This window comes from Esox lucius, chromosome 20 (genome assembly GCF_011004845.1).
Source record: "Esox lucius isolate fEsoLuc1 chromosome 20, fEsoLuc1.pri, whole genome shotgun sequence".
Taxonomy (NCBI): domain Eukaryota; kingdom Metazoa; phylum Chordata; class Actinopteri; order Esociformes; family Esocidae; genus Esox; species Esox lucius.
This window is the reverse complement of record NC_047588.1, coordinates 14745443-14889621: the sequence shown is the minus strand read 5'-3', so window position 1 is coordinate 14889621 and position 144179 is coordinate 14745443. Positions and strand designations below refer to the sequence as shown.

General features: G+C 41.3%; 6 protein-coding genes and 3 long non-coding RNA genes across 18 annotated transcripts in view; 4 read left to right on the top strand and 5 right to left on the bottom strand.

Annotated features, from left to right (window-relative positions):
• LOC105028672 overlaps positions 1-8441 on the bottom strand; it is a 15501-nt gene extending 7060 nt beyond the window's left edge. Inside the window, exons 1-3 of one of the 2 annotated variants that reach the window (XR_002195670.3) lie at positions 8251-8441; positions 6453-6497; positions 3333-3615 (exon numbers count right to left, since the gene is read on the bottom strand). This is a non-coding gene — a long non-coding RNA (uncharacterized LOC105028672). The remainder of the gene's footprint in view (positions 1-3332; positions 3616-6452; positions 6498-8250) is intronic. The other variant, XR_829408.4, reaches the window with a different exon arrangement.
• Positions 8442-27483: 19042 nt separating this feature from the next.
• On the bottom strand, positions 27484-30892 carry LOC109614806. Its single transcript, XR_002195742.2, has 2 exons — positions 30551-30892; positions 27484-27661 (listed from the first exon to the last, which is right to left on the bottom strand). It is a non-coding gene; the product is annotated as an uncharacterized LOC109614806 (long non-coding RNA).
• mef2d (myocyte enhancer factor 2d) lies at positions 29513-106114 on the top strand. 9 transcript variants are annotated; one of them, XM_034289012.1, is made up of 13 exons: positions 29513-29701; positions 67999-68316; positions 70142-70345; positions 80863-81000; positions 85579-85786; positions 85916-85972; positions 91752-91930; positions 92460-92489; positions 97178-97289; positions 97694-97910; positions 98684-98752; positions 103671-103721; positions 105117-106114. In XM_034289012.1, the coding sequence occupies exons 2-13, from the start codon at positions 68263-68265 to the stop codon at positions 105526-105528; spliced, it is 1731 nt and encodes a 576-aa protein (XP_034144903.1). In that variant the 5' UTR covers positions 29513-29701; positions 67999-68262; the 3' UTR covers positions 105529-106114. The 9 variants fall into 9 exon arrangements, with proteins under 9 accessions (XP_034144903.1, XP_034144908.1, XP_034144905.1 ...); XM_034289014.1 differs by lacking the exon at positions 29513-29701 and adding an exon at positions 59659-59875 and having other exon boundaries at positions 92460-92480; XM_034289011.1 differs by lacking the exon at positions 29513-29701 and adding an exon at positions 59659-59875.
• A 6462-nt stretch (positions 106115-112576) lies between these two features.
• nes (nestin) lies at positions 112577-123911 on the bottom strand. Its single transcript, XM_029115809.2, has 4 exons — positions 122893-123911; positions 121971-122095; positions 117795-117868; positions 112577-116931 (listed from the first exon to the last, which is right to left on the bottom strand). Exons 1-4 carry the CDS (start codon positions 123697-123699, stop codon positions 113606-113608), a joined length of 4332 nt encoding a protein of 1443 aa, XP_028971642.2. The 5' UTR covers positions 123700-123911; the 3' UTR covers positions 112577-113605.
• A 929-nt stretch (positions 123912-124840) lies between these two features.
• Positions 124841-127928, top strand: LOC109614829 (C-type lectin domain family 4 member E-like). Its single transcript, XM_029115815.2, has 7 exons — positions 124841-124915; positions 125779-125860; positions 126014-126118; positions 126193-126345; positions 126474-126634; positions 126904-127031; positions 127526-127928. Exons 1-7 carry the CDS (start codon positions 124877-124879, stop codon positions 127668-127670), a joined length of 813 nt encoding a protein of 270 aa, XP_028971648.2. The 5' UTR covers positions 124841-124876; the 3' UTR covers positions 127671-127928.
• On the bottom strand, positions 126546-132420 carry LOC114829756 (nestin-like). Its single transcript, XM_034288721.1, is given in 5 exon segments — positions 126546-126566; positions 127961-128097; positions 131557-131704; positions 131706-132245; positions 132398-132420. Coding segments are annotated over 4 exon segments (747 nt in total). The 3' UTR covers positions 126546-126566; positions 127961-128061.
• On the top strand, positions 132171-136414 carry LOC114829768 (C-type lectin domain family 12 member B-like). The gene is made up of 7 exons (XM_029115812.2): positions 132171-133378; positions 134382-134462; positions 134615-134719; positions 134797-135012; positions 135141-135301; positions 135569-135696; positions 136193-136414. Exons 1-7 carry the CDS (start codon positions 133318-133320, stop codon positions 136335-136337), a joined length of 897 nt encoding a protein of 298 aa, XP_028971645.2. The 5' UTR covers positions 132171-133317; the 3' UTR covers positions 136338-136414.
• LOC109614831 lies at positions 134712-140426 on the bottom strand. The gene is made up of 4 exons (XR_003777608.2): positions 140211-140426; positions 136659-136762; positions 135197-135233; positions 134712-134802 (listed from the first exon to the last, which is right to left on the bottom strand). It is a non-coding gene; the product is annotated as an uncharacterized LOC109614831 (long non-coding RNA).
• A 1627-nt stretch (positions 140427-142053) lies between these two features.
• Positions 142054-144179, top strand: part of LOC109614832 (C-type lectin domain family 12 member B-like) — a 3098-nt gene continuing 972 nt past the window's right edge. Inside the window, exons 1-5 of the mRNA XM_034288720.1 lie at positions 142054-142148; positions 143166-143246; positions 143400-143504; positions 143587-143823; positions 143952-144112. Coding sequence (XP_034144611.1) covers positions 142088-142148; positions 143166-143246; positions 143400-143504; positions 143587-143823; positions 143952-144112 — 645 coding nt within the window. The 5' untranslated portion in view covers positions 142054-142087. The remainder of the gene's footprint in view (positions 142149-143165; positions 143247-143399; positions 143505-143586; positions 143824-143951; positions 144113-144179) is intronic.

The window sequence follows — 144179 nt, the reverse complement described above, 5'->3', positions numbered from 1 at the left end:
CTCCTAATTGGTACTTGACATTTTTTTGCCATTGGAAATAAAGTGGGCCGGCTTTCAAGCCCTCTCGGAGTCCTTGTTGGAAAAGTGCCTTATGCAAATATGGCAAACAGGCTCCATTGTGAAGCCTCTGATATTAAGCGCTCAGACAACAATTAAATTGTACGCCCACTCTGGACTCGTAGGTGTGTGAGTGAGAACAAGACAATGGCTGCCAGAGAGGCTTCAGTCTCAACAGCCCCTTCCCATGATGCTCTGCCAAGTAATTTCACCAGAATGGCCTTCTGTGGACTGATGCTCTGTCAGGCTCTTTTCAAAAGGGTTGTGGAAGACTGTACATTTGCTCAACTTCTAAAAATGTCTCGTTTTAATTTCTGTCAAAATACACAGAAAAGCATTTGCAATTTTTTCGAGTGATGTATCCCATGTTAAAGCATTACCGGTTGAGAACATTGTTTCCAATGCTGGTGGTTACAGTTTTTTATAATCCTGCTCAAATGTCTGGATCCGTATTGTTTACTCTTCAACAGCTCCCTAGGGCAACTGTGGAGGGAGATCTAAAAATAATTCTCCCTTTGGAGACATCTTAATAAATCAATTGGGAAGTTTTGCTGAACTGAAAGCTGATAAGAGACTAAGCTTGGACAGCTAGGCCTAAATAAGTGCTGCCTAAACTTCCAAGAGGAAACATTAAAGCAAACTGTGACAGGATGTGAAGCAGTTCCATCACTACAAAATTCAAAACTGTCAGGGAGAAAAGTGAGAAACGGGTCCAACAATACCACTACCTCCAGTGTGGTCCGAAAACACAAAGTACACCTGTTACTGCTACGTTACCAAACTAAATCTCTTTTGTCCGGGTGGGCCCATTGACTTCTGTAAACGCCTGAATACATTCATTTATCTGGGAGTGACAGGGAAGCGGGGGTGTCTATAGAAACAGCAAGGTTTGTCCCTGTGTACCAACCCGACAGTCATTTTCCAAACTCTGTTGGTGTGTTCCATTGAGAGAAAGAGAGGCAGAGAAAAGGGGGCAAGAATCACTGGGCCTTTTTCAGAGAGCCGTCTGGCCGCTCCGACCCAGCAAGGCTGAAAGGGGGGTGAAGAAGCCCATTGTGTCCCTGTGACAAGTGGACTGGCTCTATTGACTGTAAAGTCTACTGATGTGGGGGGCCACCAGGGTCCGACCACAATGACAGTTTTCTTATTTGACGTTCGGAGGCTAAATCTGCTAACCTAGTGCCTGAGAGCTACAACAAACTCACCAGACCCCCTCCTCCCTACTTTCTCCGTTCTCTGTTCTCCCTACATCCGTCTGTCCTTCCTCCTCATTCTCTCCATCTACCTCCATAGAAGACTAGGTTATAGGAGAAATCCGGGGGTTTTGTGAACGCCATATTTCTGTGCCAATTAATGACAAGTATGGAATAGATCGTTTGTTTGTTTTTTTACCTGTTTTTGATATGACAATACCACACATATCCACTGCCAGCAACAAAACAGCTGCACCAGTGCAATCTTAATGTCAATCGGTCTCTGACTATAGAATCATTTTAAAAAATTACTCATTATGTTACAAATGAAGCTAGTTCCAAATGTTTTATCTACTTTATATTTAAAAAAATATTATAATAATGATCGCAGCATATAAATACAATAATGAATTGCCTAGAAATGTGTAAATAGTCAATTCGACACTCCAACAACCTAAACAGCAGAAACATTTAACCCCGGATAACAGCTAAACAGTAGTGATTGGGGCCTAGCTGCGGTCATAACTGGAGCTTTGGGGCAAAGAAGATAGTGTCACCAGAGGAGGTGACATCACTGCCTGTCAATTCCTGTCAAGACCCTCGTCTGTCTCGCTCTCTCGCCCAGTCCTGAGCTCAAATGTCACACTCAGCACCTGCAATGCACCAGGCAGGGACGGCCGCACAACCCACTGAGATTCACGGTGGGAGTTGTTGGCACACAAACACTAACAGCTGTTTCTGTCTGGTCCATAGTGTCAAAGTAGAGATGATACAAAGCATGACTGTAGCCATGTACCTGTGAATGAAACCCAGTTTAGGCCAGTGATGAATGGATGAGTAACGCTGTGGTTGTTTTACATTTTTTACATATTGCCGGGGTGGTGCACAATTTCCCTGTAAAGTATTTCCATGTCAAGTATTTCCCTGTAAAGTATTTCTCTGTAAAGTATTTCCCTGTAAAGTATTTCCATGTCAAGTATTTCCCTGTAAAGTATTTCCATGTCAAGTATTTCCCTGTGAAGTATTTCCATGTCAAGTATTTTCCTGTAAAGTATTTCTCTGTAAAATATTTCCCTGTAAATTTGTAGAGGCGGGAATCACTCTACGTGGTTCTCTTTCTTCTTGAAAAGGAATCAACATGCCTTGATAGCATATTGAAGGTGTGAAGATCTGATTGACCAATTACTCCCCACTATGGTCTGAATCTGCTCCGAGGGCCTGGATTGTTCCCTGTCTCATGGCTCTGTCACTGGGGCAGTTTCTGGTTGACTGCCCTCGGCCACTCCCCCATGGAGCCCCACACAGTAGCGTTCAACAAGACCGATCAGGCCTTTCCACATGGTAGCATCTAGCACAGTAGAGGCTTCACCGTGGCCCATTCACGGCCAAGCCAACTGTCACCTTAAATCAAACACCCACACAAATCCAAAATCAAACACCTCTCCATAGGAAAAAGACGGGGGGAAGACAAGAACCAACAACACCAGAACTTAACAAATCTCATCCATTCATGTGTGTGCTGGGGGGAATGGATGATAATGGGATTTGTTTGTTCATTGTGAACATTCATGATCCCAAGAACGAAAGGCTTTCCGATTCAATATCGTATCACTTAACAAGGAACCCCATCAGCTGACTCTAGAACAAAGGTAGCATAGTGTTACTGGTAGCTACTGACTGACCAGCTTGTTATCTACGCGGGCAAAGTCTGCAGTCGACGTGGTTCAGGTTGGGGTGGGATCTGTGGAACGCCCCCCGACAATACCGGCCATGTGACTGGTAGGATAAGCCGCGGCGTGCAGCCCCACACGGAAGGATCAAGGAATTATTAGATTACATCCTGTTGGACCAACCAGGCTGCCAGGACCCACTGCCACTTGCCATGCGGAACTACGGGTATAGCATAATGTGTATGGCTAATTATTTCAGATCAGGCTTTCCCAATCATACGGCTCAAGTAGAAAATCCCATTGCACCAAGAATTCCAATACTGAAAATTCCAATAAAAGAAAAATTGTAAAGACCAGAGACGATGTCACTGAGATTGTCAAGGAAAGTTAAATGTGAGGTCACATGACTCACCTGACTTGATATTCTCCTCCGGTGTCCTATGAAATGGGTTGTGTTCTTTACTGGTTCTGCTTTAAGTTGTGGAATGGAGTGACGGCGTGGGGGGAGGTGGGGGTGCTGTGTTGGTGGTCTTGGTGCCTTTCAGGAGTGTAATGGGATTCTTGTTACTTTCGGTTATCTAGCTTTATGAAGAATGTACACCACTCATACAGCTAGATAACCAAAGATAACAACCAACCCCTAAGGCGACCCATCCTCTTGTGCCACAGTGGATTAACACAAGCCAGATTTACACCTGTCATCAGGAAGAAACAACATTAATCAATAGCTCAATGTTTTTCAACCTTAACTGCACTGTTCAGAAGGCAAAATGTAGAAAGTCTATGGGTAAGTCAGGTCAAATTCATGCAGCAGTTCAAACTTTTTAAAATTAGTAGAAATGAGGTTGAAGTGAATCTACTTTAATGGAATGTGTACATAACAGCTGACAAACATTTCAGAACCTTCTGACACAGCTGAAAGTCCTATCACCAACTGGCCTTCTAACTACAGCAGCGTGTCCCTGCCAATCAGCTGTCACATTTCTGTTGAGGCAAAACTTTTGAGTGGACGGCCAGCATGTGATGGGGTGGCCAAAGCCCTGACTCCTCAAAGTCAAATAATCAGCATGAGGCTCGATGAAAACACGCAGCCTGGCGAACCAATCCAAAGTGGCTACTGTGCCATTCATCTCAGGCCACCCCTCTCCGACATCGTGCCCACCCCTATGGTGAGGCAGTCTCTCACAAGGACCGGCTCCATAGGAGGGTGATGGCTTCAAACGCCCCCCTGCCCAATCCCGCCATGTCAAAAATGTATTTTTTTAATGAAAGCAAGATCCTAGCTGTTTTATTGTATGACTATGGAGAGTAGGGTTGTCTTCATTTGTGTTTGCATATTTGATGTTCTATCAGACATTTAACCATAAATTGGGTTGGCCTTGTTCAAGGTTAGGCACAAAGGCATAAATAAGCACGTGCAGACATCCAGTAACCCACACACACACACACACACACACACACATACACACACGCATTTGTAGCGCATGGCAATAGGGCCAATTAAAAGTATTTCTGTGTGCCCAGCCCAAAAACGAGGCTCCGCCCATCCATACATATTCTAATGACTGACAGAGAGAGAAGGACAGAGAACCATTTACCGTTCAAATATGCACCTGCAGTGTTTTACAAGCACACATCTCCTTACTGTTAGCCAGAAGAAGGAATCAATCTTCAAAATTACCAAGATTAAAGCCTCTTCTATCTTATGACAACAGAATGCTTCACAAGGACAAAGCAAGGACTTTTGAGAGCATGTGCATGAGCAAACATGCATATTCAATACAATTAATTGACATACTCTATGCACACACACATGCATACACACACTCATGCCAAACAAACAAAAGCATGCACACATGCTGTTAATCCCAAATCAGTCCCCTGGCACACATAAATGCCCACAAAAATGAACAATATATCTTTCCTGAAATATTACGTTTTTAAGTTAGAGTTTTGAATTAATCTTTGTTTGTCTGGAATTATTTTGTGCAATTTATTAGCAAGGATAACTCTCACTTTCAGGCATAGTATACCATGATGTGGGTTTATAATCCAACTCAAAACATTAATAATTTATTGATTTGTGAAGGTTTTGTGATTTCCTTTGCTTTTTCAATTGCTAGGTTATTACACAGTAGAAATGTTGATAATACTAATCCTATTATATTGCAAAGAATCAACAAAAAATATATATGATTAATATAATCCTTTGCTATGGAAAGTTATTATATGAAAGTTTTTGTTTTAATTATTAGCCGATATTATTATTATTAATAATAATATTACAAATTATTGAATAGTTCCTTGCAATTAGGACGATTACATTTGCATTTAAAAAAATGTAATTAAGGTTAATAGAAGCAAACGAAAAAACATTACGAAATAATATTTTTTTTTTATATAGGCCTAAATTGCGTCAAGTGCTATTACAAAGAATACACACGTGGGCAACTGGAAATATACGCAACGTGATGGAGTGTGGCAATCCCGTTTCAACGAAGCTCACATCGTTTTCAGCACCACCACACTGGACAGCGGCCTCGTCAGAAGAAGCTAATTCTGTATCATTACTACTATACCGTCTCAAATCCGCTAGAAGGCCATTTAATATCATAGCATACAGGTTCTTAGAAAATCCGTGTGCCTTCTTATTCAAATAGGTTAATCTAACCCTGAACAGGTAGGCCCTATCTATGTTTCAATAACGGAACGTTTTGATTCAAATCGCCTTATCTGTCCTATAATTTGTCAACGTGAATAACGTCTTAATTAATAATTCCCATCTAATCACCAACATAACACACCCAATCACCCTTCGCCAGTCAATAAGACGTTGGTAAAGTCCTTCAGTTTGATACTTCAAGGAATAACTCAAGCGCCATAGCGCTAGGTTAGATTAAACATGATTAAGCAATGCATAATGCATCAATTGTGTTGAGATTGATTTATTTTCAATAAAGTAATATTTTTGCCATGGAGATATCATTTGAGTCTTGGTGTAATCATCTTCTACCTGATCTGTAATTTATGTACACACTTCAGATGCCCAAGGGTGTGTTTATTGTGTATCTAAATGTTCACCATATGTAATTGGCGCCGCTGGTGCTACAACATTCCAGACCTGTTGGCTGAGGGCCTAAAGCTAGGCTACAGTACGGCTGCGCACTGGAAACTTGAATTGGTTATTACAACAGGTTCCAGTCATTATGTGGAAAAATTACGGACTTGACAGTATATTAGCACAAAGGTAAAGATAGCGTTGAATTAACAATTCATGCCTATTCTCTTGTGACATGACGATTCATTTATACAGCTTTAATAACCATTAAAATCACAACTAGTTATGTAGACTGCTCTATACACAAATGGTTTCATATAATCGAATGACTAAATCCCCATTTCAGGCAAACAACTTCTACAGTGTCTTCCATTTACATGTTTGCAGCTGTTTCAACTAAATGCAAGTGAACAATGTTACAGTCACAGGCAGCTGCAGAGTTCTCAACAATGTCCGTAGTGGTTTTTATATTACCTATGCCACGTGTTCTGTTGCTCCTGTGTGTGTCTCCATTAGAATCTGAAGAATAAAAATAAACAAGAAATGTTGATTTTCAACCCATCTGCAGACCTATGGCCAGATTTACTCAACAATTACGATTACAGCGTTTTTCGTGAAATGCGTAGAGCCCATTTCACTTTTCTTGTAGACCAGTGTCGACTGATAGGATCCCTTAGGCCTGCATCTACCTTTAGACATAGATCTACATAGGCTAATACACGCGTTATGTAATCTAAGACACTCGAATTTAGATATGTGACACGCATCAAATTCCATCTCCAAAAGCTCTTTAAAGTAGATATAGGAAGGCCGATTTTTCAGTAAATCCTTAATCCTTTAAATGTGAATCAGCCTACTTCAGGTCCCACCCAAAAAAACAGCTGCTTTTGCGCGACATGCACATTCAATTACTCGCAACTTCATTAAGAAAATACATCGTCTTAAGGGTAAATATTACCAGAAGTAGTATGATTACAAACTGAACCAAGCAACAACTTGATGTGTAAAATAAATACGCTTTTTGTACCACAAGATACAAAGTTTACATTTAAAAATAATTGTCAATAAGTCAATTGTTGTTTCTGAACTTATATGGCCTATATGACCAACAGTGTGCAGGTCATGCGTTGTTGCGCATTAACCTAGGCAGGCTATGGCGATTGGTATTTGCTTACAGAAATATTCTTCACAAAGCAATAATGGTGCATATCATATCCATGGTTTATGCTCCCGAAACGCGCACACGTGTGCTTAGAAGTCCACCTATTCAGCAGGCACGTGAGGACTGGGTGGCCTTGTGATACTCCATCAACCGCTATGGGTGTGAGCAAGTGTACTTTACAATATTACTGTTAAGCATTTTCAAAGCTTGGACACGAATATCAATGATGACATGTCGAGACCAAGCCTATATATTTCTAATAGGCTATATATATTAAAACTAGATGGAACAATAGACTGGTATTTTAAATACATTAGGTCCTATGTGGCAAATGACACGCCAGACAATTTCTTTGTGATGACTGGTTGCATTGATCATTTACGGAAAAATTGTAAGGTATATAAATTGGCAAAATAAATTACATTAGGCTATCTCTTGTAGGTCTGTCTGGGTGACGCAAGAACTTTGCCAGGTGAGGGGCATGGTTAGAGCACTCCACGGTGCGTCAAAGAGGTCGCTATCAAACCCACCTTCCTAAGATTCCTCAAATCCCATCTTTCTTTTGTTTGTGAAAAAAAATATTTGAATAGGAGACATGTTGTCTTTAATAGAGCTGTATAGCATCTAATAAAGTGTCCGCTTGAGTTCAAAATGTAGTAATTTAAGGAAAGAGTGCCCATATCCAAAATCGTTAATGTCGAAATGATTGTTTACATATCCTACAAAATTTAATTTAAGACAAGAAAATGACAACACGCAGTAATGCGTTTGTTTTTAGCAACAATATGATGGGTATGTCAGGTTGTTGTTTTTTGTCCGGTAGGCTATGTCATTTCAGCATTCAATGGAAATTATAATTCAGTCCTCAAATGAGCATTACCATTGGAATACCGATAGCTTATATCGGCAAAGACGCCTATAGATTAAATCATGTCCGATGTTGCACAAGCACCATACAACGCTAAACCACCGTGCTGAAACGATGCACGAGGATGTTCTATTATACATTCCGGTTTTTTTTTCTACATGCAAAATTACGACTGCGTTGTCTCCATCTGTCAGTATCATGCACCTTTCCATCCATTTTCTAATCATATATGCCATACTCACCCGTTGTCTGCCAGCCACCGTTACAAACGCTCTCCAAAACAATCAACCGAGCGAGTCAAGAGATGTAGAACAACTGAGCGCTTGTAGGTTGGCTCGCGCCTGATCTTGAGCTTCATGGCTGCAGCTTGCCGTGACGTCGCACTGGCCCTATCCATTCAGCTTTTCGCGGCCGGGTCCCCCTGTTGTTAATCATCACGATTATTTCCCATAGAGATGGCGTTCACCTCCTCCCACGGAGAGCGAAGGGAACTGCGTGCCGTGTCTCACTCTAACCATTCCGCTTATAAAATGCGAATATGAACTTAAAAATGCCTGCCAAAAAACATATAGCCTCGCCAAGACCCTCCCCCTTATGACACGATGCAGCTGTATTTTGTCCCCTCCCTCTGAAGTTAAGAAAGCGGGATTCGATGTGAATATTTTGAAAATCTCTCCGGCCCACGGTTTGTTATAACGGTCTATTTCCATATTTTTCAAGAATGCCCGTGTTCAAGATAGTTGTCTCATAGTTGGTATAATAATGTTTGACAGTTTATTTTGTCTATGTTCATGTCATCGCAAGTCAATGGTATATGGATAAATTCGAAATTAATGAGGTGGCTTCAATAATCCCATAGGGACTTATTTCCAAAATTGATTAAAATAGTGCTATATTGCTGTTTCCACAAACTTTAATTAGCTGGCTGGAGTTCTACTGATGAAGTAATGAGTTTCGACCCGAACTCCTGTGGGATTATGAATTCCATGTAATCTTGTCGAGTTACCAGTATTTGTTTGACATCAAGCCCCCTGCAACTATGGACTAGGCCTTACTTCTGCGCCTGAATCAAGTGCGCGCATTCACCATTCCCTTTGTCTATTTCTTTGATACAGAAGAGTCGTGGAATGTGACCACTGGTTCGCCAGGGGGAAACCGTGCAAATCAGCGCTTTTACCATCAGCACCCAGCCCAGACCCACAGACAAGAGCCAAGAAAGGGGTGTATAGGTCGGTTGATTATCATAATAATCAGATCGTGGGGATGAAAATCTCCTTTGAATAAATTAATTCTTCAATAGGAGGCGCGGCTGCCAAAGAGACAACTTTGTCGTGAGCCAGAGTTGTTGTTGGTTTCTCTCACTCAGTGTACCCTTTCTTTCCAAATGTTGGACGCTTTCCTAGATCAAACTATAAATACGGCTACTGTTTCTTTTCCGGGCTTAGCCTGGTAAGCCTTTTTTCTCTCCATCACACAACAACGCACGGTTACCGACGGGTAGGCCTCAAACCGTTCTTTGGTAACGGCTAATGGGCTGTGGGTTGCACCCCCTTCCACAGGACGCCACGGTGGGAACCCGGGGACCGGACAACGGATTGTTTAAAGAATATATGACCGCACGTTTCAAGTTCATTATCACTCGTAAGGAAACCCAACCCCCTCTTTGTAGAACAGCCTAAACAAACACTATTACATTGTATCTCTCCTATATGTGTATTGTTGTAGTATAGTTTGGCCAGCATTTAAGAACAATTAGTAATGTTTTTGTTTTTTTTACTTTTATTACGCAGGTTAAGTATGTCCTGATTGCTTTTATTTTCCCTTTTTCTTGTAAAAACCTCAAGTGCAACTTAATCTAACCCTTCATTTAAACTGCTAAATATACTGGAAAATACAGTATGTCACCACGTGAGAATTTTTTGTCTAACAGGCCTATACAGGTTTGGCATTTCTTACAGAAATATATATTTCTATATGTATATGATTTATGTATATCTATCTATCTATCTATATATATATATATATATATATATATATATATATATATATATATATATATATATATAGATAGATAGATAGATAGAGAGAGAGAGAGAGAGAGGGGGGGGGGTATTTATGTAAAGGACAAAAAGCGTGTGTATGTCATTGTAGTCAATGATATTCGTATATATTTACTTAAACAATTGGGATTGAGAGTCACAAAATCGTTTTTGCTCAAATTACCATTTGCAACATAAACCGAACCATAAGGACAATGAATACACAAAAACAGAAACCATTCACGCAACTTAAACCCCATCTTTCAGGACCCGCGCGTGTGTGTGTGCGTGTGTTTGTACGTGTGTGTGCGTGCATGTGTGTGTGTGTGTGTGTGTCAGCGTGCTGACATCGCTGAGAGTAAATGGCTTCAATTATAAGCACGGATAAAATGGATCTCAATCGGATTTTAATGACACCCACACGATCCTCCTGAGATCTACCTGAGCTTCTAGTAAGCAACTCACCAATGTCAGTGCATGGAAACATGTTGATTCAGAATTATTATTTATTCTCACTTCACAGCACATTTAAATATAAGCCGTAGGGCAATGCACATTCAAATCTAGCCTATCCCTACTGACGACCGATCTTTGCCTAAAGATATTGACACACAGGGCTGCAAATTGGCTTTTAAAACTGCGTAATTCATAGGTAGGCTCTCCAAAATGTACTTAATCACACATGTGCACATAATTGTACATACATCATGTAACACGTCGAGTCAAAAATGATATTAGCACATTGGCAAAATATAACCTTGATTGTACACATCATACAACACATTGGACTCCGGAATAGGCAATGATTGATTTCAATATGACGGGAAATTAAGCAATTCTAAATGATATATTTATGTCAAAAAATATCGTCTGTTAAAGTGACGAAGGCCAAAATCAGGCCCAGGTCAGTGGCAATTGTTGCGTGCGTGCGTGCGAGAGGTAGAGAAAGAAATACAGATTTAGTTTGTTGAAAGTGAAAAACCACAATACCTTAATTGTTTTAAACTTTCCCCACAATACCTCCACTCTAAGTTATGAATCATATTTCGCCGTTACACTATCATATGTATTTGTAAGGGCTTACAATTACGTGCTATGCAATGTAGGAGTGTTTCCCATGCACATATTGTAGCTCTTTCTCTCACCACAACCAATAAATTGCCACCCTCGCCTTGGCAGGCTAGAATCGGAGACGTGCTTAGCAACTCAAAGCTCAGCATCTTTTGTTCGCCCAGATCTGGTCATATTGTCAAGACTCCATGGGAGCCCGTCGCGCCAAAAAAATCTTTTCGCGCTACATAAGACAATCCCTTCCCCCTATATTATTCAAGCGAAAGGAAGTTATGTCAGGTATTGATATCGATAAACAGAGCGAGAATCTATCACGTATACATTTCTGCAAAAAAGATATCTAACAGGCCTATATTTCATAAAAGCTGCTACTTACCACTTTTTAAATTCTTCTTCTGTGTTCATCTTACCTTTATGTATTCCGTATCACCATAGATACACCTGTAGGTTCACACCTTCGGATATGTAGCGTTAAAAAAATTATCTACATTGAATCAGTCCAAGAATATGCCGCATTCCGTCGAAAGAGTATCAAGAATAACCAACATTGACAAGAAAACGTACATAGGTCCACGTACAATTCAATGAAGTAGGCCTACATTTTATTTTACTGGAATAGGTGTATACTGAAGTCTTATGATAAACAAAAAAAATACCGTTTTTATGTTTCATGTAAACCAGTAACAAAAATGGCGGATTGAAAAATATCCCACGCATGGCAGTCATTACGCCTGCAATTAAAAATGCATTTGCATATGCTAATAAGTAGAAAATGAATCTTGATTCTCAGTTGGAGAAGAGGAGGCCCTATCGCAAGCATGAAAAGCAAAACCTTGGGATATTTTTGGTGCAGTCGGTAAAGATTAGCTTTCGAAGAGTGCAGAATGCAAAATGGCTCTGCATTACTATTTCACCGCGTATTAATGTACGTGAACGCACATTAACACTGTTCTGGATAAAATTCACAAAAGAAAAGCATTTTGTCTGATGCCAGTGTAATATTTAGTGTCTGTGGGTGTTCAAATACCGAAAATGCTGTTCGTAACTCAGAGAGAATGATGGAATTCCTCATATAGCGACATTATAACACGTTGCTCTTATTCTGTTACTGATGTATTCTTATATACTTCAGTTTATCTTATTGCCGTATTCATTAATAACCATGGGAATAAGTGTCTATACATGTTCAACTATTTAAAAAACGTTCATAAAAAGTTGTGTTTTGTTGTCCATAGAATATAAAGTAGAACCTAAAATGTTTCTTTCCATGCCTTTCTACTTGGTGGAACCGTTTTTGGTTCCAAATAAGATCCCTTTAAGTTATAGGTTCTATTAAGAACCCTCTGTGGAAAAGGTTTTGCGTGGAAGCAGAAGTTTCACAGGCACAGCCAAATATCCCTGTTGATACCATGTGTCTGTGTAAAGTGTATGCTTGAGGTGTGCTGAGGTTCGGAGTGGGGTACATCTTCGGTGCTTTTTTAGTGACGTCTTATTCAGAAATTCAGTACTGCGAGGGAAGTTGCTTCTTGCGCACGAACTTCATGGCAGTTTTTATCAGACATTATGTATTTGTTTTGTAATGGAGTAAACTTTATGTAGATTACATTTCCCTAATATGGCAAATTTACCTAAATAAGAGGATTTGCTTTTGGAATGAATTTGTTCACTGACCAGAATTAACATTTTGATGTGCCAGGATTTCCATGTTAGTCTGCATGTCTCTGGCCACATGTCTTCTCCCTATAGTAGGACACTTGAAATGACGAAGAAAGATGCCTGGTCCTAATGCCAAATTAATTGCTAAATTAATGCATTCAGAAATATATTGCTGACATGTCAGACCTTTTCGTTGCGGGGAACGCAAAGTGGTCAAGAATGACAATGTTCTAGATAATGTTCTAGACAATGTCTAGATGCCACTTTCATAGGCTTATTAAACTGTGTCTGAAAGAAAAATGAAAATTCTTCCGCACCACAAAAGTACCAGCATATTCGCCAGTATTTGCCACGGTATTTCATAGTAAGCAACGTGTAGTATGCAATATCATGTCGAATAAATTAAAATACAATACACATTTTACAGTTTGTCGTGTAGGTCTAAATTCCTTATTAGTTTCTGCAATATTATGTGCTTAAACTACATACTGCCACGTGCTTAACTGCATCTAAAATTATAAGTACCTGCCCTAACCTTAGAGTCAAGTTTATTATGTTAAATAATTAAAAAAATATTTTCAAAATGCCAAACAAACAATAAAAATATGAGTAATATTTTGACTAATTCCACTATATTCTCCCATTTCAAAATTACATTCAGCATACTTTTGAATTAATTTCAGCGATATAATCTTTCTAACATTTCAATCTTAATTGCATGAATTTGCTTGATCCCACTGTCCTTTAATCAACTGGGAAATAATAAACAACATGTATTTGGAAATGTTAACGAATAATGAAACAAAATGTAACTACCCACAGTTAAACAAAATACACAAGCCAATGACCTCAACTTTACTTTGACTCGATTTTCAAATGATTTACAAGCCACTGCGTTGTAAATTATTTTGAATATGTGCATATCTGTTTGTAGCACTTGGATTCAGATTAATTTGTTTTAAGAGCCGCCTTAATTGTAGGCTGATCATGCAGTTGAAACCGTTGATAGCACTCAAAGTCTGACCAACTTTTGACTTTTAGAATATCCAGCAGCAGAAATCAAAGGCCTTAATTCTGGAGAGGAAAACTGGTATGAGAATGAACAACGAATATTCAATCATGAACATCCCAAGCGTGTGGTACTCGTTGCTATTTTTTGCATGCAAAGATTAGAGTATTGCCTACAAGGTAAAATGCCAAAGCAGTAATGCGATTCTTCCAGGCCCATGGCTTTCTCTACAGGCATTTGTTCTGTCGGTTTTATCATACTCTTTGTGCAAAATGCATATGAATGTAAGATTGTCGTCCTACACATCTTAAATAATTTGATTGGTCGCAAAATCTAATGTAAAAATAGAATGTGTAATAATATGACCACGCCTATCCTGAAACGAAATGTTTTAAAATAAGTGTAAATGACTCCTGGCCAGGACAGGGGTGGGGATCAACTTGACCAATGGTGACCGTCTGTCCTTTGAGCATGGCTCAACTTCCGCGATAGAGCTGTCAGCGTGGGTTCGGGGCGCTGGGCTGCTTGAAACAAAGCTTTAGTGTAAGGTGACGCGCGAGAGTGAGGTTATTTTCCTTATGGTACAACTGAGCTCGTCTGACTGGAATGCTATTTGAATGTCCTATGCCTGTGGACACTTAAATACTTTAGAGCTATTTTGATTGAGCATCAACTCCCTACCATCCTTTATATGTTAATCTAGAGTGAGGGTGGAGAGCAAATGCTGTTTGATTGTGATATTAACCTCTTTATCATGAATGATCATAATTGAGACTTAAAAGGTTCAATTAAGTAGAATTAATTTGGAAGATGTGCTATCTGTATAGCGTTTATTATTTTATTTACCAACAATGTGTGATGGTTTCTCACCTGAAATAAGTTAATGGGCTAAGATAAAATTTTAATCCACCGCCATTAGGATATGCAGCTCTCTGATCAACTTCATTCAAATCTGACCATAGCATTAGAATTACACTAAAATACTGACGACAAATCAGCCCTCATAGAGCGATCACCACATTTGGGTGCAAATAGGCTATTTATATACGCTTACCCAATAATAATGAACATCATTGCACACGTTGTTCCACATAATGAGACACTTATTGAAACAAATGTAACTGTAAATACAGGAGGGAAGTTATATGGGACTAGCTAATAGGCTGTTTCAATATTACTTCCCCCCAAGGGAGCCTACCTGAGTCGAGAGCCCTGTCGCACCTGTAGCCTACAACACTGTCGCTGTCCACTCCATGTATGGTGCTGAAGTTACGAAAACTTAACAGATTTAAGACATATTTAACTACTGCTGATATTTTCCTTTGACTGAAATGGATGTAAATATGATATGTGGAATTAATAGAGAAGTGACATTTATAAACTAAGTGGGGGCAGAGTTTATCAAACATCCAAGATAATGACGCACTTAGGCAATAACATTTAGCCTACCACCACCACCACCATCACTGAATAAATAAATATCCCACGTATCCTCATTTCTTATAGGGCTAACTGTAATGTAAACTACAAATAGGCTGATGATAACTCATATTTGGGATTTTCACTTTGTGGGCAACCATTTAAAAGGGGATGGGGAATTTTATATTATTTTTACACACATTAGATTGATATGGTAAGCGTTTCAAATCTTCCCATATCTGTTTTGGAGACTTTTCCACTGAAACTCTTGTATTAAACTTTAAATTATGTCCCTTTCTTAAATTCAGTCTTTTTTCTATCCTTCCTGTCTTACATGTCAGTGCCCCTCCTTTTTTGCCTTTTCCTACTCATTATATGTCCTACAAATTCCCTCCATTACAACCTTAGGTTGTTTAAGTAACATTTACCATCTATAATCTAACTATTGAATGAAATTAGGTTTAAATTGACCTTTAAAGTTTGCATATCTCTCCCACTATTGTTTCACTATTGAAACACTATTCAGGGAAGGTAGAAGATTTCCATCAATGGTTAGCTAAATTCCAAATACAATCAAAATATTTTCATTTTAAAACGAAACACCAGACAGCTGTTACATTTTTGCTCAAGATTTCTACATTACAGTGTTTTCTCATGATTTTCAAAGGGTCACCCTATATAAGATACCTAACCCCACACACTGCAATGATGTCACACTCACCAAAACATTTGATTCATGCACACAATTCATCAACAGCCCAATAATATTGGTTGTGATTGTTTTGCAAAGTGACAGTAGAAGAGTACCCTCAACAATATATACCTGATGTTCTGCTTACCTTGAAAAAACCAATAGCATATTGCAAATACAAGGTAATTGATCTAGCATGAACAACAGCCTAAGGTGTTTTTCATCTTATTTCTGCATGTTAATATTTTCCTATTTGACTACATAACCAATTACAAATACTCTTTCTCCAGTGGTAGGCATTGTTACCTTAAAAGTAGACCACTTTTTTTTTTGACCTTGCACATTTGTCCAATAACCCTATTCTTAAAGTAATAAAATATATAACCCAAGAGGGTGAAAAATTGACACCTCAAGGATTATTAAATTTGAACATGCATACTGTACAAGCTATTGGATGACAGTCGTAGCTGTACAGCAGTCAAGGGAGTTAAAAATTTGTGCCATTTCTTTTCAATGCAATGTCATTTGTATATTGATTCTGAGAGAAAAATAAATACATATTCACTTTTAATGTGTTCAATTGTAAATAACAACATTTACTAGTGTGCCAAGTGTGACAGCCTATGTAATATTACAACATTGGTTACCAAAATATAGTTGTTTTTGTGAAAAATCCCTCTTAAGCAGTTGTGCAGGATCAATAGATAACAAACAAAATCGTACAAACACACACTGTTCATTTGCATGTTGTATCCCACGGTGGAAATTACAATGGTGTGCAATTAAAATGCACATAAATTAAAAGTGAGAGGGTTCTAAATTCCAGGCACAGGCAGTCTTCCTAGAGGAACAGAAAGGCCTCCGTTGGCAGAGTAACAAGCCAACTGTTCACACGCTAAATTAGGGGAGGAGGGAGGAAAGTAGGCAACTTCAACTACACTGTCCCCCACCACTATCCCCAAGGACAAAGGTAGGCTTGGTCTAACCATTAAATGACGCTATGAAGAAAATACCCCACATAAAGACGAGTGTCTCCATTCAACCACTTCATAAATATTACCCAATATCATATCTTAAAAATACTGATAACCTTTATTGTTATTATGTTATAATAAAGTAAGCCATCCAATAAATACAGCTTTGTCATACAGATTTACATGAATAAAATATTTACAATTTATTTATGACAGTATACACCCATATACTGTACATTTTCAACTGAAAGTCACTTTTTGCTGCTTAAAAATTAAATCTTTCATGGGATTAAATTAGATTTTATGGAGGTGGAAAAGAACTGAGGTGCCCTAATTAGTTAGTAAATAACTAGGTAATAGTAACAACACATTAGTTACATAGATATTACATTACAAAGGCCGTATGGTAGTTGCACATCACCTATTACACAATATATTGTTTCACTTGGTAACTTAGTGTGGTAATTACACACATTACAGTCAACAGGTAATGACAATTCTAATAACTCATGCAAAAATCTGATCTTATTACATGTAACTACCAGGTGCCATAAATAGAACCAGCATGTACTACCAGGATTGATTAATAGGCCAGCGCCAAGAAACAACAATGAACAAAGTACTTAACAAAGTGACATAGCACAGATCGTTATTAACTACCTAACTTTTAATATGTTTAATGGAAATGTATAATAATACTGGACAATGCCTTTTTTCTTTATCATAAATGTTGCTAATAATATTAACTAAATTTCATATATATATATATATATATATATATATATATATATATATATATATATATATATTGAAAAAATATTATCACAAAATATTAAGAGACCATTTTTCAATCATATAGATTTGTTTGCAACTGGACTCCTGCCAATAGACGGTAATAAAGGCATCACATTTCTATGTTAATAGAACCTTTAAAGGCCTTGATAGTTTAATCAACATTAGATTATTAAAAATTGTAAAACTGTATTTAAAATGTAATTTAATTATTTTCCTTATTTTCCGAACATAAAAAAAATATTACATTACCAAACAGTGATTATGATTTCTTATTAATCTTTTGACACTGACAGCTATAGGATTTAAGAGGTTAATTTCAAAGAGCGTTATTGTTACAAACTGAAAAAAACATTACATTATTTATCTTGCAAGAATTCTGAATAATATTTTGTTATAATATTCCCCTAATGAAATTCATAACCTCAATTAATAAAATAAAATTGTATTCTTTCCAACTATAAAAACAACATTTTACCCCTCCCTGGAAAGGATTGTCTCAAGAATATAGTTATTACTACTTGCATGTGACCCCGAAAACAAGCACCAATATGTAAAATTATGGTGGGAGCAATTAGAAGACAGGAGAATATGTTTTAGTCTTTTTTGACTTTTTGATTGGTTGAACTTTATCAAGTCAAAATGTCTTACATGTAATACTGCTTTGGTGCATAATAAAGTCTGCAACTTGTCCAATCACTCAAAACTATGTAAGGACATTGAAAGATCACCCCATTTTCCCTTACAAATTCAAAACATTATTAGTAAGACCTACTAATGAGTTAGGAAAACTTATTAAAATAGGATAGTGAAACTAGCTAGGTAGGTAAGTTTTCCATATTTTCAGTAACGGAGCGCAATAACTAGATAGCAATTTGAACAGTCACAAGTCACCACATTTCACCATATCACCAAATTTTCAACACATAACTCTTTCAATCAATGTTAGAAAATCATAACAAAATGCAATAAACATTTATTAAACAATATATCTTTGCGATTTTGAAACTTACATTGCACTTATGTACTGCAAACCTTTATAAACTAAACCAAGATAAAAATATTGTATGGCTTCATTTTGCACAAATCAAAACTCTGAATTGGGAAGTGATAAATGTGAAACAGAACTGTGTTCAAATGCTTTTGAAATCTGAACAATCAACAATTGTAATTTTAGCTATCTTGATAAGTTTGCTACGATTGTTAATGGTAAAGTTAGCAAGCTTCCTTAACATTGACTACGCACAATCTTTGTAAATTATCCAGATTGCTGTAGTTCAAAAACAAATTGTCATTGTTTGGTTGAAAAGGTAAAAGGAAAAATCATGACCCACAAAACATAACTACTCATGGATCAGCAGCTATGTAATTGGACAGACAGGTTGCAAGAAAAGACTGTTTTGGGCGGTAACTTTCCTTGCTTCCTTGTAACATATTAGCTACATTAAACTGGTTAGGCTGATTATGTGGCAGGTGATATATAACAATGATTTGTAGATCAGTCAGTCAACCACAATCTGCCCATGATATACACAATTTAAGCAATAAGGCAAATGAGGTATGCTATATTGTCAATGTACCACGTTTAAGAGAGGTTCAAGACATTCAGATTGCCTTAACCTTGGTATATTGGCCATACCACAAACCCCTGAGATGCTTTATTTTTTATGCTGGTTAGTGTGTATACTTGACAGCTATATATATATAGGGTATTGGGGTTTTGATGGTTTGACCATGGTATGTGTCATATTTTCTAAAGACATGGAGAAAACACAACGAAGAGAGTTGTATGTTGCATAAAAGTTTGAATGAAATAAATGTGTGTCAAAACGGGTGAATTGTGCTTATGGGCTAGGGTGAATGATATTCTTTCTGGAACTCTGCAAAATAGTTTTCTGTATATTGTTCCAGTTTTAGTATGTAACCGACTGTGAAAAACCATTATCACCATGGCATTCTGTCATAAAGAAGCCAAATTAGATCTCTACAATAGTTATTATGTATAGGCTGCTAATAAAAAACATTATTTGTTAAGCAATGGTAATGAGCAACTTGTTTTGCTCAGGGTATAGTTCCACAAACGTAATTGTTGAAAGTGGAGAAACATCCTCATTTAAATATACATTATTTGAGCAACAAAATGTCTATTTATTGATAGAGGTTGCCCTCTAGTGATTTTTTGTGTGCATTACATGATATCGCAAACAAATATCCAGTTTTTTTTTACCACAAATTTGTCTTTGGGACAAATCCGATCAGATATTCAATAATCAGTTTAAATATCGGAATTGGTCTGCTTGTCTAAATGCAGCAAAAATAAAGACATATGCCTTAAACACTGAAATTATGATATTTTGCAAAAGGTGAATTATGAGTGTGGACTTGGAAGTGCAACATGGATTGTTGAATATGGAATATAATTACGTTATAAATCTGCGTCCCTCAACAGGGGGGTCCTGGCCCCCAAGGGGGCATCAGATAGCTCCCAGCAGGGGTTTGAGAGGACAAGGGGAGGCAGGAGAATGGCTCCTTATGCAGAGCGCTTTCTTTACTGAGTAGAGGACTGAAGGCAAACTCGGATGTCAGAGAGGCAGAGGTCAAAACCAGGATATTAAAATGGCAAACGCACACAAGGGCAAGGCAGAAATCTGAGTCATGGTCAGGCTGGTAGTCAGGGCCAAAAATACGCAAGAAATGGAACAAAGCTACAGACAAGGACTCAGGACCAAGAAATGGTCAGGTTGATCAAAACAGGCTAGAAGGTCAAAACGCAGAAAAGCTGTCGCAGAACTCGGAATAACAGGCTTAACATGTAGTTTAGTTTATACAATGAACTAGATTGGCACAACAGAGTCAAACAGACAAAAAACAGAGTAAACAAAAAAAACTAAAAAAGAAACAAGAAGGAACAGAACCTTACAACAAGGAAAAATCATGATTAAACTATTTGACATAACGTTTTTACAAAATAAATAATCCATATAGCAAAAATAAACACATTCTCTCTTATTACTGAATTAGAAATGTTACATTTGTTAGAAATCGGCGGTTTCGTATAATGGTCAAATAATGTAGAACCCGTATCAAATCGAGGGAGAAGTTTGCTCACGTTTATTGGAAAATTGCAGCACAGATGTCATACGGTGAACGTTCCATTATCTTCTCACTGTAATGTTGACTACCAGCTAGCCTATACATTAAGGGCATTTCTAACAAAGACCATGTCTTTAGAAGTCAACCCCCATGCCATATGGCCATCGTAAACATTCCTGTCATTAGAGCACAACCTACAGAGAGATAATCTAAACAGAAAGGTTTCTGTTGTTCTTATTATCTAGGCACATTCACTTCCAATGAAATGTACATTCATATTGTAATTGTTAATGCTCAGATTCCACACTCCCCCCATCAAACATTAAAAGAAGAACATTACATGTTTGATAAAACAAGTACAATCGAAATCCTAATGAAAAGAAAAGGCCCATACGCATATGTTACAAATGACTAAGACGAAGCAACAAAATGAGTATCTGTAATTGTTAATGCTCAGATTCCACACATTAAAATTGTTAGTATGTTCAATTATTTATTTTAAAACACTAAAACAAAAAAATATTTAGTTAAGGTGACATTGATTTTATGTTGAATACATATTTTTGATTTTATAAAAAAATGAAATATGTTGTTTGCATAAGTATTCAACCCCATATGTTAATCATTCTATACAGATTTGCCCCAGGTTGTTAAGGATGGTTGGAAAATGCTTGTGGCCCACCAGTTTTTAGATAGTGCCACAGATTGTTAATGGAATGGAATTTAGGAATATGACTGCGTCACTGGAGGACATTCACCTTTTGGATCTTGAGTCACTCCAATGTTGCATTGGCCTTGTGCTTGGGGTCAGTGTCCTGCTGAAAGGCTCCTGAAAGGATTTCCTCTCAAGCAAGTTTTGAAGTAAAATGAAGCAGGTTGTATTTACCTGTGTTTTGCGCCACACATTCATTCATGTATTGAAACAAGATGCACAGTCCGTGCCGATGAGAGCCATCCCTACATTATGCCACCACTCTGCTGTAGGGATGGATTGTCTTTAGGCGTGGGCAGTGTTGCATTTGTGGTACACATTGAGCTTTACATTTCTATCAGAAATCTCTATTTTGGTCCCATCTGATGTGCTTTAAGATATTAATTGAGCCACAGAATGTCCTTGCCACCCTCCAGTACAGGCCAGTTTAATGCAGACTTCTTGATATGGTTAACTGGTGCACCATACTCCACTCCCATCCACTGTGACTCTGGAGCTCCTTCATAACTATTATTGGCCACTTTGTGGCTCCTTTCACAAGTCTCCTTGCATTTGTATGACTTTTCCTCTAACGTCTGTACAATGCTGTTTGGTCTTCATCTTCCTTAAGATTATCATCCTGATCAATGATACTCAACATAGAGTTAAATCAGGAAATATTTGGACACTGACACACTTTTCATAATTTTGTCTCTGTACGCCACCACAATGGATTTGAAATGAAACAACCAAGATGCAATTGAAGTGAAGTCTTTCATCTTTAATTCAAGGGGTTGAACAAAAATATCCTACAAAACGTTATGGAATTGCAACTATTTTCATGCACAGTCCCCTTATTTCAGGGGCTCAAAAGTACATGTTCAGTGAATGACCTTAGAATAATATGCGGAAGACATGCATGTTACATTGTCAAAGATCTCTCCAGAAATTGACCACAATATTTCTTGAAAGCCAACAGTAGTCCACACATTGAGTGAGGAGCTTTTAAATTTACAGTCCGACATTCTGTATTTCAGATTTAAAAAAAAAGCAAATTAATCGTTTTTTGTCAATTATAATTATAATTCTGGCCTGGTCTGATGAATCATGTTTCCTTTTACCTCACCTGGATGGACAGGTGTGTGTGCGTAGCTTACCTGGAGAACACATGGCACCAGGATGCACTATAGGAAAGAGGCAAGCCAGCGGAGGCAGTGTGATGCTTTGGGTAATGTTCTGCTGGGAAACCTTGTTCCTGCCATTCATGTGGATGTTACTTTGACACGTACCACCTACCTGAGCATTGTTGCAGACCATGTGCACCCTTTCATGGCAACGGTATTCCCTGATGGCATTGGTATTTTTCAGCAGGATAATGCGCCCTGCCATAAAGATGGTTAAGGAATGATTTGAGGAAAACAACGAGTTCAAGGTGTTGACTTGACCTCCAAATTCCCCAGATCTCAATCCAATCGAGCATCTGTGGGATGTGCTGGACAAACAAGTCCGATCCATGGAGGCCCCACCTCCCAACTTACAGGACTTAAAGGATCTGCTGCTAACGTCTTGGTGCCAGAAACCACAGCACACCTTCAGAGGTCTAGTGGAGTCCATGCCTCGACGGGTCAGGGCTGTTTTGTCGGCAAAAGGGGGACCTACACAATATTAGGCAGGTGGTCATAAAATATCTGTATATTTTTCACATTTCAGTTGTCCATATTAGAATACTTCTTTGACCAACGTGATTTAAATATTGATATCCATCTATGTTTAAATATCTGGGACTTCCACACATTTTTTTACAACCACATTTCCAAGAAGTTGGGATGCTATGTAAAATGCTAATAAAAACAGAATGCAATGATGTGGAAATCGTATATCCCTGTATGTTATTGAAAATAGTACAAAGACAACATAGAAAATATTGAAATAGCGAATTTTTTTTGTTTTTGGAAAAATACATGCCCAATTTGAATTTGATGCCAGCAACATGTTTGGGACAGGGGCATTTTAGTGTAGTGTTGCATCACCTAATCTTTTAAAACACTAGCATGCAAAAAATAAACCATATATAAATAAATCCAGAACCACTGCCATCTTCTCTGGGCCCGAGCTTATTTAAGATTGAATGAAGTGGAAAACTGTCCTGTGGTCTGACTAATCAAAATTTGTACACATCCTCCAGACAGAAGAGGAAAGAGACCATCCGGCTTCTTATTAGTACTCAGTTCAAAAGCTAGCATCCATGATGGTATGGGTGCATTAGTGCACATGGCATGGGTGACTTGCACATCTGTGAAGGCACCATTAATGCTGAACAATATATACAGGTTTTGGAGCAACATTTGCTGCCTTCCATGTGAGGTTTCAGGGATGGCCTTGCTTAATTCAATCAGACAATGTCTAAACAGATTCTGAACGTATTACAACAGCATGGCTCTGTTATGAAAGAGACCAGGTGCTAAACTGACCTGCCTGCAGTCCAGACCTGAGACCCATTGAAAACATTTGGCGCATTATGAAACAAAAAATACAACAAAGGAGAAACCGAACTGTTGAGCAGCTGAAATCCTATATCAAGCAAGAATGGGAATACATTTCACTTTCAAATCTACAGCAATTTGCCTCCTCAGTTCCCAAACGCGAGTATTGTTAACTTTTATTTGTGGATGCTGCAACGTACTGTGTTCACAGACAATGGTATTCAAAAGTGTTCCTGAGCCCTTGCAGTGATGCAGTCCACTACAGAATCCTGTCTGTTTTTAATGCAGTGCCACCTGAGGGCTCAAATATCACAGACATCCAGTATTGGTTTTTGGCCTTGTCCCTTGCTTACAGATATTTCCCTGGACTTTCTGAATCCAGATATTATGCACGATAGATGATGAGATCCCTAAACTCGCAATTTTACAATTGAAGTCATTCTTAAATTGTAGCACTATTTGCCCAGGCAGTCAAAGAACCCCTCCTCATCATCATTTCTGACAGACCCATCCTTTCTGGAATGATCTTTTAATACCAAATCATGTTAATGACCTGTTGCCAATTAACCTTATTTTTTGTGAGATGTTCCACAAGGTTTAGTTTGTTAGCATTACACAAGTTTTCCAGTCTTTTGTTGCCTTTGTCCTAAAATTCAAAGTAGGCATTTTTTTTCAAGAAACATTCAAGTGTCTCAGTTTCTACGTTTATTATATTTTGTCTTTTTACTGTTTTCTATTGAATATAAGGTTTAAATGATTTGCACAACATTGCATTATAATTGTATTTACATTTTACACAGTGTTTGAATTATTTGGAAACGGTTTTCAGGTCAGTTGTACACATCGAGCTTAATAAGAGGAAAACTCCTGACGTTGCCCAATAGGTGTAGTCATGCAGGCCAAGTGTGTTCAAACAGCTGAGATAGGAACAGCATCAGCGCATTCAAGACATTCACCAAAACTGTTCACTGCCTTTTAAAGTGTGTTGCATTATGTGGATAAAAAAGTACTCCATTTGCATCTGTCTCCATTGGATGAACTCAACAAACCTCATATTCAAACGTTATTGGGTTTTGACTGCAGTCACTGGTATGTTCCTGCTTAATGGAAGACACTGGCTGAATCTCAAATGAAACCATTCCCCTCCACACTCACCCAGGAACGTCACCCGAGACTGTCAAAACATAAGGCACCACATTATTTTGAATAGATATGACATGTCATTTTTCATGTCTGGCTTTGAGATTTGACACATAAATATCTTCCAATATTTTGGATTTAACATTTAACTCTTGACTTCACTTGAATAACTTACAATGTCCATCTCCAGTCAGTGAAACATCTGATGAAGCGAAGGGGACTCATTTGGACAATTGGAATTCAACCACTGTCTATTTGTACATCATTAGGGTGTTTTTAGCTGTGTCACGTGAATGAGGCCAAAAGACTTGACTGAACAGGTTTACTGTATACAACAGACATATTAGTAATATATGAGCTTGTTCTCACCATTGACATTCTTGTGATTGAAAATGAAAATTGGTTCTCAGTTGACTTACCTTGTTAAATGTACAGTTAATTTCAAATACATCAAATACTCTGCCCAAATAAAAGTTATTTCTATGTTTACCCACTAGATGGGGTACAGAACCTATGACCAGAGCCATAAATACTGTTAACACCTAGAAGAAATCACAGACTTTTGTATTACCTGCTAACTTTTTATTGCACCTACAGGCATCTGCACTTTAATTAAGGAATTAGTCAAATGCAATTTATAACCAGAAAAGGAGCAATTTGCAAATGCATTGACCTCAGCTTATTTAATATATATTATTAATTCTCATAGCAAAATAATCAATACAATGTCTGCACCTATCGAAACCCTACAATGCTGTCTGCACCTTTGAAAACCCTACAATGCTGCAACCAGTTGGCTTCCTTGTGCTCTTTGATTTGGTTAACCTGGTTCTTAAGAACCTGTCACTTTTTTTATTTAACTCTCTGTAGATTCTGACTTGTGACCTAAACTGGGTTTGCTTTCATCCTGTTGGCTATTAACACATGCTGTAACATTTCAGTCCACCTAATCACTATAACCCAGGCCGAGATACTGGATTCAATTCCTGCTCCTGATTGCCACACTTAAGCTGTGATTGTTGGGGTACAGCTGATGGAGGTGGGAGCATTTGTTGCCTCAGTTGCCATGGACACTGAGTGTTGCTAGGCAGCCAACAGGATGCTTTGGAAGCCAAGTGCAGCGGAGCAGCAGGTCACTGCAGAGGGAGGGGACTGCACCCACACACCTTTCACATGGACTAATACATTCTCCACATGGATAGAAATAGAAAGAGAGACGAAGGGGGAAATTAAATGAAAAGAAAGACTAGTTTAAGAAGAACGAGAGACAGAATGAGAGAGCAAGGGTGAGTGAATGGAATAGAAATATTTACATGTAGACCTTTGTCAGATATTCTCTGACCTGAAGTGGTCCTAAACCACAATACACACACACACACACTTGATTCTGGTCTGTTGGACTCAAGGGCCCTGATAAAGAGCAATCCGGTTACATCACTATAACATCCTGCTTGCTTCGCTCCGAGCCTCTTGTTTCTACTGTAATGTGTGTTTGGATGGGATGAATCGTCTCTAGCCTTCGGTAGTCAGGGATGAGCCAGGCAGCTGTGGGTCACCAGGGGCATTGGATTTACAGTAGCGTTGAGGCCAAATCAACTGAGAAACCATAACACTGGCTCTGTAGACAACAGGCAGGCAGAACTACGGTCTGTGGAGAATCCCGGTTGCGAGGACAAATATCTGATAACATTGTGGTGCTTATGGCTGCTGTTTTTCATTGAAATGAAATTAGCTGATGACATTGTGAACGGTTTTAAATGCTGTGTATTCATGGCTATGACTGCACGTGAACCCCATATCACAACAATTACATCGTTTATGGAGGATTTGCTAAGTCAAATTGATGGATTGGCCTCTCTGGGAACTTATTCCCATTCCAGAGTAGATGGTTTGTTTTAATTTCCCATGGCATTTCCATGGCTCCAAGGCCAACCGGCCAACCACTGTGCTGTCCAACTCTAGGAGCAGGCCGGTGTGAGAGAGGCCAACAGGGTGCCCATCTGTTTGCATTAATTCTCCCCTGCAAAACCCCACTACGTAAGCTCCTTACAAAAAGCATAAAACACAGTGTAATCTCTCTCCCTACATACCCCTCCTTCCCACCAAGACTACTGTTGCTTGATTACCCCTAATTCTCGGTCTTTCTCTTTCTGTACTCATTGAAGAATCTCAGTCAAATGGAAATAATGAAAAGTAAAGGAGAGCACTCTAAAGTGACAGAAATTAGGAGAATGTAGTAAGAGGCAAACTGAGAGAAGCAATTAAAATAGGCCACTCAAATTAAAAAAGACAATAATTTAAAAGCTTATTTTGTAGGAAATTGTTTTTGTGTTGAAAATTATTTTAATATTTATATTTCATTGATGGAGATTCTGATAATGGCAGGCAACTTTACACAAAGATGGAAAGAGGTCTCATTCGGGTAACAGAGACTTTATTTCCTCTGTTCCAGCAGGGGCAGGTATTAAAGTAGTTCATTTTGATCTATTTAAAGTCATCCTTCCTGATGACCCGGTTGGCGTTTCTGGATTTTCTTCCAGTTATGTCCACTAAGCATCTCCATGGTACCACTTGTTCCAGCATGGGCAGCAGCAACTAAACAACAAAACAAATATTATTACAGATTTTCTGCACAAAACCTTCAAATCCTTCAAACCATGTCATAAAATCATCAAGGGAATGTCTGACCTGTGGCTGATCATGTGATACTTCACTGCTGCAGCTCTATGCAAACAACTTCACTGTATATAGCAATTAATCTGAGCAGCTAGTGTTTATTTTGGGGAGAAAATGCTGTATACCATTGAAGTAAACACAGAGATACTTGAATACAATGAAAAGCAACACACACTTTGTGTTAAACAAGTTTGCATTTTGTGTGGCCTCCCTTAGAATACAAAACAGAAGCAATGTGCTTTGTTGTGTAGACCGGGGTAAATACATTAAAGCAGGCTTTGCATCAACCCTTTTGACTGCTTCTTGTCCTATGTCATGTCAATCTCCAATTATCAAACATTACTTCCATTGGGGGACCCGACGTGGCCCATCTAATACTATTTGGGATCCATCTCCAGACTTTAGCTCCAAGTAAGTCTTAGTGTTTAGGGTCAATATACGGCTAACATATAACGATTTTGTCAATCAACCAAATATTTATTGAAATACTTCTCATGGTCAAAGCATGTACTTTGGGGCCAGATGACTCTGATCGATGATAAGCAATCAGTACACTGGATTTCATTTTGACGCTAGGATGTGACCAGTAAGTACTGTTTATCGAATGCATACAGCTTTTATGTTCTTATGCTGCATTTTCTGGATCCAGGTTTTTATTGCATACACTTTATTTGCATATAATGCTTTTACAAGCAACGAAACACATAGTCCCCAGATAGATATAGTTCTAAACAGGTCTTTTGCACAGTAATGAGGTCATTTTCGAATTGATAACAACATCTAAATCACGTCTCACGTACAACCAATTACTATCTCGGAGATGTCAAGTTCATAATTCCGACTAGGACATGAACTAGGCACAAAACAAGCTACAAATAACGTATGCATATTTCATTTAGTGCGGAATTAATACAAATTTGAGTTCATATTGAGGAAGTGGCCTATGGGTATTACAGATTAATTTGAGCAAATGGACAGTAAAGCGTGCCATGCATGCAATACACTGGGTAGGCTGTCGCGTATTTTCATTTCTGTCCAGACCAGCGTCACCCTTTCCTCTTTGTAAAAACAATGTTCTTCCGCAGCCATTACATAAAGTAGCCATCATGTTCGTAACGTTGATTTGTGCTTTCGATTGAAAGCTATAGCCTACCCTCAGTCTTTCAGAAACCTAGGCACTTCAAGTCTAGGTTTATTAACATCAAGCGTGAGAACATAAATTGGAATTAGGCAATATCTATCTGACTGGACTTACTAGAGCACTATTTGTAGCCTAGGCTAAGTACCATACCCCTATGGAACGTATTATGCATACAGTCCAATAACCGCTAAATAATACAACTAATCGCAAGTGTATTGGCGGGAAACACACGTAAACATGATGAAGTGATTGATCAGTGTATCCAATATACGTAAAGAGGTGATAGACGAAATATAGGTTTGCTATTACACGACCAACAACACGTAACAATTTAAATGCGAAAGTACGCTAGACAGTTTCAGTGGTCGTGCTTGAATTCTAAAATTATAACAACTGATAGCGGGTACACAAAATAGTCTAAATATCCGACTCTTAAAAACACAAGACGCGGAGGGATACTTATATATAAGATCCTTCCTACTTCAATGTTCACCTTTCACCAACTTCACGTTGACGTCAATATCCTCCGACGTCTCCATTGATTGGTTAAACTAAATGAATATCTTGTGTCTATTGGTCCGGGAAATGTCAATCAAGAAGCAATGCCAATCCAGATAGATTGGGAAGCAACTACATTGTATCATTTGACAGAACTAAATAGTTACCTTATGCATCAAGAGGAAATATTTTTTTAATTGATGCTGACGTTGGTCGACAGTCTGTCCACATAACATTTATTCTTCAATCAACATTTTATAAGTCGTATATATTTTGTAATCACTGGTTTCAGTAGACAGATGTGGATACAGTTCTACAGGGTAAGTCACTCTACATAAGCTCGCTATCCAGGTTAGCTACCCAAGCTAGTGAATAGATGTCCGGTTACATTTAGGTAACTGTTTAATTTTATCAACTAATATTTAACAAGACATTGCTTTGAATTAAAAATGTCTGATGTCATTGTATGGAGGGCAACTCCAACCATAATGGTTTTTGCTCTTAAGACAATTTGTCTCGTGCTTTATTTCTAGTGTCAAAGCTAGACTACATGATGGAGAGTTTGCTTGCTGGTTTCCAGTGTAACTTGTAAACATGGATTGCCAGATGTCGCCAAATCTTATGATGCTAGCGCAATAATCCCTGACAATATAGATGCAGGAATTGTGCGTTGTCTTCCTTGATGTGCGCAACAGCCGTGGTGACAGTTCAGCTGTCAGAACGAGTTAAGACAAATGTCACCGAGGTTTTGGCACGATTAGGCCTACTCTTTTCTACTCTTCAATAATGGTGAATTTATTTTACTTAAGTGAGTTGAATATATGGTTTACGGGAAACTTTCCATCTATAGTCTTTGGTTAACGTTGTTAAACACTCGCAAAAACGGGCAAGGGTGGCAGCATAGCCCGATACACAATAAAAAGGTTTCGGGAACCTTTGGTATGTCCATACAAGCCTTAACATTTTGCATGGATGGTAATTGTGAACAAAACACTGCAACATTTGAGGGCGCAAAAATGACCACTTTAGGCTGGATGCCAATTTACAGGGTTGCTTGTGCTCTTGGTAATTATTTTTCCGGAAAAAACATTTAAACAAACTAGTGATTTCAACGACAATCCGGAATGCATACTGGACGTGAAATTGTAGAAGGTGGGAAGTTGACTTACCCGACTAAACCTTGGATGTAGATTGTGTTGTAATAGGAGTTCTTACCCAATGTTTTTTTGGAGAGAGACAGTCTATTGTCAGTTTTTCCATTCCCCTAGCATGTTTTTACAGTAACATGGGAAGCTATGTGATTTGAATTAGTTCTCTGCCCAGCTGAGTTTACTCAACTCATTCTCTTTTGATCTCAAGTTGAGGAATGATCAATGGTAGCAGTATTTGTTTGCAAAAAAAATTAATAACCAACTGTCAATATTTCCCTCTAGTTATGTTGTCCCTGTACAACAGCAACCTTTCGTCAGGGTCCTGTGATTCATCTTTTAAATTAAAAAATGTCTATGAAACCATACCACTTTCTTTCAAATAGAATCCCAACCTGCACGCTTTGTCTCCATATACTTATCATCCAATCAATTCACAGAATCTGCTGAAAAGGTTGTGTTAACCAATCAAATTGTGTAGGTGGACAAGATGTATCAGCTGTTTCTGACTAAATGTAATTGCTAGTAAATCCTACTAACACTGATCGTTCCTCAACTTGAGATCAAATGAGAAAGTTTCATACTCAGCTTTGCCCTGCCTAAATCTCGTGTCCCTGTTGTTTTTGTGTTTTTCCACTCTCAACATGGACTGATGAGTGTTTCAGTCACAAAGGCAATTTTAATGCACATTGTGATTCCCAACAGGGTGTCACATGGGGGAGATGTGATCCTCACGGATGAAGTCCAGATATGAGTGCTGTCTGGCCTTACAAAGCCTCAGAGCAGTCAGACAGAGTAGAAGATCACAGGATAATAAGCTATCCCTATCAGGACATGCCCATGAGAACTACTTAAAACTTAAACGGAACACAATCAGGAAAAAAAGAAAATCCTACAACACACTTTTCGTCCTAATGATAATATGTAACTATACATAAGGGCTAAGCTGTTTTCATTTAAGTAAGGGTTAAACCAGGACCCATGCCATGAACTGCGGACCATCGCGAAAGAGCTCTACTGTCTTTGACATTGGCAAGATGTCAAGGCTAATGGGAGGCTTACACCACTCCACTCATAACCCCCCCCCCCCCCACCACCACCACCACCCACCCACCTTATTTAATCATGTCTCTCTGGGAGATACGAGCCTCTTGAGTCTCCTGTGATGACCTCAATTTTGACATCATTAGACGCTCCTGCCTTCATCCTTATATGTGCCACAGGACATGGTAGGATGTCATTACATAGTTGAAAGTGTCATGGTATTGCTATTGGAATGGAATATTTGCTCTCTCTCTCTCTTTCTCTGTCCACACGCACACGCACACGCACGCACACACACACACACACACACACACACACACACACACACACACACACACAAACTATTACCAAATTGGCAGATTGAGTGTAAGTACACAACTTTCTCCTCATAGACTAAAAGGCTTTAGTGACAGACCGATCACAGACTCAGCAAAGTAATAGCCTTTAGTGTGACTCAAAAGCATGGCCTTGTGTAAAGGCACATCCAACCAAGAAACAAACCAAACAATCCGACTAAAGTTTTATCAAACTTTACATTCACGTCTTTTATAACCAGTTAAAATATAAGAAATGCTTTTGGCACCACTATAACAGCCATGCCACCCGGTTTAGTGAGGACTGATGTTGCTCCAGTCAGAACGGATGACTCCTTGTTAACAGCATTCTTGGAGGAGTAATAGTCGTAGTATTCAGTCATCCTGCTGCTTCCTGCTGATCTGTACATAGACGGTCAGCTGTGGTGCTTTTTAGACATCTCACGTGCAGCAGTCCCTATGAGATGTCTGAATGGTCTCATTAGCTGTCTGTGTGGGTGTAAATACAATTCCTGTATTTTGTGTGAACGTAAAATATTTCTAGTGGAGTGCTGCATGAGCATCTGGGAGCAGGCACAGAGAGCCAGGGCACGTAAAGGAGGGGATGCAAGGCACTGGGGACCTAGCTGTGTGTGGGTGTGACTAAGTGACCGGCACAACTCTAAATACGTAGGATACCTGCTGCTGAGCATTCCTCTGGTCAAGGTCTTTTCTCCTCTGATAGTGGAACTCAAGTCTTCATTTCACAGTCTATAGTGTCATTTCAATTAAGCACTTATCTCATGGTGAATCAATACTGTACTGTGCAGTAGTTAGCTGACTAAAATATTGATTTAATCACTGCCCTATCTTAGGCTGAAGATGTACTAGACAGATCATGTTATAGCGTATGTCTATTTGACCTCCTATGTCCTGTCTTCCAGCTGACCTAATGCTTTGTCTGCCTTTTGTGAAGGAAAACCTCTTGTCTTTGCTTTAGTGGGGGCTTATAATTATTGCCTCTGCTTATTGCTAAGCTATGAATTAATTTGTTCTACCTTTAACAAACCAACAGCTTTGGAAGGAATGCAAACATTTTAGTTAGAATATCATGTACCGTGCTCTTGCTGGGTTGTTTTTTTTGTCCTCTTTTGTGTGTTTTATTCCAGGGCGGTTTTTCCCACTGCTTTTCCCACACAGAGTGGGGGAGAACAGGAAGAACTCTGCTGAACAGCAGGCCCCTGCCTTCTGCCATGATGGCTGTGATTCAATCATCACAGGGCCTCACGTTACCCCAGCACACTGTAACCAAACCAAATGTCGCCCTGTCTTAATGGAGCCACAATGCTTTTCACTGTGGCAAAGACCGACACTCGCTTAATGTGGGAAGTACCACTGGCACACCTAACCTCTCTGTACCCTTCATTTTGATGTAATTTAAAAATGTCTTCATCCTGAAGACCCCCATACAGGCCAAATGCCTACATGGTATGATCCTAGAAGCAGTCTTGGTGAGCGTTGTCTACTCACCTTCCTTCTTTTGTTGCAGTTTTTTAACATGGATTTCCCTGGCCACAGCCCAAGATTAAAGTCCAGTGAGCTTTGCTTCTCTTCCCCTATAGGGCAGAAACCTCGTTACTTTCCCATGACTAATTTCTCTCCAGCAAGCTCTTAAATGAGCAATGTTCTGCAGCTGATCAAGGGGTTAAACATCAATTAAGGTAATGAGCCTCTGCTCATTACCTTAAGGCACAGCGGACACTGGAAGACCTCCAGTCCAGAGGGAGGCGCACTAGGCCCTGGAGTTCATGAAGGAAGGAGGGTGATGGAGTGGGCCAGTGGAGGGCTTAGGGATGAAGGAATAGCTGGAGCCACCAGGATAGAAATCCATCCTAAATCCTCTTCATGACAGAGAATCCAAATTGAGTGTTTCAACAGAGTACACTGTACTCCTTCCCTGCCCGATAAGGGACTTTCATCAATGATACACCTGTGTATCGTATCGCAGAGTAAGTTTGCTATTTGACGACCACCCCCCCCCCCATTTTATTTGACTGAGACAGCTGCTCGATTTCTAACAGAGGTTAAGGCCTTCAACCTGAGCATGTAGAACATATCACCAGTCCATAACTTGAGTACGGGGACAGAATTTAGCAAACAGCTTCAATGCAACAGAAAGTAATCTCATGACTCATCACATTAATTTGATATGAACTGTAAAAATTAGGACTGACTAGTGTCATCATGAAAAATGAATCCCCTGTAACGAGCTGGTGGCTTTCGTGCGACCACTGGTGTCTTCTTACAAGTGGCAGCTGCTCGCCTCTTCAAGAGGAATTTGGGTTCCAAATCTCTTGTTAGAATTCATCTGTACAGTACACCAAGGACCGGCGATAGCACACTGGCTGACCATTAAACCACCAACACATTTTGTAGGTATGGGGTTCATTTTTCTTCTCATGCTTTCTCATTTCATTGCCAAACCCACCACACGTGTGCATGGCAAACTGCTAGTTTTTTCACCTCTCAGTGTGGTAGAGTGTTTTTTTTTTTCTTTTCTGTTGATCTGCTGGTTATCAAAGCATATCTGTGATTCTGCATATATTTTCTAATTGTTCAACATCTATAAATTGTCATCAGAGCCATTAATAAGCCAACTGCAATGCTAAAATAACATGCTTCATCTCTCAGGTATGAAAGGGTTACTTGATCCTCATTGAGGTGACCGCATTATTTGGCAAGTTAACATTTCATGTCAGCTGATCTTGTGACAGCTGAATTCACTGAAATGACCCATCTCAATAGGTCTTCAACAGTTGGTTTATCATCAGATGGCGCTGCTTTGTTCACTCAGCGTTTCCAGTATGTATCTGGTTATTGGTTATAGTAATCATTCCAAGAAGACCTGTTAACTACAGCATAGGAGAAACAAATGAATGGTAAATCCTTACACAATGTTTTTAAAATTTTCTAAAAATATGATACTCACTACATTTATTCAATCTGCCTCCAAAAGAAATTGTTTGAAATATCCAGCTTTGGTGCTGAAATCTGTGTAGTTGACCTCCTTTTGGCTAGTAGGTAGAAACAGAAAAATAAAAGCAACATTTGTCTTTATCTGGGATTATGGAATCTTTAGGAGCATATTAGAACTCCATAATTCTGTTTCGTGCTGGTGTCCATATCATAATTTTCACTCTCCTTCCTGTTTCGGTCTGTTGTTGGTCCGTAGTTTTATCCAGATTAAGTAGAATTTCCCTCTTTTTAACATATTATTTTTGAACGTAAAGGATAGTCTTACATAATGCTAGCCAAATTGTTTTTCTTTTTTGTTGGTAGGGGTAGGATCAAGACAACCTATGTAGGCTAAATGTCACATCACCATATGCAGTTTAGCACAAATGGAGATATTTAGAGGAACAAGCTTTCTTCTGCCAATGCTGAGTCATCATGGTGATGGTTTTGTTCCTCTTTCCTCACTGCTGCTCATTAACATGGTTTATAATGAACCTGAACCTTGGGGTTCATCTTTAGTCCAAGGGGGAGGACATTGTTATCAATTGCAAGTGAATTGTATCTATAGGATTGGATCTTTGGGTAAACTTAACACCTGGAATATGCAGCTGAGTCCTCCAACAGAACTCCATGTGAAATGGAAGGTCTGACATTCTTGAGTATGGTCACATGAACACAATATTGTGACTATTGAAGATTGTCACATTCCTTTATTACTTCAGTTAACATGTTGACATTAAAGTCCTGCACAGGTCAGTTTTTTGGAGCCATACCCAGACTGTGTTGGATACAGAAATATTTTTCTCTGTAACCTGACCCACCCCTATGTACAGTATGTTCATGCAATAGTCATCTTCCTGCTAGTAAATAACAGAGTGTGCCTACCTGATTTTCAATTAGTGTTGCTAGCTACAATATATGTGATTCTCACATGGGGTAAGGTACAGTTCCTGCTCTACTTTAATGTCTTACAATGTTTTTATTTAACCAGATTAGTGATCTTATTTTACAAAATAAGAATTCTCTCACAAGAACAACTGTTATTATTATTGGAAGCCGATTTGATACTGATTTTGGAAATGCAATCATGTCCAAACGTATAACCAAAAGATTCTTGAATTAAAAAGGAAATTTGAGGAGAAATAGTTAATTATTCATTAATAAATACACATTTGTTATATATTTTTAAGTGCAAATGTCCCAATACTTTTTGGCATGACTGTATAATTGATATATTGATACAATATTGTATTATCACAATTCTTTGGCCTGTAAAACAATATGGAATTCATATTGAACAATATGGAATTCAGTTTAATATTGAATAGTGATGGTGCACGTAAACAAACTCACTGTCACCAGTTCAAAAGTGGCTGTAAAAAAAAGTAGTAAAAGCGAGGATCCTTACACAGCTGTTGAGAAACATGGTGATCGCCACTTTGAGACTGAAAGGGGAAATGAGGGAGCTGGACCAAGAGCCAGCTATGTCCCCGTGTTGACAGGGTTACTGTGGCGTGAGACCAGGGGCCGGCCATCGTTTCGGCACAGCTGAAACGGCAAGCGCCGGGAGCAGAAGCTGAAACACTACACCAGATCCTCTCTTCCACTCCCCGGTCCTTCTCTACTCACCGGATCCTCTCTTCCACTCCCCGGTCCTTCTCTACTCACCGGATCCTCTCTTCCACTCCCCGGTCCTTCTCTACTCACCGGATCCTCTCTTCCACTCCCCGGTCCTTCTCTACTCACCGGATCCTCTCTTCCACTCCCCGGTCCTTCTCTACTCACCGGATCCTCTCTTCCACTCCCCGGTCCTTCTCTACTCACCGGATCCTCTCTTCCACTCCCCGGTCCTTCTCTACTCACCGGATCCTCTCTTCCACTCCCCGGTCCTTCTCTACTCACCGGATCCTCTCTTCCACTCCCCGGTCCTTCTCTACTCACCGGATCCTCTCTTCCACTCCCCGGTCCTTCTCTCTCTGTCTTTTTCTTTGATCTCAAGTCTTGCCATTTCATGTGCCTCGTCTTTAACCACCTTTTCCAAACTGGCCTACCGTCTTACTCCTCCCATGACCCATCACTGATGTTTGGCATATACTTGTGCTGTACTGTAATGTTGTGCGCTCAGCGTAAGCCTTTCATCCTTGACGTGTGGTACTGGTACGTGGTTACACACTGTGCTTGACTTGGAACAGAGCTTTACTGTGTGTCGGCTCAAATTTTTGGGGTACTGCGTTCTGTTAAGAAAAACCAAGTACCCTCTCCGGCCTGGATTCACTCATTGTGCAAATATTTTGGTCAGTGCCTAATTAAGAAGGGATCTGCTCTGGCAAAAAACAGAGTAGGCACTCATATGGTGATTATGCTTTGTTCAGGTTGCTTCCCTCGCTTCTCTGGACAGTTCAACAATTACTTAAAGCGATTTCTGAACATAGACAAGTCTTAGATATTCATTGTTATTTCTGAGTAATAGTTGTAGGACTCAATACTTAACTTTTGAAATTCTTGACACTGACCATGCCAAACACTTATCAATGGCATTTTAGTTTTTATTGTCCATTATGGAAAGTAGGCAAAACTAGAAACATGTAATGGATTTGGAGTACTGTTATGTGGGCCCTTGGAAACGCCATTTAGACTCAACATGTTCAGAAACATTAATATTGACCACATAGTGGCGCTATAATGGTTATATGTTCATATGGGGTGGCAGGGTAGCCTAGCGGTCAAGAGCATTGTGTAAGTAAACAAAATGGCGCTGGTTCTAATCCCAGAGGCGACAAGGTGAAAACCCCTGTTGTTCTGTCCTTGAGCAAGACAGTTAACCCTAATGGCTCTTCTATCATTGCTGCAAATAAGAATCTACTCTTGGAATACTTGCCTGCCAAAATAACTGTAGAATAACACATTTATGTCTCTCGATCTGTTTGAGTAATTAAATTTGGAACAAATGCCCAGGGATATTAGTTTAGTTAACCCACATGAGATCTCAGACACCACTAGCCTGCTTTTTGATTGAAGGTTAAATTATGCATCATGCCATTGACATCTGGCATTTCCAAAATGACTCTGATTGTCCCAAGGGGGTGCTATAGTAAACCACTGGAATTCTCGAGTCACACGCAATATCGTAAATGTAAGTTCCTGTCACATGATTACCTCACTGAAATTGCTATGTTCCTCCCAAAAAAATTCACCTGGAGTAAAAGTGACCTCACCTTATCTCTGACTTATAACCATGAATCACAATCCCTAAGAAAATTAATTTCAGGAATCTGACAGGTCATTGGCGGAGGGATGCACTGCTCAATTGGTTTTAACAGCATAGAATCAGTCGGTATTTTCTTAGCCAATGAACTGTTTAGAAAGAGATTCAGTTTGTGTAATTGGATTGGCTAAAACAGAGCGCTGAATCATTTGTCTTGTTAACAGTGAATAATCAAAAGTCTCTGTAGCATAATGTCAATAATTAATAGTAATAATGGTCCAACTTGGAAACAGACAGCTCCTGCACCTCTTTTATCCCAAGTTCAGCGTTGGTTGCGTGGCTCTGTTACTGTAATGGAGCAATCTATTCAGGACTCATTGAGTTAGCCCTGCGCTTCATGAAGAATGCATTACGTTTTGTTGGGAGGGAAGATGGCTGACTTGATTCTTCGGTTGTGAAGCAGCCATTACCCAGTGCTGGGAGTGGTTCCAATGAGAGGAAGAACCCGGAGAAATCCCCTGTCCGCCCTTCCAATGTGACACACTTCCCAGTGTGTGTGAGCTGTGTGTGTGTGAGCTGTGTGTGTGTGAGCTGTGTGTGTGTGTGTGTGTGTGTGTGTGAGGTGTGTGTGTGTGTGTGAGCTGAGTGTGTGTGAGCTGAGTGTGTGTGATGTGTGTGTGTGTGTGTGAGTTGAGTGTGTGTGAGTTGAGTGTGTGTGAGCTGAGTGTGTGTGAGCTGAGTGTGTGGCAGTGGGTGGGGGAAAATCACTTGGGTACGCATTTGTACGGCCAACACTAGAGGACAACAATCACACGCACTCAGTAAATTCCTTCACACGTTTGAGTCATCTCAAAACTGCAAGTTGAAAAGCGAAGACCTGCCTCCACTATTCCAGCACCATTTTAAAACAAATGATTTTTTAAACCTGCAGTGACAACTGTAGCAAAAAATAAGCAATTTGGTCCACTAAACGGACTGTACTAACTTCATACATCGTGGGAGTGTGTGTGTGTGTGTTATGAGCAATTATAAACACTTTTTGGAAACACTTATACTCTCTCCTGGTATAAGGCCAACACCATTCTCCTCTTCATGTTGGCAACGTGCTAAAAAGCCTTAACATCATGCAACAGACAGTACACAGTCCTTGGCCATTACTGAGAATGAGCTCTGAAGACATCCATGGCTATTTACGAAAGGGCAACTTTTAGCTAGCCACCAATGCAAAACAACATAACAGGAGTTATATTCTTTTTTTTCTGTCAATTTACATTTTCAATTGCGTTAGATTGATCTTAACGGGCTTCCCTACTGGCAGTTGAGTTCAGGTCAAAACTGATTGGCACATTATTTTTTAATGAAGAGATGCCAGACGGGACTTGGAGTCAGCCATTCAAGAGGTTTGGTGATTGTTTCTGTTTGTTGCCAGACAGCATGACTTACATGGCCCACAGATTTTGAGACAGAGGGCCACTGGATGATCTCTTCTGCGGTGGAGATTCATACACTTTAATGGAAGAAAACAGAAACAAAATGAGCAATTCATTCTTAGTTATGTTTTTACAGGTGACCTTTTGGGAGAAGTCTGGCTCCCTTGGCTTCCAGGAATACATGCCAATGATGTGTGAATGTGTGTTTATGGTTTCAGGCATGTGCATATTCATACATACGTTTTGGTATGCCTGCTTTTGGATTTGTGTGTGTGTGTGTGTGTGTGTGCGTGCGTGCGTGCGTGTGTGTGCACACACTCACGCATGCGGGACATTCTGGTACTGATCCCCAGCAGTAATCTGAGTTGTGTGGACAACCACTGGGAAGGGCAGTCTGATGTCAACATGGAGCAAGTGTTAGAATGGCACTTTGAACCACTGAACCACTGAAATACCACTGAACCACTGAAATCCCACAGGAAGTCTACAGGAAGTCTACAGGAAGTCTACAGGAAGTCTACAGGGGTTCCGATAATACCAATGCAGGTGGTCGTTTGGTTTGTTTCGGGGAAAGTACACGGACATCGACTGTGAGAAAAGTCTTTTTAACCAACACTCTCCCTGTGTCTCTCCAGGCATTAGATAACATCTCATTTCATGGTGTTTGCTGACTGACTCGCCCTCACCTCTCTCCCCCAGTCTCCAATACTCTTCATCCCACACACACTCATATGTGCGCACACAGAGACATCCACCCACTCTCTCACTCTTTCTCTCTCTCTCACTCTTACTCACACACACACACACACACACACACACACACACAGTGTGTAGACGACTCAGCTTGGCCTCGACAGTCCAAGTGAGTCTAAACCAATTCTTTCTTCCTCTAGAGGATTCTGGAAGTTGTTTATATTATTGAAATGGTTATCACATTACAGCTAAAAGCCAACAGATTAACAGAGTATTTTCTTCAGGAAGAAAGAATTTGAGAGAACGATGGAGAGGAAGAAAAATGGTGGGAGAGATGTGAAAATATCCAGCCAGGATAGAGAAAGAGTGGAGGGATTGAGGGTGAGAAAATAAGCGAGAAGTGGGGAAAAGTTTTGGGCTTTAATTTGCACACACAGCAATAATGCCTAAATCCTCAGTTCTTTTTTACACCCCATGGATGGTTTAACTATCCAATCCAATGAAGTGCTGTGCTTTCAAATCCCCTCTCTTCCAGAGCTTTACCCTTTTACAAACAGTAAACTTGTCCTAAATATCAAGACAGCATTCCCTCTGATCTGAAAGCAAAAGTGTAATGATAAACGATACATAAAATCACAGAAACTATTCCGACTTCACAACTTTTGCAATTATTCATTTCCTTTGTAGTCATCCTGGTTGATTACGTTGTTGAAAGCTAGGCTTTGCTGAATTGGAAGTCTGGGGAAGGTTATAGTAATAAAATGGGAACCTGCTGTAAATCAGTGGCACCTTTGCAAATCAACGTTTCAAATAATCTTTTGGGGGGCGGAGCTCCAACAGACAAGATTATTGTAGTAGGTGCAACCGTGTATGTGGATGCCTGTAAAATTGGAGATTGAAAGTTGCTCATATTATGTGCCAAGTATTTCCATAGAACACATTTCTGGCAAAACAGGCTTGTGTGTTGTGAGACCGCAATCAATTTAAAGCATTTTGGCTAACAAAGACTTATCCATACCTCCAATGGACAGGGGATTTTGGGGGTATGGATGCTCACAGTGACCTGTGTAGTAATACGACTTATCAGTAAGAGAAGCAGAAAATGAGCTTACTTTGCATGGGCAGCATATAGACTTCACTACAGTGCACCTGTTGCTGCAGTCACATATAGAGACACTGAGCCCTTCTAAGATGCTGTCTGGGCATACAAATCTCTTTTTAAGCACTGGAGTAGAGAAGGGGGAGAAGGAGAGGTCAACTGAGTTGGATGTGTGGCTACTGGTAAAGCTAGGTATTTTACGGAGGACATGTCCTGTGGAGTGTTGCTGTGGCAGAATTATAGGACTGTGTTTCTCAAGGATTCCTATTCAGCTGTGCTGGTGAACTTAGTGCGGGGGTCGTTGTTAATGGTGCTGTGTCTGACTGAATATTGTATAGGCTGTCCTCTTGACTTTCAGGACAACATTTAGCAGATTTAGTCATTTTGGAAATTTTTACCATGGGTGGAGAGAATATTTTGATATCTTTTGATTTGTTAAATGGTCACTATTTCTTGTCTTCAATTACAAAGTCATAGGTATGTAGGTCTTGCTTTTTAACTGTGCAATGATCTGAATTTAGTTGGATTGTCAGAGAGTGCAGAGTTAAGTTTTGTATTCTGAATTAGCCTAGCATTAGCTAGATAGCATAATTAGCTTCTCTATGTCGGAGACTTGTCAAGACCTCTATTGTATATTTGAAGAGATGATGAATCTCTCCCGTTCCCTAGACCCTTCATCATTCAGATACACACCATGTGGCACCTTCCCTACTTGCTGCGGATATGCTTTTCCTTCTTTGCAGTTTCAGCAAATTAAAAAGACAGCTGAATGTTATATTTTCTCCTACTAACTTTAAGGCATTGTTGCATTAGGTATTTCTTAATTTGGGACAGTGAAATCGTTTGATTAAAATGTGTTTTGGTTGGAGTTTGTTTTTTTTATAAGGGAAATCTCCCGGAAAATACTGTTTGGGGTGTTTTCTCAGTATCCCTAAATAATAATGAATGATTGGAGGTGTTTCCGACATAATTATACAACACAAGAGTATTTTTATTTTTATTTTGTGCTGAGAAAGAGTGACATCATTGGTAAATGATGAAGAATTCTGTTTTTGTGGCATTTATTATGGCGTTTGTGTGATGCCAATTGTTGAGCGTTGGAGGCAGCTTATCTTAGAGTAATGAATGTTTAGTTATTTGGAAACAGCTCTGATGGAAATTCCTGCTGTCATCATGGCCAATTGTATGCCACCCCCCCTTTCTCATACTTGAGCAGCTCTGCTGAATAGTGTTGTGTAACCAAACCGCACATTTTCCAAGTGGCCTTTTATTGTCCCTGCAAATGGTACACTCCTATTATGATCATGCTGTTAAGTCAGCATCTTATTTTTCCACTCCTGTCAGGTGTATGGATTATCTTGGAAAATAACTTTCAGTAATAGGGATTTAAAATACTTTTTGTCTTTCTAATATATTTTATTTCATGAAATAATTCATTAACAGTTTTCTTTAGGTTACAGAGGAGTGCAATCCAGAGTGTTCAAAGCCATATGCGTTTTGGTGGAAGTCCATTAATTCCAGAGGAGTGCAATCTGCACCACTGCCAGTCATCTGCCAGTCTAAGTTACAGAGCTTGTGGTGTGTAGCACGCGTTGGATTTTTGCGGTGTCAGAAACAGAAGTAGATCGACCACCATTGAAGCTACTAGTGTGCACATTTTTACAGCGCAATACCTTTAATTGGAAATTAAAACATTTGAATTGAATGCTTATTTGATTTATAATTAACCTCTGACAAATGATGAAATTAAATAATCAATATTTGAAACGGACATTTTTGCAGGATGTTCAGGGCTTTATGAAAACGTCAGGGACATTTACTCCTGGAGAGAATCTAGGGGTTTGACTCGGCCCTTCCATAACCCTCCATTTCATTTCAGCAATTCTTTTGTAGCTTGGCCTTTGTGTTTTTATAATTTTCTTGTTGCAAGATACCTTTTCGATTTAGCTACAGCTTTTTGACAGACTGCTTCACATTCTCGTCAAGAATTCAGTGCCTCCATGCTTTACGGTGGGTATGAGATTTTTCCATTCAAAGGCTGTGTTTTGTTTTTCCAAACCTCACATTTGGTGTTGTAGCCAAATATCACCACCTTTCACTCATCTGTCTCAAGCACATTGTTTCAGCAGGTTAGGTCTTCACCCAGGTGTTGTCTTGGAAATGTCAATCATGTCTGGATAATATTTTTTGAATGCAGAACTTCTTTCCTTCCTGACCTCCCATGTAGCCAAATTTGTGTAGTCTTTTTCTGACAGTTGACGCATGTACTGTACAACATTGACTGTGGCAAGAGAGACCTGTCGATCCTTTGATGTTTCCCTGGGCTTCTTAGAGACTTCTATTAGGATTGTCCAGTCAGTTATTGGGCTGAATTTGGTTTGATGACCTGTCCTATGTAGATTACCAGTGTTCTGGTCTTTTCTGCATTTGTAGATGATTAGTTGTACTGTTGAATGATGTACTTCAAATTGCTGGTAAATGGCTTTGTAACCCCTCCCAGACTCCTGGGCATAAATAATCTTTCTCCTAGTGTCTTGGGTAGGTCATTTGATCTTGACATGTGTTACCACACACCCATATGGATAAGACCAAACCAAGCCAAGTTCATAAACTTCATGGCTGGTCTCTTCCAAGATACTCACTGTATTGATTTTGTAGACATATGCACCTGTGCACCATCTTTCTAATTGTTGACATTTTATTTGATTGTGAAGCTAGGGGTGTACTAAGAGTGCACCAACCGGTTACAGTTTGCTTAAAAGTACTTTGAGTTTTAGAAGAGTTCTTAGGGAGAGATCAGATGATGACAGAAAAAGAAAGTGTCAGTAAAAAAAATCTTTGTTACATTTTTCAGCCAAGTTTCAGCCAATATAACTGAAAATACAATATTTTAACCCCATTATTATTGTATAATTTCAAATCCAAAGTTCTAGAATACAGGGATTGAAAACAAATGATCTGAAGTTTATGGGAGTTCTCTGTATCTATCTCCATTATCTTTTTTTACATACTTTGTATCTGGTTTTTGTTATTTAAACTTGAAATGTTTATCTTTTTTGCTCTGCCAGTGTTTTTAAAGACAGCCAACCACTGCTAAATAAATACAGGGGAAACACTGATAAATATGTGGACTTTATCAAGCTGTAAAAGAAGAGGATTTATAAATGGTCTGTAACAAGGATCCCTCCTGCCCCACCTGTAGCCTATCAGCTGTTATAAGCCTGTTAAAACGTCAGCTGTTTCTGAGGAGAATGTGTATGTGCGTGAGAGAGGGAGAGAGATGGGGATGAGGAAGTGAGGAGGGGGGGTGCGTGTGTGTGCGTGTGTGCGTGTGTGCATGTGTGTGTGCGTGTGTGTGTTTGGGCCTCGCCGCCTCACTGCACATCAAACGGCTCGTTGCCTGTGGGGATTTGTTTGTGCACAACACAGCGCCTCGTCTGCACTGTGCGCCATGACAGTTGGGCCATGCCACGCCGTGCTATACCCCCCCCCCCCTGTCTTATTTCCCCTAAGGGCGGCTGCCTTCATCTTACATTTCTAAATAATAATTTCTCTAAAGTTTGATATTATTTCAAAGTTTAATCTTTGTGTATTTTATAATTTCTTAGTTATTGTTAAGTTTTATATGTATGTTACATTTCTTTTTATAATACAGAATAATATATTATTATTTTTATATTTTTATAATATATTAAAATGTAAATTTCTTTAGCTTTAGAATTTAGGCCCGGTTTTTAAGCTTTTAAAAAAAATACAGGGTGGGTATCATGTGTTGGCTAATGAAAGCCTACTAAAATGGGAATATTTTGACATGTTTTGAAATAATATTGAACTCAGCAGTTTATCTTTTCCAGTTTTGAAGATATTGAGGTTGTGCAAAATAGGTTAACTTTGAACACTTCTCCGAAAAGGTATTGCGTTCAGGTCCAAATATTGGTTAGATTGCTTTCTAACAAAATGTGATCAAATGGAACGGACCAAGGTTTAATGTGAAAGCACAGGTTTCCTCTTCTGTTGAATCTTATCTTCAATCTTAGACTAGGACAATACATTCCCCTGAATGTAATGGCTAGAAATAGCCATCAATGCGTTCTGCAATGGAATGTGGTCTCTAGCCTTTCTTGTTCCCTACATTTTTCTTTTCTTTCATACTGTAGATTAATACAAATTGGATGTTAACCAACCGTACCTCTCAGGAATTACATACGTATGGAAATATTTTGTAAACCATTGCTAATAAATGTAAATCAGTGCAATTTGCTATCAACACATCCCCAGTGCTATTGGTGCTTAATGATTCACTATTATTTTGGTTCTTTACATAATTTATTCAAAATGAAAAACACCTAGGTTACATTGAAGATTAGGAATCACCATAATGAGGTCAGGATTGGGTTATGTGAAGGTTAGGCATCATTGTAATGAGGTTAGGGCCAGGTTACAGTGAAGGTTAGGCATCACCATAATGAAGTTAGGTTCAGGATGAAGGTTAGGGGTATGGTTACATTGACAGAAAAACGTCGGTCCAAACAACACAATCCCACAACAAAAAATGTCTTTCCTCTTGCTGGAAATGAAATAGCAAAAACAGAAAAACACCTGTCTAAACAAAACAATTCCCAGAAAAAATGTGTTGCCTCTCAATGCAATCAAACCATGGGACTGAAATTCGGTTGTGGAAACGCCCACCCACCATCCCTGACCATAACACCCTAGCAAATAGCCACTCTATTTAACAATGAATACGTTCATAATTGATCCTAGTGGCTGGTAGGGCTGGGCGATATGGCCCAAAACTTACATCACAACATATTCTAGATTTTTTGTTTATATGATATAAATGATGATTACTTTCATATTTACTGATTTATTGCCCAGCCCAAGTGTCCTGCTTCTGGCAGTAAACAGTACTTCTCAAAAGTTGGCACTGAATGTAATCACACATAATTAAGGACCAGTAGCACTGGGATATGTTGATATTGAACACAATAGCACTGCTGATATGTTCTTGCTGAGCATAATCACATTTTCCATAATAGTTAGATATGCACATTTTGCCTTCAATGATGCGATGCACATTTTAGGCAGGTTTCATGATTCTACAGCTCACACGGATTCCATTATTTGTACGTACAGAAGAGTAGATCACAGACATTGGTTTTATTGAAATGTTCCTTCTTTTGAGAACATGAAAGCCACCCATGTTTGTGTGGCAGTCTCTGTGTACTGTGGCTGGCAGCAAGTGTGTGTGGAGGCAGGAGACCTTTGTGGTGGCAGCTGAACGAGGCACGGCTGAAGGGAACAGGTTGGCGCGTCTGTTAGTTCTCATCTCGCTCCTCTTGACCTTTAATCTTTAGCTGTGACAGCTCCCTGGTCTGGGAGATACCGCATTTCCCTGGATTGGGAAAGCAAGGAAAGGCTCATGGGGAGGGAAGCTAACATGAATCCATGTTGTTTTTGGATAATGGATGGTAGTCAGGTACAGATGTGAGTACATGGTGGAATGTTATTTGAAGTGGAGGACTTCATTGTTGTCTTCTAGATTTTTGTCTGCGTTGACAGTCTCAAAGTAATTTAGAAAAGACTCTAGAGACAACTCAATTATGACCATCACTTTGAAGCGATGGGGGAATATACTGGCTATTCTAGACCTGAAAATCCATCATGTTTGCTCTATTTTCCTCCTGTTAAGCTCCGCATCTAAGTTCCTAGTTACCAAGCAGTAGGCTTATATTTAAGCTCTGTATGGTCATATATACCCATACATATACAATACAGTTCCCAAAACCGTTGGGATGCTGCGTAAAATGCAAATAAAAACAGAACGCAATTATTTATCCCTATATTTAATTGAAAATAGTTCAAAGACAAAATATAAAATTGTTGAAACTGAGAAATGTAATTGTTTTGGGAAAAATACATGCCCATTTTGAATTTGATGCCAGAAAAACGTGTCACAAAAGTTGGGGCAGATGCATGTTTACCACTGTGTTGCATTACCTCTTCTTTTAACAATACTCTGTGTTTGGGAGCTGAGGAGACCAACTGCTATAGTTTTGAAAGTGGAATGTTGTCCCATTCTTCCTTGATATAGGATTGCAGCTGCTCAACCATTCTGGGTCTCCTGTATTTGTCATTTCGTAATTCTCCAAATGTTTTCAATTGGGGACAGGTCTGGACTGCAGGCAGGCCAGTTCAGAACCCGGACTCTAACTACGGAGCCATGCTGTTGTAATACGTGCAGAAAGTGGTTTGGCATTGTCTTGCTGAAATAAGCAAGGCCTTCCCTGAAAAAGACGTGGTCTGGATGGCAGCATATGTTGCTCCAAAACCTATATTGTTCAGCATTCATGGTGCCTTCACAGATGTGCAAATCACCCATGTCATGTGCACTAATGCCACCCCATACCATCACGGATGCTGGCTTTTGCATTGTGCACTGATAACAAACTGGACGGTCCCTATCCTCTTTTGCCCGGAGGATGCAGTGTCCATAATTCCCGAAAGTCAGACCACAGAACAGTTTTCTAATTCGCCTCAGTCCATCTTAAATGAGCTCAGGCCCAGAGAAGGCGGTGGTGGTTCTGGATGTAGTTTATGTATGGTCTCTTCTTTGAGTTTTAACTTGCATTTGTGGATGCAGCAACAAACTGTGTTCACAGACAGTGGTTTGCAGACATGTTCCTGAGCCCTTGCAGTGAGGTCCACTACAGAATCGTGTCTGTTTTTAATGTATTGCCGCCCGAGGGCCCGATGATCACAGCCATCCAATATTGGTTTTCACCCTTGTCCCTTGCGTACAGAGATTACTCCAGATTTTCTGAATTGGTCCCAATTTCCATCTGTAGATGTTCTATAGCTAGTAATACTCTCAACAAACTTTAAACTATTGGTTGATGAACAACTGCTTGCAAAGTTTTTGGGTTAGGTTTAGGATTATGTTTAGGGTAAGTGTTAAGGTTAGGGATAGAATAAAGGTTAAGGTTAGGGTCTAGATAAGGGTGAGGGTTAGTAGATAATTTGTTCAAATGTAACAGTAGTCGGTAGACAATCTGTAGAGCATCTACAGGTACACTAGTGTGACTCCTGAAATGATATTGTGTACTGTAGATGATGAGATCTACAAAATCTTGAATTGTGGCACTATTTGCACATGCAGTCTTTCACAGAGTACTGCACCAGGAGGAACCCAGGGCCCACTGCACCAGCGTTAAGTCTGACGATGGGTGTGAGGATTTTCTCCAGGTACCTAACAGCAGTCAGGGTACCATTGGCTAGCAGGTGGAGGTCTATGTGACCATCCAAGGATATGCGTCCCCAGACCATCACTGACCCACTGCCAAACCGGTTATGCTGGATGATGTTGCAGGTAACATAACATTCACCATGGCGTCTCCAGACTGTTTCATGTCTGTCACGTGCTCATTGTGAACCTGCTATTATCTGTGAAGAGAATGGGGCGCCAATGGCGGACCGGCCAATTCTGGTGTTCTCTGGCGAATGCCAATCAAGCTGCAGTCCCACTAGAGGATGTTGGGCCCTCATGCCACCCTCATGGAGTCTGTTTCTGACAGTTTGTTCGGATACGGAGAGAGCAATTGTTGGTGGCCACCACCAGCAAAACGATTTCCCTTTTTGGGCTTGGCTTGCAGTTGCCTCTCCCGTGCACCTGTTGTCACTTTCATTTAGGGATTCGCCGATACCACTTTATCTTTTTTTTTACGAGTACTTATTTGGGTACCGAAACCAAGTACTCAAAGCTGCACTAGTTAGGATTTTTTCAGTAAAAAAACTAAAGTTTTGTCCCCTAAACATGTTGTGGTTCTCTATGTTAACTTACTTAAGCTCTAACCATTTCTCAATGTGCTCCACTTTATAATATCCTTTACCTTATATAATGTATTATTTAAATGGTAATATGTTTAATTTATATTTTACCCGAAATATATTTTATATAAATATAAACAATACACACAACCCATGGCAGACTTTTATTTGGAAGGTAAAATACGAAGGTCATATTGCCGCTGCTGCATTAGAACATTGTTGCCTCCTTGACGCTAATCCGTTGTAGCTGTCGACTTGTGACAGTTAGCTTCTTACATTTGGTTGTCGCTCAGATTATGGCTACCTTTATTTCAATGTGACAGCCACTTACTGACCGTTCAATGCAAACGCGTGCATGCACAGACAGACAGTTACTTTTCTCTGACCTCACTAGCTAGTTTGATACTCTGTGCAGGACTGGACGTTGTTGCTCTGTTCTGATGCTTGTAGCATAGTAAACTGTGTGATTCATTGAATATTTTCATACTCCGCTCTTTCATTTATTTCTGTCCGCGGGCTGTCTCTGGACATGTTATTTCACTACTGCAGTGTTGGAGTTAGCTGTTGTTGTGGTTCTGCACTGGTAGCGTTAGCGTACTCATTGAAATCTGCGCTGTGTCTAACGATATGTTATCAAATTGCTTATGTTAAATTCGTGTTTTTTTTTCTCCTACTCACAATTTAGCAGAGCAGAGCTTGTACTCTACTTGTGTAATTGCTGACATCTCCGTCTTCCTGCTCTACCAATCTGAGTTCTATATTCTATGTTTATGCGGCCAAAGGCGACAGAACAGTTGAATTTCACTTAATGTTTCCATGACGTGGTATCTGTTTGTGGTGTTGGCATATTTCTGTGAGTACGAGTACAAGTACATGAGCCCAGTATCGGGTATCGGTGCATCCCTACTTTCATTTGTACCAAACCAGCTGACATCGATTCACAATCGCTTATGCTTCTTAACTGGACAATTGATTGAAGTTCAATTGACTTGGTGTTGTACTTGTGATGATGAAGGAAACAAACATTGTTGGGCTATAGCAACATGTTTTCCTATTGTTTTCCTTTTACCCCATTTTTATCCCCAATTTTGTGAAGTCCTGTTTTTTGGCCCTGCTTCATCGCAGCCATAACTAGCGGAATCTGGGCGGTCGATGTCAAGATGTCTTCTGATAACGTTTGGATTGTTATCATGCTGCTTTCTCAACCTGGAAGTCTAGACCAGAATCCTTACATGCTGGAAGTATATTTTTTCCCAACATTCATAACTACTCCACTAATACCTTATTTTCAAGTGGTAGTTCTACAATGATTTGTAAATGAGTTATCAGCAGTTACATCTGCAGCATTAATTGGAGCTACATCTATGATAGTTGTTATACATGGGATTTGTTTCCCCTGTGTGGAAGATCATTTCATTACAAGAGCTGTATGCTTCTTTGAAATACAGTCTCCATAATCCATAACATGCATGCTGACTTTTTATGTGAACCATCGTCCGAAGGTTTTAGACTATACTTTTGGCTAAACACAGATCATTCCCTTCACTAGTGCACGTTTTTCTCATATAAACACAAGTGGGAAAAACCTGCTCAGTTGCAGTTGTCTGAAGAGCGTGTTTTACAAGCTGCACGTTGAACATAATTCAGCTGTAAGTCACAATTACTTGAAAGAGTAGGCATGGTGGGTTGACAGGGAGTAGCAGCCACAGAGAGCCCATTTCAAGTAAATATGTTTTAACAGTCGACTTCACATGTCAAGCAACAAAACAGACTTGGCTTAGACTGTTGACAACATGAACTGTATTTAGTCTCTACAGTGAATGTTTATTGAAAACAAATGCATATGAACGATGAACACTTGACCCTCAAATAGATTGTTATTGGAAGTCTGGCACATCTTTGTGATTAGCATTGATCTAGTCAGGCTAGACCTTACCTCAAGTTGTCACTCCTCCTCGGAGGTCTGAAAACTTTTTGGAATTTCGACAACATTTTAAATGAATCGTGTGCTCTGATGGCTTAGACATTAACATATTAAAAAACCTCACACAATTGCATTTTCATTTTACATATATATGTTTTTTTATTGGAGAAGGAATGTACACCTTCAGAACTGTTTGTTGGTGATGTATGCTCCAAATGCTGTTGTTCTGCTAGCATCTCGGGTGGGGGTGTTGCAGTATATATCAAAAGTAAGTTTCGTGCAAATGTGCTTCTCTCTAAATCGGTGAGTAAGCAATTCGAATTTTTAGCCATTGATCTTGAGGTCTCTAGGACTCTCCACATTATGGTAGTTAGTTGCTTTAGGACACCCTCAGCTGTCAGGGATGCTCTGCCTTCGCTATCAGGACTGAAACTGAATGAATTTGTAGTCATTGGTGATCTAAATTGGAACTGGTTACATCCAGTATCTGATGATTTTAAAGCTTACTCGTTAAATCTCTTTCAGCTTGTCGATGGTCCCACTAGACCTAATCTGAAATTTCCAGAAAAATCATCTTTAATTGATCTTATCCTAACTAATGTTCCATATAAATACTCAGTAGCTTCTGTTTTTGCAAACAATATTAGTGACCACTGTGTTGTTGCCACAGTCAGAAACACAAAAATTCCCAAAACCAAGCCACGCATCATTATTAAGCGTGACACGAAACATTTTACGGAACAAGGTTTTTTTTATGACCTGTTTTATTTTGACTGGGATAAAATTTATCTTATTGCTGATGTCGAAAATGCTTGGAATTTTTTCTATAATGGTTTTAAAGAAATTGTTGACAAGCACGCTCCCCTCAGAAAGTATAGAGTAAAAGGCCGAAAACAATGCATGGTTCACTGTAGATCTAGCCAGCTCTCTTCACGAGCGTAATAAGGCCTGGGCAAAAGCCAGGAAAACAAGCCTGGATTCTGATTGGCTGCTCTTTAGGCGACTACGCAATATGTGCACAGTGGCTATTAGAAAGGCTAAAGCAGACCACTTTTTAACGGAAACTTCAAACAATTTAAATAATCCTTTAGAATTTTGGAATACGATCAAATCCTTGGCTGGAAATAAAACTGGCATCCAGCTGCCATCATGTATTCTTAAGGACTCCCGTGAATTATCTGATAAGGCTGAAATGCTTGGTTGTTTTAATGAGCATTTTATTTCCTCTGGTTTCTTATTCGATTCCCTCAACATCTCGCAACAGAATCATCCTAAAGGCCATACTCAGGGTCATACTAGAGTCAGTAATTCTTTTAGTTTTAATCCATTTTTAGTCTCAGAAGTGCATAAAGCCCTTACTCTTTTAGACACTAGAAAATCGGCTGGTCCTGATAACTTGGAGCCTTATTTTCTACAGTTAGCATCTGATTTTATTGCACAGCCTTTGACTTATCTTTTTAATCTATCTCTGGAAACCAATGAAATTCCAATTATTTGGAAATCTGCATTTGTTCTTCCTCTGTTAAAAGGGGGGACCCAACAGATTTAAATAATTACAGACCCATCTCAAAACTGTCTGTCCTGGCCAAGGTTATGGAAACTCTGGTGAATGAACAACTTAAAGAATTCTTAACTACCAACAATATTCTGTCTAATTTTCAATCAGGTTTTCGTAAAATACACAGCACAACTACAGCAGCCCTAAAAGTAGTCAATTATTTTATTGACTCTTTAGACAAAAAACAACATTGTGCAGCTCTTTTCATTGACCTTTCCAAGGCTTTTGATACTGTGGATCACGCAATATTAAAACAAAGACTTCTCAGAGTCGGGTTGTCAGAACATACAGTCTGCTGGTTTGAAAGCTATCTATCAGGTAGATCTCAGTGCGTACAGGCAGATGGTCTCACTTCCAGCCCTCTTAGTATATCCAAGGGTGTGCCCCAGGGGTCAGTGCTGGGACCACTCCTATTTATATTATACATCAACATTCTTGATCAAAATGTCTCCAATGCAAAGTTTAATTTCAATGCCGATGATACTGTGATATACTGCTCTGCACAAACTCCCAACCAAGCTCTCTGTCAGCTACAACTTGCTTTTGATACTGTACAATGTACCTTGTTCGATTTAAAACTTGTTTTGAATGACGACAAAACAAAACTTATGTTGTTTTCCAGTGCAAAATCAAAGTCACAGAACCTTTTACCTATCACCACTTCTCAGGGCTCCGAGATTGAGTTTGTATCTCAATACAAGTATCTTGGTATCCTAATCGATGATTCACTCTCTTTTAAACCTCACATTCAGCAGTTGGTGAAAAACCTGAAGCTGAGAATGGGTTTTTATTTTAGAAACAAGTCATGTTTTTCCTTTGAGGCTAAAAAGAGGCTTGTTGCTGCTACGTTCATGTCAGTGCTGGACTATGGCGATGTTATATACATGCATGCGTCCTATACAAGCTTGAAATTGCTGGATACTGTTTATCACGGAGCTCTGAGGTTTATCACAAACTTTAGAGCACTTACTCATCACTGTTCTTTGTATGATCGGGTTAGTTGGTCTGCATTGTCCACCCGTAGGCTTAATCATTGGTAAATTTTCATTTATAAAGCTATTCTTGGTCTGCTTCCCCCATACCTTCAATCTTACATCACAAAGAAAGGTACCGGAAGATATTGTCTTCGTTCTGAGGATCTAATAATTTTATCTGTCCCTCATGTCCGGACTGAATTGGGAAAAGGGGCGTTTAAGTATGCAGCCCCCTGTGCTTGGAATCAGCTGCAAAATGTCCTTAAACTTCAAGCGCCGGTTTCGTTAGTTGGTTTTAAATTACTTTTAAATGACATGCAGGCTACACAAACCGGCTGTAGATGTTATGACTGACTATTCGGACGATCCTTGCTGTTGTCTATTGCTTGTGATAAACATTAATGAAACTATGATATTTTATGACCTTGAAATTCACTATTTATTATTGCCATAATTTGTTATATGTTGATGTTATATGTTTTTATATCTGCAACCTTGTTAATTGTGCTGCTGTCTGTCTTGGCCAGGACGCTCTTGGAAAAGAGATTTTTAATCTCAATGAGTTATATTTCTGGTTAAATAAAGGTTATAATAATAATAATAATCTCGCTGGAGGGGCAGTTGACGAGCTCCACAACGTGGTTTCAATGGATAGTTCTGCCTTCATATTTTGATGAAATTCCCCTTACTTGGGTTTGTGTCTGAAGGCCCTTGGTATTATATTTAATATATTTTCCAGTTAGTTTGCACTGGCAAAGCAGCTTTTGCTAGATCGTGTTGCATTTGTTGTGAGGCATTACTGGTATATGTAATATGTATATGTAATGCACCTGTCAGTGGGTGGGATATATTAGGCAGCAAATGAACATTCTGTCCTCAAAGTTGATGTGTTAGAAGCAGGAAAAATGGGCCAGCATAAGGATCTGAGCGACTTTGGGCCAAATTGTGATGACTAGACGACTGGGTCAGTACATCTCCAAAGCTGCAGCCCTTTGTGGGGTGTTCCCGGTCTGCAGTGGTCAGTACCTATCAGAAGTGGTCCAAGGAATGAAAAGTGGTGAACCAGCAACTGGGTCATGGGCGTCCAAGGCGTGGGGAGCGAAGGCTGGCCCGTGTGGTCCGATCCAACAGCTACTGTAGCTCAAATTTCTGAAAAAGTTAATGCTGGTACTGATAGAAAGGTGTCACACAGTGCATCGCAGTTTGTTGCGTATGGGGCTGTGTAGCCGCAGACCAGTCAGGGTGCCCATGCTGACCCCTGTCACTGCCGAAAGTGCCTGAAACGGGCACCTGAGCATCAGAACTGGACCACGGAGCAATGGAAGATGGTGGCCTAGTCTGATGAATCATGTTTTCTTTAACATCACGTGGATGGCCTGGTGCATGTATGTCTATTACCTGGAGAACCCATGGCACAAGGATGCACTATGGGAAGAAGGCAAGCTGGTGGAGGCAGTGTGATGCTTTGGGCAATGTTCTGCTGGGAAACCTTGGGATGTTACTTTGACACGTACCACCTACCTGAGCATTGTTGCAGACCATGTGCATCCTTTCATGGCAACGGTATTCTCTGATGGCACTGGCCTCTTTCAGCAGGATAATTCACCCTGACACAAAGAAACAAGAAACCAGGCCAGCCAAGTTCAGCCGGCCCGCAATAGAAAGTGTTGCGGACTTGAAATTCAAACCTGGGTCGCCCGCGTTAAAGGCTGTGTCGTTATCCAGTACACCACAGAGCTGTACATTTACTGGGTGTATAGCCTCTTGTATCTATCCTGAACAAACCCTCTTTTGCCACTGGCCGTTTAAACAGCTAATTGGCAATTTGTGACTGACATTGAAACAGTTAAACTGACAGTTTCTTAACTACGTTTTCCTCCACCACAAATGGCGTCTATGAAATGTATGGCATTGGCCACTGGCCTTTTTAACAGCTTATTAGCCAATAACAGGCTTACTAGGATCTACTAACTTCCTATGAATAGTCATAAGAATTTAGCAATTGCTAACGAGACATGTTTTCTATGCCAGAAACAGTCACAATATAACTGTATACAGTTTTTGTTAAGGCTTACTATAACGTAACAACTGAATGTTGTAGCCAGCTAAGTGTTTATCTATCTTGACACAAAACACATTCACGGATGCACACTATCTACCAGAAACAGTTGCAATATAACTGTAAACTGTTTTATTTCAGGCTTACTATACAGATACTGATGGTTTGAGCCAGTAAAGTTTTCATCTATACGGAATAATTCATAATGCGTACTTTTCTTCGCCTGCGAGGAGATACGAACTCGGGAGCTATAGTTGGCAGGTCTGTTTCTCAAAACACTGCGCTATTTAACAAGGTGTAGTCAGTCACTCAGTAAGAGACATTCGCTGCTCTTGGCCGGCTCCGCTTACACGGTCTGGCAAAAATGGTTAGAGGAAAAAAGGGTTTGAGGAACTCAACAACATGTTCAAGTTGTTGACTTGACCTCAAAATTCCTCAGATCTCAATCCAGTCGAGCATCTGTGGGATGAGCTGGACAAACAGGTCCGATCCATGGAGGCCCCACCTCGCAACGTACAGGACTTAAAGGATCTGCTGCTAACATCTTGATACCACCAGATAACACAGTACACCTTCAGAGGTCTAGAGTCCATGTCTCAATTGGTCAGGGCTGTTTCGGCGGCAAAAGGGGGACCTGCAGTACATAATATTAGGCAGGAGGTCATAATGTTATGGCTGATCGGTATGTGTGTGTGTGTGTATACACTCACCTAAAGGATTATTATGAACACCTGTTAAATTTCTCATTAATGCAATTATTTAATCAACCAATCATATGGCAGTTGCTTCAATGCATTTAGGGGTGTGGTCCTGGTCAAGACAATCTCCTGAACTCCAAACTGAATGTCAGAATGGGAAAGAAAGGTGATTTAAGCAATTTTGAGCGTGGCATGGTTGTTGGTGCCAGATGGGCCGGTCTGAGTTTTCACAATCTGCTCAGTTACTGGGATTTTCACGCACAACCATTTCTAGGGTTCAAAGAGAATGGTGTGAAAAGGGAAAAACATCCAGTATGCGGCAGTCCTGTGGGCGAAAATGCCTTGTTGATGGTCAGAGGAGAATGGGCCGACTGATTGAAGCTGATAGAAGAGCAACTTTGACTGAAATAACCACTTGTTACAACCGAGGTATGCAGCAAAGCATTTGTGAAGCCACAACACGCACAACCTTGAGGCAGATGGGCTACAACAGCAGAAGACCCCACCGGGTGCCACTCATCTCCACTACAAATTGGAAAAAGAGGCTACAATTTACACAAGCTCACCAAAATTGGACAGTTGAAGACTGGAAGAATATTGCCTGGTCTGATGAGTCTCCATTTCTGTTGAGACATTCAGATGGTAGAGTCAGAATTTGGCGTAAACAGAATGAGAACATGGATCCATCATGCCTTGTTACCACTGTACAGGCTGGTGGTGGTGGTGTAATGGTGTGGGGGATGTTTTCTTGGCCCCTTAGTGCCAATTGGGCATCGTTTAAATGCCACAGCCTACCTGAGCATTGTTTCTGACCATGTCCATCCCTTTATGACCACCATGTACCCATCCTCTGATGGCCACTTCCAGCAGGATAATGCACCATGTCACAAAGCTCGAATCATTTCAAATTGGTTTCTTGAACATGACAATGAGTTCACTGTACTGAAATGGCCCCCACAGTCACCAGATCTCAACCCAATAGAGCATCTTTGGGATGTGGTGGAACGGGAGCTTCGTGCCCTGGATGTGCATCCCACAAATCTCCATCAACTGCAAGAGGCTATCCTATCAATATGGGCCAACATTTCTAAAGAATGCTTTCAGCACCTTGTTGAATCAATTCCATGTAGAATTAAGGCAGTTCTGAAGGCGAAAGGGGGTCAAACACAGTATTAGTATGGTATTCCTAATAATCCTTTAGGTGAGTGTATGTATGTATGTGTAATATATGTATGTATATCTGTCATTTCTAAAAGAGGCTTGCATTGATCTGACAATAGTCAAAACAAGATCTTTAACAAGTAACAACCTGACAAGAGCTACCTATGATTTTCCTCATGAAATCATCTTTACATTTTTTCTATAGCTATCTCACCATACAGAATCCAAGCAACAGTCTTCTGCCCCCTCTATGTGCATAAATAGTAATTGACATTGCCAATCAATCACTTGGCGAAGAATATGGAAAGAATGCTCGTATAGAGCCTGCTTTCATGGTACGTTTTTTCCATTGTTTTATTTTAGGTTCTCTAAAAGTGTGCTGTATAAAGAAGGAAGTATCCACATTCTCTGCTCTGAAGGAAATAAATCAGGACTCTTTGGGTAAGCAGAGAGAATAGGGAGGCTTAAGAGCTCTACGGATGTTCATTTACATGTCCTGTTTTAAAACCAAATGTCCCTTACAGCACAATAATAATTAAAAGATACATTTGGTATTTTGCCTTTGCCTGTTCTGAAGAAAAACAAGACACGCCTTTGTGCTTTCCTTCTCTTATCATTGTCCACACTGCAGGTCTATCATCTCCATCCCTCCCACTCCTTAGTGCTAGCAGCACCACACAGTGCTGGGCAGTGTTCACATGTGGTGCAGGAAAAGAAGAGGCAGGCACACGGATCCCCTTATTAGGCTTTGGGCAAATATTATGCATTCAGTATGGAGAGGCCCAGCTAGCGTACAGAGGAGAAAGAGCTAGGTAGGGAGAGAGAGAGGCCCAGCTAGCGTACAGAGGAGAAAGGGCTAGGTTGGGAGAGAGAGGCCCAGCTAGCATACAGAGGAGAAAGGGCTAGGTAGGGAGAGAGAGGTCCAGCTAGCGTAACAGAGGAGAAAAGGCTAGGGAGGGAGAGAGAGACCTGGAGAGGGGCAGTGAGATGAGCCCATTAACAATCACTTGTGTTTGTTATGGAAGTAATTGTGTCCTCAGTATTGGCATCAGTCTTGTTGTGTTTAGGTCTGTTGTATATTTTTCCCCATCTGTGGGGAGATTTCCTCTGTGATACTCTAAGGGAGCCAATTTTTTCTCCTTCCTCAGATTTATCCATATAAGTTATTGCTTCGAGACTAATTTGCTCCTCGGTATTTTGACCCTGTTATCCCATTGAGTTCTGGGCACAGACATGCCTTTACCCATGAAGTGACTTGCTCTGTTTGGTGGAAACTCTATGACACAACTGTTCAACAGACTCCTGGACTCCCTTTTCCCACACCCTCCCGACCCCCTCAGAGATTTGAAGGTCATGAAAGGGCACAGCCTGAGATTCACTTCTTGGGAAGCAGTCATTTAAAAAAAAAAAGGACACAAATGACAACTTGTACATGGCATCAATTCTCAGCTCTCATGGGTAAATGTTCCCAGCTTTCCCTGAACTAGGCCTTGTTGTGAAATAATAGCTAACACTAAGACTGTGGTCTCATCGTCACACCTTCTCAAAGTATAGTCTTCTTGGATAATTCAAAATACATTTTAAACTTCATCCAACGTTTGTAAATGAAAAGATGGCCATCGAAAATCCCCGTATTGGTTCTAGTGCGACGTGCCCAACCTTCCAACAGCTGAGCATTTGTGTGGAGACGATTGGGGGCAGGGGACGGGGGCTGTTGGAACAAAAGGTGTGTATGGGCAGCTGCCATCACACGTACAGCAGCTTGCCAATCCCAAAGGAAAATGTACACACACGTGTTGGGTGGGGGGGGCTCACAGACAGCTCAACCCCCCCCCCCCCCCCCCCCCCCCACCATCCCATCACACTGACCGCGCCCCTCCCATCCAATCACACTGACCCCGCTCCTCCCATCCAATCACACTGACCCCGCTCCTCCCATCCAACCACACTGACCCCGCCCCACCCATCCAACCAACCTCTCCATTACCACTATGGACACTGATGAATTGGTGCCAGTTGCTGAAGGCTTATTAGGGCAAAGGGTGACCTGGGAGGAGTATGACAGGGAGGGGGTTGACCAAGGGATGGGTGGGGGTTGTCCAGTGGGTAGGGGGCCTGGGGAGTGGGTATTCAGTGTGAGTGGCACTGCTGCAGTTGTCATTTCCACCAGTTGTGTGCAGGACAGGATACGCCACACTTTGTGGGGACACCTCTTACTTGGGAATATGACTGAACTTTGACTGGGAATACCTCGGGAGCCACTGTTAGCTGAGAGTCTTGAGTTCCACTGGGGGTTTTTGCGGTTTCCTTTTAAATTCTTCCAAGTTATGCTTCAGATTTGACTGCTTTTCACTGATCCACCAAGGGTAAGGGCAACATACATCGGCACTGTATTTTTATTGAAGTTTTGTCACTTCCATTCAAAATGAATCAGTTGTTGCTCCAACTAAATGTCTGATAAATGTAAACAAAAAACAATGGCCCTGACAACAGTTGTTGCCTGAAGTGTTGCTAAATGTATTGCCCAATGAGGCCTTTGTTGTTTCATAAAGTATCCAAAAAGTTCAGTTCTTACTTTAGGGCAGTGTTCCCAAACCTAGGGGTCATGACCCGATGTGGAGTCACATGGTTTATAAATGGGATTGTGATAGATGAATAACTTCCAGAATTATAATAAACTAAATGGGGTTTCTTTCTACAAATGTAAATCCAGCGTTTTAACCTTTTAAACTAGACAATAAGGACGACCCCATTCCTGAAAGATTAGGCTCTCAGAACACTTGTCTTCTATTTCTCCCAGACCTCTTCTAGAACAGAGTGGAAATAACCAGGCTGTAATGGAAAGTGGTTTTTCTTCAATGAAGTTTGTGCACTATTAATGCCTGGTGACTTCTTTAGTTTTCCCAACTTCCCAAAACTATTAAATTAATTTCAATAAGTAAGTCCTTTAGATTCTAATATATTTAATATATTTTCTTTTTGTAATTTTTAATATTATTATTATTGTTAAATCAGCAAAATAATTTGACTAACTTTCCTGGCTCCAATACATAAAAAGTCAGTTTTGTTTGTTACATTCTGGGGTCACAAAATTCATTTTTTATAATTTTTTTCTCCACCCATATGCTTTAGTACATTATCAGTACAGGAAGCTGGTAATCAGGGGACTTAACGAGACCGATAGCAAACAATGTGAGGTGGGTAACTGTGTGCCTTGTGCTTCCGGCCAACCAGAGTGGAGCCACACATCTGCCAGTATTCTTTATGGGTGGTTTGGTAAATGTGGCCTATGCCATGTGTTCCTCAACTGTTGTCACAGCTCATGTGCCAGTATGCTTAAATTACATGTTTATTTGACTGATTTATGCAACCAGCTTTCCTCTAAGACCAACAATATCTTGTAAACCAAGGGTGTGCTTTTGAACCCTAATAGTTTTAAACATTGTGCCAAAATGCTGTGAAATATGGCCTTGCTGTATCATTCATTTTGTCATGACTGTCAGATGAATAACTCTGTCAAGTTACTGATCTGTGAAGTATGGTTAGTTAACTAATTTTCCAAGTTTCCAGTACAATTGGTTCCAATAAGTCTTTGAGATACGATCTGAAAGGAGTGATGTTTAAGTCATGTACATTCTGCTTCATTGATTTATTTTAATATAGCACTCTTTGCAAGTCACTGATCATATCATTTTAGCTAAATGCCCGGCTGATGTTCATGCAGCCTAGGAAGACTCCTCAGAAGAATACCAGAATGGGGAAAACTACTATATGAGAATTGTCTGGGCAAGTGCATAGAATATGTGCAGGGCAGTCGGTTAGACTCTATGAGGTTAGTGAAATAATCTTGATTGTCTAACTTTCTGATATAATTTCAGTTGTTACACATTCTTTATAAATACATCTTAAACACCATCTATAACAGTTGTACTTAACATGGGTTATTTCCAGAAGTACAATGTGTTTGAAAAAGCAGAATAAAAAAGATTTAAATAAAAATGTCATTAACTTTGATACAACTTAACTTTGATTCACTTGAGACATTTAAAACCAGGGAAACAGTTTAGACTCCCAAAAGTATTTGTACACCCACTCACGTGAAGTATTAAAAATAAACAAACCAGATTCTATTTTGTGAAAGACGTCTATATTTAGATGCCAGTCAACTATCTTAATCTCGTCTATCCACTCTTGTTGGACCTTATTGAAAGCTGGTGACAACTGACGCTTGCACACACCGACCAGACCACATATGCCCTCTCTGCGAATGTCACATTGATGTAATCAGCATTTTGTCTAGAGGGCGTTTTTCCTCACAGACTTTCAGCGCTGCCTGGCCCTCCTCTGACGTGAGGTAAAAGGGATGATGGGGGAAGGGGCATCCATGGTTTCCACAAAAGAAATGCTGAGAATGAAACAAAACATTCTGAATTGAGTTTCGCCATTCCACATATACTGCAGAAGAACCATTGGAAAGCAACTAAGGGATACTTACTTAGCCAGTAACAGACTTTACCCAGGCAATAAGAAATACTTTACCCAGGCAATAAGACATACTTTACCCAGGCAATAAGACATACTTTACCCAGGCAATAAGAAATACTTTACCCAGGTAATAAGAAATCCTTTACCCAGGTAATAAGAAATCCTTTACCCAGGCAATAAGAAATCCTTTACCCAGGCAATAAGAAATACTTTACCCAGGCAATAAGAAATACTTTACCCAGGCAATAAGAAATCCTTTACCCAGGCAATAAGAAATACTTTACCCAGGCAATAAGAAATACTTTACCCAGGCAATAAGAAATACTTTACCCAGGCAATAAGAAATACTTTACCCAGGCACGTGTGGGTTCATTCTGTTCTGACTCAGCTTCAGGAACATTCCAGATGAATAGGAGAAGTAGCCACCTCCCAGGATGGATGGGTGAGGTCCTGTTTTTTCATGAGACTGTGCTGTCACCCGACAGGTTCAACCACATCGTCAACCATAATGACCCTTTGAAACAGACAAAGCTTTTCTGAATATCAAACCTGACAAGTCTTATTTGGAGCTCATTTTTGTCCTCCAGATTAACAAGCTTTGTGCCATTGAATGTCTTGCTTTTGTTTGCACAGATAAGTGAGAGTGTATACCATCATATACACCTGTTTTTTTTCCAAGAGTTTTGTCATAATTCTTGTATGTTCCGTAGCTTTAGTTCTGGGACAGGTGCTGTAAGGTATTTGGCCTGTGTTTATGTATCAAGTAGGTGTGTCTTTGAGTGTGTGTGTGAGTGTATGTTGTTGGGAGTCGACTGCAGTATTGACTGGGCTGGCAGCGGGGGCGTAATTCACTAGCCGAGGAGAGCAGATCTCTTTACAGTCCCTTCTATCCCCCTCCCGCCGCCTCCTGTCCCACCTCCTCCTAGAAGTGCTGCCCTTGCACTGCAGCTACCCCCTCACAAAAGACCCACCCTGTGACTGTGACTAAGAGGAGGTGGAGGGGATTCAATTCCCCACCGGTGTCAGCAGGGTAGATGGAGACACGGCCAAACAGCCGACGCCCAGGCCTCTCCTATCTGCTCCTCCTCAGAGGAGGTCTACCATGATCCGTTTGACCTCCATGTCACGGGCCCAGATTCTCCCTCACGCAACGCTTCCCTAACAAGCCACAATAGCCACTCCGCAATGCCCCTGACCAAACAGCCGGTCAGTCAACAGGCAGAGCGGAGTGGGGCCGGCCAAGCGGAACCGCTGTCTGGGAACACATGGCAACAGGCTGTAAATGTCACACAGCTGGTGCCGGCAGTACAGTCCGAGGTTGGGGTGAAAGCCGCGCAGTCCCACTGGGCAGAAAGAGAACCATCAGTGGCCTGGTTATTGCCATGTGTGTGCTTGTCTGTCTGCCTCAATGAAGCTCTGTCTAATCAGGACTCATTCCCCTCAGCTCAGGTGCTCCCAGTGCCTCAGTGGTAGATGGCAATGATTGTATGCTACACTGGCATGGCACTCTGATTTGAAGGGATTCAATTCGATTCTGAGTACAGATTTCATTTGCATGGTGCAGCCCAATTATGTTTCATCGTTCACACTAGGAGGACTGATCCTGCATTCAACCTAGCTAGGGTGACAGTGGTGGTACTAAGGTATTGATTTGCCTGAACCACAACCCAAGAGGGAGATCTTTCTTGTTGATAGCCTCCCCCAGAGTTGCTGGCCCCACGTGGTGGAGATGGGAGATTCAGGCTGCTCCCTAACTTGAGACCTGAGACAAGCTGTAGATGAGTCCTTTGACATTGGTGATGTCTGCCAACAAGGTCTTGCCTGGCCATCCAAAGCACTCGAAGCTAAGCATGTAACTACATTCAATGAACAGAATGGCTCAGTGTTGGTTCATTTCCAGAGCGGTGACCTGATTTGAAAGGTTCCTTTTCTCCTGGTATGGGTGTCAGTAACGTTCCTAAGCATTGTAGTGTTGCGGTGTTATGGGCTGTTATGTTATGAGCAGGCTGTGGTCTGTCCTGGCAGGCTCTAGTGCCGAGTGGTGAGGGAAGGTGATGGATTTCTCAGCACTGCTTTGGCCTGACTCCATAAGGCAGCAGTCCCCCCACACTTGCTGCTATCTCTGGGATCCAGGCAGCTCTTATACATCAACTTCTGCACAGGAACAAAAGACATGGAAACACACACACACAGTTGCTAGGTTGACACACATATATCCCACTTCACTGCCAGGCTGACAGTACTAACACATACGCTGAGAGAATGACGCATGCAGTGTACATGCTCAACACTTCCCTGACACACACACACACACACACCTTTTCCCATATGCCCTGCTACAGTCGCATTTCAGTGTTGTTTGGCTGCGTGTCATGATTCAGTCGTGACCCCAGTGCCTCTGCACTGTGGGTTATAATTATATTCACGAATAAGTATTGTAATATGCCATTTAGCAGACACTGTTATCCATGTATCAGTGGCCCCAGCAGGGATTGAACCCAGAAACTTCGGCATTGCAAGCAGCTTGCGCTACTGAATGAGCCAGACAAGATATAAGCCATGATGTGAGGAATGGGCAAGGTGGTGTTGCTTACTGTACTACTCCACCTTAGAGACACCGGACCTGCTCCCACACCGCCCGAACACATCAACCTTTGGAAATGGTTGAGAAATCGGTAAAACATTTTCTGATCTTACGCATTTCCTGGATAGAGCACCGCTGTGTAGCCAATTTCTTTCTTTTATGGATTGTTCTGTTACATGTGAATGCCTCAGGGTTCTGACTTGGCATTCAAAGATCAAATATCCATGTAGTGTACATGTTGGTATGTTAGTGGGTATAATCTTGGGCATAATCTTGGTGTTCCTCACAGCTATATGCGAGGAACACCAGAGAATCGCTTTCATCAGAGTTTGTTGGTTCCTTCTCAAAAGTCTCTCTCACTCATTCCGTAGTTCAGACAGTCTGTAGACACACTCCAGGCTGTCTGACTTCACTGTGAAAGGAGAAATTATGTCAGACATCAGACCTGGGAAGCTGCCTCCCAGACCATAAAGGGTTAAAGTTCAAGGCTTGGCCACCCCCGGCAGATAAAGTAGCCTTTTCATGTGTGATCTGCCCGCAGCCCAAAACAAATCCCACTGAGTGCTGCCTTTGAACTGTAAACCAGTGCTCCTATCAAGTCAAATATGATTTGTCGCGTGCTACATTAACAACAGGGTTAGACTAACAATGCTTCCGCATGTTAGAACCTCTGATTACTCTGAAGTGATTTACTATCAGGCCTGGGAATTGTCTGTACTTAAGGCAATGTAATTTGTATTGCGATTTCCACTTCAGTACTATCATTGCTATACTTGGGTGCCAAGAGACTTTTTGAAATTAGAAATGATACAATATTATAGAATTGGCCACTTTCTATCTAGGAGTTAAGCATATCAAGGTAAGTTGCTTCAATCAAAAGCTTAAGTGGACAAGCTAGCAACATGCTGATCAAACTGAACAGTTTATTAAATAGTTAGCAATCAGATATCCAAATCAGTAAATCCAAACTTCAATTTCAGCGTTTGGCACATAATTCAGTGGCGTTAGAGTCATTTCAGTTAAAACCCTTCTCTTCTATGTTCTTATGAATATAATAACACCCATGGAATTTCTCCTGGTAGTATAGCAATCTTCGTCTGGTAGTATAGCATACTACTCCATCAGGTGGTCAATTTTAAATAAGAACTGACGTTGCCTCAAGTTTTTTTTTGTCAAGGTTAACTTTGTAACAAAACAATATTGGCACTAATGTCCTGCCTCCAAGAGAAACGCTTAATTCATAGAGAACTTGTTGCTGTAGCAAACGCAATCGCATCAACTGAAAGGAAATGTGTGGTCTGTGCACATGCCAACACAGAGTCTCTTCTATCACATCATTGTTTGCTTTTATTGTAATGGAAGCCGAGCCGGCGTTAATCAGGGGGTGTCTTTCCTTCTATTCTCGCAGGTAGGGATACTGTCAACAGTGTGGGGGATGCATTGTTGAAACTGCACTCAAGGCAGTCTAGATGCACTCACTCTCTAATGCAACGACTTGGCTCCCACTGTTGGGTGTGTGTTTTGTGTGAGTGTGTGTGTGTGTTTGTGTATACTCAGACTGGATGTATATATAGACCTCTATTTTTAAGACTTAAGCACAAATGGTAGTAGTGGCTTAAAATGGTCCAGGCCTCTGTTGACATTCCTGGCATTCATTCATGCAGATATATATATATACACACACACTTTGCGCTCACTCATTTAGTTTGCTAAACAATTACTTAAACACAATTCTGTGCCTTTAGGAAGTGTTAAGTCCTCTTCACTTTCTACACATTTTGCTGTGTTATAGGTTTAATTTTTGTTTAAATTACAAAGCAAAAAATATGTTTTTAGGAATTTGTGGCAATTTATCGAAAATAAATACATTTCACTACTTTACAGAAGTGCCTTTTGTAACGAATAAACGTTTGCCTCTACCAGCTTTGCACATCTGAATTTGGGCAGTTTCTCCATTTCTTCTTTGTAGTCTCTGTCAGATTGGATGGGGAGCATCAGTGAGCTGTGATCTTCAGGTCTCCCCACATATGTTCAGTGGGGTTTCAAGTCCTTTAGCTGGGCCACTTAAGGACATCACAAACTTGTCCAAAGCCATTCCAGTGTTGTCTTTGCTGTATGCTTCAGGTCGTTGTTGTGATGAAAGATTAATCTTTGCCCCAGAGGTCCTATGCAATCTGGATCAGGTTTTCTTAAAAACTCTTACTCCTTCCCTGATGGCTGACCTGACTCCCAGCTCCTGCCACTGATGTATTCAACATAGCATGATGCTACAACTCCTTGGTTTACCTTAGAGATGGCATTAGCCATGTGATGAGCAGGACTTTCTTCCATTTGAAAATGATGGATCCCACTGTGCTCATAGGATCTTTCAATGCTTTAGCCGTGTTTTTTTTATCACCTTTTTTGCACTGGGAAGCACTCACACAACACCAGAGTCTTGAATTGTAGAATTATGCTTGATGTTGCACCTTATAAAGACTGGTGTTTGCCTTTCTAAATAATGTCCAATCAATAGAATTGGTCACAGGTACAATCCAATCTAAAGACATCTCAAGGCTAATCAAAGGACATTGGGCTCATTTTGGTCTGAGTGCTTATATATACTGTATGTGAGATTTCAATTTTAAATGTTTAAAACATTACGGGGTATCGTGTGTAGATTGATAGGGGGACAAATAATGCAATCAACTGTAAATTAAGTCTTTAAGACAACAAATCGTAGAGAAAGTGAAGGGGTTTGAATACTTTCCGAAGGCACAAAATTACCGATTTAAATTAAATGATTCCTGCTTTTGTTAAAGGTGCATACAAATGTGGAGCTGTTTCGAATGTCCGCTGTATAAACAAAAGCAACTCTGCTGTAGCTCTAATGATAACATTGCTGGTTTAGTGACTGAACCCAATAGCTCTGAGCCCGAGGGTCCCACCCATTTGTGGCTAGGTGAGCAGCCTTGCTGGGCCACGAGGCCCTGCTCTGCCTTCCTTTGGTTAATCACATGCAGCACGTAAGGCCAGGCAGTCGGCGCAGCGCCATGGGCGACCAGCCGATCGGTGATGTGGCGCTGATGCCTCTAATGAAGCTGACACAGCACGGCCTCCCTCCCAGTGGCCTCCCCGAGGGACTCCTACTCTGCAGCATGAGCCTGCCACCCCCCCCCCCCCCCCATGGAAAACACTAACCCCAAGAGAAGTGTTCCCCATCCCTACGTTCCCAGCGCCACCGCTGCTCTTTCAAAGCGTTCTTTTAGTTGGTCCCAAAGTAACCCCTTAAATGCGTCTCTTCAGGTTTCTCCGGAGTACTGTGGGGGTTTAAAGGCAGAGATGGTGTTGACGATGAGTGACTTTGGCAGGCACGCTGTGGGAACTGCTCCTCCAACTCCTGAATGTTGTACTGACCAAACGCTCTCTTCTGTTCTCCAGGAGTAACACCTGCAGTAAAGTGGGGAAGAGGATCAGTAGATGAGCTGCCGCCGTCTAGACCATGATCTGAAGGCCCCAAGCACGTGGACCCATCGTCTATTCTTTCTGCTGTGGGAGTGACCACTCCTAGACCAGCTGCCTCTGACAGGTGGAGCCCAAGGAGAGAGTGGCAAAGAGTGCCTAGCCCACCAACCACCGACGCAGGACAGCCGTGCCCTCTGACCCCGCCACGCCCCCTGCCCCTCCCACCGCCACACAGGAACTATGGGGAGGAAAAAGATTCAGATCCAGAGGATCACTGACGAACGGAACCGACAGGTGATTCTTAACTGTGTGTTTGTGTGTTGTGGTTTAGATAATGTTTCTTTGTACATCAGAACCCTGTCATGCATATGACTTCACAGATGTTTTCCCTAGCGGATGAGAAGGTAGATGATCTTTTCAACTGACTTGACCTCTTAATGCCTGCTTATTGGGTAACGGATGTGATGCGTCTCCGGTCCCAAGAAATGGTCAAAGCTGAGTAGGACCTAAGCATTTTAGACACTAGCGGCTGGCCGAAGGTCCTGACATCATCCCAAATTCAAAAATACATCTGGATTTTCATAGAATAACACATGCCACAAGCGTTATGTTGATTCCTCAATTGAAAAGCAGTTAAGAGAAATATTTGTGATCCATCATCTTACAACATACTGTCAATGGCACAAATGAATTGGAGAGAACCTAAAGCCATGTCCCCAAGGGTGATTCAACCCTGATTGAAATTCAACAGCATGTGGATTCCTCAACAGTTGAGGAAAGCAAGTATGACAACCAGTAGTATTTTTGACATGGTAATAATGGCTAACAAAGTAAAAAGGCCAACACTGCAGAGAGACCACCCTCTGTAGAACTAAGAGGAACAGTGATGGTTAGGAAACAATTCATCTCTCCCATGGAGGTTGTCTTATTCTGTCCTTCTGTGCCGTTGGTTTCTTGCAGTTCTATTGTTATTGTCGGTTATATTCAGCTTGTTTGTCCTGGCATTCATGTCAAAGGATGGATCGAGACTCATTATTGTCCAGGACTCGCTGTATCTCACACCTCTCTCAATCTTAGGATTTGTCTTTATGATAAAGCGCCTTATAATTCTTCTGAAAAGAATAGGAATTGTATTGTTTATCAGCTCTGTGAGCCTTCCTTCCAACTGTCCTCATTGAACTTCCCACAATCTGTCATTTCCTCCGCCACATAAGACTTCTTTTCTCTCTGTGTGTCTGTGTGTGCATGACGAGATGATTGTGGGAGTGTGTGAGGGGGTTTGGGAGGAGGGGGTGGTAGGCGGTTGCCCATGGATACGACCCCAATATAATTTGATTTGTGGCAGCGGGAAGCAATGAGCGAGCAAGTATGAAGGAGGGAGGAAAGGAGTAGAAAAGGATGGAGAGAGAGAGAGTGTGAGAGATAGGGAGGGGGAAGGAGGGATGAGGAGAAAAGAACACTAGCTGGCTCCTGCCCTTCTGTGCTGCATCAGGATAACATGGCGGGCGCTCAACCAATTAAAGACAGGGGAAGGCGAGATGGGGGGGAGGGAGGGAGGGGGGTGGGGTGAGGGAGGGAGGGGAGAGAGAGAGAGAGAGAGGGAGAGAGACATTGAAGGTTTCACATGGCAGCTGTAGAATGTGCCTGTATGGTTCCTTTCCGTGCGTCTCTTTCCTGGTGTTCCTCTGTGATCCTGTCTACAGTAACACAAACAAACTAACCCCCCCGGGTGTCTGTCCGCGAATGTCACAGTTCCACGGCGGTGCTAATGAGCAACACCCCTGCGGGACCTCCACACTGTTGGCGCTTTTCGTTTGGGCCCTTTTTTGCCCGTCAAGCCTGTTGTGTCCTTCATTCACGCGTTCATTGTTTGCTGAGGTTAATGTTTCTCTACTGGGTATCCCCCCCACTGGATTACGTTTATCCACGTATCACACTGTATCACACTGCATCACACTGTATCACACTGCATCACACTGTATCACACATTCCTTGACTTCTGCAGTGTTAGTAATGTTGTTTTTCTTTTCTTCTCTCCCCATCTCCATTCTAACCCACCGCCCCGCAACTCTTCCACCTCTAATGGACCACATTCCCGCAACGCGCATCGCCCTTCCAGGTGACGTTCACCAAGAGGAAGTTTGGCCTGATGAAGAAGGCTTACGAGCTGAGCGTGCTGTGTGACTGCGAGATCGCCCTCATCATCTTCAACCACTCCAACAAGCTGTTCCAGTACGCCAGCACAGACATGGACAAGGTCCTGCTCAAATACACGGAGTACAACGAGCCCCACGAGAGCCGGACCAACGCTGACATCATCGAGGTAATGAGGGATGAGGGGACCTTACTGGCAGGGGGAGGACGGACGGGGTGGCTGTGTGTTTGAAGGTAGTGTCAGAGGCCAGGGAAGCAGGAATGGATGAGGTATGGCATTCAAGAACAGCGCCTTACAGGAGAGGTCTGAAGAAGAGGGCTCACTCCGTTTCGTTTAATTTTGTCATTGTCATACGCTTGTTTGGAAGGCAGTCTGGATTGTTATAACGTTTTCCTGTGAAAGTCAGTACATTTTTATGATTGTTAATGACATGCTGTGCATTTCCTTCGGATGGTGTTATTGAAGGATCTTTTTTTTGTTTTCAGACAATACACTATAACGACAAAGCGAAAACAAGTTCTTAGAATGTATTCAGACCCTTTATTCAGTCCTTTGTTGAAGTGCCTCTGGCAGTGATCACAGCTTTGAGTCTGCTTAGATATGCCTTTGTCTTTACGTACCTGGATTTCTATTTCGATTTCATTCCTACTTGTAGATCCTCATAAGCTCTGGCAGATTGGACATTGGTGAACTGGGATTTTCAGGTCTGGGTTTTAGCTAAGCCACTTAATGACATACACAGGTGATGAGCACTTCTTTGTTTTTGCCAGGCATAGCGTTTGGCATTCAGGCCAAGTAATTCGATTTTTGTCTCGTCAGACTCTTTCTATTCATGCTCTGAGAGTCTTTCAGGCAGCATGTAATATGCTTTTTACTTAGCAGTCACTTGCACCACTCTACCATAAATGCCTGATGAATGGAGTGGTTCATAGATAGTTGTCCTCTGGCAGGTTCTCCCATCTCTGCAGAGAAACTCTGAAGCTCTGTTTGAGTGACCATTGGATTCTTGGTCACCTCCCTGACCCAGGCCCTTCTTGCCTGGTTACTTAGTTTGGCTGGAAGGCTAGCTGTAGAAAGAGTCTTGGTGGTTCCAAACTTCTTCCATTTCACAATGGTGAAGCCCACTGTGTTCCTGGGAACATTCAACGCATTAGCAAATGTATCTTCCCAGTTCTACTGTATGCCTCGACCCCATCTAGGAGGTATTTTTGGGAGGTTTTAGCTCTGACATGCACAGAAAATTGTTGCATGTTATATAGACGGGTTTGCCTTTCTAAATCATGTTCAATCAGTTGAATTTGCCACAGGTGGATGCCAATGAAAATCTAAAGGCAACGAAAGGATGAAAAAGGACACTGGGCACATCTGAGCTCTATTTGGAGTGCTGTGGCAAAGGGTTGGAATTACTACATACATGACATTTTTCAGTTTTTCCTTTTTGGCACACATTTCTAAAAACATGTTTTCCCTTGTCATTATGGGGTACTGTGAGTATATTGATGGCAAACAAATATGTATTGAAACAATTTTAAATGAAGTCTATAACAACAAAAAATGTGGAGCAAGTGAAGGTGTCTGAATACTTTCTGAAGGCACAGTATTCATGCTTGAATGATTCCTGTGACCTGCTGATATCCTTATTTCCAGAGCCGTTTCATTTCTAACTACCATTCTGGTGTAGACAAGCGCTTCCTGTCTAAATATATCAACTCCATCAGCTCTGTATTGATGTAGCCGGAGTGAGGGTTGTTGTTCTTGTTCTTTGATTGCGGAGGGTGGAGGGGTGGGTTAGTGGTATTAGATAAGAGTGTTTCGGTTTGCTTTGTTTTTTGTTGTTTTATTTGCTTGTGCTGTTCTCTGTGGAATCCAGGGTTGTTTGGATGTTGTTAGTCATAGCTGGAGGAGATTCAGAACATGCAACATACACAAGATACAAGCCTTTGTTATTAAAATCATTCATCCCTCTTCTAAGCAAATGTCTTGTGAGAGACATACATTTAATGGGCCACTACAGTATCTTCCCTGACTATACCTAGAGTGAGAGAACGGCTTTGGGCGTATTCAGAAGGCCCTAGAAGTAAACCGCTTTGCTGTGGCCAAGTCCAGTGTACATCGATCAAAGCCTGGCTGGCTGCCTGTTGTCTGGGATCATGGAGGGAGGGCAGAGGTAGGGACAGCTGGACCTGCTGTCACCACCCCCTGATCTTGGCCGGGCCTCCAAGGCCACTTCAACCACGAGCCTCCGGTCCCGCTGGAAGCACGCTGTCACAAAATGGTGGGCTTCATGGATGAGGAGGAGGAGGAGCAGCAAAGAGATACAGTCTCTAGATTGGGAACGTGAATGAGACCACATTGTTGTAGGCTATGGTTTACGTGAATTCATTACAAACGGGCAGATGGCATTCAAATAGCCAATAAAACTGAACTTGCAGCTTATAATTCATATGCAAAGCTGTGAAAAAGTATTTTCCTTAGCTTTCCGATTATCCTTTACGCTGTCATCAGATCTTCCTAATATCAGGATAATATCAAGGGAACCTACGGGTGTAAATAAATAACACAACATTTTGATCTATTTAATTTAATGTACAACATCGTATTTCTGTATCCCCCATGTACACCCAGTATGTGGATATGCCACCTTAAGATACAATGCAATGACGACAACCGACCGCTTCATGTAGTTCAGCCATAGTCAGAGAAAAGATCTGGTGCCAAGGCTGGCACACTAGGGTGTTTGTCTTGGCATGCCAGGAAATATGATCATAAGAAGGGAACAACTGAAATTGCATTGGTTTTCCTAAATAGCTACAGCTTGGGACCTGATACTATTTAAGAGGGTATTATTTAGGCCTATGCAAAGATAATGTGATTTGAGTACGTTAAAACATTTTAATGTTAAAACCAGAATTAGAGCGTGCCTGAGATGGACAATGTATTTCTTTTAAAATTCACAACCCATGCTTCACTTCAGGAACAATTTAGTATTTATTTTATACATTTATTTTATTAATTTCATTACATTTCTTCTGTCTTGAGCACTAAGTGTTGAGTACGTTTGGTGAATGGTTTTAGTTCGTGAGCCCACGATTTGGTGACAGGACTCTGAGGTCTGGCACTTCTCAGAAATGTTGGTTTCACTTCGAATAGCAAATTATACTGAGTTTGTTTTGTCATTCATTTATAATGTCAATCTTTCCAGCCGTTTTCCCCACCATAACTATACACAGTTAAAGTGAAAAATATCATACTATGGTTTCATATATCCTGTGGAAATGTCAAGAAATATCTGATTTCTACTTGTTCCTTGTGTAAATACAGCTGTTTCTGTCTGGACCACACATAGGAGGGAAACTCATGATACAGTTAATTGTGTCAAGTTTGCTGGTGCATGTTTCAGAAGGAGCCAGTTGTACGCTATTGCCGACCCTCTATGTAGTGGTTGATCAGTCTCTCAAAAATGCTGTGGAGGAATTTTAGCCACTCTCAGACAATGTTGCTTTCAGCAGAATTCACGGTTCCTTCAATGACGTCTAGTTGTTCAGGTCCTGAGGGCATGACATGACCACCACCGTGCCTGACCGTTGATATAGGGTAAACACTGGGGAGTGCACTGTTTGGTTTTCCCCAGACATAACAGGACCTGTGTTGTTCCAAATGTCAACTCAAGTTTGCCAAAACACACCCGGGGCAGGAGCACCTGTCAAGAATCCTCAATACTCCTGGAAGCAAGTTCTATGGACAGATGGGTCAAAAGTGAAGCTTTTCGGACAAAATGGGTTCCGTTATGTTTAGTGGAAACCAAACACTGCATTGAGTAAGCCTTTTTATTTTGGGAATACCACTTCACTGGCTCTTAAATTCATTGCTTGGTACAGTTGCAGATTATCATGTGGATTGACTGAGAAGACATTCAGAGTATATGACGATGTCTCTTAGTCTGTCTGTTTTAAGTTTTCTCTCTCTGTCTTTCTGTTTGTCTCTCAGTCACTTCCTTTCTGTCTCTTTCTGTGTTTTGCTCTGTGTTTTAGGTTCTCTCCCTGTCTCCCTCTCTGCTTCTCTCTCTTCTGCCTCTCTCTCTCTCCCCACTGTCTCTCTCCCTGTATCTCTCTGTCTCTCTCTCTCTCTGGTTCTCCCTCTCTGTCTTTTTCTCTGTCTGTGTGTATGGTGACAGCGGTAAAGCCTTTCCGTTGGGGAGCTACGCTGGGCTGCAGATGGCTCTTAAGTGTGTGTGCTAGTGTGCTCTGCCAGGGCGTTGGGCTGCTCCAGGCCACATCAGCTCATGCTCCGCTGGCCGTATGCGTGCCTCTGTCTGTGTGCATGGCCCTGTGTGTGTGCACGTGGCCCTGTGTGTGTGCACGTGGCCCTGTGTGTGTGCATGTGGCCCTGTCTGTGTGTGCGCGTGGCCCTGTCTGTGTGTGCGCGTGGCCCTGTGTGTGTGCGCGTGGCCCTGTGTGTGTGCGCGTGGCCCTGTCTGTGTGTGCGCGTGGCCCTGTCTGTGTGTGCGCGTGGCCCTGTCTGTGTGTGCGCGTGGCCCTGTCTGTGTGTGCGCGTGGCCCTGTCTGTGTGTGCGCGTGGCCCTGTCTGTGTGTGCGCGTGGCCCTGTCTGTGTGTGCGCGTGGCCCTGTCTGTGTGTGCGCGTGGCCCTGTCTGTGTGTGCGCGTGGCCCTGTCTGTGTGTGCGCGTGGCCCTGTCTGTGTGTGCGCGTGGCCCTGTCTGTGTGTGCGCGTGGCCCTGTCTGTGTGTGCGCGTGGCCCTGTCTGTGTGTGCGCGTGGCCCTGTCTGTGTGTGCGCGTGGCCCTGTCTGTGTGTGCGCGTGGCCCTGTCTGTGTGTGCGTGGCCCTGTCTGTGTGTGCGTGGCCCCTGTCTGTGTGTGCGTGGCCCCTGTCTGTGTGTGCGTGGCCCCTGTCTGTGTGTGCGTGGCCCTGTGTGTGTGCGTGGCCCTGTGTGTGTGCGTGGCCCTGTGTGTGTGTGTGTGTGTGTGTGCGTGGCCCTGTGTGTGTACGTGGTCCTGTGTGTGTGCGTGGGCGTGCACCCGTTCTGCAGTGGCCCGTGAGAATGCCTCATACAATATTCAGGCCTGGTGAGAGGCTCGGTGCGAGTATGTCCCTGCCTGAATCCATGAGGGTTTCCCCTGCATCTCTGTCTCCCACTGCAAGCCCCAGGCCTGGAGGCAAAGCCAGCACTACTGCCAGTCCCCAGGCGGAACGCTTCCTCCTAGCTTGTTTACAGTTTGATCCGTATTGTGTAGCGAGGGAGATGGGCAGAGATGAGATGAATCGTTTGGCTCTGGTGAGCAGAGTTGAGGATGGAGAGGGGGAGAGGGAGGAGGAGAGAGAGGGGGAGGGAGAGGGGGAGAGAGAGGGGGAGAGGGAGGAGGGATGAGCAGATAGGCACAAAATGTCTCCATTTGCCGCTCTGCCTCCCTGCGTCTCTCCGAGCAAGTGCTTTTGTGTATGAATTATGGAGTTAGATGCAGTCATGCGCACACACACACACACACACACGCGCACACATTCATATGCACAGTATGCTTACTGTACAAGACAATACACTTGCACGGACTCGGTACATGTAATACACACATAAATATACAGTCCCAGTGCTCAAAAGTGTGAACACACTGAAACACAATTAGGAATTGGAGCACTAGAGTAAGCAGGAGCCATTTGGTCAGGGAGTTGGTCAACTAAGGTTTGCCAGTGCTATGAAAAGGTGCAGTGGAAAAACAATGCATTTAAATGATGTTTCTGTACTGCACATTTGTTAGCATGACAGACATGAAATCAGTTGATGACAGACATTTTAAAAGTACTGATGTTGCATGATATAATTATGATGCTACAAGACAAAACAGCAAACATTCTTAGAAATTCCAGTAGATTTTCTTATTCTCTGACCATGTATTTTAGAAGATATTTAAACCGAAAATATGGACAAACCTGTTTAAAATGTATTTCAGGTAATGACAATGTCTTCCACTCAATTGGACGGATTGTGTCGCATGCATTAATTTGACATTATTTGAAATCAGGAAATGCATCTCTACTGCCGTTAATTCCGGTTAGACTGGTTTGGATTTCTCCCAGACCAAAATGGCTACCATTTCATCCCATTCTGGAACTTTGAAGGATCATGACATAGCCTCCCTAGTAATTTGATAGGACCACAATGCCCTGAAATGTGTGCGCGCATGCACAATATTGTTCACACAGGCATTCCATCACTCTAGTAATGGCTGGGAGGTGAAGCATGATCACACGTGTGTGTGTGTGTTTCTGTGTGTGTGTGTGTGTGTGGGGGGGGGGGGGGGGGGGCGGGGGGGCGTTGGGGGGGTGTTGCCTGCCTTTCCTGCCAAAACGTGTTAATCCGCTGGATTGCAGATCCCAATCAGGGGCAGAGGAGGAGGTGGAGGAGGAGGAGAGAGGTTGTATGAGTACTGAAGGAGGAGAGAAGGAAATAGCCAGAAAAAAACCGGAAGGGGAAGAACAATGAGCTCTGAAGGAGTAGAAGGGGGGCAGGAGGGGGAGAGAGAGGGAGAGAGAAGGTAGACAAAAGGAAGAGAAAAGGGATGCCCTTTTACTTAAGCGGCTCAGTGAGGAAGATCCCCACACCACAGCATGGTCCTCATTCCAGGTCACGTGAGGGACACGTTAATACTGCACTTGGGTGGGGGGATCCGTTTGAGTATTACTTTTGAGTATTACTTTTGAGTATTACTTTTGAGTATTTCTTCTGAGTAATTGATTCCAGTTAGAGCAGGTAATTGCCCACTAGTTCCCCATATGGAGGCCGTCTTCAAAGACGGTGAGGGTGGAAGGCGGGGCCTTGGAACTACCCAATCACAGTGCTGATGGTTCCTTAGGAGGCGCCTCTGCCTTCTGTTGCCTTGACAGTGGTCCCTCCCCCAGGATTTGTCCTGTTTTGTTGTGTTAGGGACGTCTCCTTAAACCTGTCCTAATTTGGACAGGACAGGTCAGTGGGGGACGTCTCCTTAAACCTGTCCTAATTTGGTGTGGACGGGTCAGTGGGGGATGTCTCCTTAAACCTGTCCTAATAATGACTGGAAGGGATCAGTGGGGGACGTCTCCTTAAGCCCGTCCTAATTTGGACTGGACAGGATTAGTGGGGGTTCTGTCCATCGTGTGGTTTCCCCAGTTCACAAGACCCTCATGATGGCCACAGAGACCGCATCGTATGACGATAGGCCTGGGCATGGTGACATCAGTCCGTGTTTCCATTAGACAGCCACTTTAGTCCGCCTCGTTTTTCTTGATGTCACTGTCAGGAACATAAAGGGAACTCAATTGATTATTTAAGAGAAAATGAAAGCGGCAGTTATTTATTCATCCTGATGAATAAAACGTGCAAGTTAAACTGCATCCTCAACATTGTTGAAGGATTATGCGACCATATACGCGTTTCAGACTATTAAGCACAGCGGGACACGATCTCTCCACCACTGATCCACGGTCACATGATCGTCCTTATGGACATGCCTGCTGGACGCTCGTCCAAAGGAGCGAGCGCAGGACGAAACACTATCTGACATCTGACGTCCGGCAGATACCATCAGTATCCGAAACGTTCACGTGCCACTGCCCGTGTAGTGAGAGGAAGCATGCCGTCACCCCTGCTGAGGTGGTGTGACGGAGATACAGGGCCTCCATTAACCACATGTATAAGTAATAGTAGCCACCTGCTGGATGCTGCGGTAATGGTGGGAGAAACTCTTCAGGGATGGACTACTGTCTAATGAATGAGGAGCGTTGAGCCGCCATGGTCGTCCAGTTTCCCCAATGCTGCCACAATGGGGATTCGTTCTGTGGCAACCCAGTAGTCTAGTAAGCCGAGGCTTTAGTCGTGCTCCCTTAGGATGCCTCCAGGGGCTCCATGGTCCTGAATGCAGGCAGCTGCAAATGGGACGTGACATTACATTCTGCCTGTGTGGACGAGCGTTCACTGCTCAACACACTCTCCCCTTCTAAACGGGGACAGAGAGAAGAGACAGCATCTGAGAGGAGGAGAAATGGATGGGATTTGACAGGCAAAAACAATGAGAGAGAGACTGTAAAGAAAACATGGGCTGTGGAGATGGCTAGACTGGAGATGGAGAGGAGGCCATGGAGGAATAGGTAGAATAAGAGGATAGTGGGAAAATGCTGAGAGCTCAACAGAAATACTGAAGAAATGTTGAATACTGTAGATACAAATGGAGAAATAAAGAAAACTGTAGATAGAAATTGAGAAATCCTGTATTTACAAAAGGAAATATACTGAGATAAAAATGGATCACACCAGACTGGATATTGGAAATGGAAAGACCCAGAGACAGAAATGGAATGGAAAATGAAAAAATGAAAGGAGAGAAAAAGAGAGCAGGATCTCAGGAGAATGAAAAGGAGCCAGTGAGGGAGAGTGGGAGATGGTGATGGTGCTGGGGGGAGGGGCCATGGAGGGAGAGTGGGAGATGGTGATGGTGCTGGGGGGAGGGGCCAGGGAGGGAGAGTGGGAGAGGGTGATGGTGCTGGGGGGAGGGGCCATGGAGGGAGAGTGGGAGATGGTGATGGTGCTGGGGGGAGGGGCCATGGAGGGAGAGTGGGAGATGGTGATGGTGCTGGGGGGAGGGGCCATGGAGGGAGAGTGGGAGATGGTGATGGTGCTGGGGGGAGGGGCCATGGAGGGAGAGTGGGAGATGGGTGCTGGGGGGAGGGGCCATGGAGGGAGAGTGGGAGATGGTGATGGTGCTGGGGGGAGGGGCCATGGAGGGAGAGTGGGAGATGGTGCTGGGGGGAGGGGCCGTGGAGGGATAGTGGGAGATGGTGATGGTGCCGGGGGGAGGGGCCAGGGAGGGATATTGAGAGATGGTGATGGTGCCGGGGGAGGGGCCAGGGAGGGATATTGAGAGATGGTGATGGTGCTGAGGGGAGGGGCCAGGGAGGGATGGTGGGAGATGCTGATGCGGGGAGGGGCCAAGGAGTCACAGGCTGTGTGCTGCTCTGCAGGCCAGTCTTACCCTGGCAACACCATGGAGGACTGAGCCAGAGGGACAGATGGAGCAGACTGAGAGACAAGCTGATCAGCTGACTGATCTCTCTCTCGATGTCTGCCGTTCTGTCAGGTCCTATTGTCAAGGCAGGTTTTTAGATTGTATTTTTTCCGCTGCCAGTCAATGGCATATGTCCTTGTCTGTTGCACGTCTTTTGTCACATGCAGTCGTTGTCAGTTTTCGATCCTTAGGTCAGCACAGACCAACCATGTTTTTTTTGTGAACGGTGCAGAATAAACAGCACGGTGGCTGAACAGTGTCAGGAAGGACTCTTCCAGTGTGTCTCATTTGAACAGCGCATTGATTTGATTTGATGTGCATAAAGAGAGCAGTCCCACACAAAATAAGATGTATCCCCATGTGAGGGGAATGCCTTTTATACTGTGTGGAGAAGTATCAATGTCATATATACAATTGTGGCTATCATACTATATTATTGAGTCGAATCTGTTATTGGAGTTTACCGCAAAACCTGGACTTGGTAGCTAATTGGCCGGCAGATGGTCTTTTTACCGCCTTTTATTCACCTCACCTTTCATCTTGGCATTGAGTCACCCTCCTCACTTAACAGTGCTGGGATGGTCCCTAGTGGCTGTCCTACAGAACATGCACTTATCTATCAATGTACATCAGCCTCCATCAGACAGAACTCACTCAGGGCCACCATACAGGGCATACCCATTTATTTACGTTGTGTTTTCTTGTATCCCTTTGACAGCACAATTGAAATGTAAGAAAAAAGCGTGTAGAAGAATTTGCCACTCCAGGTTAGAATCCATTTTGCGAGCGACAGGATCCGGTTAGCTGTTTGGTGCCGATCCCACTGGCAAAGCTACTTATAGTAAAGCTTGTTTCCAGAATCCTCTCAAAATAAGACCCTTTCCACCGTGCATTAGAGCTGGACTGACCTGACTGTATTTCTGTAATGGACGGCACCAGGCAGTGCTCCGTTCCCGTTTACTGGGCTCCATTGCTTTACTTGGCATGATGCTTCACAACTATTTTGAGGTGCTCTTGATTAGCACAAAGCAACAATGTAGTAAATCTGGTCTCCAACACATACTGTGAATGTTTCTGATCTGGTGTTGAAAATATTACTGTCTCCCACGTCGACCAGTTAAATGTTCTCAGTTCTAACATGTCGGTTAAATGTGTTGACGAGACCCTAGAAGGTGGCTTGGTTTGTGAGGTGATCAGACGTTGTGGGCATCGACCTGACTGGAAGTGCAGATCAATGAACTCTTGTCTGAGGCTGGGACGGTATGTGTTATGGCTGCTGTTCGTGCCAATGAAGGGCATGGGTGCTTCTTATTTGGGGTGGCGGTGGAGTCATCTGGCCGATGGGTCTAAATCGTGCGTGAAAATGAACTGTTTTCTCCCTCTTCCTCCACCTCTTCCTCCAAACGATTCAGACGTTGCGAAAGAAAGGCTTTAACGGTTGCAACAGCCCAGAGCCCGACGGTGAAGACTCCATCGACCAAAGCCCACTAAACGATGACAAGTACCGCAAGAACGAGGACCTGGATATCCTGTTCAAGCGCTACGGGGTGAGTAGAATCATCCTCTCTATCACGTTATCTAACCTCCCTCTCTCTCTCCCTCTCTCTCTCTCCATTCTGCCAATGAACGAACCAAGGCTCTGAACAAGAAAGAGCACCGGGACTCAGAGAGCCCTGACCCGGAGGAGCCCTTCTCCCTCACCCCCCGCACTGAGGAGAAATACAAAAAAATTGACGAGGAGTTTGATAAAATGATGCAGAGCTATAGGCTGTCAGTGAGTACTGAGCTGTTACCGAACTGGACGGGATTTCGCCCAGAGCCAGCTGCAGACGGCAACCCGAATACTCACAGAGCACCCCCCGCCACCCCCCCACCCCCACCCCCACTTCCCTCCATCTCTCACCCCCCCTCAGAACTCACCCCCCCCCCCCCTCTGACTGCGTGTGCCCGGGCGAGGAGGTCGGATTGAGTGTGGTCACAGGCCTACATTCCTGCTGAAGGCTTTATAAACATGACATAACCCGTCTTCCGGAGGGACCGCGGCTCTTGGGGACCCATTGACAGATTTTCTAAAGTGTCACGCGGCGATGCCTTAGCTCCAAGGGGCAGATCCCAAGCGGCACACCTCCTGTCTCAGAATATGTATTTTTCATCTCCCTCCAAATGAACAGCTTTCATAGGCCTCCGTGTGGCAGGCACAATGAGCGTGCCGAGGTTCAGTCAGGCCGCTCCTCATCTTCCTCAGTGTTTGTCAGACACACTCCAGGGCCGCCACGCTTGGCGCTCTGCCTCTCTTTATCTACCCTTTTATTCCTCTCTCCGGTGCCAATTTTAAAAGGATTCCGTTTTTTCTCTCCCGCCAGGGCTAAGTAATGCCATTAACGTGTGTTTAATGAGGAACACTTAATTAACAACTGGTCTTCCTGTCTGAACTGGCCTCCCTATTGGTCACGAGGGACGGGACTTTGTGTATCGATTTCCTGTCGAGCCAATGTGTGAATGACTTGGCAGCTCTCTGGATGTGCTGACCTGGAGAGATACTACACTCCTCTCTAGCTTAAGCCCAGGTTTCTTAGACTGTATTATCCCTATACATTCACATAACACATTAAGAACAAAGTTATCACGCAGACCAAAAAAAGGGTTATTGAAAGGTATTGCTTTCCAATACTGCCAGTATTATCCAACACTCACATCATGACAGCACTTTCAGCAAATAGAAATCTCTATTATATCACTTCAGTAAATACAGCTTATTCCGTATTTAACCTACAGACAATATTTTCTGTGTTTTTGGTGTTTGTGGCGAGCTGAAATGGCATCTGAAAGCATTTCTGAAGAGCAACAAGAATATCTGATTTAAATGTACCACCTCAGTCTACTGGAAGCTTTGTCCCTCCAAGCCCCACCTCGCCCGGCACACCTTCCACCAGGCGGTACTGTGGCAAACGGAAGCATCCAGCACAAATCTCCCCCAACAGCATCATAATCCCCATACATGACAGCTAGGGGCTGGGATGTACACGCTTAATCTCACCCATGGCGCAATCCCCAGAGTCTAAGAGAAAGCACAAGGGGACTTTCGAGTGGCTAGGCTAGACGCTCTTTTGGCATGGACAGTTTGATTGGTAGTAAATTCCGACTGTGGAATTTGCCCAACAGTGACAAAGTATATATACATAATATATATATACAGTTTGGTACATTCCGTTTTTGTATAATTGTTCGTTCCGATTGTTTTATAACCGGTATTTGCTGGTGAGATCAACATTCCAGTTAGACGTCAAGGACTGTTAAAGGTCAGCCAAACATTGTTTGAAAGGTAGTGTTGTGGTTTTGATCAATCACTGCTAACAAACAGAATGAGACGTTTCTGATACTTGAAAGGGAACTTTGAAAGGCTTCTAGGACAAGAGGGAGGGAAGAAAAGTAGGCCATGAGTTTAATTCATTCTGATATCCTGGCATCTAGGAAATACACCAATGTAGAGCTCTGTAGAGAAAAATAGGTTCGTTTTTCTTCTCCACTTTTTGTTCTGCTGTTGAAAAAGGCCTTGAGCTACTTCAGTGAAGCTCAAAGAAAAGCTGGAAGACTTATTTATCCTATGTGATTTGTTTTAGGGCCTTTTTAATTACATGTACACAATATATGAGTCAGTGTAGTTTTAAGAGTAGGCATCTGGCAAAACATAGCAATATTAATGCATAATTTGTTGTTGTCCATATGGTGAACCACAACCCATGTTAGTGCACATCCGGGTCATTAATGTTAGTGTACCTCCGGGTCATATTACTGTTAGTGTACATCCGGGTCATTACTGTTAGTGTACATCCAGGTCATATTACTGTTAGTGTACATCCGGGTCATTACTGTTAGTGTACATCCGGGTCATTACTGTTAGTGTACATCCAGGTCATATTACTGTTAGTGTACATCCGGGTCATTAATGTTAGTGTACATCCAGGTCATATTACTGTTAGTGTACATCCAGGTCATATTACTGTTAGTGTACATCCGGGTCATATTACTGTTAGTGTACATCCGGGTCATATTACTGTTAGTGTACCTCCGGGTCATTAATGTTAGTGTACATCCAGGTCATATTACTGTTAGTGTACATCCAGGTCATATTACTGTTAGTGTACATCCGGGTCATATTACTGTTAGTGTACATCCGGGTCATATTACTGTTAGTGTACCTCCGGGTCATTAATGTTAGTGTACCTCCGGGTCATTAATGTTAGTGTACACCCCGGTCATATTACTGTTAGTGTACCTCCGGGTCATATTACTGTTAGTGTACATCCGGGTCATATTACTGTTAGTGTACATCCAGGTCATATTACTGTTAGTGTACATCCGGGTCATATTACTGTTAGTGTACATCCGGGTCATATTACTGTTAGTGTACCTCCGGGTCATTACTGTTAGTTTACATCCGGGTCATTAATGTTAGTGTACATCCGGGTCATATTACTGTTAGTGTACCTCCGGGTCATATTACTGTTAGTGTACCTCCGGGTCATTACTGTTAGTGTACATCTGGGTCATATTACTGTTAGTGTACCTCCGGGTCATATTAATATTAGTGTACATCCGGGTCATATTAATATTAGTGTACATCTGGGTCAAATTAATATTAGTGTACATCCAGGTCATATTAATGTTATTAGACTGGGTAGGATGAGGGTATGATAGTATTGTCCCATGGCTTGTTCAGTTGGATGTGCTGTATGCTCCCGGTTTCCACACCTCTGCCCCCTCACACTAATATCACTTCCACCCATCCATCCCTCTTGCCTGGCTGGCCAGTGTGCAGTGCTGTTACCTGCTGCCTTATATTGTAGAAGACCTACCCAGACATCCAAACCTGCCCACCAGCATGGCCTCCCTCTGTAGGCTCACCTATGTAGGCAGTCTGTTATTTCCCATCTCTCACACACACACTCTGTCTCTCACTCTTTTCTCTGTCTCCTCTCTCTTATTCCCCTGGTCTGTCTGTCTTTCTCTCATTTCCTGTCTCTGTTTTCTCCTGTGATATCATTTTCTCTCTCCCTCTCTCGTTTTCTCGGTCTCTGTCTTCCTCTCTAATTTTCTGTCTTCTCTCTTATTTTCTGTCTCTCATTTTCTGTCTTTCTCTCTCGGACTGTCTCTCTTTGTGTCTGGTACTCCATTACATTGGAGTCTGGTTGTTTTTGTTACCACAGGCCCCTGAGCCTCCTTGCCTGTCTGGATATGGAGCCATGTCTTTGGTGACATACTGTAACACCCTGGTCTTATGGGTCAGAGGAGCTTTAATACTATTGTGACAGCCTATAGCTATTGATGCCTGTCTGTCTTTACAGCAGCTAGTGTGGTTGTTGTCTGTCAGCAGAGTCACAATTTCCACTAACACCCAATCTACTAAAACACCATAAAGATGGGTGTTTTTTTTTTCTCCAGGATTGGTCACGAATGACAGAACTGCACAGTTAACAGATACAATAAAAAAAACGCACAGTACAGAAAGTTTGGCTCTCCTTTCATCACCTCCATAACTTCACACATAGATCCCAAGCCAGCTGGAAGGAAGGTCAGTATGATGAAGGACAGAGTAGAGCATCTTCCTCCTCTGTTAAAACTAGGTCCCATTTAGCACATGGAGTACCAGGACACGCTTGGCCCATATTCTAATTATAGAGACCCTGGATGCTTCCTTTCAGAGGAACAGGGTGAAATGGGTTACAGGCAGCACACTGGACGGCTCGGGCCTGTGTCCTCCCTCTGATTAGTACTCAATGTTGGCCTGGCTCACATAGCTAGCACTATGTAGATGACTAAAGAGATGTTTTGGATGAAAGAATGTTTCTTGTACTTTGGGAAAGCGCTTCCTAATACTTTGGAGAATGTTTGAGTGACTAGTCCCAGGTGTTTTTAGGATCAGCATGTGAAGAAACCTTTCCAGTGGAGTCTTTGGGTCCAGACCCTCAGGGGATCCAACCTCTGCAAAATAAAACAAACAGACAGAACAATCTTACGCCCCCCCCCCCCCCCTTTTTTTCTTCTTCTCTTAAACTTTGCCTGTAATAAACGTTAGCATAATTCATCTAGGTTACTGAGTACAGTTCTGCAGAATGTAGACTTGAAATGTCATCACATAACCAATGCAATAACAATCTAGTGTAGATTGCTGCGATGGCGTAAAAATAAACTTGCATGTGTTCTGAAAGCAAACCACTTTCTTAGCTCCTTTTAGTCTCCACAAATCACTTGCATGCCATGCTTCTGACAATGTGTCTGTACTGTTATACATGTGCCCATATTTAGGTGTGTTTACATGTCTAAACCCCTCCTCTTTCTGTCCCTCCTCCAGTCAGCCGTGCCACAGCCAACCTTTTCCATGCCTGTCACGGTGCCAGTGTCCAATCAGAACACTCTCCAGTTCAGTAACTCTGGCGGCTTGGTCACCACGTCCTTTGTCAACTCCACCCTCACAGACCCCCGACTGCTGTCGCCACAGCAACCAGCCCTCCAAAGGAACACCGGGTCTCCAGGGTTACCACAGCGACCAGCCAGCGCAGGTAGAGACAGTGGTTAGTGGTTGACGTCAGCACAATGTTGTTAATTCAGTATCAGCAATGTTCCTAAGGTTTTCATTATGTTGTCCGTCTTTTCAACATGGCTGCCATCGTCGGCCCTTCTTTCCACAGGTGCTCTATTAGGAGGTGACCTGAACAACTCCAGTGGAGGATGCCCGAGTCCAGTTCGTAAGTGACACCTAGTTATGCCTACCTGACTGCCTGTCTGAGTGTTTTTAATGAGAGGAGACCATGTACCCGGCGAACGGCAGATTGTCTGTTGTAGCAACAGAAGATGTTTGCTCATAGTTTTGGTTGGTGTTTTTGTTTGGAGTTGTGGGTGTGGTTCGCTCTTTGGGACAGATAACGTCATTGGATGGCGGAGCAGACGAAGGCAAGATAGCTGGTGGGTGGCAACAGCCACAAACACTGACACTGGCACTTATGTACTCGAACACACGCGCGCGCACACACACACCTGTTTGCAAGCAACAGCTGAGAGTCACAGGACAGGCGCTTGTAAACAGCCCAGGGGGTATTGGGAAAAGGAGAGAATGAAAGGCTGTGTCATTGATGTCTCTCTCCCTCTATTTCCCAAACACTCTGGCCTAACACCGTCTCTTCAACCCCCTTCATCTGTTTCCCTGACCCCGCTTTTCCCCTCCCCCCAACTCTCCTCACCTCTCAGCTGTTCACCCCCCCCACACACACACACACTTCAATCCCCCCCCTGGTCCTAACTGTCCCTTGTCTTGGCAAAGCCCTCTCCTCAGAGGTGACTTTGACACCGTCCAGAGCTTCAGCTTCACTTGTAATCTAATTCCTCTCAGGCACACAGTCATATATAGATGACAATATCAGAGATTGTGCTACAACAGCTCACCCGAAATTGAGTTGTTTTATTATTGTATTAGATGTTTTTTTTTTCTGATTGGTATTTCTAACAGAGGCACAGAGCACCAAATTAAATTTGATAAGAAATGGATGACATTTTGACATTGATCAGTGTTTCCCCTGGCACTTTTTCAGCGGCGCTAGCACAGTTAGCATGGAGGGGTTGGTTAGAAGGCAATGGTAGTTTGGATTTTTAGTAGCTTTATGTCAGGCTGGATTTTTTTTTTAGGATGAGACAGATTTCTTTCTGTGTAAGAAATTAACTACATTGTCATGTCATGTGTGGGGATCAAAGTCACAAAGTCATGGAACCGAGACCAGGGTAGAGTCCCAGAGTCTTCCCCTTCTGAGTGTGTGTGTGTGTGTGTGTGTGTGTGTGTGTGTGTGTGTGTGTATGCATGTGTGCGTGCGTGTGTGTGCGCATGTGTGCATGCCGTGAACAGAGCCCCAGCATGCAGCGGTCCCAAGAGGCTGCTTAAGTGACTCACCCCGTTAGCCTGCTTTCACTCTCCTCCCCCTCTTCCTGGCTCTTTCCTGCACCTCCCCTCCTCCTTCTCCCCACCTCCTTCTCCCCTTGCTCTGTCGTTCTCAGCTGTTGTGCACAGGCTCTAGGCTCAGGGAATGTCACAATTGACGTCACCCGGCATTCCAGAGATTCCCACAGCCGGTCCTGGGTAATAGGAGCAGAGCCTGGGAGAGCACACACACACAGACACATATATAGGCACACACCCATTTATTCACTCACACACAAATGTCTACACCAAAACACAAATATATTAACGTAAAAGGCCAGAGGAGGTGTGATATGGCCACGATATCAATACTAAGGGCTGTTTGCTTGATAATGCAGAGTGCCTGGATACAGTTCTTAGCTGCGGTATTCTGACAATATACTACCATAAACCCCTGTGATGTCTTACTGTTATTAGAAACCGGTTACTAATGCAAGTGTAGTAGTGATGTCATACCTGTGGTACACAGAACCTATAAGGCACTAGGGGGTGTGGTATATGGCCAATATACCACAGGTAAGAACTTTTTTTTTATGCACAATGCGTCAGTGCTGAGTGCCTGGACACAGCACTTAGCCGCGATATATTGGCAATACATAACACACTTCTGACATGACTCATTGCTCTTTAAAAACAGTTACCAACACAAATAGAGCAGTTAAATGTATTGAATCACCTGTTTTATAATACAGTATCACTCAATAGTTTGGACACACCCATTCAATTAATGGCCAAAAGTCCCCCACTCCTCATTTCTAAACCCTGACCAGTTTCAGTATCTGTTTGATAAGTAGTCTAAAGCTGCGGCTCGGAGAATTGTTTGTTTAAAAAAGCATTGATGGTTTCAAAGTATTTCTAACATTTACTTTAATTGCTGTACTTTTATAACCATGCGCATTAATGGGAGCAACAATATACTGTAATATAGCCTACCTTAGAGGATTTTTGAAATTTACATTCACAGCAAGATATATTTTGACCGAATATATGCTTTAGGATATCTGTCTGGGTTATTTACATAGTTTTGTCCATGAGAGTCCAAGAAAAAAGTTTTTTCTTACTCGGGTGACAATATATATTTTCAAGAGCCACATTACTTTTTATTAGAAATATTTTTTAGGAAACATTAAACAGCATACACATTTGTTTTGTATTTTATGGTGTCATAGTTGTTTCATGAAAGTTTGACTTTGACTAAATGACATATTTTCTATGGCCTGCTATTTGTTCAATAACTGCATCTGAATATGTTTCTAAGTAGCCAAAGACCTCCCCTCAAATGACTTTGATAAACACTGTTAACAGCGTTCATCTACTCAAGTACATTTTGAATTAAAAAACATAGTAGGATGTATAGGATTATCAATGATAAAATTACATATGTCAAACTTTTATAATGAATCAAGATACACCTCAATATCAAATTCCCATAATGAGTGTATTACAAAACACGGAGAATATAAATATTATAATCTCGGGACCCAAGTGTAGGGAGAATATTGTATTGTAAGGTCCTAGACCGTTCCCACCCTTATTGATATTAGACTGTTTCTTAGTCCATGTTTTTGGCCACTTGTTGTGTTGCAGACACAATGTTTTGACAACATTTCATATGTACTTTAATCACAATCCATAATTTATTTCCACATGCTGTAAAAGTAGATCTGTCAGGCCAAAAATTGTCATTTACATGTCATTTACATGCCACACCATCGTTCTGTACATTACCTTGGAAATGATGGATGGCCTAAGTAATTTTTCCAAGTTAATGTACAGAACAGTGGTGTTTATCTTGTTTATACCACAGCTGCCAACATAGAACAGCATCAGAAAACAATTACTAGTAGAAGTTGTTTTATATACAGTATATGTACAAGCTCTATTAATTCATTCATGATTTCTCATTTTTTGTTTGCTGCAGATGCTTCTTAATAGTTTGTTTGATTAGTCCTAAAGTTATATGAATGGAGAACTAATCAAACTGACAACTTGTTAGTGTCTGTAGCAACCAAAATATTAGACAGCGTAATCACAAATAAAACCTGGAATTAATAAAAAACTAATTGAACAAATGATTGTAGCAACCAAAACTTGAGAGAATCTAAATTCACTAGTAAAATTGAAATAAATCAACATAGTACATAATTAAACTAAAATCATAATACCAGAATATATATGTGCTTAAAGAACAACTTCAGACCCATGAACACCTCTAAATCGTTGTGTAAATCATGTCAGACTTTGAAAACAGCTTGTCAATGCGTTAAATAGTTTGAATGCTAGGTACGGCAACCGTCCAAATATAACCCTCAAAAACATATTTGCGTGTTTTCAAAAAAAATATATACTGAAAAAAGCATTAAGGTGGAGTGAGGTTGACCTCACTGATCTTATAGTTTGTTTTTCACTTGAACATTTGATAGCTGTTCGCTATTTAGTTAAACAATGTAAGCATTGTGTGTGTTTGTGTGTCTTTTTTCTTGGTTGCTGTCCAAGCTAAACACGTTATCCTAGAGGCATCAGGAAAACACCATCTTAAAGTTTTGTTTAGATAAAAAGCAAGGCGTCATCCTTTCAATACTGGTAATTTGTGGCTGGTGAGGTTTGGATCCACATGCACACTAGTATGAGGAAGGTCAGCTGCCATCACAACATGAATTAGAAGTAATGTTCAAGTAATGTGTTAGAAGTAGAATAATTACATGTAATGTGCTCCTGGTTTGAAAAAGTATATTTTCTCATGATTTGGTTATCATTTAAATAAATTCCAATGGATTTGAAATTACTAGGGTTCCAACCAAGTTTTTAGGGATTAATGGAAACAGGTGTTAGATTTTTTTCTTTAACATTATTGTATGTTGGCAACTTTGGTATATGGAGGATACATTTTGGCATTTCTTTTTTAAATGTAATAGTTTTGTGTCCTTTTACATCATGATTAGGTGTCCCGTATAGCAATTCCAAAGATATTCACAGTCCTGTAACATCAGGAATTAATGTGCTTGTTAAAACTTATTTCTTATCAGAAACAAGTATCAACCTAATATCAACCACAGTATTGTTTATGTTTATGTATATGTTAACGTCACATGCCCCATTATTTTCATATAATTTTAGCTGGTGGTCCCTAAAGTAAGTTTTAAATGGTTGCTTAAAGATGCACGCATAGATTACAGTTTATATTGTGGCTACATTATTTGCAACCTTTACCTGGAAAAGTGAGCTAGTTTTGCAGAAACAGCCCCATCTAGTGGTTATGTATCTATTAACTTAAATGATACATTTCTCTAAACAGGAGAAAAAAATAACAAATGTCAGTATGAATACATATCAAAGGTTGAATAAACAATTCTCCAAGTTGCAGGATAATACTACTTTCAAAATATAAAATACTTAGTATTTACTATTTATTTTGGACATTGGGTACTACAGTTATTAAGTATTATGTGAATTATATCTGCCAAATTGGCCAGTGTTGGTGAGTGGGTTTGTGTGGAGTGGAGTCTGCTAGGTCAGGTGAACACACAAAGTCTCCATCAAGCTGTGTCACTTTTCCCTTGGCTGTGCCTCAAAGCCACCAGTATCACCATCCCAAAACAGTGACACATTGGCTGAATGAACGCTACCCACACCGTCACCTCAATACAAAGTAACCTTCACTTGCTGCCCAGAGCTCTTGTCCCAGTTGTGAATGGCATGAGCGTTTTGTCCTTCGTGTGTCCATCTGTGTGTCTGAAGTGTGTGTATGTGTGTCTGTCTGAAGTGTGTGTGTGTGTGAGTGAGACGAAACAGGGTCACATGCTGGTAGCATCTGGGACACGTCATGGAGCAATTTTTATCTGCTATCACAAAACACTGCTTCTCTCTGACCAGTTTGTGTGTGTGTGTGTGTGTGTGTGCGTGCGTGCGTTTGTGTGCGTGTGTGTGTGTTTGTGTGCTATCTGTGTTGGCCTGGTTGTGTGCCTGCTAGGGCTGGGAAAGTCCCCTGCTCTGCTCTCCACCCAGTCAGACAGTCTTTCTTTGAATCACTGTCTCCGTTTAACCCAGTAAGGGGAAGTCAGTGTTGGTCTGTCCCATGGCAAGAAGGAATGTTGTTGTCTCAGTTGCTTGAGGCTGTTCCAGATTAACACTGCTCACCACTGAGCCATCTGATCCATAACAGAAATGTCTTTGAAAACCAATACATAGCATGCATTTTCTGATTTGTAAACGGTTGCAACATGAGGTGTTTATCTGTTGTTGTTATCGGTGTGTTGTAAAAACAGTGCTGTTCCTGGGAAGGGCGTGTCACATGACGTGACCTGAAGTGGCCTGTTTAAATGTTGACATTGAGCTGTCGTATGGTTGACATAGGACAGACATTGCTCCTGTAGTGGATAGCTAATAGGTGTTGCCGGTCCTCTTCCAGTAATATGTGAAAGGGCAAGTCATGTACACCGAGTCCCAGTGTTTTTCCATGTGTTTCGTCATTTGTTGTACACTAGTTGAGTGTGTGAACCCAGCACACAAACCCTCCATCCTGACACCATATCAACATCTCTCTGTCTCTCTCCAATCAGCCAACGGCTACATCAGTGCCAGGGCCTCCCCAGGCCTTCTCTCCATCTCCAATGGCAACAGCCTGGGGAAGGTTGTCCCGGCCAAATCCCCGCCTCCGCCCAGCCCTCAGATGGTCAACAGCCGCAAGCCTGACCTCCGGGTCATCACCTCCCAGAGTGGAAAGAGCCTAATGCAGCTGGTGAGTGTCCGGCAGAAAGACTCACTACCGCAGCTCTCCTGGTCCAGGCTGAGCCTGTTGTCTTCTCGCGTTAATTCAATCTTTGTTGGTGTTCCGGCAGTTCAATTCTTTGGCTTCTGATATTTTTTTAATTGACCACGCAAATAAAATAAAGAATACAGATATGAGGATAGTGTATGAGAATATATTCAAATTTCTTATACAGAGTGGTTGCTAAGTGATTGTTATTTGTTTCTAAAGTAATTGAAACATCAATAGGTCATTTAATTAAAGTACAGTTAATTTGAAGGGTTTAATGAGTTTAATGAGGACTTGACGTTGAAATGGCTCCGTTTATGTCATCATCAACCTTCTTAATGTAACGTTTCAGTGCGCGGTGAAGTAGCCCCCAGATGCTAATCTGAGTACAGTTTTGCATTTCGCTAACACTGAGCCCCATGGTTGAGGATTAGAATTGGGGACTGATTCTTGATCAGCAGGTTGGCACAGAGCTGTAATCAGTGTTCTCTATCCTACTGCCCCCCTGCAGACAGACGAGGAGCTGGAGTTGGTGAGTGAGGTGAATAGAAACTTTCCTTAGACTAGACTGTGGTTGCTGTGTCCGAACGCTGTGATCTCACAGGCATGAGCGGCATACTGTTTTCAACTGCATCACATTACACAAGGCCTGCTGCGTTAGTATATCATTAGCATACTTGCGGTGTACTGTCAATTAAAATTAGCATGGGAATATGTATGTTTTAGCATAGTGTGTGTTTTATACATGCTATACTAAATCCAAAACCGAGCTGAAGCTCTCTGAATGCATTGTGTGTACCTTGGCATGTGCATGGGTCAACTTCACGTCTGTAAATGCAGGAGAAGATACATGTGTTTAGGTTCTCTATAGGGTGTGTGTCTATTGACAAGTGACAATCAGGACTCGATGACACATATGGCAAATAAGGCTACATTACTCTACGTAAGCACACAGTACCACACTGAGTGGCCAATCATTGAGGTATATGAGGTATTTTTCTGTTGTTGTTGTTTTTATTGTTTTCTGTGTGTAGAAGATACAGTTAGGTCTGGAAATATTTGGACACTAACACAATTTTCATTATTTTGGCTCTGTACGCCAACACAATGGATTTAAAATGAAACAACTGATATGCAATTGAAGTGCAGACTCTCAGCTATAATTGAAGGGGTTGAGCAAAAATATTAAAATAAAATGTAGGAATTGCAAACATTTTCATACATTCCGGGGTATGAAAATATTTTCATTGCAAACAAGTCCCCTTATGTCAGGGGCTCAAATGTGATTGGACAAATTAACACATTCATAAATAAAATATTCACTACCAATACTTTGTCGAGATTCCTTGGTAGACAATGAGTGCTTTAAGTCTGGAACGCATGGACATCACCAAAGGCTAGGTTTCTTCCTTTGTGATGTTTTGCCAGGCCTTTACTGTAGCTGTCTTCAGTTGTTATTTGTTCATGGGTCTTTCTGCCTTAAGTTTTGTCTTCAGCAAGTGAAATGCATGCTCGATCGGGTTGAGATCAGGTGATTGAATCTGCCATTGCAGAATATTTCACTTCTTTGCCATAAAAAAACCCTGGATTGCTTTCGCAGCATGTTTTGGGTCATTGTCCATCTGTAAATTGAAGCGCCGTCCGATCAACTTTGCTGAATTTGGATGAATCTGAGCAGAAAATATATCCTTATACACTCCAGAATTCATCTGGCTGCTTCTGTCTTCTGTCACATCATCAATAAACACTAGTGACCCAGTGCCATTGGAAGCCATGCATACCCATGCCATCACACTGCCTCCACCGTGTTTTACAGATGATGTGGTTTGCTTCAGATCATGAGCCGTTCCAAGCCTTCTCCATACTTTTTTATTCCCATCATTCTGGTACAGGTTGATCTTAGTTTCATATGTCCAAAGAATACTGTTCCAGAACTGGGCTGTTTTATTAGATGTTTTTTGGTAAAATCTGGCCTTTCTATTCTTGAAGCTTATGAATGGTTTGCACCTTGTGGTGAACCCTCTGTATTTGCTCTCATGAAGTCTTCTCTTTATGGTAGACTTGGATAATGATATGCCTACCTCCTGGAGAGTGTTCTTCACTTGGCTGGATGTTGTGAAGGGGTTTTTCTTTACCATGGGAAGGAAATTCCCCTGAAATCAACTCCAAACCTTTTACCTGCTTAATTGATGAAGATATAACAGAAGAAACAGGTTTTGAGTCAATTGTCCAATTACTTTTGGTCCCTTGAAAAATAGGGGGCTACATATTAAAGAGCTATAATTCCTAAACCCTTCTTTCAATCTGGATGTGAATACACTCGAATTAAAGCTGTGATACTGCACGTTAAGCCCATATTCATTATTTAACTGTAACCTAAAGATATTTTAGTAAACAGCCAAAATAACAAAACTTGTGTCAGTGTCCAATTATTTCCAGACCTAACTGTAAATGTGTTCTAGAACATACTACAACACACATTATTGTCCAATTGTTTTGTTTTAAGCAATAGTTTTCTTTTCGGATGTAAAACTTTTGATAAAGCCACTCTTGTAAGTCGCTCTGGATAGGAGCATCACCTAAATGACTTAAATGTTGTTTTCTTTAAGATTGGCCAAGGTGTAAATAAGCATAGCCGTATGTTCATCCATCATTATAGTCAAGACAACAGATTTTGAGAGCATGTGAAATCTTTCTGGAGCCCAATATGACATCAGTGTTGACGTTTTTCAAACAGTCTTCTTGATTTTACATGAAATGATCCCCTATGAAATCATCTAACGCCCTCCGAGTGGCGCGGGGGTCAAAGCCCCCGTCTCTGAGAACAGGGGTGTCACTGCAGCACTTGACCTTTGAGCTCAATCGTGTCTGTTGGCAGGGGGATGTCTTCTCTTTGGGACATGTATTCTTGTGGACATTTCCTGACCAAGCAGGCAGTGTGATATGATGCAGAATGGCTTGGTGAGATTTGTTTCTGAGGAAACATGTTTCAGAGTCCTTTGCCTGCTGTGGAGTTTCTGCCATGAGGAAAGACCACAATCAAGAACTGGACATCATGAAACTGGGAGATAACAACATATCATACACTGAAAAGAAAATTGAAACGCAACACTTTTGTTTTTGCCCCCATTTATCATGAGCTGAACTCAAAGATCTAAGACTTTCTCTATGTACACAAAAGGCAGATTTCTCTCAAATATTGTTAACAAATCTGTCTAAATCTGTGTTAGTGAGCACTTCTCCTTTGCTGAGATAATCCATCCACCTCACAGGTGTGGCATATCAAGATACTGATTAGACAGCATGATTATTGCACAGGTGTGCCTTAGGCTGGCCACAATAAAAGGCCACTCTAAAATGTGCAGTTGCATCACAAAGCACAATGCCACAGATGTCACAAGTTTTGAGGCAGCATGCAATTGGCATGCTAACTGCAGGAATATCCACCAAAGCTGTTTCCAATTAATTGAATGTTTATTTCTCTACCATAAGCCATCTCCAAAGGCGTTTCAGAGAATTTGGCAGTACATCCAAATGGCCTCACAACCACAGACCACGTATAACCACACCAGCCCAGGACCTCCACATCCAGCATCTTCACCTCCAAGATTGTCTGAGACCAGCCACCCGGACAGCTGCTGCAACAATCGGTTTGCATAACAAAATAATTTCTGCACAAACTGTCAGAAACCGTCTCAGGGAAGCTCATCTGCATGCTTGTCGTCCTCATCGGGGTGTCGACCTGACTGCAGTTCATCATCGTAACCGACTTCAGTGGACAAATGCTCACATTGGAATAGCGTCTGCCCATTTGGAGAGGTGTTCTCTTAACAGATGAATCCTGGTTTTCACTGTACAGGGCAGATGGCAGACAGAGTGTGTGGCGCTCGTGTGGGTGAGCGTTTTCCTGATTTCAGCGTTGTGGCCCATTGTGGCGGAGGGGCTATGGTATGGGCAGGCGTGTGTTATGGACAACAAACACAGGTGCATTTTATTGATGGCCTTTTGAATGCACAGAGATACGTGACGAGATCCTGAGGCCCATTGTTGTGCCATTCATCCACGACCATCACCTCATTTTGCAGCATGATGAAGCATAGCCCCATGTTGCAAGGATCTGTATACAATTCCTGGAAGCTGAAAACATCCCAGTTCTTGCATGGCCAGCATACTCACCGGACATGTCACCCATTGAGCATGTTTGTGATGCTCTGGATCGGCGTATACGACAGCATGTTCCAGGTCCTGCCAATAACATCGCACAGCCATTGAAGAGGAGTGGACCAACATTCCACAGGCCACAATCAAAAACCTGATCAACAGTATGCGAAGGAGATGCCAAAGGCAAATGGTGGTCACCGTGTCAGTATCTGGTGTGAAACTGCACATCTTAGAGTGGCCTTTTATTTTGGCCAGCCTAAAGCACACCTGTGCAATAATCATGCTGTCTATTCAGCATCTTGATATGCCACACCTGTGAGGTGGATGGATTATCTCGGCAAAGGAGAAGTGCTCACTAACACGGATTTAGACAGATTTGTGAACAATATTTGAGAGAAATAGGCCCTTTGTGTACATAGAGAAAGTCTTAGATCTTTCAGTGTATATATCATGTATATGATATATATCAACATATCATATATACACCTCTGGAAATAATGAAGAGACCACTGCACCTTTTTCATTACTTTCCAAAAGAAGTTAAGTGAACAAAAATTAAGAGAACAATGCAAATTGAATGCTTCTGTTTCTCACTCAAAACATACCTTTTCAACCTTTTTGGAAAGGAAAGAAAAAGGTGCAGTGGCTCTTAATTCTTTCCGGAGCTGTATGTGTATATATATATATGATAACAACATTCTTTTTGTAAGTAATCCAGGTAGATTAGTTGCTTTATTTATTGTATAAAATGTTTCAACACACACACACACTTTCTCACTGGTTGTTCTGCCGGATGCATGCCTCCCATTCAATCAGCATGACTCCCATTGAGTGGAACGCTTTATGTGGCTGTGGCGATGGAGTTGCCTTGCCAACGCTGTTGAGACAGATCTCTTGAATGTTGACTTTTCCATGTCATAGAGAAGTGGAGAACCACGCAGCTCAGTATGGTGAACCTTTGTTTGCGTTTGATACTGTTAGCAAATGTCACGATGCAGCGTGGGTGCATATATATAGTTTTCACTGTGTCCTGACGTTCAAACTTTCCTGTGTCCCATGTCTTCCTAGAATGCTCAGCGGTTAGGTGGTTCTCAAGGGAACCTGACCACACCAGTGGTTTCTGTGGCAACACCTAGTCTCCTTGCCCCCTTCTCGGCCATGCAGACAGCGTATAACACTGGTGAGTGTCTGTATCATACAGTGACTGGATTATGACCAGTATATCCAATCAACACAAATCTTAATAATTGCCCAAACTACTATACAAAAGCGCAAATGGCCACACTGCAGTAAGTGGATACAATGCATATTCACTTTGATCAGTGTGGGAGCATTTCTGGACCAACTAGACACCACATGAAATGGTTTGATAATTATGAATTTCCCACATTTAATATTGATGCCAATGAATTAAGATATAATTAAACTATTCCTTCTTCTCTCTTGCGTCCCTATCTGTTTACTAATGTTGGTCTCCCTATCTCTCCCTCTTTCTCTCTGTTCTTGACTGTTGGTCTCTCTTTCACTGTCCTGATTGTCTCTCTGTCTTTGACTGTCCCTCACTTTCCTACCTTTCGAACTCAGAGTACCAACTGACCAGTGCAGATCTCACAGCACTCCAGACCTTCACGCCATCAGGGCTGCTACCTGGAAACATGACCAACTGGCAACAACAACCAGCAGTATCCCAGCAACAACAACAGCAGCAACAACAACAACAGCAGCAGCAACAGCAGCAGCAGCAACAACAGCAACAACAACAACAACAACAGATCAGCTTGGCGTCCCTTAGTAACTTGGTGTAAGTACACTTTTCATGTCAACAAGTGTAGCTAGCTACACCGTAAACCATTATCAGAGTTGGTCCTAATGACATTGTCAAAACTTGTCACAAAACAATCACCACAAATTGTCACAAAACGAACACCACAATATGTGACCACTCACATAGTTAATACATTATAGAATTTCAAACTCACAACCTTGGAGATGCAAGCACCAGGCTCATACCAACTGAGCTGCTTGGGGCCAGTAGTAACTGCTATCTTGCACTTAGCTGAGCCCTTGACCAGAGCCCTGTACCACGAACTGTACTTACTGTTAGCAAACATCAGCACATCTTATTAAAGCTGTTTTTATTTGTGCAGCCAACTGTGTGGATTTCTTTTTAATTTTTTTGTGTTACTTTGTGCTGGGATGTCTTTTCTGAAAATAGTTAGTGAGAGATGACAATATCCCGGGACGAAACTAGGTCAGTATGACGATATGACAACCTGGATAGCGTCCAAACGTATCTGAGATCGTCCCTGTCCTCCTAGCTGTATGTCAGGCATACACCTCCGCTCTGAGGATGAGTTGGTCTGAGAGGCTGACCTAAATAACTCCCTCAACGTCACCCACGTGGATTCCGGAGTGCTTTAGGTTTAGGCTGATTCTAGCTAATGATCCTCAAGCCTCTCACTACAAGCATTGTTAGCGCTAAATGCAGTTTTATGTGATTACAGCTGCTAGGCTAACCTAGCTGAGAGATAGCTGTATGTAACCGCCTGTTTGTTCTCCCCCTCTTGTCCACAGCATGTGGGGCGCAGAGAAACAGAACGGGGAGATGGCTAACTGCATCTCCAATTTTGCTGCTAACCTGAGGTGAATGAATTAGCATGTAGTGCTACTTATGTGGTTATCATCATGCTTTAGTAATATTACATTCGATTTATGTGGCTCTCAGGTTGGCTTTCATTCAAAAGAAAATAATTAAGGTATCAAAGTTCAGTTAAATTTTATGTAACTTATACCAACATTTTTCTAAATTGTCATGTCATGGCATTTATTGTTTGTCTTTGATGTTGAGGTATTCTTTCCTGCTTCGTTCTATTTTGTTGCAAAGTGTTGTCTCCAAAAATATGCAGGAGAAATTCAAGCAGCAGGAATATACTAGTGGCCATGCCCTTTGTGTGTGTGTCTGTCAAGTGTCTCCAAAGGCAGCACTTACACAGGGAAATACACACCTTAACAAATCATCTAAGCAGATAAATAACATACATTGATCTCTATATTAATGGAATTGCCTGACTGTAAGATCAATTGTCAGATTTGACCCATCTACAGATTGTACAAATTCAGTTCATATTTTGTCCAGTAGAGCAGTTTCTTCGTTTGACTCACTTGAGCGTTTTATGACTTGCAATTTACGCACAGACCCACTCTTTTTTGGTTTCTTTGTTGTTTTCTTCCAAATGTACCCCTTTTTTCCAAAAAAGAGAGTTAAAGATTGTCACATGTTCTTTGCTCTGCTTTTTATCAAACTGGTTCACTCAACCAATAAGTATGCCAGAACGAACAGAACAAACAGAACGAACAGAACAAACACGCTTGGAGGAGAACCTCTGGCTAATGGCCACAACTGAATTGATAATGATAAGATGCCCCTTCCACAAACCCAGGCAGTGATGTGCAAATTTGCATGACACTTTTACAGGACTTCTAGACATTGTTGTTAGGTGTTTAGATATTAAACCAGGTTGCAATGGTGTTTCTGGACTTGCTGCAGTGTGTTAGACCCTGTCCCAGTTTCTCAGTTCCAGCACCAGTGTGTCAGACTTATTCCCAGTGTGTCAGACTTATTCCCAGTGTGTCAGACTTATTCCCAGTGTGTCAGACTTATTCCCAGTGTGTCAGACTTATTCCCAGTGTGTCAGACTTATTCCCAGTGTGTCAGACTTATTCCCAGTGTGTCAGACTTATTCCCAGTGTGTCAGACGTATTCACAGTGTGTCAGACGTATCCCCAGTGTGTCAGACGTATCCCCAGTGTGTCAGACGTATCCCCAGTGTGTCAGACGTATCCCCAGTGTGTCAGACGTATCCCCAGTGTGTCAGACGTATCCCCAGTGTGTCAGACGTATCCCCAGTGTGTCAGACGTATCGCCAGTGTGTCAGACGTATAGCCAGTGTGTCAGACGTATCGCCAGTGTGTCAGACGTATCGCCAGTGTGTCAGACGTATCGCCAGTGTGTCAGACGTATCGCCAGTGTGTCAGACGTATCGCCAGTGTGTCAGACGTATCGCCAGTGTGTCAGACGTATCGCCAGTGTGTCAGACGTATCGCCAGTGTGTCAGACGTATCGCCAGTGTGTCAGACGTATCGCCAGTGTGTCAGACGTATCGCCAGTGTGTCAGACGTATCGCCAGTGTGTCAGACGTATCGCCAGTGTGTCAGACGTATCGCCAGTGTGTCAGACGTATCGCCAGTGTGTCAGACGTACCGCCAGTGTGTCAGACGTACCGCCAGTGTGTCAGACGTACCGCCAGTGTGTCAGACGTACCGCCAGTGTGTCAGACGTACCGCCAGTGTGTCAGACGTACCGCCAGTGTGTCAGACGTACCGCCAGTGTGTCAGACGTACCGCCAGTGTGTCAGACGTACCGCCAGTGTGTCAGACGTACCGCCAGTGTGTCAGACGTACCGCCAGTGTGTCAGACGTACCGCCAGTGTGTCAGACGTACCGCCAGTGTGTCAGACGTATCGCCAGTGTGTCAGACGTAGCCCATGTGTTTTGTTGATGGTTTTATTACACAGTGGCTATAGTAAGCGTACATTTCCAATCAAAGGTGATTGACTGTTTTGGGCATCAAGCCTGGCGTTCTCTGTTGGCCCCGGTAGCTCGCAGTGGTACGCAATGAGAAATCATTTCTGTCAACTACCCCCCATGCACACCCCTCTGAGTGGCCAATCATTCCAGTCGCAGCTTGTAAAGACCGGTTGTGACTAGCGTGCACCTGTTGACTAGCAGCCCAATCTAAATGTTAATTCTGTGTCGAGGGCATCCCGCTTGCCTGACCAGGTTTACTTGTTTATTGAATTGTTTTCCATGTGTCAACTTTTGCCGGTTGCCATGCAGGATGTTTTGCTGTCTGTTGTTAGGACACAGCTGATGTATTCAGAAGAAAACAGTCTGACTCAGAGAGTTCAAAATCACTGCGTAAATATCTAATGCGAAACATCCCCGGCTATGTTTATTTCCTTCGTTTCATCCCCTCCGAACAGGTTCATTTGTATTTTTTCCACTAACATGGCATTATGTATTGTGGTTTTTCAGTTTTTCTTTACTCTTTAGTGTGGGAATATTATCAAGTAAACTGTCAACTCTGTCAGTCTGTGTGTCAACTCTGTCAGTCTGTGTGTCAACTCTGTCAGTCTGTGTGTCAACTCTGTCAGTCTGTGTGTCAACTCTTGTCAGTCTGTGTGTCAACTCTTGTCAGTCTGTGTGTCAACTCTTGTCAGTCTGTGTGTCAATTCTGTCTGTCTGTGTGTCAATTCTGTCTGTCTGTGTCTGTCTGTGTGTCAACTCTGTCTGTCTGTGTCTGTCTGTGTGTCAACACTGTCTGTCTGTGTCTGTCTGTGTGTCAACACTGTCTGTCTGTGTCTGTCTGTGTGTCAACACTGTCTGTCTGTGTCTGTCTGTGTGTCAACACTGTCTGTCTGTGTCTGTCTGTGTGTCAACACTGTCTGTCTGTGTCTGTCTGTGTGTCAACACTGTCTGTCTGTGTCTATCTGTGTCAACACTGTCTGTCTGTGTCTATCTGTGTCAACACTGTCTGTCTGTGTCTGTCTGTGTGTCAACACTGTCTGTCTGTGTCTGTCTGTGTGTCAACACTGTCTGTCTGTGTCTGTCTGTGTGTCAACTCTGTCTGTCTGTGTCTGTCTGTGTCAACACTGTCTGTCTGTGTGTGTCTGTCTGTCTATCAACACTGTCTGTCTGTGTCTATCTGTGTGTCAACACTGTCTGTCTGTGTCTGTCTGTGTGTCAACACTGTCTGTCTGTGTCTGTCTGTGTGTCAACACTGTCTGTCTGTGTCTGTCTGTGTGTCAACACTGTCTGTCTGTCTGTGTCTGTCTGTGTCAACACTGTCTGTCTGTGTGTGTCTGTCTGTCTATCAACACTGTCTGTCTGTGTCTGTCTGTTTGTCAACTCTGTCTGTCTGTGTCTATCTGTGTGTCAACACTGTCTGTCTGTGTCTGTCTGTGTGTCAACACTGTCTGTCTGTGTCTGTCTGTGTGTCAACACTGTCTGTCTGTGTCTGTCTGTGTGTCAACACTGTCTGTCTGTCTGTGTCTGTCTGTGTCAACACTGTCTGTCTGTGTGTGTCTGTCTGTCTATCAACACTGTCTGTCTGTGTCTGTCTGTTTGTCAACTCTGTCTGTCTGTGTCTGTCTGTGTGTCAACACTGTCTGTCTGTGTCTATCTGTGTCAACACTGTCTGTCTGTGTCTGTCTGTGTGTCAACACTGTCTGTCTGTGTCTGTCTGTGTGTCAACACTGTCTGTCTGTCTATCAACACTGTCTGTCTGTGTCTGTCTGTGTGTCAACACTGTCTGTCTGTGTCTATCTGTGTGTCAACTCCGTCTCTTTTCCTTCCAAAATCTCTATCTCTCTCTAACTATTAATGTTACTGTCTTTTTCCAACATCTCCCCATGCAGTGCTCTCCCTCTCTGTCTCTCTCTGTCAGTTTCTCTCTTTGTGTCAGTTGTCTCAATTCAGCTGTTTTGTTCAGGGGGCAGCGTACCTCTGTTCCTATCACATTTTAGAGTACACACAGCAGATTTGTTACCTATGAACATTCCATTGTGACATGTTTGTGCACATACTCTCCTATTCAATGTGTGCAAAGCAGCATACTAAACACGGCAGAATACTAAACACGGCAGAATACTAAACACGGCAGAATACTAAACTCTGCAGAATACTAAACTCTGCAGAATACTAAACTCTGCAGAATACTAAACACTGCAGAACAGTAAACACCGCAGAGGACTGAACACCCCAAGATACTAAACACTGGGGAACACTGGTGAACACTAAACACTGGGGAACACTGGGGAACACTAAACACCTCAGAATACTAAATGTAGCAGAATACTAGACACCTCAGGATACTAACGTAGCAGTATACTACACACAGCAGGATACTAAACACGGCAGAATACTAAACACGGCAGAATACTAAAAACGGCAGAATACTAAACTCTGCAGAACAGTAAACACTGCAGAAGACTGAACACCACAAGATACTAAACACTGGGGAACACTAAACACCTCAGAATATTAAATGTAGCAGAATACTAGATACCTCAGGATACTAACGTAGCAGTATACTAAACATGTCAGGATACTAAACATACCCCCTTGCTCCTTTGTGTTTATTTGAAGATGTCAGTATAGGGAATCTCTGTATCAACACACCCTCTCCAACTTAATTACGCAACATTCGAGGGAGAGAAAGAGACACAGAAAGCTCAATAACACAATTATATTTCTGTAGGGACTAGATTGGTGTCTTTGTTGCTAGACTCCAAATAATCTGTTGATTGGACTTAAATATATTATTATACAATTATTATACAATGTTTTACAAAGCTGAAATGTATTTTTTCTGTGACTATTTTATATTCTATCTATGACTGGTTTTTATGGCTGTCTGATGTTTATCAATGGATAGAAGGTTTCTGTTTAATCCTCCCTGTGTTCGTTTCTCAAATATGGTTTTTTTTACCCTTCTTTACAGCATGGCCTCTCAATCAAACTTGCTCTTTGGCAGGGAAGAGGGCCTCTGCTGGTACTGTATATCTCCTCACTGTCTAACTAGCCACATGGCATGGCCCTGCTCCCCAAACTGGGTCTTTTAGAACCCCACGCATACTGGTTTCCATTTAAAATCGCATCCAGCCCTTATTAAACTGAGGCTCCATCTTAAGCTTTTAGAACAGTAATCCTGTTGCTCAGGATTTAGATCATTTCTTAAGAGGCCGGTTTCAAGTGAAAACCAGTCCACGCTGGGGTCCTTCTGGAACATGTCTTGGGAGGCGCTGTACTGTACTGTAACCGTGTGCTTCTGGCTGTGCTGGCTGTGTTGCGCTCTGAGCTAGCCTGCAGAGGACACCTTCACTGGCACCAGTCTGCTGACTCTGCCCTTTCTAGTCTCCATAGCAACAGGGAGCCCTGTGGCACTATAATCCATCTACCTGTACCAGCCTACAATGCAGGGCTCAAGCTTGATAAAGTGGCACATAGAGAGGGGCACTGTCAAGGTGCACGTGTGTGTGCGTGTGCGCGCGTGTGCGTTGTAATGTGAAGACACATTCTTGAATTACCTTTTACTTCTTTGTGTTTCTGAGATAGGTCATTGTGTCTTATTTCAGCTCTGGCTAGGTTAAAGGTCAAGCTGCCTATTCTAATTGAGAGGTGGATGTCTGTATTTACAGATGGACTTACTGTCGTTCTAGATGACTTGAGTTGACTTTAAAGAGACATCACTGTTGCACCACATGCATCAAATCCTAGTGACTTGGTCTCCTGAGTGAGGCTGCATGGCTTGTGGACCGTGGTCTCCGTGTGGCCTTGACCTCCAGTCTGTCTGTACCTGTTGTCTGTGTGTCTAACCTCAGTCCATCTGCCACCACACTGCCTTCACAAGAATCTAACCTCAGTCCATCTGCCACCACACTGCCTTCACAAGAATCTAACCTCAGTCCATCTGCCACCACACTGCCTTCACAAGAATCTCCCTGAGATGACGGCATCGCTGGTTACCGGTTGCTTAACAGTGTTCCCCAAACATGAACTTTCATTAGAAATTAGCCACATTAGCTGTCACCCGCAATAGTATGAATAGTTGGGTGGAACTCACTTCCTGAAAATGTATTTCCTCCTCTTAAACGACTCCATCCTTCCTGTGGGCAGTCTTCTGATGGTTTCCCCATCTACAGTAGCTCGCTGACACATTGTCTATGTAGGCCACCTCCTCCACCTCCTCCTCCACCTCCAGGTGTTGGCTCAGTGTTCCATCAGTGGTTCATGTACAGTGTGCTGTCGAGCAGCTCCGTGTCTGGCCTCCTGTGTTTAACGTCATGTTTAGGCTCTTCAGGAGCGTTGTAGTAACCCCGGCCGGCCAGCAGATGGCGCCACATGTCTCATCCTGTGTCTCTGTCCCTCCCTCCCTGTCTCCTTCCAGGCCGGTGGGCCACCTTCCTCAGGGCACCATGCTGACCATCAACACTAACCCAAATGTCAACATCAAGTCGGAGCCCGTGTCGCCCAATCGTGACCGCAGCACCCCGTGCTCTACGAGTGGGGGCGGAGGAGGAGGGGGCCTCGTGACCATCACGGGGGCCCCCCTGTCCGGCCAGTACCCGGGGGCCCTGCGCCTGGAGCCGTCCGCCCATCAAGGCCGCTCGCCGGTGGACAGCCTGAGCAGCAACGGCAGCTCCTACGAAGGAGAGAGGGACGACGGGGCCCAGGGACGGGACTTCCACCTCCAGGGAGGGGCCTCCTCGGCCATGGGGCTCCTGAGGCCCTCGCAGGAACAGCAGGAGCAGGAGGGGACCAACGGGAAGAGAATGAGACTGGACACCTGGGTTACATAGAGGAGAAGAGGAGAGAGATGGAGACGTGCCCCCTTCTCTATCTATCCCAACCACCTATTTACCATCCATGCAGTACATACTGACCTCACACACACACGCACACACGCAGACATTTGCGCATGCTCTTACACACCCCGTTTCTCTTACTAATGTATGCGTTGACACCAATGCGCACCACTCTGCTTCGTGTTTTCTACTATAATCCTCCGCACATGCTCACTCACGCACCGACACGGACACCCTCTGAAGGGGCGGAGCCACCCAACCAGGGACTGCGTGTTGTCACGGTGGGTTGGGTGAGATTTGGATTGGTGTGACTTCGTGTTTTTCTTTTTTTCATTCGATCTCACTCGTCCTCCTGAAGAGAGAGAGTAGAGAGAAGCTGGACAACGGACTCCCAATGGACTGCTGTGTTTTCTCCTCATGGCTACACATCGTAATACATGTCTTGTAGTTTGTCTTTTCTCCTCCAGACAACATGACACAGATCTTATAGCCTGCCTGTCATACACCGTAGGTCTCTTGTCCAGCTGCACTGTTCTGTTGAAAAACAGTACCACAACCAAAATGAATCGACTTGTTTGTATCTGCCCGGCTTTCGGTGTTTTTTTTTCTAACGAGTATGAGGTTGGTGGTATTTGGTCTTTTTAACTGTTCTCCTGGAATATTATGTCCTCCCTCAGTCTGACTGTTGTACATCAACCATCTTTACATTTCTATATCAACCTTTTGATTGATCTGACAATGCAGAACTCCCAGTTTACTGACCAGCTGTCCATTTTGGAAGACAAGATTAACTCTTCTGAAGTGGCTGATCCGGGTACTGTTAACCAGGTATTTTAATCGGAACCATGCATATAGCTGTTTAATCTGAAACATCCAAACCTAATTGAGGTAAAAGACTGTTTTATCAGGGAAGAGCTGCATAAGCTCTATGACATCCTTCAGATATCTACATAGGAACTTCATATGCTGTGTGGGTGTGTGTGATTTTTGATATTTATTTCAAATGCTTTTTTTGTGTGTGTGTGTGTGTGTGTGTGTGTGTGTGCGTGTGTTTGTACATTTCTTTGTTACTATGTTCCCACCTTTTCGATTTTGCCAATGCTCAAATTCATCCGCATCCACGCAGACGCGAAAAGTATTTTTGTTAAACAAAGCCTGTGTTTCAGAAACTTTAGGATGAGCAATGTAAATGGGGAGAGAAAGGGAAAAACAGTGTATATACAATACAGTAAGCAATTTGTTGTCTGTATTTCCTTTGGTATGGCTTTTGTATAGCAGGTACAACTTTTTTTAGGGTAAACATTTAGAGCATATACAGTAAATAAATATATATATATATGTATATATATATATATATATATATATATATATATATATATATATATATATATTTAAAAAGCTTCAGGCAGCAGCACAAGCATAATTGGAAAGCAGGTGACGAGCTGCACCGATGCAGAGGTAATGATGGACGACAGGGATTGTACCGGCATATCAAAGAGATGTTCACCTTGGTTCTGCAGGATTTCACTAAAAGCGGATGTGTCGATTCTCTGCAGATCTGTCTTTCTATTTCTATGTGTTTGTAGACGTGCACCATATCACAAAGCCACGCGAGGGGGTGGGGTGGGTGGATGTGGGGGGGGGGGGGGGGGCATAAGGGGAGGTAGGAGCAAATTGGACTCTGAAGGAGCGCACTTTAACCCCCAACCCCGTCCCCTCGACCAGCCAGGTGTCCTCCACAATGGGACTGTCATGTCTGCATGCCCCCAACCACATCCAGGGCAAACAGGCCGGGTGCCCTGGGGCTCTCCACCCTGGCTATGTTACCTTGTCACAGCCCGCAGCTCTCCAGTGGTGAACCCCTCTGTTCCCCACCAGTTTGACGCCCCTGACTAGGCTCCAGACACCACAAGTCCAAACGGCCTGCCATTGACTCTTTATCCTTCCATAACCCTGTAATGGTTGCTGTGAGTGTTGTGCAGCGTGGCTCTCCTGGGGTGCGGTCCAGACGACCGTGTGGGGGGAGCGCAGGGGGGGAGAGAGAGCGGTTATATTCACACACCCTCAGACTGTACGACTGTTGTGTCCTGAGCTTTGAACAAAATGATGTTTTTTGACCTCTGATGTTTTTGTTTCGTTTTTTTATAACAATGGTAGCTATGTCTTGAATAGGGCCACAAGCCATGAAGCAAAGTTTTGTCCCTCTGGAGTGATGATTTGGAGGCGGACTATGGGGTGATGTCATTGTTTAGTGGTCTGGAGGTTAGATAAGCCAAGCGAGGTGCAGTGTAAAGCCCTGCCATTGATCTCAGAACAGCACTAGGGTCATTGTAATCACAAAGGAAAGACAATCGTCATGAGAATAGTGACCTGCCCCCATATTCCTCATGTATAATGATGTTTAGAGAATCTCACTCACTTTCCAGTGTTAATTTGTGCTAGTGACAGTTCTATTGTCTGTTAATTATAATAGTTCTATGATAATCGCTACTATTACTATTCATATTATCATTATTGTGACCATCAATGGAAATTGTAATGATGATATTGAAAAGGCAATTTTATTTTTTGCGGTTTTGTGTAGAGTAGAAATATTGTTTTATTTGAATTTTATTTTATTATATATAAATATTATATAAATATATTTTTGTTTTGTTTTTCTGGTTTATGTTTTCTTCAAAGGGTGTTACTAATATTGCACGATTCATAAAAGGAGACAGATGTAGTAATATTAGTACATGTAAGCTGATGGAAAGAGGTGGTATACAAACTGAATATAAAGACCAGTTCAATGCTGCAATTTTTTTGTCAACTGTTTTGTCAACTTAGTCTACACATAGTACAGTGGGGACAAGACTCATTTAATTTATTTCTGACCAGACACAATGATGTCAATGCATGGGCGTAACAAACAATGAATCATGTTATAGGAAATGAATATGAAATGTAATATCAATAAGAGTATACATCACACACACATAAAATAGACATTGAAGAAACAAGTTTCAAATAAATTATAGCTAATATATTGTGTTCGGCTAGTCTGCTTTTTGTTGTAAAAATATTTTTTTTTTGTTTTGTTTTTGGAGAATGATATACAATTTGTGTATATTTTCATAAATAAAGTATGCACTGACATGTTATTACAAATTCTATACTGCTTTTACAAAAAAAAGTGTTTGTTATTGTACCAAAGTATCCATTTGTCCCTCCCTGTCCTTTTTTCGTATGTTTTACCGTATTTTATATATTAAATAGACAAGTTGACCTACAAAGAAGTTTGGTTTGTTATTGTGATACGTTATAACGTGCCTTTGTGTTCTCTATCAGACTTGTTTTCTGACAATGTTTGATAAGTGACAGACTGGTACTATTGTGAGTGTGATTACTTCCCCCAAAATGTTGGAAATTTAAGTAATTGCTGTAATGCATTTTCACCACTAGATGTCACCAGATGTGCTGAAATGCTTTAGGCATTGTGGAGTATTAGACACTAAATAATTCTACAACCCCTGAACATATGCCAGTTTTCTAAAGAAATAAATGTATTTAGGACTAACTGGTCAATTCTGATTCTGAAATTATTTCAATAAAATAACGAGCTTTTCTGTACAATTACAGTTTCTATAGGTTTCGCTGTTGTGGGATTAAAGGAAGCTAAATGTTCTTAGAAAGACAGGAGTGGGTGAGTTTTAATGGAGAATTCATATGTTGATGTGTTTATTCATTGCATGATGATGTTTCCACTGACAAAATGTTAAGTTTTTAAATATGTCATTGGACATTAGGCTGAACAGTAAACCAATGCCTAATAAATTCACGTTTCTTCTATCTGATATTTTTATGCGATGAACAGAGATTTATGGTCCTTCAGTGTCAGCCTGATGGTTGGCTGTTTTGTGCCGCAGCCTTTGACTCTCACATACATACACACACTTCTGTTTCAAGTGACAATGGACAAGTATTAACAACTTCCAAACTGAGGAGAGCCAACTGGTGGCAACATTATTATCAGATAACCAGTGATAACAGATAAGCAGTGGGTCCTTATTTTTTCTTGTGTGTGTGTGTGTGTGTGTGTGTGTGTGTCAGTCACGGATGGGCCAGGGTGTGGCCAGTCCATTATGCATGGCTTCTTTCCTAAGTGATGCAGTGAATTCACAGGAGGATATCTTCAATCAGATTATAGTGGACATCTGCTGCTGCCCAGCTCCCTTGAGCCAACTGAAAAATAATCCACTAGGTCTTCCATCAGTGTACACAATATTTCAGAATATATGAACATGTTCATTACCATGCAGACTAGCGTCAGTGAGTCCCAAAAATATAATCACAGTAGGTTTTATTTAGAGCAATTTGGTTGAGACATACTCTCATCCCTACTCTGGCAAGGCGGTCATTTTAGAGTAATTAGAGAGTCAAGGACATTGTTTCTCTCACCCTGTTTGTGCCTGCCAGACATGATCTCATCATAATAGGGTGCCTTTTCTGGTACAATGATTCACACATTCTTCAGAGCAACAGCTGCGGCCTGAGATATCAAATACAGCTGAACCCAGTCAGAAGCCACTGTGTCTACTTTTTTCCTTGTTTATATTTCATGTTAAAGTGAAAAGAACATTTCACAAATGTTTACATATTGATAAATGAAAAAGACCTTGAAAAAAGTGCATGTATTTACCAAAACAAGACGAAATTAGTTTGAGAGTATAATTTGCCTTAACAAATCTCATAATAAGGTGTGTGGGTTCACTTGTTTCTTTATGTGAAATAATACAATTAATTGAATTTACCCCCTTTCTCCATCTACACACAGAGAGCTGTAAGGTCCTTCGGTCAAGTATTTCATTTCAGGCCCAGATTCAGCTATACTTTCAGTCCTAATGAGTTATTAGTAGATGGATAACAATAACAAATCACACATTGTCTGTCTCCTAAAAACATTGTCATTTTAATTTTTATGCTGTGGATGACATATTAAAAGATAATTGTCCTTCCAAGGGTGTAGTAGTGAGTTTGATGTTAAAAGGGACACAAGTATTTTTCTCAAAGTGATCTCATTGTTCAGTGCGGATCAACTTACCTGCTTCTAGAATTTCCCTTGTGTCCTTCTGAACTGAGCTGCAGGACATTAAGGAAACTGTTCAGGGATATCATGTGAACACTGGTGATTTTGAAACAGATACAGTTATAATGCTGGCATGGGTGACAATTAAGGATATATAAGCAACGTTGTTGTGACAATAAACAGAAGAGTAGACACACACAGAATAAGAGTTTTCCAAAACAAGCATCCTGCATGCAGCAAGGCAGAAACATAACACTGCAAACAACAAACGTATCAAAGCAACAGGCTTTTTCGACCAAAATCCAAAGCCTTATGTTGTGGTGAAAGTAACTTGTTTTCAAAATTGGTGGTGGCTGGCTCATGGTATGGCCTCTGCTTAAATAAACCAAATTAACCAATGACTCATCACAATCAAACCTCAAGCTTCAATCTGCGTCGGAGGGGAGGGGAGGGGAACTCGCCTCTCTGCACTGGAGTTGCTTACCATGAAGACAGTGAAGGTTTCTGTGGTACAGTTTCACTTTAAATCGATTGCTTTCAAGCTATAATCACCATCACTTTTACAGTCCTTGATGAATATTTGAAAGAATAATGGGACAAATACAGCAGAATCAAATATGAAACGGTCTTAAACTTACCCCAAAAGACTCACCGATGTCTTTGCTTCCGAAAGTGTTTATATCATGGGAATAGTGAATATATCTAATCAAGGTATATTCATGTTTATTATTATTATTTGTCAGTAATATAAAAATAAATTAACTTTCTTCCACTTTGACATGTACAGAATTTTTGTAAAGGTGGTTAGCAAAAAGAAATCTCACTGGAACCCACTTTGTAATGCAACAGCTTGTAAAAAGATTCAAGGTCAAATACCTTTGAATTTCACTATACTCACAGTATTATGCGTGGTTGTTGGAGGTCAAATACACTGTCTACACAGAGCTTGAACTCTTTCAAACACACTCAAAACACACATTCATGTTTCTATCTTTCTGAGGTCCAGACAAATAATTCATAAGTTTCCCTAATTGTAATGTTTGCCTTTAACTTAATAGTAATCCAACAAACTAGAATTTTAAAATGGTGACAGGAAACAATGTGATGATAAGCACATTTTGGACACGCACGCATGCACGCGGACAAAGCCTTCCAGCTGAGACCATCCCCCTACCATAGCCACTGTGGTCTGTCTGGTCACAGCTGTGGCCGGACTGACCCAAGCACTTTCAGTCTCTTGCATCAGATGCCGGGCCACCTGTCTGTTAGTCAGCAGACTATATCCACTGAGATGGACATGTATAGCACGTCCCTCCACTACACCTCTGTTGAACTGTGATTAAATACAGATGATTTAATGTTGTTAGTCCACAGTGACAGTAGTGTTTCCAGTAACAAGCCCGGGAATGGACAGTCCAATGTCACAATGCCATTCCAAAACCCAGCTCCTCTCTTCGTCAATGGGCTGTGCTTCCCCCCTTATTCAATCAGTCACCGAACAGATTTGAGCAGTGAGCAGGCAACCCACAGCTAAAATAGCCTCCATTGTTCTGGAAACTGACTAATGAATGAGAAAAAGGGGGAAGAGGGCCTTGTGGCAGGAAAAGGAGGGAGGGGAAGTCACCCATTGTTCCTTGTTGCATATTCTTTCTCTTAGTCTTCCCATGGGACAGTTCTTTGCTACTGAGTGCTCAGTGTGGCTTTGTTAGCCAGCCTGCATTGAGGCTATTTAAGCTGGGATGGTGCCAAATCTAGCCATGGCCTCCCACGCCGTCCCTGGCTCTCTATAACTATCATGTGATGCACAGAGGAGACAGAGATGGATGCTAAAGGAGAAGCCAGTTGTTTTCCTTACCTAGTCTGAGCTCATACTTTTATGTCTATGAAGAGCTTCAAGCTAGTGCCGGACAGTTAGTCTCACACCTCAGTGTGTCCTGGTCTCTGTCAGAGGAGACTACTGAATGCCAGACTGTATTGTGTTTATTTGTTTCCATTTTTATTAGTTTTTCCTCATTACATTTCATAAAAGCTTTACAAAATGTATATGTTTCACTGTGGAGTTAATGGCAGCATGCATAAAATAAGTCAGAAGAAGTTTGAAATACAATTGTTAACATATTTGTCATGCTTCATTATGCCTATTTACTACATTTTAAGTTTGTTTTGCAATTCTAGCCCGAAGAACACAAATTCAGGTTGCTTTATTGTAACAAATACCCATCAGTGCACAGGGAGGGTTGTGGACTGATATCGCACATACACTAATAATGTCAGCCATACTTTGTGAAACAGTGTTTGAAATGTTTTCAGATGTATGCAAAACTATTTGGATATCAAACCTTGTAGTGTGAAGAATAATAATTAAACGTTTATGCAAAAACATTGTTAAAACAAAACATCTACTCTATACAAAAATGTCTTTAGGAAATGAACTAAGATGTTAAGCTAAAAGTTGACACTAGAAAAACACATGGTTCTCCTTTAGAACATTTTGCATGTTTTGGCTTTGGATTTATCAGTACAATCAAATGAAGTACAGTTTCAGTTATGGCCTCTCCAATTCATTTAGAAGAAGAAAAAAACATAATAATCGAGATGTAAATCTTTCAAACAGGTCCCTGTCCTCAGATGGAGTAGGCACACTGGTGGTTAATATCAGCAAGGTGTGCCCCAAAGGCACCACTTTGATTTTCTAGCAAAAAAAACTAATTCTGCTTGGATGATTACTTAATAAATGTTCAAGATTTTATGTGATATTACATGAATATGGCACGTTCATGTTAGGGAAAGGATTGTAAATCAATGCTCAAATTGAAAAACGTTATCTGTAGTTTTACACTCTCAGTGATTGATCGTCTATTTTACTTCTTGTAGAAACATTACTCCTTTTAGAAATTGTTCCTATTCGTCCCCCAATGACCAGGATTCTCCCACGTCTTCAGAAGCAACATTTACACATTCCACCGTATCTGAACACAAAGGCTGCATCACCTGTTGGGGCCTTCATTTCTCATCGTCTTCGATGGAGGAAGCTTTAGTTGTGTCACCCTCCATATTTGTGTTCCAATTGGCCATCTGCGGATTCTCCAGATCCCCCCCGACAACGTTGTTAGCCAAGGCTTCAGACTCTGGGTGTTTATTTGGACTTTTGAAGACTTCCGCTTTGTCTGCCTGAAGATCTTCATGGGTTGTTTCCTCATTTGTGACCTCCCCAGTAGAATGTTGCAGAAGAGAAGAGCAATCCACAGAGGAATGCCTTTCCTGAGAGATAGCCACATCTAACAAGTCTTCCTGATCTCTCGTTACATTTGCTCTAGTGACAGGTTCCAAATACTGGCTAGCATTTGGCGAGTCATCATCTGAGCTGTTGGACTCAATATCAGATTTGTTCATATCGGTTGGAATCCCAGGCCTGCTGTTCACTTTGCTATGGTTGGAATGATCTTTAGTTTGATTCACATCATTCAGCGCAGACAGTTCCTGGTCATTCTCTTTTTCTTGTTCGTCGGTGTCAGATCCCAGTTCTGTACTAAAAACATCTGGAGTCAAGTATTCTGCTTGGGACATTTTGACTGCATGGCCTCTAAGAGATGTGTTTTCAGATGTCATTAGAATCCTGGAGTGCAGCGAAGACATAGTCTCTGAAGGTTTATACTCCTGCTCAGATTGACTCAGTGTCTCTCTACCTGAAGGTATTTCCTCTGACTCTGATAGATTCAGTTCATCGCCGCTTGAAGGTATATGGTCTAGCTGAGATTCATTTAGTTTTTCTTCCCTTAGAGGTATTTGTCCAGATTGATTCAGGTTTACTGAGTGTATCTGCTCCACCTCTTCACTGCTCATGTCTTTTGCCTGAAGGCTTAATGCTGACCCGCTCTTACTCATCGGCCCAATAAAATGTTCACTGTAACTGGATATAGATAAATTCTCTAACTCCTGCTCCACCAATCTATCAATTTTCTCTTCATTATAATCCTCATCACTGTAAATGTTTGAGTACCCTCCAGTGGTTGCAAGTTCTTCGTAGAATTGCTCCTCTTCTGCCTTCGGGTTCCATGAATCTTCAGCATGTTTGTCATTGTTCCCTAATGTGCCATACCCCATTGCTTGGCTACCATCCGTGTCCTCTGTTTGTGTGGAGCCCATCTTACCTTCCTGATCCATGGCATGGCCTTCGGACTCTTCATACAGGTCTTCCATTGTATCAAACCGTTTGGATTTACCTTCACCCAAGGTGCATAATCCTGTCTGTCCAACCTCCTTGTCCTCTTCTCCATCACTGGCATCACTTTCTCCCATGTATGAGGCCTGAGTATTGGCATCTGTCTCGTCGCTCTTGTACCGGATTAGGGGACGTGTGTCAGCCAGTGTGTTTTCCTGAGCGTAGCTGTTGCCTATTAGCTCAGCCCTCCCCGAAATAGATGTACTGGGAGTGTCATCTTCATGCTCTTTGTCATTGTCGGATAGATTCAGTTTTTCACCAATTTGCTCTTGTTCAGATACCTTAAGATTTTCTCCACCTGAGAGTACATTCTCTTGGTCAGATAGATTACATTTTTCTCCACCTGAGAGTACATTCTCTTGTTCAGATAGATTACATTTTTCTCCACCTGAGAGTACATTCTCTTGTTCAGATAGATTACATTTTTCTCCACCTGAGAGTACATTCTCTTGTTCAGATAGATTACATTTTTCTCCACCTGAGAGTACATTCTCTTGGTCAGATAGATTACATTTTTCTCCACCTGAGAGTACATTCTCTTGTTCAGATAGATTACATTTTTCTCCACCTGAGATTACATTCTCTTGGTCAGATAGATTACATTTTTCTCCACCTGAGAGTACATTCTCTTGGTCAGATAGATTACATTTTTCTCCACCTGAGAGTAGGTGTTCTTCCTCATCTGCATTGAGTTTCTGTCCATTAGCTGGTATATTTTGCTCAGTTTGATTGGGTTGGGATTCTCTGTGAATTAACATCTCTTCCTCTTTCAGGAGATCATTTCCTTCTTCACGACCATCCATTCTTTCGCTCATTACGTTTTTCTCGCTGAAGCACCCCACTTCTTCCCATCCAGTGGTTACATTCCCATAGGGCCTCAGTTCATCTGGTTGTTCGCTTTCATTAGTCATATCATGTTCTTCATCCCTTATGGAAAGATTGAAATCACTTTCCTTTACACTTTCAGCTTGGGGAAATATCTCTTTTAAACAGCTTGAAGTTTGAGCAGATTCATATGAGATATTCTCCAGCTGGCTGAACTCATCAACGACTTTTGTCATATCATTTTCCTCATTTAATCCTTCCAATCTTTTCAACTTTTCATCCTTCAAATATCCATGGGGTTGCAATTCATCTTCCAGTTGAATCTCATATTTGTTAGAGATATCCTTTTCGTCATTATCTTTGATGAGACTTACAACACCTTCCTCCAGTCTTCTAACATGGTGAAACGCATCTTCCGAGCAGAGGGAGGGTTGAGTAGATTTATATGAAATATCCTTCTCTTGTTTTAACTCTTCTGGATTGTTGTAAACACCTCTCCCCACCCCACACTCAGATTCTTGACTGTTTGTGAATGTCTTGCATTCCAAGTCTTCATTTTCAACAAATTCTTCATAATTCTCTGTGGTTTCTAGGTGTCCTTCCTTCAATTCATTCATGTGACTGTAAGGGTGATCTGGGAGAGGTTCCTCTTTTTCATTAGACATTTCAAGATTTCCATCATTTTCATCATTCACTGAGAAATCTGAATGTGCCTCTGTCATTGAACAAGTAGATTGTGCATTTCCATAGCTCACTGAAGGGCTGCAGAGTTTTTGACCATCCGATGGCACAGTGTTAGATTCCATAAGGGTTGTCTCTTCAGCGGGCCAAGTTCTGACTATGTTCTGATCCTCTTTTTCCTTTTCCCTATTCCAAATGGATTGATACTCAAGGTCAGAGGATCCATGCATCACTATAAAATCAACTCCTGCCTCTTCAGTGTGAGGAGAGAGAGGTTCAGCATAGTTGACTTCTTCATTGACATCCTGGGGTCTGAAGTAGTCGACAGCAATTCCATTCTGTGGTACTTTGGGGTAAGGTGTTGCCCAACATGGCTGCTGTTTGGCCTCTATGTTAAAGTTAACAGGCTGTTCCTCAGTCATTTCAGATCTCTCAGGTGTTTTATTTACAGTTACACAATTTGGAGCGATTGGTGATGAATACATTGTTGACTTGGAGTGTGTCCTCATTCCATGGATGGTAGAGGCAGAATTGATCCTGTGGCCAGTGGCCACCTGGGTCTGGAAGCTTTGCTTTACACCTCGAGGGCTATGCACTCCACCTGTAAATAACAAGAAAATAGCTATTGAATTGGTATAAAGTGTGCAGTATTTTAATAGGTACAATTTCTAAAATACTTGCAAACCTTCATAATATCTTCATGTTTTCTCATGATTTAATCAAATTTCTACTACAACCTTTTCATGTGACAGCAACTCTCTACAGGCACCTGATATTAAAGATTGAGATGTGCATCTTCTAATACATGCCCACCAAAATTTGCTGCTTCTCATAATGATTGCTAAACCAGGAAGTCAACAGAAACAACTTCCTTAGAGAAAAACATATCTTTGACTAACAACCTTAGTTAACTTGAAGGTGCCAGACTCATCCCAAGGAATAACCCTCTCATGGGACTTCCAGCCAAGGACGGTGTGGCGGAATCAGGTTTTGAACCAGCTTGCAGAGACAGAACCAGATATTAAACCCAGTTTGCATTGACAGAACCAGGCATACTCGCCCATGCACCACTCAAGAGGCGCCCATAATGTCTTGCATTTTATCATAGGTTGACAGAGATCCATAAACCCCCTCCCAAAGGTAATATTAGGATACATGTTCTCCTGAACAGTGGTTTGGCAGTAATGGGGACATATTGATTTTGACTTCCTTCCCCTCAAGTCTGAATTACAGGAAAGCAATGCCAGATGGCTCAATAACCTTTTAGGTGGACTTTGTCACAGACCTTAAAGGGCCCATTTCAGTCTCCACACCACCACACATCATCCCCTACTATTTGGTGTCTAGCGTTTATAAATACAATCCACTACACAGATAGGTGGTGATGGCTATGAAACACATCAAACTGTATTGTCCTACACCAGTGTTGCCCACACTGCTGCTCGGTTTCACGTGATGAATTACCAGGTATGGATATTCTTCTTCGGTGACTGGTTGAAGAGAAATTTCCCTTCAAATTTTCATTGTCGAGTAATGCTCTGAAGAAGAAAAGACACAGACAAATAAGAGGAGTATTCATAAAGGGGAAGTGATTTCATCTAAAACACACACAAGATGGTTAGAAAGATGGTTAGAAACATCATAATAATGAATTTGACAGTTCACGTAAATAATTTCAGTTTTGTTTACTACGACTGTATTCTGAAATTATATCATGAGGTGGGATTTATGCAAAAATAATATGTCAGAACATATTTCAATAAAACAAAAACAGATTTATATACACTGGTTGACAATATTTATAATATGTATATATGGATAAAATGAATATGGAAATATATCTGTAAAACACACCCAAAAACATTCTCTAACCAGATAGGGTGGAATAACCCTGATTTTTTATCACAGCTTTCATGCATCTTGGCATACCCTCCACCAGCTTGTCACATTGCTGTTGGGTGACTTAATGTCATCGCTAGCACAAAAATTCAGGTAGTTTGGCTTTGTTCGATGGCTTGTGACCATCCATCTTCATCTTGTTCAAATTCTAGAGGTTTTCAATGAGGTTCAGGTCTGGATATTCAGGTGGCCATGACAGGGTCTTGATCTGGTTGTCCTCCATTCACACCTTGATTGACCTGGCTGTGCAGCATGGAGCATTGTCCTGCTGGAAAAAACAATTCTCAGATGTGGGGAACATTGTTAGAGCAGAAGGAAGCAGGTGTTCTTCCTGGATAACCTTGTACTTGGCTTGATTCATGCTTTCACAAAGACAAATCTGCCCAATTCCAGCCTAGCTGAAGCATCCCCAGATCATAACCATTCCTCCACCAAATTTCACAGTGGGTGCAAGACACTGTGGCTTGTAGGCCTCTCCAGGTCTCCATCTAACCATTAGACAACCAGGTGTTGGTTGTCAAGTGTTGAAAATTTTACTCATCAGAGAAGATTACCTTATTCCATTCCTCTACAGTCCAATCCTTATAGTCTTTTGCAAACTTCAGCCTGGCTCTTCTTTGCTTTTCATTGATGAAGGGCTTTTTTCTAGCTTTGCCTGACTTCAGCCCTGCCCCTAGGAGCAAGTTTTGAACCGTCTTCGCCGTACACTTCACCCCAGCTTATGTTTGCCATTCTTTTTGTAGGTCACTTGATGTCATCCTACGGTTGTTGAGTGATATTCAAATGAGTTGACGGTCATCTTGGTCAGTGGACAGTCGTTTTTGCCCTCTGCCAGTCTGTAGCTTTGTTGTCCCCAGTATCTGTTGCTTGACCTTGTTCTTATAAACTGCCTTCTTTGAAAATTTCAGGATGGAAGCAACCTGATGCTCATTGTATCCCTCTGCCAGTGATGCCAGAACCCTTCTTTTCCTCACTCAAAGCTTTTCTTTTCTTTTCAACTCTTTTGTCATGCTGAATAGTATTTTTTTTCATTCAAATTATCTTTGAGTTATTGTTTTTCTACTGTTTTTGCCATCCAGCTGGTCCTATTGCAAGAGGATAGTGATGACCACAGCAGTGGTTTTTATACTTTTCCTCGTTAAATTAGATTTGGTTCAGATAATCACCTAATCAGTAACTCATTAAGTAAAATTAGATGTTCCTGTGTTGGAATTTAACAGACACTGGAATGGAATGGCTGCCATACATGTAGAGATGCTGATTTAAGAAAAATTAGGAGTGGTCTCTTCATTTTTTCCAGAGCTGTACAAGCATATGTTTCGATATCTGTCATATAAATATATGTAAATACACACACATATATTTTGTAAAAATGTATTCAAATATATTATTTTTGCCTATGGGAAAGGAGCAAAGAGAGAGTTGTTGGCAATGTGAGATCTGTTGTTATGGAAATAGGGGGATGTCATTGCTATTGTTAAGCCATTTGCATTGAACTCCACTGCCATCAATAAGTCTTCTCTCAAACTGACATTCTTTGATGTTTTCTTCTCAGATGCAGACCACACCCATTCTAACACACATTCACTTCAGCCTCTCTAACAAATCAATACCTATGAACCGAGGCACATAAATACCCCAATATGATCCCAGCAGGACATTCCAAGTGTTCCTCATTGAGTTACATTTAATGTTTTGGTGTATTGTTGCAGATAATATGAATTAATAGGTTGACCAATCCCTGTTGATATGCTGACCAATCCCTGCTGATATGCTAACCAATCCCTGCTGATAAACGGACAAATCCCTGCTGATACGCTGACCAATCCCTGCTGATACGCTGACCAATCCCTGCTGATACGCTGATCAATCCCTGCTGATACGCTGACCAATCCCTGCTAGTTGGTAAATCCAGGCTCGTACTTTGGGGTCACTATGCATGGGGGAGAGCAGGGAAAGAGAGCACCAGACACAAGGCCTTTTGCAGCTGATGACCTTTAGGCCAGATGGCTGAGCCCTGCTGGACAATTCATCAACATCTCTGTATTCTTCTACACTATGGGGGGTGGGGGTGGGCTTAGTCTTAGTCGGTAGAAATGTCATCTTTTGAAGGCATTAAAAACTTATTAAATGGGGTTAATAATGAGGTCTTTCTGACAAATATGCAGAAAAGCAATGTGTTAGTAAAATAGAAAATAATCTAGCAAACAATGGAAATACAACCCTGTTTTCTATAAAGACTGCTGTAGTTTCAAAAGTGATATGTATTCCTATTATTGCTTGATGTAGGATTTTAGCTGCTCAACATTTCAGGGTCACCTTTGTCGTATTTTTCATTTCATAATGCGCCAAATGTTTTCAACGGGTGACAGGTCTGGACTGCAGGCAGGCCAGTTTTGCACCCAGACACTTTTTCTGTGGAGCCATGCTGTTGTAATACGTGCAGAATGTGGTTTGCATTCTCTTGCTGAAATGAGCAAGGTCTTCCCTGAAAAAATTGTTGTCTGGATGGCAGCATAAATTGCTCCAACACCTGTATACATTGTTCAGGATAAATGGTGCCTTCACAGATACGCAAATAACCAATGCCTTGTGCACTAATGCATCCCCACACCATCACGCATGCTGGCTTTTGAACTGTGCACCAATAACAAGCCGGATGGTCACTCTCCATGATTCCCAAAAATGATTTTCCACTTTTCCACTTTACCTCAATTTTCCACTTTTCCATGAGCTCAGGTCCAGAGAACGTGGCAGTGGGAACTGGATCTTGTTTACATGTGTTTTTTCTTTGCATGGTTGAGTTTTAACTTGCATTTGTGGATGCAGCGATGTACTCTGATCACAGACAATGGTTTTCGGAAGTGTTCCTGAGCCCGTGAAGTGATTTCCACTACAGAATCGTGTCTGTTGTTAATGCAGTGCCGTCTGAGGGCCCGAAGATCTCAGCCATCCAATATTTCTTGCATACAAAGATTTCTCAGTATTCTCTGAATCTTTTAATGATATTATATACTGTAGATAATGAGATCCCCACACTCTTTGCAAGTTTATGTTGAGAAATTCTTAAATTGTTGCACAATTGACCTAGCAGTCCTTCACAGAAGGACTCAATTCTCAATTCTGACAGACCTATCCTCTCTGGAATGATTTTTTAATACCCAATCATGTTACTGAACTTTTGCCAATTAGTTGTGAGATTTTCCACCAGATTTCGTTTTTTAGCATTACACAACTTTTCCAGTCTTTTGTTGCCTCTGTCCCAACTATTTTGAAATGTGTTAATGGCATCAAATTTTGTTTCTATACATTTTACACGTTGTCCCAACTTTTTTGGAAACAGGGATGTATTACTAAGGAATGGACAAGACAATATTTACTGGCTTTTTGACAGGGATCATTGTTTTTCTCTTGCTTCTAGCCCTGGCTCAGTACTGATAGCATCTGCATTGAGTTCACTTACTACTATTGAGTAAGGAATGCATAGTTTTTACTCTTACTGTAATTTGCTCTAAATGAGATGGTCTGCTATATCATTGACATGTAAAGATAAGTGGTTGTACACAACAGCAGATAAAGAAAAATATAATTTAGCTTGAAAGTCAAAGTTCCTTGCAAAACTAAAATTTCACACAAAACTTCCCTTGACACCTTGGTATGATTTACTAGTTAACTTTTAGCATTTGGACCAGAATGTCTATAGTCTATAGTATAGTGCTACCGTTTAGATGTGACTGGTACCTGTATGTGGCCACCTCCATGCCTAGAGACATCTTCAACTGTAGGAGACCCTGACTTTCTATCAGGAGACCATCAATCTGGTCTCCCAGCGCATCCTTCTCCATTTCCAACACCTCTAGATGGGCCTGAGGAACAGGAAAGGAAAAGTCATATACTTGAAATTGCATTGTTGTAATCTAACCATAACTCACAAACACTGAATTCTCCTGGTCCCTTGGAAGGAGCTTATGTCAAGAACTTAGAATGTTTTTGCCTGCAATGAATGATTGAACCCAGTGAATAATCTGCAACCTCTAATAATTTCCAATACCCCACATTAATGGAGTATCCAACAATATGTATTGAAATATTTCATTAGCATTAATAATTGTCCATTAATTGTCCATTTTCCATCTTCCAAAGTCCCAGTAGAAGCACAAGATGAGGCTTCTCAGACATAACGCTTTTGGCATGTTCAAACATCACAAACATCAGCACACTAACCAAAACATATGTGTGTTCTAATCAAATAACTCTATTTTAAATTCATTAATATCTTTATTTTGGGACATTTGGCAAACATTCTGCTATAAATGTTATTTTAATCATTCAGTTTTGCTCCAGTTTTCTCCGCCACTGCCCTAACCTCCTTCGCAGAAAATACCTAAAAGTGGTTCTACCTGTCATCATCATTTGGCAAGAAAAGAGCATATAGTCTTTTGTTTTTTGACTGAAACAATGTGACAGTTCTAAATCCCTGACATTGCACTCAGACAATACGTCCCAGAAATCCTAAATATTTAGTATAGATAGAAAGTATTTCAGAAAAACCTAATTCATACTACTATCTATGAATATATAATATTACAAGTTTATTAGATATTGACATTACTAAGTAGTTTAAACCAATCGCCACACAAAGATCAACATTAGTGGTTGTTACCTGCAGGTTTTGGATCTCCTGCCTCTGCTTGTCATCCCGTTGGGACACACTCCTCTCTAGATAGTGTCGTCTTTCCTGGGCTGATGTCAGCTCCTTCTCCAGCGCCTGAAGTTGCAGTAGGCTCTCAGTCTTCTCCTGGCCAACCTGGACCAGGCGGTTCCTGGCTTGGCTTAGAGACCTCTCCAGACTATCTACCTGGCCCTGATACAGCACAGCCGCCTCCTGCCACACCCTGACCGCCATCTGGGAGTACTCCACACCCAGCTCCTGGAGGTTGGGCAGCTGGGTGCCGCTATGGGTTGGTGGTGGAGGTGTGACATGGATTAGTGTGTCTTTTAAGTTGGCAACATCCTCCTGGTGGGTTTGTATCTGGAACTGGATTTGTTCCTCTAGTTGGTTCACCTTCCCTCTAAGCCAGACCTGAGCCCTCTTCTCCTCTTCCATCTGCTTCCTGCTCTCCTCCAACTTCTTCTTCACCTCCCCATGGGCATCAGCCACCCACTGCCTCTGCAGCCCCAGGGTTTGGAGCTCCTCACCCAGGCTCCCTAGCTCCAGCTCTACCCGGTCCTTCTCCCTCCAGGCTTCGTGCACTTCCTGCCTGGCCAGCCTCAAGTTGCCATCCAGACCCATCTGCCCCCCCTGGCTGCTGCCTTTCAGGGTCTGGATCTCCCGGCGTAGCAGCTCATTCTCCTCCTCTAGCAGCCCCACGCGGCCCAAGTAGGTCTCCAGGCGCTGGTTGAGGTTCAGCATATCAAGCTTCTCATCTTTCCGGTGGCTGGGAAGATTTTGGATACTATGGCGCTGCATCTCAAGAGGTATTGAGAAAATGAAGAGATGCTGGTTAAGTAAAGAGTCTCTCTCTGAAGCGAGCAGTCTGTCTGTCAGTGTGTGACGTGAAGTGCTGATTCAGTTTCTCTCTCCAAGCCTGTGTGACTTCAGTATGTGCCGTGAGGCTTCAATCCTTCTGTAGTATGACGACTGGTGACACACTCTCCTTTCATAGTGGAATCAATGCAGAGGGAGGGCAGAGGGGGAGAGAGGGGAGGAGGGATGGAGAGGGTAGAAGAGAGGAAGGTGGGAGGAAGCAATGATGTAATTTGGGGTTTAACTCTAGCACTGCTGGAAACATCTTATTCACTTTGCACTAAGTAGACCAGAGTGGCCCGCCCACATGAAAGAAAAAATGGAGGCGTGTCTGTCAGATGTTCTATACTGTGTTCTAGGTCCACTTTGAACGAAATACTCCCCTCTGGTGAAAGTTGTTGAAAATTACAACAACCCCTTAAAGTCCTGTTTTTGTATCTTTTTTAGTATTTTTAGAAGTATGTTTCAAAACTCATTTAATCAGACAACTGATTTTGCTTTTATTTGGTTTGTTAACATCTTTCACCACAAGATCAGCGATTCAGCCATTACGTTTTGGTGATGAAATACAACCAGTACATTTGGTGTTATAGATGGCTGGCATAAACTCTACCGTTCAAAAGTTCAAGGTCACTTGAAAAGGTCAAAAAAAGAATCTGTTAAAATAACATAAATTGATCAGAAATACAATGTAGACATTGTTAATGTTGTAAATTATAATTATAGCTGTAAACAGCAGATTTTCTATTAAATATCTACCTAGGCATTATTTTGTGCAATTTGGCATGAATCAGCTATGTTGTATTTCAGCTAACTATATTAACTTAGTAAACAACTAAATAGTAAACAAAAAACACCCCGAACAAAATATCCTGATTTTTACACTAGTCCTATATTTTCTGTTTAACAAAATTGTTGTCTGTGATACTAATGCAAACTGTAATGAAAGCAGAAGTACTACTAGAGGTGTATCAGGTGTACGATCAACAGAAATCATCTACATGAGTTACCATCCTCATTCAGCATAAACCATTACCCATCAGAGGGTTGTCACTTCCCTGGGATCTCAATCCACACTGTTGACCAAACATCTAAAGGATGGAAGAAGAGCTGTGTAACAATGTTGTTTGCAATAAACACATTGTTTCTTGGCAGAATGGTGAGTATTGGAAGTTTTCTCCTTCCTATGTATCATTCTGTTTTAGTTCATACCTATAAATTCTGTTTTTCTTTTTCACTACCAAGATAAAGACTAAATTCATTTTTATTTAAACTGTATTTTTATGAATATAAAAATATAAGGTGGTTATGGCATGCTTGCCTGTTATGGAAACTGTACTGAATACGTATAAATACAATAAATACAAACGCAACTTGTAAAGTTCTTTTAAAGGTCCTATGTTTGGGTCTCATGAGCTGAAAAAACATAGTGAAGATAAGAAGTATTTTAGAAAGCAAAATTTGGCAAGCACTCTCAGAAACATTTCCATCTGGAGGTTCATCATCCCTACTAGGGTCTGACTGATGGTCTGACTGATGGTCTGACTGATGGTCTGACTGGTGGACTGACTGGTGGACTGACTGGTGGTCTGACTGGTGGTCTGACTGATTGTCTGAATGAATGATGGACTGACTGAAGGTCTGACTGACTGGTGGACTGACTGATGGTCTGACTGATGGTCTGACTAATTGTCTGAATGAATGATGGACTGACTGAAGGTCTGACTGACTGGTGGACTGACTGATGGTCTGACTGATGGTCTGACTAATTGTCTGAATGAATGATGGACTAACTGAAGGTCTGACTGAGGGGCTGATGGTAGTTTGCCGTCATAACCATCTTTAGTTGTCACGGTCGAGACGGAGGCAGGACACAGGGGCGGGGTTTAAGGGAATCATCCTGTTAATGTAATACATTGATTTCAATGTATTACGTTGAGTATCTCCTAGTGACATTAATGACATTTCACAGAATATTTTTTTTATATATATTTTATTGCATACATCTCCTCCTTTCCACAGAGAACAAAGAGGAAAAAAACAGTGGATGATTCAGTAAAGGATAAGGGCAATTCACCCACTCAACAAAGTCCTGCCACAGGAAGTAAGTTGTGAGAGGAACTCATGGAAATCACCATCTATTGTTCAAATTCAGTATCGTCATCAAATACTTGCTTAATGCTTTTTACCATTACAATGTATCCTTAAGCTGATAAAGTGACTATATTTCTATTACTTGTTTCTCCCCTAATCCTAGTGGACAACAGCCCTGCGCCCCACTCTCAGCCCTGTCATGGTGTGGCAGTGTGTCTGGGGGTTCTTTTTGTCCTCTTGGTTTCAGCCATCGTAGGCCTCAGTGTCTGTGAGTATGTACTTTATCATGTGGGATTTGAAGCAGTGCAGGTCGATATCATAGAGCATTTTCTTTTCCTCCAGTCAGCACTGAACTCTCAGAGCAAAATCAGTATCTGAGTACAGCCAAAGAAGAGTTGACACAAGAAAGAGACAGACTGAAGACAAATCTTCAGGTCATATATCAGCTTCATGATTTTCCTGTCAATCAATATTGTTCCAAAACAAATGGAAATGGTAAGACATATTTTGTACCTTAAAATACTGTACTAATTAGATATGACATTTTAAGTATATAGCCTATAAATAGTAACATTGTTTATATTGTGATCTGGCTTTAATACTATAATGTTCTACTGTTGCAGTGACAAAGTGCAACCCATGTAAAGTTGGTTGGATGTTATTCCAATCTAGTTGTTACCTGATTTTATTCTCTGATGCACCATGGAAGAACTGGACTGAAAGCAGAGAGGATTGTAAAAAAAGAGAATCAGATTTGGTTGTTATTAGCAGTCAACCTGAACAGGTGAGATACAGTTTAACATTTTGAGTGACAGATTCATCAAAATGCCAGAAAAAACCAACAGGAAATAGATTTATGTGATTGGCCTATCTCAAGGTGAATCAGTCCTAGCTGAAAGAGTTAACACTGATACTTCCTGTTGTGTTTTTTCATTTGACCTGGTTACATTGATTGGATTAGAGGAAGCCTTAACATACGGTTTTCAACATACATGTGATCCTGGTTCATAAGGCCTTTCCAGACCCTTGACCTTTTTGTCTTTTCTTTTTCAGGAATTTATTTCCAACCAAACACAATCCTACTATGATGTATTTCATGGGTACTGGATCGGCTTGTCTTACCAAGCTAACAATCAGTCATGGATGTGGGTTGATGGAAGTGTTCAGGGTCTGGATAAAGGGTAGGCCCAAAACATTTTAATCAATGATAACACAATCCAAAAGTCAATTAATTAATTAAGCAGATTCAATCAGAAGTACACATTGCATTTCAGAATGTAAACTCTGCAAATGCTGGAAAAGTACCAAAAGTCCATTGTCTATTTCAGAAAAACCTGATTATACTATTCATTTCTCTCTGACTGTCAATATGAAGAAAGTTAAAAGGGGTGTTGCAAGCATTTGCCACTTAGAATTACCACAATGCCTGGAAGGATATAGGAACAGCTGAGGTTGGGGGCGGGGGTTACCACAGTCAACACTATAATCTTGTGGGACCTAGACAAACGTCTCTCCAGGCTGTCATTGTGTAGATATTGTGATCAGCAACTTCCATGAAACTGCACTCACATAAAATTACTATACAGGTAGATATTATGACAACATGCAATAGATAAAATCTGACTTTAATCATTTCTTTCATTCAGACATTCATCCATTGCATTTCATTTCACAGGTTTTGGATACATTCTGCACAGATTCAGAATACTTGCGTGTTAACCATCCCAACAAATAAAACGTTGGCTAACTGGAACACTCCAGGGTGCTATATGCAGAACCGTTGGATCTGTGAGAGTACAGCCTTAAACTGGTCATATTAAACATTACGCTTAATTCAGGCTAAATTGAGCAGTCCTTTTATTTGGCTGGTTTTACTATAGTCAAGATTAACCATTGTAAAGATAAATGTTCATATAGCATTTTGTTGCATAATTTCTGAACCAACTATTAAATTTTCCTGTTTTCTTTTTCTTATGAAAATTGACCACGTATAACAAGCTATGTCAATATTTTTGCATTGTAAGATTAGAAAATTAAAATGATCAATTCCACAAACTTTAAAATGTACAGTATGAACTGTTTTTCCTTTTTCCTATTGATCCCAACTCACCAGAGAGGAGAAAAAAGTTATTTACTAGAATCTTGTCAGAAGTTAATCCATCTCAACACCAATCCATGTCCAGATCAGCCCATCTTTTCCAGTATAAGAATTTAGCGGCTACGTATAGTAGTTAAATGATAGAGAACCTGCACAAATCAAGGGAGAAAATACATTCTGTATTTATTGGAATAATGCAGCAGAGTTGTCCTATTTCAATGAATGTCCGAACGTTCTCATTGTAATGCTGGTTACAAGCTGATATATACATTGAAGGGCGTGTTTACCTCGCAAAGATCTTGTTTCTAAGACGATAACTACCATGCTAGATGGTCAATGATAACCATTCCTGTGGTTATCAGAGCACAACCTACTGAAAGAGAAAATCTAAACACAGATGTTCCTATTGCTCTCTATTGATCTAGGCGCATATAACTTCCAATGAAACATAACTTCATAATCCATTTAAAAAACTACATTAATACACAGATTACACCATAGTTATTGGTTCATGGCATGAATTCCATTTATATTGTCTGCAATGCTTATGTACAAAACAATACTGTCAAATATATGATTACCATCCATAATTATACTGCTGATTGATTTAACATGGTAGTAACAACTGTTTACCATAAAAGAGGGTGTGAACATTTTCAACAAGAAGCAGGATGGATAACAAAGGGAAGGAAATAGTCAGTTTGCGTTTCAATTGAATTGTTCACATTATAGGTCACATTAAAAGTGAAACAAAGTTCTGACATGATTTATCTTCATCTCATTCTTTTACATCACAAAATCCTGGCATTTTCACAGGGGTGTGTAGACTTTTTATATCCACTGTATTTCCAATGAGAAAACGGGCAAATTGGTGGCAAAAAACGGCAAAAAAACTCAAATGACTTCAAATGAACATACGTTTATACTAAAGTAATAGAAAAATGATTACAAATGGTGAGTAGTTTTCCGAGATCTATGATTGTACTGCAAATGACTTTCATGAATCAGCTCCCAATAGTCTCCCATCATGTTCTGGTTATACTGTCCTTGGTAGCGGCGTTCAAAATCCAGTATATCTCTGTGGAAGCGCTCGCCTTGCATCATGAATATGGACTTTCAGGGACATCCTACAGCCCATTGAGTCTTCACCAGCCCCATACAGTTTTTGGCCATGTGATTCCCCAGGAAGCCCCGAACCACTGCGACAAAGCTATTCCAAGCTGCTTTCTCCTTACTAGTGAGCTTTTTTGGGAATTCATTGCACTCCAGGATCTTCTTTATGAGTGGTCAATCAATCAATCAAATGTATTTATAAAGCCCTTTTGACATCAGCAGTTGTTACAAAGTGCTTTTACAAAAAACACCCAGCCTTAAAAGCCAGGGAACAAACAACAACAGTGTTGAATTTCAGTGGCTTAGAAAAACTCCCTATGAAGGCCGAATTTTAGGGAGACACCTAGAGAGGAACCAGGCTCAGAGGGGTGATCAGTCTTAAGAGTAAAAATGTTAATAATTAATAAATGCATGTGTGTGAGTCCAGAGTCTATTAAACCTAGTCCTATTATACCTTGTCCAATGAAGACACCAGCCTTGTCCTTTGCCTCAGAGAGCTTAGAGAAGAAGTCTTGAAGGTACTTGAAGGCTGCCAACTCTTTATCTAGAGCTTCATGTTCTTTCTTCATGTTCTTCCTCCAAAGGCAAAGACAGCAGGGAAACTTGGTAAAACCGCCTTTGAGACCCATTAAGAATGCCACCATTTTGAAGTCTCTTATGACCACTCAGCCGTACTCATCCTACTTCAAGGAATCCAGCAATGTTTTGTCATACTGTATTTAGACTACAATCTATTTACACTACTTCTCTATCGACAAAGATGTAATTGTGATGGATCACATCAGTTCAGTTTGTAGTTTTGACCCTGTTCAGTAGCCCTCTGAATTATTCCTCTGCCTAGTTGTCTATAATGCTCAATGCTGAAAGACATTGCCAGTGTTCACATAGTTACAATATATACTGTATTCACAGGTTTTGGAGCAACATACGTTGCCATCCAGATTACATATTTTTCAGGGAAGGCCTTGCTTATTTCAGCAAGACAATGCCAAACTACATTCTGCACGTATCACAACAGCATGGCTCCGTAGTTAGAGTCTGGGTGCTGAACAGCCTGTAGTCCAAACCTGTCCCATATTGAAAACATTTGGCGCATTATGAAACGAAAAATATAAAAAAGAAGACCCCAAACTGTTGAGCAGCTGCAATCCCATATCAAGCTGGAACGGGAATAAATGTCACTTTCAGAACTACAGTAATTTGTCTCCTCAGTTCCCAAAATGTACAGAGTTAAAAGAATAGGTGATGCAACAAAGTGGTAAACATGCCCCTGTCCCAACTTTTTTGAAACGTGTTGCTGGCATCAAATTCAAAACGAGCAATAAAACATTTCTAAAATCAATAACATTACTCAGTTTCAACATTTAATGTGTTGTCTTTGTAATATTTTCTATTAAATATAGGGATACATTAGCAGATTTTATAGGGATAGATTTGCACACATTGCTTTCTGTTTTTATTTGCCCTTTAACGCAGTGTTCCATCTTTTTTGGAAATGGTGTTTGGGGTCACTTAGAAATGTCCTTGTTTATTTTTATAGCAAAGCACATTTTTTGTCCATTAAAAAAACATAAAATTGATTAGAAATACAATGAAGACATTATTAAAGTTGTAAATGACTATTGTAGCTGGAAACAGCAGATTTTCTGTAATGGTTGTTGATAATGGTTCTCAGTACGCCTATGTAGATATTCCATTAAAAATCAGACGTTTCCAGCTACAATAGTCATTTACACCAACACCTCTAGATGGGCCTGAGGAACAGGAAAGGAAAAGTCATATACTTGAAATGGCATTGTTGTAATCTAACCATAACCCACAAACAGGTATTGACAACACTGAATTCTCCTGGTCCCATGGAAGGAGCTTATGTCAAGAACTTAGAATATTTTTGCCTGCACTGAATGATTGAACTCAGTGTGATCTCAATGAATAATCTGCAACCTCAAATAATTTCCAATACCCCACATGAATGGAGTATCCAACAATATGTATTGAAATATTTCATTAGCATTTAAAACTGTAATTGTAGGTAAATGTCCCTTTTACATCTTCCAAAGTCCCAGTAGGAGCACAAGATGAGGCTTCTCAGACATAACGCTTTTGGAATGTTCTAACATCACAAACATCAGCACACTAACCAAAACATATGTGTGTTCTAATCAAATTACCCTATTGTTAATTTGTAAATTTTTTATTTTGGGACATTTGGTAAACATTCTGCTATGAATGTTATTTCAATCATTCAGTTTTGCTCCAGTTTTCTCCAACACTGCCCTAACCCCCTTCGCAGAAACGACCTAAAAGTGGTTCTACCTGTCATCATCATTTGGCAAGAAAAGAGCATATAGTCTTTTGTTTTTTGACTGAAACAATGTGACAGTTCTAAATCCCTGACATTGCACTCAGACAATACGTCCCAGAAATCCAAAATATTCAGTATAGATAGAAATTATTTCAGAAAAACCTAAGTCATACCTCTACAGACTATTTACCTGGACCTGATACAGCACAGCCGCCTCCTGCCACACCCTGACCGCCATCTGGGAGTACTCCACACCCAGCTCCTGGAGGTTGGGCAGCTGGGTGCCGCTATGGGTTGGTGGTGGAGGTGTGACATGGATAAGTGTGTCCTTTAAGTTGGGTTTGTATCTGGAACTGGATTTGTTCCTCTAGTTGGCTCACCTTCCCTCTAAGCCAGACCTGAGCCCTCTTCTCCTCTTCCATCTGCTTCCTGCTCTCCTCCAACTTCTTCTTCACCTCCCCATGGGCATCAGCCTCCCCTTGCCTCTGCAGCCCCAGGGTTTGGAGCTCCTCACCCAGGCTCCCTAGCTCCAGCTCTACCCGGTCCTTCTCCCTCCAGGCTTCGTGCACTTCCTGCCTGGCCAGCCTCAATTTGCCATCCAGACCCATCTGCCCCCCCTGGCTGCTGCCTTTCAAGGTCTGGATCTCCTGGCGTAGCAGCTCATTCTCCTCCTCTAGCAGCCTCACGCGGCCCAAGTAGGTCTCCAGGCGCTGGTTGAGGTTCAGCATATCAAGCTTCTCATCTTTCCGTTGGCTGGGATGATGTTGGATACTATGGCGCTGCACTTCGAGAGGTAATGAGAAAATGAAGAGATGCTGGTTAAGTAAAGAGTCTCTCTCTGAAGCGAGCAGTCTGTCTGTCAGTGTGTGACGTGAAGTGCTGATTCAGATTAATATTCAGTTTTTGACAATTACAACAACCCCTTAAAGTTCTTTTTTTGTATCTTTTGTAGTATTATCAGAAGTATGTTTCAAAACTCATTAAATCAGTCAACTGATTTTGCTTTTATTTGGTTTGTTAACATCTTTCACCATAAGATCAACGATTCAGCCATTATGTTTTGGTGATGAAATACAACCAGTACATTTGGTGTTATAGATGGCTGGCATAAACACTACTGTTCAAAAGTTCGAGGTCACTTGAAAAGGTCAAAAAAAAATCTGTTAAAATTACATAAATTGATCAGAAATACAATGTAGACATTGTTAATGTTGTAAATGATTATTATAGCTGTAAACGGCAGATTTTCTATTAAATATCTACCAAGGCGTAGAGAGGCCCATTATCAGCTACCAGGTTGGGATAAAGGTTAGGGGGTAAGGTTAGACAACAAGAGTTAAGGTTAGATAACTACTCCTGTGTATGCCGTATGGCGTATGCGATTTGAACTCACAGGCATTTGAGTTTGAGTCAGTCCAAAATCCACGGCCACAAAACGTAACATCGTTTAAACATCTTTAAATCAAGTGTTATTGCCCCTAGTGGCCATAGTAATCATTCTGTAATCAAATTGTTGTATTGCATCAACTAAATTTGTGCAATTATTTTGTACAATTATTTTGTGCAATTTGGCATGAATCAGCTATGTTGTATTTCAGCTAACTATATTAACTTAGTAAACAACTAAATAGTAAACAAAAAACACCCCGAACAAAATACCCTGATTTTTACACTAGTCCTATATTTTCACTTAGACTTTCATAAGACAGTTCTTATGAGGTCATTTTATAACTAGTTGGCTACATTAAAAAGGTGAAGAGAAAACAAGTGACTAAAAGACTCATAATACATATATCCTTTCAGTCACATGCCTGTTTAACAAAATTGTTGTCTGTGATACTAATGCAAACTGTAATGAAAGCAGAAGTACTACTACAGGTGTATCAGGTGTACGATCAGGTTGTCACTTCCCTGGGATCTCAATCCACACTGTTGACCAGACATCTAAAGGATGGAAGAAGAGCTGTATGAAAATGTTGTTTGCAATAAACACATTGTTTCTTTGCAGAATGGTGAGTATTGGAAGCTTTCTCATTCCTATGTATCATTCTGTTTTAGTTCATACCTATAAATTCAGTTTTTTTTTCCACTACCAGGATAAAGACTAAATTAGTTTTTATTTAAACTGTATTTTTATGAATACAAAAATATAAGGTGGTTATGGCAAGCTTGCCTGTTATGGAAACTGTACTGAATACGTATAAATACAATAAATACAAACGCAACTTGTAAAGTTCTTGTAAAGGTCCTATGTTTGGGTCTCATGAGCTGAAAAAACATAGTGAAGATAAGGAGTATTTTAGAAAGCAAAATTCGGCAAGCACTCTCAGAAACATTTCCATCTGGAGGTTCATCATCCCTACTAGGGTCTGACTGATGGTCTGACTGATGGTCTGACTGACTGGTGGACTGACTGATGGTCTGACTGATGGTCTGACTGATGGTCTGAATGAATGATGGTCTGACTGATGGTCTGACTGAATGATGGACTGACTGAAGGTCTGACTGAGGGGCTGATGGTAGTTTGCCGTCATAACAAACTTTAGTTGTCACAGTCGAGACGGAGGCAGGACACAGGGGCAGGGTTTAAGGGAATCATCCTGTTAATGTTTTCCTTCATGGCTTACAACTGAACCAAAAACAACGAAAGGAGAGTCGAACTGCAACTGATGCATACAAGACCGACAAAAGTACAACTTAAATAGGATTCCCAGTCAGAGGCAATAGGGAGCAGCTGCCTTCGATTGGGGATAATTAAACGTAAACAGGCAGAGATGCCAAGAGGCACCTCTAGGCCGATGCCTTGTCTGCCTCCGCCCCCGGAGCAGGACAAGGCGTCAGGTCAGGTGGAGACTCCATTAGGAGTACTGTGTGTTTATATTTTTGGCTAATCTACCTGCTGAATCACATTGATTTCAATATATTACGTTGAGTATCTCCTAATGACATTAATTTCATTTCACAGAATATTTTTTTTATATATATTTTATTGCATACATCTCCTCCTTTCCACAGAGAACAAAGAGAAAAAAAAAGTGTATGATTCAGGAAAGGCTAAGGGCTATTCACCCACTCAACAAAGTCCTGCCACAGGAAGTAAGTTTGAGAGGAACTCATGGAAATCACCATCTATTGTGCAAATACATTATCGTCATCAAATATTTGTTTAATGCTTTTTACCATTACAATGTATCCTTAAGCTGATAAAGTGACTATATTTATATTACTTGTTTCTCCCCTAATCCTAGTGGACAACAGCCCTGCGCCCCACTCTCAGCCCTGTCATGGTGTGGCAGTGTGTCTGGGGGTTCTTTGTGTCCTCTTGGTTTCAGCCATCATAGGCCTCAGTGTCTGTGAGTATGTACTTAATCATGTGGGATTTGAAGCAGTGCAGGTCGATATCATAGAGCATTTTCTTCTTTTCCTCCAGTCAGCACTGAACTCTCAGAGCAAAATCAGTATCTGAGTACAGCCAATCATATTTTGCAAAGTTATAATAGCAATATTAGCACTGCAAACCAAGATTTAATGTCTGACAAAGAAGAGTTGACACAAGAAAGAGACAGACTGAAGACAAATCTTCAGGTCATATATCAGCTTCATGATTTTCCTGTCAATCAATATTGTTCCAAAACAAATGGAAATGGTAAGCCATATTTTGTACCTTAAAATACTGTACTAATTAGATATGACATTTTAAGTATATAGCCTATAAATAGTAACATTGTTTATATTGTGATCTGGCTTTAATACTATAATGTTCTACTGTTGCAGTGACAAAGTGCAACCCATGTAAAGTTGGTTGGATGTTATTCCAATCTAGTTGTTACCTGATTTTATTCTCTGATGCACCATGGAAGAACTGGACTGAAAGCAGAGAGGATTGTAAAAAAAGAGAATCAGATTTGGTTGTTATTAGCAGTCAACCTGAACAGGTGAGATACAGTTTAACATTTTGAGTGACAGATTCATCAAAATGCCAGAAAAAACCAACAGGAAATAGATTTATGTGATTGGCCTATCTCAAGGTGAATCAGTCCTAGCTGAAAGAGTTAACACTGATACTTCCTGTTGTGTTTTTTCATTTGACCTGGTTACATTGATTGGATTAGAGGAAGCCTTTACATTCGGTCTTCAACATACATGTGATCCTTTCATAAGGCCTTTCCAGACCCTTGACCTTTTTGTCTTTTCTTTTTTAGGAATTTATTTCCAACCAAACACAATCCTACTATGATGTATTTCATGGGTACTGGATTGGCTTGTCTTACCAAGCTAACAATCAGTCATGGATGTGGGTTGATGGAAGTGTTCAGAGTCTGAATAAAGGGTAGGCCCAAAACATTTTAATCAATGATGACACAATCCAAAAGTCAATTAATTAATTAAGCAGATTCAATCAGAAGTTCACATTGCATTTCAGAATGTGAACTCTGCAAATGCTGGAAAAGTACCAAAAAGTCCATTGTCTAATTCAGAAAAAACCTGATTATACTATTAATTTCTCTCTGATTGTCAATATGAAGAAAGTTAAAAGGGGTGTTTCAAGCATTTACTACTTAGAATTACCACAATGCCTGGAAGGATATAGGAACAGCTGAGGTTGGGGGCGGGGGTTACCACAGTCAACACTATAATCTTGAGGGACCTAGACAAACGTCTCTCCAGGCTGTCATTGTGTAGATATTGTGATCAGCAACTTCCATGAAACTGCACTCACATAAAATTACTATACAGGTAGATATTATGACAACATGCAATAGATATAATCTGACTTTAATCATTTCTTTCATTCAGACATTCATCCATTGCATTTCATTTCACAGGTTTTGGAACACTACTGCAAAGAATCTGAATTCTTGTGTGTTTATCATCCCAATAAATAAAATGTTGGCTAACTGGAACACTCCAGGGTGCTTTATGCAGAACCGTTGGATCTGTGAGAGTACAGCCTTAAACTGGTCATATTAAACATTACACTTAATTCAGGCTAAATTGAGCGGTCCTTTTATTTGGCTGGTTTTACTATAGATAAGATTAACCATTGTAAAGATAAATGTTCATATAGCATTTTTTTGCATAATTTCTAAACCAACTACTCAATTTTCCTGTTTTCTTTTTCTTATGAAAATTTACCACGTATAACAAGCTATGTCAATATCTTTGCATTGTAAGATTCGAAAATTAAAATGATGAATTCCACAAACTTTAAAATGTACAGTATGAACTGTTTTTCCTTTTACCTATTGATCCCACCCCACCATAGAGGAGAAAAAAGTTATTTACTAGTACCTTGTCAGAAGTGAATCCATCTCAACACCAATCCATGTCCAGATCAGCCCATTTTCCAGTATAAGAATTTAGCGGCTACGTATAGTGGTTAAATGATAGAGAACCTGCACAAATCAAGGGAGAAAATACATTCTGTATCTATTGGTATAATGCAGCAGAGTTGTCCTATTTCAATGAATGTCCAAAAGGTTCTCACTGTAATGCTGGTTACAAGCTGATATATACATTGAAGGGCGTGTCTACCTCGCAACGATCTTGTTTCTAAGACGATAACCCCCATGCTAGATGGTCAATGTAAACATTCCTGTGGTTATCAGAGCACAACCTACTGAAAGAGAAAATCTAAACACAGATGTTCCTATTGCTCTATATTGATCTAGGCGCATATAACTTCCAATGAAACATAACTTCATAATCCATTTAAAAAACTACATTAATACACAGATTGCACCATAGTTATTGTAGTAGTAACAACTGTTTACCATAAAAGAGGGTGTGAACATTTTCAACAAGAAGTAGGATAGATAACAAAGGGGAGGAAGTAGTCAGTTTGCGTTTCAATTAAATTGTTCACATTATAGGTCACATTAAAAGTGAAACAAAGTTCTGACATGATTTATCTTCTTCTCATTCTTTTACATCACAAAATCCTGGCATTTTCACAGGGGTGTGTAGACTTTTTATATCCACTGTATTTCCAATGAGAAAACGGGCAAATTGGTGGCAAAAAACGGCAAAAAAACTCAAATGACTTCAAATGAACACATGTTTATACTAAAGTAATAGAAAAATGACTACTAAATAGAGAGTAGTTTTCAGAGTTCTACGATTGTACTGCAAATGACTTTCATGAATCAGCTCCCAATAGTCTCCCATCATGTTCTGGTTATACTGTCCTTGGTAGCGGCATTCAAAATCCAGTATATCTCTGTGGAAGCGCTCACCTTGCATCATGAATATGGACTTTCAGGGACATCCTACAGCCCATTGTGCCATAGTTCTTCACCAGAGTCTTCACCAGCCCCATACAGTTTTTGGCCATGTGATTCCCCAGGAAGCCCCGTACTACTGCGACAAAGCTATTCCAAGCTGCTTTCTCCTTACTAGTGAGCTTCTTGGGGAATTCATTGCACTCCAGGATCTTCTTTATGAGTGGTCAATCAATCAATAAAATGTATTTATGAATTAGAGAAGTTGTCTTGAAGGTACTTGAAGGCTGCCAACTCTTTATCTAGAGCTTCATGTTCTTTCTTCATGTTCTTCCTCCAAAGGCAAAGACAGCAGGGAAACTTGGTAAAACCGCCTTTGAGACCCATTAGGAATGCCACTATTTTGAAGTCTCTTATGACCACTCAGCTGTACTCATCAAACTTCAAGGAATCCAGCAATGTTTTGATGGTGTTGTAATACTGTATTTATACTATAATTTATTCACACTACTGCTCTATCGACAAAGATGTACTTGTGATGGATCACATCAGTTCTGTTTGTAGTTTTGACCCTGTTCAGTGGCCCTCTGATTTATTCCTCTGCCTAGCTGCCTATAATGCTCAATGTTGAAAGACATTGCCAGTGTTCACATGGTTACAATACATGCTGTATACACAGGTTTAGGAGCAACATATGTTGCCATCCAGATGACATATTTTTCAGGGAAGGCCTTGCTTATTTCAGCAAGACAATGCCAAACTAAATTCTGCACGTATCACAACAGCATGGCTCCGTAGTTAGAGTCTGGGTGCTGAACAGCCTGTAGTCCAAACCTGTCCCATATTGAAAACATTTGGCGCATTATGAAACGAAAAATATAAAAAAGAAGACCCCAAACTGTTGAGCAGCTGCAATCCCATATCAAGCTGGAACGGGAATAAATGTCACTTTCAGAACTACAGTAATTTGTCTCCTCAGTTCCCAAAATGCACAGAGTTAAAAGAATAGGTGATTCAACACAGTGGTAAACATGCCCCGTCCCAACTTTTTTGAAACGTGTTGCTGGCATCAAATTCAAAACGAACAATAAAACATTTCTAAAAACAATAGCATTACTCAGTTTCAACATTTAATGTGTTGTCTTTGTAATATTTTCAATTAAATATAGGGATACATTAGCAGATTTTATAGGGATAGATTTGCACACATTGCTTTCTGTTTTTATTTGCCCTTTAACGCATTGTTCCAACTTTTTTGGAAATGGTGTTTGGGGTCACTTAGAAATGTCCTTGTTTATTTTTATAGACAAGCACATTTTTTGTCCATTAAAAAAACATAAAATTGATTAGAAATACAATGAAGACATTATTAAAGTTGTAAATGACTATTGTTGCTGGAAACAGCAGATATTCAATGAAATATCTACATAGGCATACAGAGGCCCATTATCAGCTACCATCACTCCAGTTCTGTGAAGGGAGTAGTACTCAAAATGATATGAGATCTTCAGTTTCTTGGCAGATTCTCAAATGGAATAGCCTTCATTTCTCAGCACAAGAATAGAATGAGATTCAGAAGGAAGTTCTTTGCTTATTCTTGTTTCTTTGTAATCAAACCCAGAAACTCTGATGCTGAAGATACTGAACTAGTCTGAAGAAAATTTGCTTTATTGCTGCTTCAATCAGCACAACAGTTTTCAGCTGTGCTAACATAATTACAAAAGGGTATTTTAATGATCAATTAGAATGAGTCATTTGGATTAGTAAACACAACGTGCCTTCGGAACATAGGAGTGATGGTTGCTGATAATGGTCCTCAATACTCCATTGAAAATCAGACGTTTCCAGCTACAATAGTCATTTCCAACACCTCTAGATGGGCCTGAGGAACAGGAAAGGAAAAGTCATATACTTGAAATGGCATTGTTGTAATCTAACCATAACCCACAAACAGGTATTGACAACACTGAATTCTCCTGGTCCCATGGAAGGAGCTTATGTCAAGAACTTAGAATATTTTTGCCTGCACTGAATGATTGAACTCAGTGTGATCTCAATGAATAATCTGCAACCTCAAATAATTTCCAATACCCCACATGAATGGAGTATCCAACAATATGTATTGAAATATTTCATTAGCATTTAAAACTGTAATTGTAGGTAAATGTCCCTTTTACATCTTCCAAAGTCCCAGTAGGAGCACAAGATGAGGCTTCTCAGACATAACGCTTTTGGAATGTTCTAACATCACAAACATCAGCACACTAACCAAAACATATGTGTGTTCTAATCAAATTACCCTATTGTTAATTTGTAAATTTTTTATTTTGGGACATTTGGTAAACATTCTGCTATGAATGTTATTTCAATCATTCAGTTTTGCTCCAGTTTTCTCCAACACTGCCCTAACCCCCTTCGCAGAAACGACCTAAAAGTGGTTTTCCCTGTCATCATCATTTGGCAAGAAAAGAGCAGATAGTCTTTTGTTTTTTGACTGAAACAATGTGACAGTTCTAAATCCCTGACATTGCACTCAGACAATACGTCCCAGAAATCCAAAATATTCAGTATAGATAGAAATTATTTCAGAAAAACCTAAGTCATACCTCTACAGACTATTTACCTGGACCTGATACAGCACAGCCGCCTCCTGCCACACCCTGACCGCCATCTGGGAGTACTCCACACCCAGCTCCTGGAGGTTGGGCAGCTGGGTGCCGCTATGGGTTGGTGGTGGAGGTGTGACATGGATAAGTGTGTCCTTTAAGTTGGGTTTGTATCTGGAACTGGATTTGTTCCTCTAGTTGGCTCACCTTCCCTCTAAGCCAGACCTGAGCCCTCTTCCACCTGCTTCCTGCTCTCCTCCAACTTCTTCTTCACCTCCCCATGGGCATCAGCCACCCACTGCCTCTGCAGCCCCAGGGTTTGGAGCTCCTCACCCAGGCTCCCTAGCTCCAGCTCTACCCGGTCCTTCTCCCTCCAGGCTTCGTGTACTTCCTGCCTGGCCAGCCTCAAGTTGCCATCCAGACCCATCTGGCCCCCCTGGCTGCTGCCTTTCAGGTTCTGGATCTCCCGGCGTAGCAGCTCATTCTCCTCCTCTAGCAGCCTCACGCGGCCCAAGTAGGTCTCCAGGCGCTGGTTGAGGTTCAGCATATCAAGCTTCTCATCTTTCCGGTGGCTGGGATGATTTTGGATACTATGGCGCTGCATCTCAAGAGGTGTTGAGAAAATTAAGAGATGCTGGTTAAGTAAAGAGTCTCTCTCTGAAGCGAGCAGTCTGTCTGTCAGTGTGTGACGTGAAGTGCTGATTCAGTTTCTCTCTCCAAGCCTGTGTGACTTCAGTATGTGCCGTGAGGCTTCAATCCTTCTGTAGTATGACGACTGGTGACACACTCTCCTTTCATAGTGGAATCAATGCAGAGGGAGGGCAGAGGGAGGGCAGAGGGGGAGAGAGGGGAGGAGGGATAGAGAGGGTAGAGGAGAGGAAGGTGGGAGGAAGCAATGATGTAATTTGGGGTTTAACTCTAGCACTGCTGGAAACATCTTATTCACTTTGCACTAAGTAGACCAGAGTGGCCCGCCCACATGAAAGAAAAAATGGAGGCGTGTCTGTCAGATGTTCTATACTGTGTTCTAGGTCCACTTTGAACGAAATACTCCCCTCTGGTGAAAGTTTTTGAAATTTACAACAACCCCTTAAAGTTCTTTTTTTGTATCTTTTGTAGTATTATCAGAAGTATGTTTCAAAACTCATTTAATCAATCAACTGATTTTGCTTTTATTTGGTTTGTTAACATCTTTTACCACAAGATCAGCGATTCAGCCATTACGTTTTGGTGATGAAATACAACCAGTACATTTGGTGTTATAGATGGCTGGCATAAACACTACTGTTCAAAAGTTCGAGGTCACTTGAAAAGGTCAAAAAAAGAATCTGTTAAAATAACATAAATTGATCAGAAATACAATGTAGACATTGTTAATGTTGTAAATAATTATTATAGCTGTAAACGGCAGATTTTCTATTAAATATCTACCTAGGCATTATTTTGTGCAATTTGGCATGAATCAGCTATGTTGTATTTAAGCTAACTATATTAACTTAATAAACAACTAAATAGTAAACAAAAAACAACCCGAACAAAATACCCTGATTTTTACACTAGTCCTATATTTTCACTTAGACTTTCATAAGACAGTTCTTATGAGGTCATTTAATAACTAGTTGGCTACATTAAAAAGGTGAAGAGAAAACAAGTGACTAAAAGACTCATAATACATATATCCTTTCAGTCACATGTCAGTTTAACAAAATTGTTGTCTGTGATATTAATGCAAACTGTAATGAAAGCAGAAGTACTACTACAGGTGTATCAGGTGTACGATCAAAATAAATCATCTACATGAGTTACCATCCTCATTCAGCATAAACCATTACCCATCAGAGGGTTGTCACTTCCCTGGGATCTCAATCCACACTGTTGACCAGACATCTAAAGGATGGAAGAAGAGCTGTATGAAAATGTTGTTTGCAATAAACACATTGTTTCTTTGCAGAATGGTGAGTATTGGAAGCTTTCTCATTCCTATCATTCTGTTTTAGTTCATATCTATAAATTAAGTTTTTTTTTTCCACTACCAGGATAAAAACTAAATTAGTTTTTATTTAAACTGTATTTTTATGAATATAAAAATATAAGGTGGTTATGGCAAGCTTGCCTGTTATGGAAACTGTACTGAATACGTATAAATACAATAAATACAAACGCAACTTGTAAAGTTCTTGTAAAGGTCCTATGTTTGGGTCTCATGAGCTGAAAAAACATAGTGAAGATAAGGAGTATTTTAGAAAGCAAAATTCGGCAAGCACTCTCAGAAACATTTCCATCTGGAGGTTCATCATCCCCACTAGGGTCTGACTGATGGTCTGACTGACTGGTGGACTGACTGATGGTCTGAATGAATGATGGTCTGACTGATGGTCTGAATGAATGATGGTCTGACTGATGGTCTGAATGAATGATGGTCTGACTGATGGTCTGAATGAATGATGGACTGACTGAAGGTCTGACTGAGGGTCTGATGGTAGTTTGCCGTCATAACAAACTTTAGTTGTCACAGTCGAGACGGAGGCAGGACACAGGGGCAGGGTTTAAGGGAATCATCCTGTTAATGTTTTCCTTCATGGCTTACAACTGAACCAAAAACAACGAAAGGAAAGTCGAACCGCAACTGATGCATACAAGACCGACAAAAGTACAACTTAAATTCCCAGTCAGAGGCAATAGGGAGCAGCTGCCGTCAATTGGGGATCATTAAACGTAAACAGGCAGAGATGCCAAGAGGGCTCCACTAGGCCGATGCCTTGTCTGCCTCCGCCCCCGGAGCACGACAAGGCGTCAGGTCAGGTGGAGACTCCATTAGGAGTACTGTGTGTTTATATTTTTGGCTAATCTACCTGCTGAATCACATTGATTTCAATGTATTACGTTTAGTATCTCCTAGTGACATTAATGACATTTCACAGAATATTTTTTTTTATATATATTTTATTGCATACATCTCCTCCTTTCCACAGAGAACAAAGAGAAAAAAACAGTGGATGATTCAGTAAAGGCTGAGGGCAATTCACCCACTCAACAAAGTCCTGCCACAGGAAGTAAGTTGTGAGAGGAACTCATGGAAATCACCATATATTGTTCAAATTCAGTATTGTCATCAAATACTTGCTTAATGCTTTTTACCATTACAATGTATCCTTAAGCTGATAAAGTGACTATATTTATATTACTTGTTTCTCCCCTAATCCTAGTGGACAACAGCCCTGCGCCCCACTCTCAGCCCTGTCATGGTGTGGCAGTGTGTCTGGGGGTTCTTTGTGTCCTCTTGGTTTCAGCCATCGTAGGCCTCAGTGTCTGTGAGTACGTAGATCATTAAGTCATGTGTGATTTAGAACAATGCAAGTTGAAATCATAGAGCATTTTCTTCTTTTCCTCCAGTCAGCACTGAACTCTCAGAGCACAATCAGTATCTGATGAATCTCAACAGGAACCTGAGTACAGCCAATCATATTTTGCAAAGTTATAATAGAAATATTAGCACTGCAAACCAAAATTTAATGTCTGACAAAGAAGAGTTGACACAAGAAAGAGACAGACTGAAGACAAATCTTCAGGTCATATATCAGCTTCATGATTTTCCTGTCAATCAATATTGTTCCAAAACAAATGGAAATGGTAAGCCATATTTTGTACCTTAAAATACTGTACTAATTAGATATGACATTTTAAGTATATAGCCTATAAATAGTAACATTGTTTATATTGTGATCTGGCTTTAATACTATAATGTTCTACTGTTGCAGTGACAAAGTGCAACCCATGTAAAGTTGGTTGGATGTTATTCCAATCTAGTTGTTACCTGATTTTATTCCCTGATGCACCTGGGAAGACCTGGACTGAAAGCAGAGAGGATTGTAAAAAAAGAGAATCAGATTTGGTTGTTATTAGCAGTCAACCTGAACAGGTGAGATACAGTTTAACATTTTGAGTGACAGATTCATCAACATGCCAGAAAAACCCAATAGGAAATA

Bases quoted from the DNA above. Each gene is read 5' to 3' on its own strand.
- mef2d (XM_034289012.1), top strand. From the start codon at position 68,263: ATGGGGAGGAAAAAGATTCAGATCCAGAGGATCACTGACGAACGGAAC. The intron at 85,787-85,915 runs GTAGAGACAGTG...TTCTTTCCACAG, and splicing joins ACAGCGACCAGCCAGCGCAG to GTGCTCTATTAGGAGGTGAC. The intron at 98,753-103,670 runs GTGAATGAATTA...CCTTCTTTACAG, and splicing joins AATTTTGCTGCTAACCTGAG to CATGGCCTCTCAATCAAACT.
- nes (XM_029115809.2), bottom strand. From the start codon at position 123,699: ATGCAGCGCCATAGTATCCAAAATCTTCCCAGCCACCGGAAAGATGAG. The intron at 122,096-122,892 runs GTAACAACCACT...CCTGTTCCTCAG, and splicing joins AGGAGATCCAAAACCTGCAG to GCCCATCTAGAGGTGTTGGA. The intron at 117,869-121,970 runs GTACCAGTCACA...TTTCTTCTTCAG, and splicing joins ATGGAGGTGGCCACATACAG to AGCATTACTCGACAATGAAA.
- LOC109614829 (XM_029115815.2), top strand. From the start codon at position 124,877: ATGTTGTTTGCAATAAACACATTGTTTCTTGGCAGAATG. The intron at 126,346-126,473 runs GTAAGACATATT...CTACTGTTGCAG, and splicing joins TTCCAAAACAAATGGAAATG to TGACAAAGTGCAACCCATGT. The intron at 127,032-127,525 runs GTAGGCCCAAAA...TTCATTTCACAG, and splicing joins GTTCAGGGTCTGGATAAAGG to GTTTTGGATACATTCTGCAC.
- LOC114829768 (XM_029115812.2), top strand. From the start codon at position 133,318: ATGGAAGAAGAGCTGTATGAAAATGTTGTTTGCAATAAACACATTGTT. The intron at 134,463-134,614 runs GTAAGTTTGAGA...CCCTAATCCTAG, and splicing joins ACAAAGTCCTGCCACAGGAA to TGGACAACAGCCCTGCGCCC. The intron at 134,720-134,796 runs GTGAGTATGTAC...CTTTTCCTCCAG, and splicing joins CATCATAGGCCTCAGTGTCT to TCAGCACTGAACTCTCAGAG.